We start from the raw sequence: 114,012 nt of genomic DNA, 5'->3' as shown, positions 1-114,012 counted from the left end.
ATGCTCCCTGGGCGCCTGATGCGGCAGCCCACTGCTCTTGTGTGTTCACTGCATGTTGTGTTTCATGTGTTTCAAGTACAGTGATGGGTGAAATGCAGAGAATAATTTCCCAGTTTGGGATCAATAAAGTAAATAAAATTTAAAAAATAATAATAATTAAAAAAGGGTTCCTCAAGGACGTTTACTGATTGATTACAAAGCAAGAATATCTGACCTGCCTGTTGTGTATGTACATAAGAACAAATGAACTCATCCTCACAATAAGAGAAGATGCTCAGGAAGCTCGAAGAAGACACGCTACACATGAGTCTGATCGAGAGACTGCAGAAAATGAGCTGGATCGTGCTGATATTGACATCTGGGAACAGACAACTAAGGCTATACATGAAAGAGTGAAACATATGTCACAGAACTGCAAGAACCAACCTACAGAGAGGGAACAGAATACACCAACTTTATCCTTCCTGACCAGCGAGGATGGTCGTAACACCACAATACAGTCAGCCAGGAATCTGTGATGGATGAAAGTTTGAAAAGCACACTGAAAAACTGTAAGAATAAAGCACAACATAGTTTGGATAAAACAGTTAACTTTTCAAAAGGAGAGTTTGTTTTTAATGGAAAAGTTGTGTATGATTTATCATATCCCAACGCTCTGACTGCTGGCAGAGACTCCTAAAAAATGGTTTGTCTGCTGACTTGGCAAGAATATCTGTTGGTTCTATTGTGTTCATGTTGCAGTTGTTTAAACAATTAGAAATACTGGGAGATGATTATGGTAACCACACATAAGTACGTCCATATTGTAGATTTTGAGACTTTGTTAAAAAGCTCAATAATGCTGGTCTTTGTTTGGTTTGATGTAGTTAAATCAATTATGTTAATAGCTTTAGTTGATTCTTTTCTTTTCCTTTATTTGAAATTTTTGGTATTCTGCCACCATCTAAAATGTCTTTTAATGCTGCGTGATGTGTTTTAACATGGATGCTTTGAAAACACCTCTGTACATGCTAATAAATAGCACACCCCATCATTTTCAAAAGCTGTCCTGTCCACTAGATCTGTCTGGAACAGCACATCTATTTTGTTAACTGAAAGCCTGTTTCTCTCCAATTGTGCAGGAGGCATTTGTTGACGGGTGGAAACGTCTTGCTTTAAGAACCATTTTTCTATATCAGAATCTGCTAAACAAAAGCCTGTCTTAGCTGTTGTATACCTCATATCCTCCAGCGTTTTCTGCTGCATAGTCATTTTCTATGACCTCCTCAATGGCAGATGTATTACGAATAAACAAATACTTTCAGTGTTTGAGGGTTTGTGTCTGACACATGCTTACATCTTAAGCTTTTCTTGGGAATCAACAAAAGGCCCAACAGCACATGTTCAGTGATTAATAAAGCTACTGTGCTAAACATCTCGAAAAAGCACAATGACAAATTGAAGTTATTGCAAACCAAATATTTAATTAGATGTATCATTACAGAATCAACTTTCACATGTTCCTATCTGTTCAACTGTTACATACAAAAGAACAAAAACAAGCCACATGTCCCAGGTTGAATTCATTGCTTTTACATCTGTATATTGATGTGTTTTGAATCCTCTCAGCCCAGTCATCTGCCATATGTGAAACCACATTGTTAAAACATACTGTTTTCTGACTGATCATTTATCAGACTGCTGGATGCAGGTCACATCTTTCCTCTTTCTGCTCCAAATACACAGCCGTTCCTAAGCTGGTGTGTTGTGTTCATCTCCTTTTTGTTGAGTTATTTGGTCTAATTTTCTGGTGAGAAATGGTGCAGTAGTCCACTTCATCGGTTGCAACATGCCGAATGTCATTTGAAGAAGGTGTAGCAACCAAATACAGTGTGTATGTAGGCTTGAGCACATGTTTAAATTCCACTAGAACTCTTGCTTTACCTCCAGGTCTTCTTCAAGATAATATAGAGGTAGGACATCAGCACATGAGTGAGAATGTCTTTTATATAGTTGTAGATAAACACAGTGAACATGTTCATATATAGTATACATTGCTGTGTCTGTGTTGTTCCTACAGCATCATAACTAATGCTGCTCCAGGACTACCATTACAACTGAGCAAAGAGCGACAAAGTCTGTGTAGGGATCATCTCATGGTGGACAATGGGTCAAGCTGGGACTTGTACTCCAGAGACTGGGATGCATGTCCCGTGTGGAACTTATTGTTGACTAGTTCGCTTCTTATTGTCAGCTTCTTTTTTTAATTTTCAGTTACAGTTTTGTTACATTCAAGCAACAAAAACAAGTTGGATAGGTTTAAGCATCACAGTTCACAATGCTAGCCACATGTTAGAAAGGCCAACTTCTTCCATGTGCACATTTTCCCCGAGTTGCAAAGTTATGACATCAAAGCAGCGTGATTGGTCAGTTGCAATGATGGTCCTGGAGCAACACAGTTATGATGTTGTGCAAACAGCACCAACTAGACCCTATCAGATCGTACGTCTACCTGACAGGTCTGCTAAATTCCCCTTGTGGCAGTATGTAGAACATTACTTGTTCAAACGGTATCCGCCAATCAAACAAGTAGAAGAAGATTGATGAACATGAGAGGGATCGAGCAGCTCAATGTTCACAGTGTTTCACTTTCAACCAGGTATCTGACTCTGGCCACCTGACTGTAGTCACTTAATGTAGGAACTAGTTAACTCAATCCTTATTGCTCTGATATTTTAAAACAAGTGTTTGCTTCGTGGTGATTTTAGGATTCACTGTGTGTCCCCTTGACTAAATGAGGACAGGTATGTGGACAGTGGTGAGGGTGTTGGAATAGACAAGGGTAAGACACCAGACGTTTCCCATATTTTTAAAACCCGACTATTGACAGGTATGGACCATGCACCTGTACAAACATACGGTCCATATTAGAACATGCAATATGTACAACTTCTTTTCATTTGGCTCTAATTTTTCAAACGTGTGTTCCAGCAGAGTCAAAGTTGGTCACAGGAGAGCGATCCTCTTTGCCACGATCAAAAGTCTGATCTTCTTCAGTCTTTTTTTGGACACTGTGGCCCTGCTTGTAGCTTTTATACCCTCTGAAGATGGTATCGATGCAGGAGAAAACATCTCTCCCAGTCATCTCACCACACGAAAAATCCATTGGTTAACCATGAATTCCATTCTTCATCAGGAGTGCTCTTTCATGCATCATGAATCAGTGCTGTCCAGACACTGTCTGGAAAACATGCAGGATTCATGTGGATGTGTATACCTTTCTCCGCTCTATAGGCCTCACTGGGCACCGATCCATCCCATTGCGCTGTGTACAGACCTATTGAGTCACTTGGCTCTTGACAGATTATGTTTTGAGAATGGCCCTGTCTTTGACAAAAAAAATGGATGTGTGACATCGTGGCCGGGTGAAAATCTCACCGGCTTCTCTTGTGTAACAGTAGACTGACCCTGATCGAACAAGTGCCCCAAGTATTCCACAGCCCACTCACATGGCAGATCATGCTCTTTGGTCCAGAAAATTAGTCAGTGTCGTATGAGCAGACTTTTTTCTTTTTAGGAGCCATAAGCAACTCATTGCATCATCAAGATTTATACAACATATTGGAGTTAAACTTCCGGAAGAGATACCTTCATTTACCACGATGATGGTTGCAACACAAATGGTCCCAGCGGTAAAGTCTCAGGCAGAATATGTCAACGTCAGTGTCTTACAGTCATAGTTTAATACGTGTGTGTACAGACACCTTCATTATACCACCACAACCCACTCCTGCATCCTTTTAGTTTTAGAACCCCTCATCACCCTCCTGCTAAAACACAAACTTTTTGATCAAGAACCCCCCCACACACACACACACACAAACGTCCAGAGGTGTCCTTTGCGTTACTTATGTTTGTACTTGTTTCTATTTCAAATTTTGCTGGATTTCAACATTTGTTCTGCAGATATATGACTTCATGCTTGTATGTGTGTACATACAGGCCTGTCTTTGTGATGCACTTTGGTGTGAAATCTGTCCACTTTTTCAAGTATGTGAATGAAATAAACCTGACTTTTCTGCCATGACGCCACATTTTTTTTTTAGAAGGGTGCGTCCAGTCGGAGAGTCTGCCCAGATGGGTTTGGTTTTGGATCAAACGAACCCTTCCTGTTTGAACGAGTGACCAGTGATAACGTAATTTGTCATCACAAACTGAAAAATGAAAAAAAAAAACTTTTCTCCAAGGAGATCTTACTGTATGTGGTGCAGCTTCATCAACAACTCTCAATAACTGTTGAAAAAATTGATCAGAACTACCAAAGACGTGGAATTATTCAAAATGGAAACAAATACCCATCCAGCTCCAGTGAACCCCGGTCATGAATCAATCCAAACTAAAATAGCCTCTCTCCCAAGTTAACTACAATGTGATGTAATGGGAGTTTTGTGAGTGGCAGCATCAGCCCACAGAGGAATACCAGGAATTCTGGGAGAGTGAGTCTGAGGCAGAACAAGCAAACTTGTGTTTGCTTCTATTAAAGCTGTCCTCTGGGCGATGACACAACAGCAAATCACTTATATGGTTTATCTAGAAATAGCATTTGGGAAATTTACAGTCCCATCAAGAAGATGAGTCACCGCTGCTGACTGATCCTGTGTCCGTGAATGTAATATAATGTGGTGATGAATGAATGATACAGAGCCTGAAATGCGTCATAGTTTCTTGCCATTTTTATTCCATGACTGGTGTGTGAAGCTGGAAATGTGGACTTAATGCCCCCTAACCTGAGTGTTAGCTCATACAGCTTGCTATGCAGACATGTGTAGCAGTGAGAAGAGAGGACAAACACCAATCGGTGCTTTAAAGTACCATTTATCATGCAGCACCTGTCCGCTGCACATGCATGACATGATTTAGCGAAGAAGGATGCTCCTAGATCAATATCACACACCGCATCCCTGCGGTGATCCCAATCACAGTGGCTGAATCACGCTGTGCTGTTGAGCACGCCGCTGTAGCATTCCAATCCCTCACTTGATAAGTCATATCATTCATGAACAGTGGCTCTCATAAATAGCATTCATGTATCCCTATCTTAAACACGTCCTTTCCGGCCTTATCAGCCCACGCCTCTGCTTTGAAGGGAAAGCCACGATAGGCCGTCCCTTCAACGCAGAGGCAGAGGCTCTGCGTGCTGTGATAAAACGGCCCAGGCGAAATAAAACACAAGCCCCATTATAGTAAAGAAAAAAAACCAAGTGAGATAAAAACCCTGAGCAATGTCAAGGTCATGTTCCTGCTGGGCGAGGAAACAAATTGGAGGGAAGCTTTGTGGGATCCTCCCTGCAGGATGAGCTGGCCTCTGACTATTAGTGAGTGTGTGTGTGTGTGTGTACTCACCATCTCTGGATGAGTCCGGAAATGATCACTCACAGCATCAGAGTGTGCACTCCAGTATTTAACAGCGGTTTTAAAACAAAGTGGAGTTGGTGTTCAAAAGCTCGAGGGTACTAAAACGCCGTCCACAATGGCCCCCTCATTCACAGAGGAAGCTGAGGGATTGGGGCTCACGCTGTGTCATACGGTTCAGAATGTAACTGCGTGCAGCCAAGTGGGGAAAATACTTTACATCAACCTCATGGATGCAACTCCATTTCAGGGATGTTGTGAATCTCTGACAGCTACAATATTTCTCACTTAGCGAAAAGGGCTGCAGGAGTATCAACGAGCCACTAAGGCACCATCGCTGGCACTTTCATCAAAATAAAGCAGAATATTAATTCTATTTTAATCAATTCAGCAAATCAAAAAGGAGATAAACTTTTGGAATATTCATAGCTGGCAGTGAGAACCATCTTGGAATAATGAGTTAATAAGGGGAGGTTTTGTTATTCCCTCTGTTTGGCAGACATGGCGTGAGCGCAGCATTAATGTGACGGTCACAGAAGTCACAAGTCAGAAAACTTTCTCCTTCAACAGAGTCTAAGACTGGGGGCTCCCTGGTGGGCTGGGGATTGTTGTATGTCATTTCCACCTCCCCTCATTTCCTGACATGTCTCTACAAAAGACTTGAAACGCCTGACCCCCGTCCTCACGAGAGAAATGCCAGCATAGACAAAAACCTCTAGTGGTCACGTGAATTCCGCCTGTCAAGAACAAAAATAGACGTAGCATTACTTTATGTTACTGGGTGACTGAGTCAGCATGTTTCCTTTGACCATGACACCATAATTTTCTAACCTTAACTGATGAGACAGAACCCACAGTCCTCATTCTGTGTGAAAATACATCCCAAAATGTATCTGAAGTTAATGTGATGCTTCAGTTGACGGAGTTAGACAAATCACATGGATATCTGCCAGTGTTTCAGTGTTCATGTGTTTCTCTGGACAGCGTTTCCTGTGTTTCCTGCTTTCTAAAGAGAATAAAGTCTTAAAACGCTTCCCGCTGAAATGATTCAGCTTCCCTCTCTGGTTGAAAGGGTCAAGACTGTTGCATCTCTGCACTCTGTTCCAGCTGCAGTGACGTCACAGTGCACTGAGTCACCCTGGTGAGCACACGCCTTCATCACTGCAGAGAGGAGATGACTTTCAGCAGCTGGTGAGGATGGGGTGCTCCAAAATGCACCCTCGTATTCCAATGGAACTCTGACAAAATCCACACAAATTGTTCATGTAATGGATTACACATCTAAAGAAAGTTTGAAGTGTCTGCATATTCATTTTGGGCTGAAATCAATTAAACCCAACAGCTAATCAGTAATAAACTGTAAGCGTTGCAACAAATGGTGATCATTTAAAAAACGTATATACCACATGAAATGAATTGGTTAAAATCACTCAACTCATAAAGTCAGAGGCAGCAGGTAGCCTGCGGGGTAAGGGGTGTTAGTGTTTGAGTCCCTCGGCCAGTGCAGAAGCTTCAGACGCAAGAATCACATCAAATTTTCTATATAGACCCCAGGTGTAACAATACATTCCTAAAGCCACCCTGAGAGGAATTTAGTTTATTTTACACACAAAAAAGACAAGCATTCAAATTTTTATATATTTTACTATTTGATGCCTCAGACTCATGTTTTACATTCCAATGTGGATACAGAGATATAAAAACATGATGATTATAAAATGAGTCCTTTGGCTTTCCATGTCCAGTTGGATCTATTGTCACTGTCAGTCATCACATTTCAACAATACATAAGGCTGATGTTTGCAGGTGAAGAGTCTGTCTGTGATTAGCTTTTACTACGATGGAGCCTTCGGAGCCACAGCCTGGGGTGTTTCTCTGGAGGACGCTCATTGTGACTGCTCGCGCAGCCTCGCACTCAGCTCCTGCAGCTCTGTGATGAGCTGCTCCAGAGCGGCGACACTGTCCTGCAGCTCGCCGTGGATCTGACCTGTAGCCACATCTGTGTGCATTTGCTGGAACAGAGTAATGCGGAGGAAGAAGATGAAATAATGATGTAATGCACTGAAGATCATATTGTTAACATCATTGTTACTTTCCTCAGTAACAACAGATGATTTGCATGTTATTTGATGTCAGTGAGATGAGGAAGGCTGGGCAGCCTCTGCTGCTGCTGCTAAATGATATGTACCAGTGGGTTAAATAGGGTCCTGGGAAATCTGCTATAATGCTTTGTGGAACAAAATAGAAGACCAGCTATTTACTAAGTACTGTGACCTTGACTTCTAGACGTTTTATCTAGAGAGAAAGAAAATGTACTTAATGTTAAAGCACTTGTGTGCGTCACTGTTTTGAGTGTTCTGCGTCTCTGGTGTTCAAAGAGACAGATGAAGTGATGATCCTGTCAACTGATAAGCACTGCAGAGCCACCTGACACATCACAATCCAGCCGGACACACTGGAGCTAGTTAGCTCGAGGAGTGGCAGACAGGAAGCAACAGGAAACCCCTCAGTTAAACTTCTGAGCATTTGAATCACTTCACTGAGGATCTCTGGATATTCAGGTACACACAGCAGCTAAATCCATCCGTGCATTTAGAAACCAAACAGTTATATGCCTAAATTATCTGACTAATATGAACCGTCGTATCATTTCAATCTTATTCTGCAGCACTCGCCTGGTGTGTAGTTTTCACAGTACTGTTCATTGTCTCCTTTGGCTGAAGCAGTGACCCCTTAGAAAAGCACTACTGCGCCCATGTGACCCCCTGCCAGAAAACCTTGGCTCAAACACTGGCTTGGCTTCTTAGCTTGAGTTCAAACTCTTAAAATACTTCCTGACCATGAATCATGTAGCAGGATTCCACCCTGAATGGCCTGGGTGCCTTCTGCTTGTAAATCTTCATGTCTTCCATTTGTCTTGTGGACTGATGTGATCCGGTAAAAACCGTTGTTGTGAAATAAACAAATAAACATACACTGCAGGGTGCCAACATCTCACTGTGTATTCCACTGTGCTTTCCCCGCCCCATCTTCTCGCTCTGCCAATAGGAAGAGAACCAGGAAGAGGAAGTTTAGATAAGGTGGGGGTGTGGCCAGCTAGAGTCTCTCTTTGGGACCATGCGGCCTGTTCAGGTGAGTGTGCGTGGTAAGATACAGAGTTGGCTTGTTTTTTGATCTTTTTGGTTGTTTTCCTGCTTTGTTTGCTTTTTGAAGGAAATGGTAGGGTTTGTTTTCCTGCTTTGTTTGCTTTTTGAAGGAAATGGTAGGGTTTGCTGCTTCTTGAAGGAAATGTTAGAAGAGGCTGTTAAATCTAGTCGGTGGTTTAGGCCTCCACCTTCAGCACCCTCTAAATTTTCCACCCCCTACCCGAACAAGGGTCTGTATCCAATCCCTACTTTCATCTTTTGACTCTACCTCTTTATTTTCTATCCCCTACCCGAACCAGGGTTTGTATTCCCACCCCGCTTTTTCTTGGTGCAGTTGGTGAGAGGCAGGGGTAGATGATGGTAGTGTGGCAATCGGCAGTTACATGTGGCATCTAGGCCTGTGGTAGCATTGTAGCAGCTAACAATAGCTAAAGCGGTGAGAGTATGATAGTATCTTAGCAGTTAGTATTGGTAGCTAGCAATTAACATTAACAGTATAGGTGAATCTAGCTTTATTGTCTTCTTCTGTTCCTCTTAGCAGGTAGCGGTTAGCACGTAACATTAGCTCAATGGTAGCATCGGAACTGTATTGTCTTCTTCTGTTCTTCCTAGCGGTTAGCATTAGCATTAGCAATAGTTAAATGGTAGCATCGGTACTGGCCACTACCTGGAGCATCTCTGGGTCAGTTGAACGTGGCGGTGCTGTTTGGATTGTGTAGGAGCAGTGTGAACTGGCACTAGGGGGGGTGACTCTGGGACGCCGGAGTTCACTGCCTAACCTCCTGGAGGTGTAGTGGGACTAAGTAGGCGAAACACTGTTGAAGGGAGGTTTCCACCTGATGACCCCCAGAGACGTGTTAGGAATCACTGCTCTTTGGCAGGTATAGAGGCAGATTAGAGCTCCAAGGTTCTTCACTGAGAATGAATCCTCTTTTTGAGCACAAGTATCTTGTGTTTAAATTAACCCACCCAGCGGACAGTGCGCGAGCTGTTTGTTTACTTCACGATTTGCTCACTTCAGGCTCAGTGCCTGCCCTCTTTGGTTTGGATGTGCGTCCACACTCCTACACGTTGTGTGTCAACCCTGCATGTGGACATCACCAGCTGGATGGGCTGTACGAGCCCCCTGCTGCCGCTGTCGCTGCTGTTTGCCTGCCTGTTGTGCATTGCTGAGGGGAGTTCAGGAGGTTTTACAGTAGAACTAGACCGGTCTGAATGTGATACTTCAATTCTGCAATGTGATCAAGTGCGGACGCAGCTGCCATCTATAGCTGCAGTTTATGGTCTGCTGCCACCAGCACTCCGCTAAAGGAAGAGACATCTGTCTTCAACATTTTTTTGTCGAACATGTGGTCAAAATTTCCTTAAAGACACTGAAGCAGCCCTGTTCAGACTCAATATGCAAGAAAAGAGCAATAAAACCAAGTGACGTCTAGACACCATGCGCTCCACCATTAGCCATGAGTCATGGAAAGCCGGCGGTGGACTGTTATTGGTGGACTGTACCTTCGTTTTGGTGGCCAGACTCCTGAGACTGAGGCGGGTGGAGGACAGCATCTGAAGAGCTTCTGTTGGGTTACTCTTCTTCTTACTGCAACTGATGGTCACTGAGAAACAGAGAGAGAAATTCAGAGAGGGGACCGATCCTGATGTTGAAGTTGCTTTTCTCGCCGTTTGTTGTGTTCTGCCTGGACTTGAACTGCTGAAATGTTAACACTGTATGAGCGTGTACAAAAAGACAACTCTGAATGAGCTGATGCTGTTTGTCTGCATCAGTTGTTCTGTTCTCTCCAACATGAAACCGTAAACCAGTGAATTGAAAAAAAACAGCAACACTGACACTGGATTTTTGAGTTCAATACCCAAACTGATATTTGATACATTGATAAAGATGCATAAGGTACTGATTTAACAAACATTTCAACAAGGATCCCTTAAATTTGGTTATGAAAACTTGTGACCAAGATTTGTACTGAGTGGGACATTTTACAGCCTAAAAATAAACCTGCAAGTGCTCTGCGATGGTCCAAATACATAATTACAACTACATAGTGTTTCCAATTGAACTTGGCATTTATTGAATGTATGTACTGACTTTCCCTTTGCTCATTGGTGAACACACACATTCATTTGTGATGAGCTAAAATTGGCTGATAGTTTTGATTCTGCACATGTATTGTAATTGGCGTTTTTTGGTTGTGACTGTTGGTTGGACAAAACAGGACATTTGAAGACATCATGTTGGCTTTTGGCATTTTTCACTATGTTCAGGCATTTGATAGGCCGATGTATTGAGAAAATAATCTGTTGCTGCCCTACAAGTGATACTTTTAATAGGTCAGCACATTTTGCTAGCGAAACTTTCACAATTCTCCAAATTAAAGATCGCAGAAAGCAGAAATTCATAGTGTTATAGCTAATTTCACTTCAGTAAAAGATCTCCCAGACCAGCTGGAAGAACCCCAACAATCCAACCTGGACACCTGGCATTGGGCTGAAAGACACTCACAAATTTCCAAAGTGATTGTCTACAAAGCAAAACTCAAACAGGTGCCTTCACAAGCTCTCCACCACACATAAGAGCTTTGTACAGCAGCGGCTGGTCTGAGGCCAGAGTCTCGATAGTGTTCCCGTCTTCCATCTAACAGGTCAGCTAACTCTTTTCTCCCCCACAGGGAGGGAAAACTAGTTGTTTCCTGTGCCGGTTTCGTCTGCCTCCTACCCTGCGGTGCAGCCCTCTCTGCCTGAGGTGTGACTGTAAAGGTCAACCAGTTGTGATTTATGAAGGCACTTCCCTCCTGCTCTGCTTTATCTCTCCCCTGCTTTCTTTTCATTGGAGTCTTGTGGTCTGTGTAGGTGGAGCACCCACAACCACGATGGGGTCAGTGGAGATGAGACGCAGAGACAGAGTAAATAGTCTTTTATCTAAAAAGTGTCAACGGTCGATTTTTCACGCTTCCACAGATCATCACTCAGAAACAGCATTTAGGCTGCAGGAAAAAAAACTGCATAAAGACTATCCACACCTATTATTCCTGCATTTTTTTTATAAATCCCATGACCTGACTGAAACCAACAAAGAACATATCCTATCAAAGCCTGGTACATCTTCCTCCTCTTTCCATAGCGCTCCACTGTTGTCCAAAAACTGTTAAAAACACACCAATGAGCAACACTGTTGCACATGTTCCTTCATTACCATGAACGCACACACACTGCAGTTTATTTTGACTCATTCCTAAACACACCCTTCAATACATTACACCATTGCTCAACTCAATACACTCGGGGGTTTTGCTGCTCTCCGGTGGTTTATGTTGGCTAATGTTAGCAAACTTTAGGGTTGATGTTGTTGTGTAACTGACATTGCAGAGTCACTTGTCTGACACTCCTCTCTACTGTTACTGTCACACTACATTTGAGCATTAAGATATTTCAGTAATTGACGTGGCTCGCACAAACAGCACAATTAAACCATTCACATCCAGGCTGTAGGAGGACTGTGGCCTTGCCCGTATGTGATTGGCCACTGCAGTGTGTTGTTTTACTAAATTGTAGCAAAAGCTGAGAGTAAAAAGTTTTCACAGTGTTTGATGTAAACACAGGGTTAAAGAGCCAGATCACTGTCTCAGGAGTTGGTGGACCAAACCTGGAGAATACGCCATGAAGCGCTTTCCTCTGGTAACCAGACAGAACGTTCCTTTGCTGTCCTACAAAGCCAAAAATGCTTTAACCCTGCAGAGTCCAGAGCATCACCGGTAGTGCAAATTTCTGAAAACCAGCTTTGCATTCTGGACGACGGCCAGAAGGATGGAAAGGCGCTATGGAACACTGGCAGTGTGCGATCTCATCTTGGAGGGCATTCAGAGTGATGACAGCCCCTCAGAACCAGAGACTGACCCTGTCAATTTGAATCACTACTCGAGATGAAGAAGGACTGGATAAAGAGAATCATTTCTCACAATCACAGATCGGAGATTTGCATGTTGTGTGTTGGAATGGTACTCCTTACTGTCCACACTGGTAATGAGGGGGTGTGGGGGGTGGATGTGATGGGGACAGAGTGTCCTGGAGTACATCATAGACTTTCACAGCATGACAAATAGGAATGAGGATCAATAGAGGGCAATAAAGAGGGTGTACACGTAATTTACTCCAAACAGTAGATCTAGTGTTGAGTTACTCCTGAAACTCTACAACAAATAATACCCAGGAATTATTACATTTGATTGCTGCTTATTTTGTGACAGTTATTTAATGTAATGTAAAGGATTTGAAACCAGGTTTTCAGGGGCTTTGAGCTCTGCACTACACTATTTCCCAAATCTTTCTCGTGCCTGCCGTTTTCCTTTCCCCTTTACCATAAGAATTGCAAAGATTGTGCAAATCTGTCTGAAATTGGGTTGAAAATGGCAGCTTAGTTTCAGACAGAATTTTCACACAAAAAAAAAAGAGCGGTGAAGAACAGTGTTTTGTATTTTATTGATTCCCAAATTCGAAAGTAAAGTTAGTGAATTTAGTCCTCGGTTCCTCTGGTGGAAACGCAGGGAAAGTTCCTAAAAAGGTCTCTGGGTTACTGGAAAAGTTCCTGTGGTCGAGTCCTGGTGTTGAGTTGATGCATGTAAGTATGGACGTACTATTCCTGTAAAATTAGTCAAGGCACGTCCACAGTTACCTGACAGCTGTTCTTGAACCATTTGGAGTACATGCATTGTTTTGGTGAGGCTGGCATTGAGTAAAAGAAGTTCGAACACACTGAAGTCGAAGGACTTTCTGCCCGAATATCATTTTACAAATAGAAGCCAAGCAGATGATATGTGGACATTATCAGCAGGAAAACACAATAGAGCCACAGCAGGAAGCCTAACCCTGGTCCAATCGGCTGCAGCTGACTCAATCTTTACATGAGAAGAAGCACTTCCTTTCAACGCGGACTCTCCTCGGCTATTGTTGGCCGACAAGATCCTAGATCCTGATTAGATCCTAGATCCTGATTGGTGAGGTGTCAACTGAAAGGTCAGTGTGTGCGTACATGATTACTGGAATTATAACTTAGTGGAAGATTGGCACATCTGACAGCTAAATATAAATAATAAAACAGATAAAACAGATTTATGTGGATTTTTAAAGCATTTTCGACTGAATATTTTAATGGATCTTTGCCCATGTACCTATTGTTGTCAGAGTGCTATCAATCAGTGGATTACTATGAGACTTCAATGAGTTACCTCAATGTTAGAATTGTGTGTTTGTTGGTTGGTTGTTGATAGAACTTGCTGTTGTGATTGTATCTTGACATGGTTTGCATCAAATGAGTGACAAGATGTATAGCATGAGTACTGGCCTGAACATGGGTCGTTGGATTTACATGATTATGACAGCTAAGAATCTTTAGTCCAATATTCAACAAGTCACTAAGGTAAGGACACACATTACTGCTTTCATTACACCACTTTTGTCAGTGATAGAAGGCAGTGAGCAGACCTCCTGTTGATACGACGACAGGGATCATCATCTCCTCCCTCTGTATTAGAAAGAAGTTACTGCTGTTCAGTCAAAAAGAGCAGCATTCTTTAATGGAAAAGGGAGACTCAGTCATAGGGTATCAAAGGATCATGCATACAGCTTCCCTGGAATAAAACAACACCAAGGTTTCTGTGTTTCCGTGTGGATGGTAGATGTGTGCACAGCTGGTTGGTGCTCTTACCTTCACCCATATTGAGGGCTCTGTTGATCACCTCCTTGAACAGAGCAGGTTCTTTCTCCCAGCCACCAGCCTGAACTTCACAGCGATGGGCTTTGGACAAGAACTGCAGCGTCTGAACAAACATGCACTGTTTTAGGTGGCAAACAAGTCAATGCACTCATGACTTTTCTTTTTTTTCCTTTCCTTTTTTTTTTTTAACTTGTGTAATTTAACTTTTAACCGTTTTTAATTAGTTCTAGTCATTGGTTGTTTCAGCTGAATGCATCATTGAAGTGTGTTTCCTGCCTGAAAAACACTAACAGAAGTGATTCTACAAAATCTATGTGCATTAGCTAGCTGGCTTGCTAACAGACAGAGGCAGGGCCAGCTTCCTGCTGGTGTGACCGGGTCACGTTCGCGTCCACTTGTAGCTACGTGGAACATAAGAGAGCGATGGGCAGATGTTAAAGGCACGCTGCAGGAGGGCTGACACCAACCTTTTCGTTGTCCTCTGGGTTGGAGCTGCGACCGTCACCATACAGCAAAGCGTACTGCCGCCATATCTCAGAGTCACTACTGTGGCGGGAACTGACCCGGCCCAGGAGCTCCTTCAGTTTGGACCGGACAGCTTCCGCCGGCTGACCCTGGCTGTCTGTCAGGTTTTCAACGACTGCCTTTACCAGGATCTGGAGAATCTGCCACGGGAAGAGGAAATGATTCACATGTCAATTGCAAGGTTTAGCACTGCCAAAGAAACTTCTTCTCACAAAGAAAACAAGACAAATTAAGTGAGAAGTAACCCCTGAAAACCAGAACTGTTAAATATCAACAAACAATGTGACCGAAGGCCGAATGGACAAATGAACTTGGTTATGCATCTAGCCTGGCTCCCAATGAGTAAAACAGTATCCTCGGCCACGCAGATGTTTTAGCTGCTTGAAACAGACGCAGCAAAAACACCCGAGCCAAACTCTGAGAGCATGCAGGCAGCATGCTGCTACTTATAAAAAGGTAAGCTGTAGTAGGATGAATCTAAATCTTCCTTTAGATGTGCACTTAAGAAATATCACTGCTATCTGACATTTTAGCTTCTCCTCAAGCTGAACTCAGACAATAAAAAGGATTTTAGTGAACAAGTGAGTGAGTCCAGCTGTTGAATGAGTGGCTGCGCTGCAGTGGAGAGAACAGGTAGGTGTGGTAATGCTACAGGTGACAGAGCAGAGCAGTTCTGTTCAAACAGCCAGAGACTGAAAATGACTGTCTGACTGAAAAATGTTTGTGAATGAAGCCACTGAATTCACCGCGACCGTAAATATCATCCCCCTTGCTGAGTTGCTCCTCCGTCACTTTTCTCTCTCCCACCACGCGCCGTTCTTCTTTGAAGAGCATTATTGGCCTTCTGAGTTGAGTTCAAGCTGAGATCTGCCATCTAGAAGTTTTCCACCTCCCACCAAGAAACTAATGAACCATCTGTCTGGCTCCTTTTGTGTGTGACTGCGAGGCCAGCTCTGTAACGTCATGTCAGGCATCATGCAAGATGCCACTGAATGCACGCTTTCAGATCCCTGCTGGATCCAGTTAGAGTGGGACATTCAGCGGAAAAGAAAGAAGAACAACACGAACGACGGACAAGAACTTTCTACGAGGCTCCCCTTCGAGTTTACTTTTAGATCACGACGATGGAAAGCGAAGTGCCTGCGTGTGTGTGTGTGTGTGACCGATTCCTGTGTATCCCTTTAACCCCATGAGGCACAAAGCTGAGCCATGTGACCCTCAGCTCCTTTGAAATCTATCAGCTAGTCAAAGCATGTCTGTCACCAGCCCTCCATACATTCCATAAGAGAGGAATTCATGGTGGTCCCCGCCACCATCGCTCCTTCACTCCACCGCTCACACTCAGCCTGGGCTAAAAACAACCACGGGGAGGAAAAATATGACACAGAAAAACGCAGAAATGCTGCTTTGGAAAATGTATTCAGATGCTTTACTTAAGTAAAAGCAGCAAAGCCACACAATGAAAATACTCCATTACAAGTAAAACTGCTGCATTAAGAATGTTACTCCAGTAAAAGTGTGTACTCAGCAGTATTCAGCAAAACTGACTTAAATTATCAAAAGTGAAATGAGCAATTATGCAGAAATTATCTTTACATTACAGATATTATCTGTAATGTAGAAAGTAACTAGTGACTAAAGCTGTCAGACAAATGTAGTGGAAATAAATTAAATTTGTATTGTAGTGCAGTACTTGAGTAAATGTACTTGTAAATGTACTACTACATAGTTACATTCCACCACTGTGTGACTGTGGCGTGTGGTGTCATCACTATCTATGTACCATTGAAGGTGTGAGATGGATGTTAGTAAAAATAGAGCAGTAAAAATGGAACGGTCATTTGAAGTAAAGACTTCTGATGGTGTGAGGAAGCTTTGACAGGTTTGTTTCACTGAGGAGGGCGGAGGAGAGGGAACAGTGGTGTATCTAATTAAAGCTGCACCACCCACAGAGTGAAGTGAAACATCAACATCTTGATACAAAAATACACTCTGCTTTTCCACCACTTTGCTTCTCCTTTCTTCTTTGGTATAAAGTGTCAGACGCTGGAAACCTTGGTGCAACTGCACCGCGGTCTTCATAAGAGAGCTGAAGCAGTTACCTGTCTGTCATCTGACAATCACTGTTCAATGTTGGCTTAGCTTAAAAATATCATCAAGGTCAGCATGCGTGCATTTGGAGAACTACATCCAGAGCCAAACGGAGAATAAAAAGCTCAACCTGAAAGGAAAAATGCTTCCACAGAGCTCACAGGGCGGGAGTAAATGTAAGGACGTTGTAGTCCTCATATGTCCTCTCCATCAGCAGCATCAGCATTTCAACCTCTGATACTAGAAAATCACATCCCTGTGAAACACATGGTGCTGTGAAAGCTTGGTAACCTTGGAAACATGCCAGCACTAGCTAGTCACAATTGCTCCCACTAGCTCACCAAGCCTGATGACTGCCAGCTAGCTGGCTAGCTTGGTCGCTAACTGGGCTTTGAGTTAACAGTTACTACAAAGATCTGTCTAATAACTCTGCAAACGTTTTGTGGATCTGTTGCTGCACAGCAGGGTTACATATTGTAAAAGTAACTGGTGTTTAGATGGTGTGATGATTTTCTATTGGCCAATAGTGCAAATTTGCATGTCAGAGTTCACCAAAACACATTTCCTTCCTGTCCCAGCGAGTGCATCCACTGATCATGGCAAATGAACTGATTTTCCTCGAAATTCCACTACTTCATATACTGTATTACCAGGTTGTGAATGCAGCTCTCGCAGTTCTCATGGAGACCGTCCCACCCATCCTCTCATGCCTCAAAGATACACTGTGACTCGTGGTAATTCAGATGTTACAGCACTCCTAAACTATTTATGAAATCTGGGATTTCACGTCCTTTAGTGGTAAAAAAAAAAAAAGGGGGTTTGTGTTGTTGAGAATATTCACACATCAGACCTACTGGAGCTAATTGGAAGCCGTGTGTGTTAGAATGTCAGAGATATGACTTTGTATATGCGTTTGTGCTGTGAGAGGAGATAAAAAAATTTGAGGAGGAGGAAAACAGAGCGAAGCCAAATTCCATGTACTAAGCGATCTACTCCGAGCACGGAGCCGCCGCTGACCTTTTCAACTTGTGTGCTTTTACATCTTGCAGCCATGATCAGCATAAACAAATGTGAACATGCTGTGAAAAGTTTCCGAAAACAAGGCAAACAAAAGAGGAATACACCAAAAGGAAAAGAAGCATCATGCAAACTCTTTTACAACTACAGTCCAAAAACACTGAGTGGGGGCTGTGATTTCCACCAGTCCCACTGGGCTGAAAGATGCCATCTTTAAACTTAATTGCTCAAAAGTACAAGACCGAAATGATTACAGGGCTGAAGCAGGGAATTAATAATCCTGAAAATGCTACCGCTGGCTGCTTTGCCTTGTTTATTCAAAGCCGATGGTTAATTTTCTACTTAGAATGCGTTGGCGGGTGTGCAATTACTGAGACGTGCTTAAAAGAGGCTTTTCCTTCAGTTGTTGTAAATGACTCTGCATATGTGACCACAATGAAAAAGATTAATTAGCACTACAGGAAAGAATAAACAGTTAGTTTGTCTTTTGATAAGATTTTACCAGCTGGGTGTATCGTGTGTCTAGAGAGCAAAGCACCTATTCTGCCTCTCATGAAGCTCTGAAAACTCTAAAAAGCATTTTTAGAGTTTCCAAAGACATCCTAGAGAATTAACTGTTTCTATAAAGACTTTTTTATCACTCTGTCACAGATACATGCCAAGTCTTCATGCATCCTAATGTAATATTACCATCCTTTGTTTTAAGTTGATGTCCTAAAGAACAGAAAAATGTACTACCCGCATACCATTTACAGCTTTATTTACAAAACTAGTGATAAAATATAGCTGCAAGCGGCCATTTTGGGTTCAGGCTCTTTCTTGTTCAACAGAAGGAAGCTGCTCAATCGGCAAAATGAAAGCTGCGAGCTGCAACGAGTCGCTTTCAGGCTTCACACGGGAGAACTCGGTCACTTCAGATGGTTCAATTCTGTTTAAACGAGGAGTGAGAGCAGTCACACGTCGTCATCATCACAAAGCCTGCAGCGTTGTAAAAACTGTGCGCTCAAAGATTCACCGGCTGTCTGCCCTTCATTTGAATATGTTCAGGAGGTAGCGGGGGACGTCTCCAGTGACTTTAATCAGGGTTGCTCACAGGCGTCTGGAGTTATGGGCACATATGTCACAGAGCAGGCCGACTGGGCCAAGTTTCATGGTTCTAGCTCATTCTGGCTCACGGCAAATAGAGCTGTTACGGCAAAAAATAAATAAACACAGTAAACTAATAATAAAACACAATAGGGTTCTGCTCCTTCTGGACTCGAATCCCAATCACTTTCATCCACAATGTAGCAGTCACAAACACGCTTCACACATATGCTGTTAAAAAAGCATGTAGAGGAGAATAAAACGTATTCCACATCCTGTTATTTTTACAAACTCCTAAAGGTGAAACTGTCGGCTCCTAGACAAGAATACTACAACTGTAGTACAACCTGGGCTGCAAAGAAACACAATACTGTAACATAAAGCCTTTATTTAAGTACTCTTAATTTCCTTCCTATATTGTATATATTCAGATTTTCACTTTTATGGCCTCAAAGTTTCAGTCCAGTGGAATGAACAGTGTGAACCATTTGCCAAGCGAGCTGCCTTCCCAGGGAGACTCTCAACATCTGTGTGACCTGCAAGGTGAATCCACCTTGACAGGCAGAGGCCACTGAAGGCATCAGGAGTTTTCTGTGGCCGTGCTCAGCTTCTCTACCTGCACTGTAGAAGAAGGTCTACAGAGAAGAAGCCCATAAAAAGGCTGTCCAGTTCATGTTTTTGTCCCCGATCCTAATTTGAGTCTTTTTATATTTATATCGGGATATTCTGACACTAGGGGGCACCACGGAAGTTAACATCCTTCCAATCCATGTAATCGGCTACATGGATTTGGTTCGCACGGTCATGATTAGATGCATGAAATTTTGTACTTCTCAAAACATGCCAAATCAATTAACGTCTATGTCTCCACAAGTCATTTCAAATCGTTCAAATGCTGCTCAAATGCAAAACCGACACAGACATTGTAACAGACTTGGCATTAAGATTATAAGCATGGTAGCTGGATTATGGTGGTGGTTGTGTGGTGGTCCTGGGGTCAGCACTGGGGATAACCTCTGCTGTCGAGGCTTCTATAATAACTCACCAAAACCACTATGACGCACAGATCACCAGCAAAATATTTCAGCATTTCTTACATTAAAAAAAGTAATTGCTGTCTAGAGATCTCTTTGTAATAATGACCTGCCTCATGGCCAGTGAGGCCAGACGTACCCCACCGCTGTTCCAGCATCAGTGGTCATTTAGGAAGCCTGTGGCAGGCTAACTCTTATGTAGCAAGACAGGTCGCTGGAAGAACTACTGTGACTGACTTGTGCTCGTCCATCACTGACTGTTACCAGATAGTTTACCATTTTATTTTACTTCTCCAAACTCAGAATTGCTTTTTCAAATCTTAACATTGCACTGCCTGTTCCTACCTAACCTTTGTGTCTTTTTACTTTCATAAAGACCTCCTCTGCTCCTTTAGAGTCACACCTACATGATATATTATCTCCGTGTCCTGTCAGACAGTGGGGTATAATGTCACCTAAGATGACATAAAGTGTAGTTCTTACCTGGACGTCCTTGTAGTTTTCCCTCAGGTCCATCAGACGATGGTAGGCCTTGATGGCCTCACCAAAGTGCCCGATGTCAGTGCTCACAACAATAAAGTTCTCCCAGATCTGCCAGTGTTCGTAGTTGCACCTCAGGGCTTCCTGCAGGGTACGAAAGGCTTTGTTTCTGCCAGTGAGGGTGTCAGGAAGAGACAGATGCGAACAGAGAGACAGAGAGAAAAATGTCAGCAGTGAACCAGCACACCAGAAGATCAATGTGCCAAATGCACTAACAGCAGTTACAGTGATATTCATTTCAACATTTGGTGAAGTAATGGTTGATTGAGAAGATACAAAGCTGCTGCCACACACACACACACACACACATGCTTCTGCTGAATTGGCCGTGGTGCTAACCAGGTATTAGAAGCTTTCCTGCTTTGCTTTTCAATTTCAGGCCTGAAAGCACAAGAGTCTGATGTGAACGACGGCTGAGAGACACTCGGGTTTCACTGGATACCTCTGTACTCTCACAGCCTCCTCTGCTGCACGAGAAGCCAAGTCTGTGTGAACATGAACAGCCAGAGGCATTAAGAGCTCCGGTCTGAATGCAGGACGCCACTTTGTCCTGTACATACCTGTAATTTAGAAACCTTCATGAGGTTTATTGGTTTAAAATTTAATAGATAGTGTGATAGTAGCTGTGTGATCCACAAGCGTTTCTGGCTTTCTAAAAAACATATCAAGTCAAGTACTGAAGATGTTTTCTTCTTTTTCTTGTGTTTTGCCCATTTGTAGGTTTACCTAAATTGCAGTTTAGATACATATATGTGCTAGTGGAGAAGCAAATCATATGCAGCACCCTTCATATCAAAGTGGCTGGTCATATCAAGATAACAACAGATAGAGGCTACAACAGACTCTCCAGCTAGCAAGTACGGCATTTAAAAGCAATCTTATATCTTATATATCTTCCTGTAGATTAAAAAAAAAAAAAAATACTTGTGTCAAATACAGCAAATATAGCAAAATTGGAGATTCAAAGTGCATTCCCTAGAAAAAAACAGGGAAATAACCATGTTTCACAGTGGTTATTTCTAACCTGATGTACAGCAGACATAACACTTATTATTCTAAAAAGAGAACTGACTCAGACTACTGAGACTTGAACAAGTAATTTATACTTTTACTTGAGTAGGTTTACTTTTACCTGAGCATTTTTATGGGAGTAATTGTAATTGTACTTGAGTACAGATTTGCAGTACTCTGCCCACCACTGACTGTTGTAGAAAAATACTAAAAAGCTGAATCCAAGTTTTCAGGGGCTTTCAGTATCCTTGAATGGCCTCTACAATCACCAGATCTCCTTCTTTTAGTGCTGGAACAAGAGATTCACAGCATAAATGTGCAGCTGACAAATCTGCAGCGTGAAGTGTGTGAGACATCATGTTAACAGGGACCAGAACCTGTTGTCAGAAGCCTTTGAGTCAATGCCACAAAAATGCAGGCTGCTCTCTGGGCAAAGGTCCTATCTCGAACTGAAAAAGTGTAACTAAGGTAGGTGACCACTGAGCGTAGAGCCACACGAGAGTAGTAAATGACAACATTTTTGTAGAGCTACAGTACATGTCAGTAACTTCAACAACTGCTGGAATTGCCTTTAAGTCTGCTTTAGACATTCACAGTCTACAGAGGATAAATCCTAACAATGATGGGGCCTTTTTGGCCTTTTTTGCTTCACCACTGCCATCAGCCCCCAACACAATGATAACACTAATGGAGTTATATCCTTGGAGGATATTGATCCAATGCAAAAATCCTATTAAACAAAACTGCATCCATTCTATGACCTGACACACGCTCACTACCACTGCTGCTCTGTGGACGTTTCCAACAAACACCACGCACATACTCACTTCTTTCGGAGGCGAATGTAGGCTGTAGAAAGGTTGCTCCACGCTTCTGCGTTCTGAAGGTCGGAGGGGAAAAAAGAGCAAAAACAGAGAAAGCCAGAGGGGAGGAGACTATAAGGAAGAGCTGTCGAGAATAATAGCAATAATGACAGAACATATAGAAGAATAGCAGGAAATATGCAGTTCTTAAATGTCTACACAGTTATGGAAGCATCAAAGGGGTCAGGGGCGGTGTGACGAGTGACCATTAAAGACCTCAACAGCATGGTGTGTGTGTTCTGTGTTCTAAAGTCAGGACATTTAGATCAGTGTGTATACTGTGTGTGTGTGTGTGTGTGTGTGTGTGTGTGTGTGTGTGTGTTGTAGACAAGGACTGTGAATGAACAGAAGTGTCAAATGAAAGATTGATGGGATTGTTATTTTCTTATTTTCTCCATGCACTGCTTGTACTTTTCCACCTTATCATGTAGCTTAAGAAATACTGTTCTGCATGTGTGTGTGTGTAGGTACTTACGTCTGGCTCTATTATCACACACCTCTGGAAAGCCTTGGCAGCTCCCTCATAGCCCTCCAGGGCAAAGTAGGCACAACCGAGGGAAAACCACACACCGAGCTGCCCAAACACATGCGTGCACACACAGGCACACACACACACGCACACAAAACAAAAACATAAAAGTGAATCCAAGTATCACATTTATGCACAAATGTTTCTTAAAGAAGATTCCAGAGGATCCTGAAAAATGTTTGTAAGCGAAACAAACAGAACAGACTTGCTACACAATGTTGACATTCTATATCTGTTTAGCACATGTTCACAATAACACAAGCCTAATACAAGCATCTGATTCCTTTGCAGAGTGTGGGGGCTCGCTCTTAGAGACACGGTGCTCTAATCCAGGCTGAGGGTGAAGCTCGAATGGGAGCCCCCACTTCATTACAGTGAAAAGAGCTGCTGAGGTGTTTCAGGGATGAGGTGGAAGCCTCCCTGTGGAGACGTTTCAGGCACATCCATCTGGGACGACACCCTTCGACAGACCCAGAAAACGCAAGGGGGGTTATGTACCAATTCTAGCCGGGCCTAATAACGAAGCGACCTAGGATGGATGGTTTCTAGGGATGGATCACAATAAAGATTAAGTGTGTGTAGGTTACTCCTCTGTTTCAGAAAGCCAGAGACAGATTCAGATTATCTTCTTCTTCAACATCCTGAAGCAGTCTAGATGGTAGGCTCAAGGATCATCTCACTCCTTATATAAGCTTTAATACCGTTTGATAGGCTTTCTGAAAAATGTGCATGTACCATAAAGTATGAACTCACCCCACTGAATAAAACTTAAATGCAGAAACGCCCTGACTTTACTGTACCTGGAGTGTGTTGACTTTGAGCGACTGCTCGAAGCAGTCAGTGCACTGCTGGAACTCCTTTTTGTGGAGGTGCAGCAGGGCTTTGGAGCGCATGGCTCTGGCACTGCGTTGACCCGACAGCTCCCACGCCCGGTCGTAGTACTGATGGTCCCTCAATATGTCTCCCAGCAGGCAGTACAGACTGGGCGTCTCCTTCTTCTCCAACTCCCTGCGAACGATCTCTTCAGCCTGAGCGAATGGATGGGAAAGGAGAGGGAGGTCGGGGTGGAGAAGGAGGTGGAGAAGAAAGGGGGCAGTCATCGTAAGATGGACCAGAGTAGACAACAGCAAGGAAAGACATGAGGAATGAAGGGATAGACTTGTAGGGCAGTGTTTGGGATGACGGGAGGTAACAGGATAACAAAAGCAAAACAAGTAATAAGTACAGAGAGAATGTGAAAAACAAGGACGGAGTAATGGGAAGACACTGATGTGTAAAAACACAACAGATCTGGGAACAAAGCTTGACAGATAAACACAGAGAAATTAAGGTTGGGGTTATGTTCCCAGTAAAGCGACTGTCAAATCAGCTGTTGACATTTGCACTCGTTGCACCTCACCATGTCACTACATGCTTTGGATTGCTCTTGGACCGAGGTGAGGCTCGCACTGTTGTGAGGTTGGAATAATGAACCAGACTTCTCTCTTTCCAAACCCCCGTATCTTGACTTTGATTGTGAAGTGCGGCAGTCTAACGACTGAGAGGCTGAGGGCCTCCAAGGCCTGACACAGCCTTAGTTCCACTAGATTCTTTTTCTGAATCCTCCTGTCAGAGGGCTGATGCTGAGCCAAGAGTCTACCCCGCCTGGAAACAAGACACCCTGCTGTTCTTTTCTGGACTAAACAACTCTGCACAGGTTGTACCAGACACAGCATTCTGCAATTAAAGATAATAAACATAGTTTCTATTACACCCTGCACACTGATAACTACACATTCACTGTCACGTTCTTGCAGGCATGGCTGTGATAAAAACATTACAGCAACAAAGACTAGTCTTCTGCTCCCTGTGGGCATTTTAAGCACAACAGAGCCATAACGTGACGCAGCAGCGTCCAGTGGACATCAGGACAAAGTGCAATCAGCAGGGTATCATTCTGCCCATCTGTTAGCCTGTTGCTCTTTCTATGATCGCAGTACAAACATTAACGTGACACAGAGAAAAACTGATGAGCCACGCTGACTCGACAGTGATAACACCATCCCATTTGAGAAGTAATCAGAGGAAGCATTTTGATGGATGGAAAAATCATGAATAAAAGGAAGCTTGTTCACTTCCTTCTATTTGCAGAATGGATTACTGAGAGATTCAGCATGTTAGCTATGCAGCGCCGATATATAAGTCGTTACATTGCTGGATTCACAGACCCTGGAAAGTTGGAAGAAATATTTGTCGAAACCTTTTACTTGTATTTTCTGTTTGTGGAATTTTAATGCTCGTCTTTGAAACTGATCTATCTGAAGGTTTTTTGGATCAGCTTACATTCTCTTTTTTGTGTAATTATTACTGCTGCCAAGAAGACTATGCCTCGAAAGTGCTTCTTAGGCCATGTTCAGACTGACGTGAGCCCTCTCTTTCATTTGAATGAGGCCAGCCCGGTGGTGCAGAAGGGGGGGCCCCACAAATCCCTGCCTGAGAACGTTTGGATACCACTTACATTTAGTAGAAAATAAGATGATGTGTCAAGAAGCAAGTGATTACCGTAATTTCCGGACTATAAGCCGCTTATGCATTGATGCGGCTAATTTATGCATTTTTTCTAACGGCCGCCAGGGGCGCCCGAGCAGTAAAGGTAAGAGTGAGATGGGTGGAATATATGTGTCGAGGAAGACGCAAGTTTAATGTAACTTCGGGCTTTGTGCATGAATAAAATTAGCATGAACAGACCCTCATCATGGAAAATGCAAGAAGAAATGCATATGACGCAGCTTTCAAGTTAAAAGCAATCGAGCTGGCCGATAAAGAAGGAAACAGAGCTGCTGCATGTAAACTTGGCATAAATTAATCGATGGTGAGACACTGGAAACGGCAGCGGGAAGAACTGGAGCAATGTAAAAAGGCGAAAAAAACTTTCAGAGGTAATAAAAGCAGGTGGCCCGAACTGGAAAATATTCTTGAAGACTGGGTGAAAACACACTGGGCACATGCGGCTTATAGACAGGTGCGGCTTATAGACAGGTGCGGCTTATGTATGTACAAAATGGTTTTTCCTTGAAAAATGTACTGGGTGAGGCTTATAATCAGGTGCGCTCTATAGTCCGGAAATTACGGTAGTTTATAGTGCATGAAGCATTTTTTGAAAGTTTTTGGCATTTTGTAGTGAGCCACTGTGCACTGTACTCTTACGTTAAATAAGAAGCAGGCACATGACTAACATGATTGTATATCACTGAGTGCAAATTAAAGCAGATAAAAAAAAAATTAAAATGTGTATCTCCTATTATTATCTCTTATTAAGTGCCAGATTTCAAGGACTGTGGACACTGGGGCTGCTTTTATGTTTCTGTTGATAGTTTGCCTTCTGTTTTTAGATTATTTCATTGCAGGTGTTAATATTTGATTTTATGTTAAGCACTCTGTGTTGCATTTTATGCATGAATGGTGCTTCATAAATAAAGTTTGTTATTAGGAGTATTTGTATTACCAGTATTATTATTACTATTCTCTAGCTCTGCACAATCATACAAAAAATGCACAAAAAAGCAAGAGAATGAACCAAAATAATCAAAGCCAAAAAAAAAAAAAGTTAGACTTGATTTTAGTAGTTTATATTGTGTTTTGTTATTACACTAGCAAACATAAACCTTAAGTAATGTAATCATGTGGAAGAATATTTTTCTTTTTTGGATTTTGTCTGGATTTTGTTTGGATGTCAGAAAGGTAATTATAGTTGCAATAGTCAACTTTTTACATTATCTCTTACATCATTTACGTGGTGCCTTGCCTCGCAATAATACAACACAATACAATGTCACTGTGAAGGAGGGAAGCAGTAGTCTAGTCAAGAAAAGAGAAGCAGCATTGGACGGAGACCAAACCATTCCAGACAAATGGATTGCCTTGTTATTTTGGATCCTGGTGACTACATAACATGGACTATTGGCTGGGACAACCACAGCACATGATTTAGGACAAGAGGGGAGCAGGAGACTTTTGTTATTAGCCAAAAGCACGTTGCTAATCAAATTGGATCAGAACTTGTTTGTCAAAGCAGGCTGTAGTTGAATAGCAGAGGCCTGGCAGCCTGTAGGAGTCCCACTGAGGGTTCAGTCAGTGATCAGCCACCAGTGTGTGTGTCATGTCTGCTTGTCTGCACTTGAGTGTGTTTGTATGCAGACACAGGTAGCTGGTGAGCCACAGGTTTAATGGCCTATATTCAAGCTTATGAATACTTTATTCCTTCACCTTGTGTGTGGGGTTTTTTAATGGCCATAATGCCAGTATTTTATGCTCAATGTAAGCATACTGTGAATATGAATGTTAATAAAAATAGAATCAATTTTCCACTTCTACAGTTTCAGCCTACACAACGGGGGTGTGGGTAATAAAGTGTTAGCTGTAGGGCACTGTATTCAGTTTCATGGATTACAGTTTCATGTTATCTCACCACTGCCAAAACACAAACGATGGTTTGTAACAGCCATGAGGTGGATATGCCAAAGATAAAGTACTCTGTGGGATGGTCATGTGACAGGTTTATATACATCACATAAACAAAGAGTGTTATCTTTCTGCTTGATTTGCATTTTTGCCTTTTTAAATCCAAGGAGCAAGATTAGTGCAATCACAATTTTACCTGTATGTGACATGGTGTGGCAGCATGTTGCTGAGGTAGACCATGTCCATTCAGGTACACATCATCAAAAGGAAAGTTCAGGTATATTTCAGCATAGGATATTCCCTCTAAATGTGGTCATTGTGGCTCTATGGGTCATGCTAAATTTGCACTCTCCACCTCCATCATGAGACGTGGGGAAAGTTTGTCTCTGAGTCTGACCCAAAGTAAACACATAAAGTAGCCACCTGGAACAGCAATTATGGCAAACTGTTTAGAGATCTACATCTAGGTCAAACTGCACAGTGGTTTGTTTACATGTGAGAGGCTGTGGATTACCGTCCATTTAGTGTTTGTTTGTGCTAGAGAAGAAGTAGCAAACAAGATAAAATGCAGGGTGCCTGCAAGTTTCCAAACTGCAAGAACTGCCAACCACGGGACGATAAGGAGAGCCTCCACTTGTGGGTAACTGCTCTGCAAATTGACCAAAACACTCCGAGACCTCACATTCTTTCTATGTCTGGACATTTTTTGCACAAGGCTAATTATGGAACTGAAACACAGTCTCCAGGATGACTGTGTTGATCAAAGCCAAATTCATAGAGGGTACAAAAAGAAAAAAGGGGGATGCACAGAACTAGACAGTAAACATATATATATTTTATAAAAGCAAAGATGAGACAGTCATAATGGTTAGAATAATGATAGAGGCATCATGCAGTTACTGCAATTTAGTTTGGTGTTATAATATGTATGCTTATGTGAGAAGAGAAAAAAACTAATAATAATAATAATCCCAGCAGGGCTTTAGGGCTGTCTATTCCACAGCTGAAGCATTTGGGGGAGGTTATGTGGGTGAGGATGTGGCCCTGTGTGTATTAATGTATATTTATTTGTTTTACATGGGTAATGCTGTTGATAAATGGGATCAAGTATATATGAAATGAATCTATTTGATTATGTTTTTAATGCTAGTTGTATTTCTGTTAAGATTACATAATAAAACTTTATTTATACAGCACCTTCCCACAACAGGTTTACAGGATAAAAACAAACAGGAATCAGGAAGGCGTCCACGATAAAAACAATAACAATACCCCATGCAACGAATAAGCATCAAAACATAAAACACAATGATAAAACATAAAAAATAAAACAATAAAAACAAATGGTGTGGGAGGGTAAGACAGAGGATCAAAGGAAGGCTAGACTCTGAAAAAGAGACTTAAACGAAGAGATTGATTTAGCCATCCTAACCTCCTCTGGATGGTCGCTCCAGAGTCTGGGGGCTCTGATGATGACGCTCTGTCATCGTTGCTTTTAGTCTGGGTTTAGGGACCAGCAGGAGAGCAGGGCCCATGGTGTTAAAAGGAAAGGAATATACCTTGGGGACAGACCGTTCCGTTGAAATTTTAAAATCACCTTAAAGGCAGTCAGTGCAAGGATGAAAGGACAGGCACAAACGCTCTGGAGTAAATGGGATATTTCAGCCTTCTTTTTTTAAGAAATTAACTGTCCAAAAACCTTTTCTTTTGTCATTGTGGAGAACTGTTTGTAGAGTGATAAAGATTAACTGAATCCACTTAAAGATGAGCCTGACAATAAACAACTGTTAAGACTGTAGTCCTGTTGTGTTAGTTTTAAGTGTGTTCTGTGTCGCCTATGTGTTTCTGCTGTCCTGGCTATGCAGATTAGTGTGTGGCACTGCGGAGAGCTGATTGGGGGATTTGTTTCGGTCCTGGCCAGTGGATTGGCTGTCTCCGGAGGTTACCTAGTATAAAAAGATCCAAGATGGCAGCTGGCGCTGGGCAGGCAACAGCAGGCGTTCCCCCCTCTTCTTCCAATCAGCCACACTTTGTTCGGCTATTGCAAATATCTTTTTTACATGTTTACTCCTGGACTGCCAGTTTTTGTTTAACCATTCGTTCTCTCCTGTTTTGCTTATTTAGGGAGGTAAGACTTTTGTCTCTTGGTTTCTTTGTTTTTATTAGGTCAGTTATGTCCTCCCCAGTTAGAATAGTTTTGTTTGTTGTTTTGGCCTTGGTCCACCCTGAAGCCCTCATTATCTTGAACTTTCTGTTCATTAATTTCCTTTTTGTAAATAAATATAGTGATCGATTGTAAAACTTTCTCTCTGGCTCTGTGGCTACTTGGGACTTGGGGAAGATGGGGGCTCCTGTTTCCTGTTCCGTCTGTGCTCCCCTAGGCCGGGCGTAACACAACAAAACATGGAAAACTTGAAGGGGTCTGAAAACTGTCCATATGTACTGAATGTACTCAGACAGCAGAAGGTGCCACTGGGATGTCAAAAGGTTATTTCTGTCTTTCCAGTTCAGGGTTTATACAGTTTGGATAAAATGTGAATATGAATATCTAGAGTGAAACTCTAGATACAGTGACAGATGAAAGTAAGGACAACCTCCTTGTTCGTCACTTAAATACTGTATAGTTTAACCAATTGGACTAAAATAAAATCTAGAGCTAGCACTGTTTAGCACAGGCCAGATTTAATGCAGACTCATTTTTGAATGATGCTAAAGATTCACAGTGGTCTGACGTATGCCAAAAAATATCATGTGTTCATGTTTCACTATCTTGAAGTTGGTGGACACGCATGCTCTGCTTTAAAAAAAAAAAACTAAAGGGCAGCAGTCGTAGTGCACCACGGTTGGCTGGGTTGACGTCCTTGACACTTTGAAGGGACAATGCCAAGACTGAAATCAGGGTCTTTCAGAATCCTTTACTGCAAACTGAGAAACAAGGTCAACAAAGTCAACAAGGCCAAGGTCAAATTGGGTGCATTGATGTACGATATTTTCAAGATTAGCCTCTCTGATTCTTAATTTTATTTCACGTTTGCTCACTGGGGGTGTGGAAATGTGGGGAGTGTAGATTCAGTGTATCTTCCAGTTCTTGATCTTGTTGTTTATGTGTAGAGTGTGAAATGATTTGTCCCTTCAGGAATTTTGTTGCTGTAACCCAGAGTCGTGATGGTAAGACCTCCTGGGAGTGGCTCAGTTCAACAATGGATGTCCACTCTGTGGAGAGGAGATTGCTGAAATCTTTGTCTGCCAGACGTTAAATGCTGAACTGTCACCTGAGGGGGTTGGGGCAGTTTTGTGTACAAGGTGTAAGTTGACCGGGGCGTGGTCTGAGATGATTATTGGTTGAATTTCTGAGTTATCCATTTGAGATATAACAGAATTGCTAAGAAGAGGTAAATATGTAAGTAAGTTTGTGAGAGGGTGTGGCAGGAGTATACTTTGTGTAATGGGTTCGGAGAGAACTAAGAATTACCAAGTTTTCAAATAAGGATTGTCTTATTGTCCCATTACTACAGAAAAAATGTTCATCTGTGAAAATACTGTGGATTGTTGTCATTAGGTCCATTAATCATGGCTATTGTTATTTCAGTATTTCTGATGTGTCCATTAACGACCATCTGAGTCTATTATTGTGGTTTTGTTGTGGTATGGAGTGTTTTTATGGGGGCAGCTGTGCTTCAGGAGGTAGAGCAGGCATCAACTAATGAGAAGGTCTGTGAGCCATTGTGCAGACATATGTGTATGTTATCAATGGAGGCCTGGGAACAGCTGTCCCTCAGGGTGGCCCATTCACTCTTCCGTCTGCGTTGTTTCAGGTGACAGTGTGTGAATTTGAAAGTCGATCTCAGGTCTTTTAGCTGGTGCAGGATTGTAAGTACTTCCAGGGGAAATTTCTTCAAACTTGTGCTAACTTGGACTCAATGATGAACTAATCGGATGTAAGACGTCAAAGGTCAAGGTCACTTTGACCTCACATCCATCCTATTCTCGTCAGCGCAATATCCCAAGAGCACCCTGAGGGCATATATCTAAATGTGGCACACATGTTCGCTTGGACTCAAGGATGAACATATTAGATTTTGGTCATCAAAGGTCACTGTGACCTCATCTCTGTCCCATTCTCGTGAGTCCCATCTCTCAGGAATGCCTGGAGGAATTTCATTACATCTGGCAGGTTTAATAATATGCTAATCATACGATAATCATAGCATAGTCTCATCAGATAAAATGATGAAGTGATGACATTTTATATCCAAAAGGTCAAAGGTCAGTTTCTCAGTCACATCATAACATTCTGCAAAAACACTTTCCTGGCCTTTATTCCGTGCCATAACTCCCCCCCCCCCCCCCCCCCCCCCCCCCCTCTACTGTATTCCTGTCTGAATCACTTCTGTATCTGTAAAGTCAGTACTGTTACATGTCAGGGATCACTCTAATTCACGGTCACGTGTAGATTTTCCAAGTCTGGCATCAACGTGTCCCCAGTCTCTGCAGAAAGTTTTCAATCTCAGTGGGTTGTGGATTGCAGAAACACTGCTGGCCTCCTGATGTACGTTGTCTCTCAGGAATGTCCTGCTGCCTTTCTGCCTCCATCGTCTTTCTTCTTCCAATTGATTTAACTCCTCATCTGTGTACTGAATCATTGATATTGCAAATGAGGTCTCTACCTCAATGTATTTCTGAGTTAAAATGAAGGTTAACTTTTATGGCTTTCAGCCATAAAAGTGAAAGGACTCACAATAGTCCTCATGATAATGCATGGCATAATCCACCACCAAATGATGAAGGATGCTGTTTTGCATACCACTGTTTTAAGGTGTCATTATACAAGTTACCATTGCCTTCCTGTCAGCTTTAATCCCGTCTGGCATTTCTCTCCTGACCTCTGTTACTAAAAAGGAGTTTTCAATCACAGAACTGCTGTTGGGCATCTTGTTTTTTGCAAAACTCTCTATTAACTCCAGAAATTGTTGTGCTTAAAAATTAAAGGAGATCAGCAGTTTACAGCAAGATACTCAAACCACCCATCTGGCAGCAACAATCATTCCACAGTCAAAGTCACTTAGGCCTTGCTCAGACTGCCAGCCCAAAGTTTGTTGGCATATCCAAATTGTACCCAGATTGATTTTATAAAGTCTGGATGGCAAAAGAACACATGAAATGTGATTTTTGCAAATCGTTCCAAGCCACATTTGGAGGTGGCTTCGAATGCGGTTTCAATTGAATTTCTACAGATGCATCTCAGTCTGCCATTAAAATCAGATTTCAAAGTTTTGCATCACTCACAACATCAAATCCAGAGTGATGGAAGTGCAGAAAGAGAAAGAGAACAACAGTCTTCTGCACCACAATTTGACAATGTCATTTTTTTGCAGGGCGAGACGATGAATCTGCCTCATGCTTCTGTGTTGCAAAGCTGTGTCGCTAGTGTTCGCAGATACTGGCGCTTCTGCTGTTACCGCAGTAACCCACGCAGACAGGTTGTCAGGTCTGGACACACAAATCCGATTTGATCACTTGCTAAAAACAGTGCGGACAATCTGTCTCAAAGATCTGATTTGAGAAGCAAACTTGACTGAAAAAAACCTTAGCCTACACTCTGATTGTTTAGTTTGAACTTAAACTCTTGATCATGTCTGCCTGTCTTTACAGTGAGTTTCTGCCACATGATTGGCTGATTAAATATTTGCATTCACAGCTGTGCCAGTGCACCTAAAAAGTGGCTAGAGTGCATAATTTAAATAAGATTCACTGCATCCTCAACAATTGCAAGCATCTCCAGCACTAGAAGTGCAATGCGTGATCTGACGTTGCTTATTATGGTCTAATATGCTGCATTGTAGTATTTAATTTGTGCATATTTTATGTTTTTGCATTGATGCTTTATCTTCTGTATGTGTATGTGTGTGTGTGTGTGGTGGTGGTGGTGGGGGGGGTGGGTGTCTGACACAGACATTTTGTTTTCTGTGTGCACATTAGGTTGGGGGGTGGGAGGCCATTGATGGGATAGACATTTGGGAGGGGTACATAAGACTCCTGAACACCTGTGCCATTTTTTTTTACTGTTTCTGTGATTGTGCTGTTTTTGTTTTTTGGGGCCGCTGACCAAATTCATTTTCCATCATGCTCCACAGCACTCAAAGAGTAAACAGCCCTTTGTGCAGAAATGCAAGCACCGCAAAATGCATGAATGTTTTTTTTTTTCCAAACATTCCTACAATATATCTCTAAAAGTCAGTGCACACCCAACCATCTCACCTTGTGCTTTTTGGAAATCATTCTAAAACCTTGATTCTAAAAAAAAGTTGGGACGCTGTGTAAAACAAAAAGAAAATGGTGAACCTTTATTAGTTTCGGATCATGTCTAGGCTGCAGCACATTGTTTGGGATGTTGCAGCATGTTTGACCTTATTTGCCATTGTCAGAGCTTGATGCCAGCAACGTGTGTCAAAAAAGTTGGGACAGAAACAAAAGACTGGAAAAACTGTGGAATGCTCCAAAAATCCAGCATCTGTGATGGTATGGGGGTGTGTTAGTGTCCATGGCATGGTTAGCTCGCACATCTGAGAGGGCATCATTGAGGTTGAAAGGTACAGGTTTTGGAGCAACAAATGCCGCCATCCAGACAACATCTTATTCAGAGACGTCCTGCTTATTCCAGCGAGACAATGCCAAGCCACACTCTGCATATCACAGTGTGGCTTCACAGTAAAAGAGTCGGAGATTTTGGAGCACAGCTGTGGGAATCTGAATTCAGCCGCAAAGGGCCTTCCCCAAACTGTTGCCACAATGTTGGAAGCACCCAATTGGCGAGAATGTCTTCATATCCTGTAGCATTAAGAATACTCTTCACTGGAACTAAGGGGCCTTGCCCAAACCCTGAAAAAGAGGCCCAGACCATTATCCCTCCTCCACCAAACTTTTACATTAGATACTATGCTTTCCAGTAGGTAGCGTTCTCATCTGCCAAACCCTGATTCGTCAACCACCACCACCATACATCACTCCAATGAACATGTTTCAATTGTTCCAGAATCCAGTTGCAGCATGCTTCACACAACTCTTGCCAACGCTTGCCATTGCACATGGTGATGTGATACTTGCATGCAGTTGCTCAGCCATGGAAACCCATTTCACTAAGCTCCTGGCGCACAGTTTGTGTGCTGATGTAGCTTCCAGAGGCAATTTTAAACTCTGTCATGAGTGATGCATCAGATGAAAGGTGATTCTGGGTGTGGCTGAAACACCTGGACTCAATAATTGTAGGGGTGACAGCAACTTTAGCCACCCATCACTTACAGTATATGACACAGATTAAATCCAGGTTTCCTGCAACATTTCTGAACACACACAACAAAAACAGAAAATATCTTTTTGACATTTGGTGAAATCTGCAGCAGAGGCAATGAAACACAATTCATGGAGAATATTAAGGTACTTTAAAATTCTTAGTGTTCGACTCTCGCAGTTTGTGTTGCATTGAAAACTTCCTGCTTCTGAGGCATAACTCATTCAAATCTGAAGAGAGTACACATATTTTTAGATTCAGTGGCTTGCACTTCCAGAGAACATAATTATCTTCAACCATCAGTTTCGAATTTATGGAAAAAAACAAATATAGGCTAAAAAACAGAGCTCAAGCTCTCAGGCTAACTCACTGGATCCACTGCAACACTATACTCCCTGTTTACACCCAAAGTATTATGCAAACTGTCATTCCAAAACAGAGAGCCTGATCATCCACCAAACAAATGGAAGAGAAAGAAATATTACAGGAGTGAAAATCCAATAATTTTTTTTCAATCAATGTTTTTGACATTACTGTGGTTATGTGAGGCCAATCAACATGGTTCTTAGATTTTTGGTACACTGTTACTCTCCTCTAACCAAAATTCTTCCAAAATAAAGTGTGTGTGTGTGTGTGTGTGTGTGTAACAGCTCTGAGAGGTACTTGTTTATGTCCACTATGAAGGCCAAACCACAAACAAACACTCTGGAACAGTTTTACTTTATCTGGTTCCAGCAGACCCACAGCAGCACCATGCTCTCCTTCATAAATTCTCCTTCTGAATGAGGTTTCAGCTTCACTTGCCTGCGTAACACTGTCTCTGTCAGAGTGTGGTCTTGCGAACCCTGCTTGTTGGGCATCCAAACTCTTGGAAAGTTCAACATCTACTTTTCTTGGCAGTTGCCATGATGCATGGCATCAATGACATGTAGACGCTACATGCATGTTGCATTCAGGGACCTCCCGGAAGGACATGCTTGCATCGATATGTTACGGTATTTTACTTGTATATTCACTGAAGTACAACTGCATGGCGAAAATTATTATGCACATTCACCACTTTGAGTGCATCAGTGTATCCTAACATACAAAAAAAAAAAAAAAAAGACCAACAGAATAACCAAAGTCTAAGCGTGTTTAGTAAAGCAGATGTTGAGTAAGGGTTAAACCACAAGAAACATAGGTGGAAAAAAACTAGAATGTTTGAAATTTGAAGATATTAAAACACTAATTAAGTTAATCTACCGACAGACGAGGAGTGTTTGAGGCTAAGTTGGTAAAGGTACATGTAGCACCGCCTGCTGTGGTGGTTTGACTTTGTGTGTGCGTGTGGTTGTTTGCATACCTTGCCGTGTTGGCCAAGCCTTTCATAGCAGATAACTGCATCCTCCCAGAGCTCCAGCTTTTCACAAATGAGCAGCGCTGAACTGGTGCAGCCGAGGTCTGTGAGCAGGCTGGCCAGCTGTTTCTGTAGAGGAGTAAACAACAAGACTAAGGGAATACCAACATGCCAGCAGCTTTGCAGCGTTGTCAGCATGCTGACATGCTCACAGCAAAAACATGACAATTAAAAAGTATTATTTTTACCATGTTCACCATCTTAGTTTATCGCATGATAATGCTTATGTTTGAAATTGGAAATGAAAAATTTGACCTGAGGATGGTGTTACAGAAAAGTCAGGGGAGCACCAAGTTTATTACAATTCATCCTGAGGAAAACAAATTTCTTTTCTTTATTTTTATTCCATAGTTGTTGAGGCATTTCGCACAAATGTCAACCTGCTGGTGACGCTAGAAGAAGGGGAACGGCAACATTTGCAAGATTCCTCTTGACCGTGAGCATCTATATTAAATTTCATGGCAATCCATTCAATATTTGTTGAGACAATTCAAGACTGGACCAAAGCCGTGGACCAACAAGGCCAACCATTCTTGCTGACCCTGGAACCATATCACTCATTTTTTTGTGTCTAAGAATAATGACAAGGACTTTCATTGTGATAATTACCAAAGTACTGTATGATCTTTATATCACTGTGAAATGAACGATAAACGAATGGCTGAGAATCGTCTAAAGCAGGGATGTCAAAGTTAAAATACACAGAGGGCCAAAGAAACAGATTTGCTACAAGCCGAGGGCCGGACTGGTTCAATGTTTATTAAAACATATTTTAATGATTGCACATAGCCTATTAAACTAAGATCTAACACAATGTATATTATTATTATTATTATTATTATTATTATTATTATTATTATTATTAATGATTAAATGAACAATCCAATATTCCTTTATGGCTCTGTCAGTAATTTCAAGTGCAAACATTTTTCAACAGGCACGCAGACAAAAACAAACTTCCTTCAAAGAAAAAAAGTCCTGTGCATTAAATGAATAAAGCAATATTTTCTTATGGCTCTGTCAGTAATTAAGGGCAAACATTTTCAACAGGCAAGTTGAGTTCAACTGAAAAATAAATCTAAATAAAGAAAATAAATTAAAATACAAAAATCTATAGGACACAGACAAAACAATACTTTCCTTTTTGGGGAGTGGGTAACTGAAAGTTAACATCTGTTCTGGCTGCTGGTGAATAATGAATGTTTGCCGCGCTGCAGAGAGTTCGCGGGCTACCGTTGCATTGTGGGGAATGTAGTAATGGTGCGTGCAAAACACCAGCGGGTTCTAATACTAATCAAATATCATGCGGGGGGCCGCATTTAAATCATTTGCGGGCCGCATCCGGCCCGCGGGCCTTGACTTTGACATATGTGGTCTAAAGTAAAGACCCATTGGATTAACGTGGATTAACATTAATATATTTTTGATGGAAACATCCCCACAACAAGTGGAACACTCTAATATGTGTATGCTAACCATTTCACCTCATACTGCTTGCTCAACAAGGGCCAGTACAAAGATAAGGCTAAGCCTGGGAACTGCTCTGTTATTGGCTGCACAGACCAGCACAAATCGCTCCATCTGCCCCAGGCCTCAGAGAACAGAGCAGCCAAACAGACAAAGTTTATTTTGATGGCAACCTGTGTGTAAGATTAAATTAGCAATGCTTTCTTAATGAGGGCCAGCTGGTAACAGTTCAAGCTCAAGGATGGATCGATGCCCTGTTCCGGCTGTCCATGACCCGACTTCAACTTCGTAGTTTTTGTTTTAGTTTTGTTTCGCCTATCTTGTGCCACACTTGCAAGCCTCTTAATCTTTTTCGCAATTTTCAAATGATGGATAATTTAAATTCTTTGAGCCTGCATAAGACACCTGTGTTTTGTTGGCTAGAACAAGGCAAACAACATCTTGCACCACATTTTGGTGAACTCAATGCTAGCTTCCAGCCACACTACACATGGAGCCGGATGTGTTTTCCTCTATTTGAGTTTGGTTTGACGTTTCTTTGTCGGTGGCAGAACACCAGAGTAGGCGCTTATAATGTCAGTTATTTTTTGGGAATCTCTCTCAGTAGCTTGCTTCATTGGGTCAAAGGTGTTATCAAGAAACGTGTGTAGACGAGAAATTCGTACAGATGACCAACGATAGATTCCTTCTCCTTCTGTTGAATATCTGTGTTTTATGGCGACTGGTCTCCCTAACTGTTACTGTAGCGCCATCTGCTGGATTGTTACAGCTTCACAGTGCAAACTATTTACTGTGCCCACCCTAAGTGATCCCATTCACAGCACTGTCCATTCTATAACCCAAACCCAAATCAGTTGCTGCCTGGTCACAAAGGCATGTTTTGAAACAAGTGGCAGTTACGCATTTCTGATTTTTATCACACATGCATACCAGTGCTAGTAATCCTTTTCTGTTTCATGGTTAGTCTTCATTACTGTGTTGACAGATTGCAATACAAGTTATACAATCTGCTCTACAGCTTTTCAAACTGATCATCTTCAGCTGTGACAAGCATGCTAGCATGCTGATATTAGCATTTAGCTTAAAGCACCACTCAAAGTAAAGATTCACAGAGCTGTTAGCACGGCTATAGACTTAGTGTCTAGTGTAATTGAGCAGTTTAGCATTGGAGTGCAACCTCAAGGTTCAGTTCAATTAAGTTCATCGGTCATATTGTGTTGTTGACACCTGACACAGTGGAAATAGTGGTATATGGTGTGTAAATATGATGCATGACCTGCATCCCCTCTTAAAATATCGTTCCACTACATCTGATGACTTCAAATTCAAATTCTGAATGTCAAATTCTGAAAGTGCTTGCTACCTGGACAGCCCATCTGGGCGGGGCATTGCTGCAGTAGAAGACTTTGAGGCGCTCCGCGGCAGGACAGTTCTTATCTTCAAAGTGGTCTACGATCGCCTAGAAAAGGAAAACAGGGGGTGAGATTTTGCAGCTGGTCAGCAGTCCACAACATGAACAATGTGCTGCAGAAAAATCCAGTAATTCACCATTCTGTGACTCTGGTCAGCAGCAGATTTACTCTATCGACTGAGATGCAATTACAACCGATATAATTCCTCTATCGACTGGCACTGCTAATGTCTGCTGCACTGTATGCTGTGATCAGCCTCTGAGTAGTGACGGGGTTACAGGATGGACACGAGACTCATTAGGTACTAAATGGCCAATGACAGGGAACATTCACAGACAGACAAGGAGAGTGAACACAACTCTCCAGGGAGGCTGCCTCGTTAAATTATCCCCAGCTGTTATTGAATCCTTCTATAGCATTGATAGAAATTCTTTCAAAGAAAGAAATGACAGGAGGAAGAAACAGATGTTTATTTCAAAAAACTAGACCTTCCTGACACCACAGCACAAAATGTTTCCTCTGGGGCTCCTTTCACTCTTCAGAAAAACTGGCTTTGTCACATAGTGACTGCCACAGTCAGGGAGGGCTGTGTAGCATACACTCTGAGTGTGACGAGTAAAGAAATATACACCATTTTTTATCTTCCATGTGTGTTGCAATCATTAAAAGAATCAAAGTCTAACCCATAGTACACATGTCACACCAGTTCAGCCATCCAGTCTGAACTGGCTTCATATAAAAGGTAAATCATCTCATTTATAAACCGTGGAGACTGACAAAGAGATCAGGACTGGGAATAAATGTTTCAAACTCAGCAAATCTGCACTATATTCAGTCCAGCTGGGAATGTCAGGTCTAATTCTGAAGCCTAAGGGGGCGCTTGGACCAAAAAGGGCCCTGCATTAGACAGTCCACTGTAACTTCAGGTACTGGTGAGACAATAAAATAAGACCCAGTAAATCCTGTTTGAGCAACAGATTCATGAATTTGGAGGCTTTCAGGCGAGAAAACACTGATTTTACAACACTGGAAAGTCAATAATATTTGATATTTTGCTGTGATGATGAGGTTAACAGTAGAAGCACAGTGTTCATGTGTATGCTTCTTGCATTTGATTGGCCAATGCACTGTCTTGCTGGATGACGCTGCATTGTGGTCCAGCAAAAGCTGGACTGTCTCCTAACTATCAAAGACAATCCAAAAACTAAATGGATTAAACAATTAATCTTTTCATTTTTTTTTTTTTTTTTGCCATTTGTGCTTCATTCTACATAGAGACAGCTGGAAAAGATGGGAAGGGAAGGGGAGAGAGAGGGGATGACAAGACGAAATGTCCCAAGCTGGAATCCAAAGAGGATGCTGTGGTAACCACTCAGACTTAATCCATGATAGGCACTCTACCAGGTGAGCTACTGGGGCACCCATGCGCCTGCATGTTTTGTTTTGTGACATGCTGTTAGTTTTTTTCTCAGTGGAATACTGACTTTTTGTCCTTAGGGGGGACAGGTGACAAATGTTAATGTGAGACAAGTGAGACAGTTGCCTTAAGCACAAAACAGAAAGTCAGAAATTAAAGTTTCATATTTACTTCGTGTGCCCGATGTGCGATGCAGAGGAGTTTACTAGTTGTTATTGGTCGGGCTTCCTCTTATACTTATTCTTTTTTTATAAAATCCATGAAAACAGGAGGATTGATCTGGGATTGAATGGTGGAAGGAATGTCTTTTCTGAGTGATTTTGGCAAACCTTTTTTTTTTTACAATACACAATAATGGGTAAACGTCATGAACACAGTTTTTTGTGCCCCTGATCCTGACGATGAAGAGTGTTGCTCGTAATCCTTTACTTAACTGTAACAATGGCATCAAACAGACTTACACATTTGGCACTGTGAGCCTCAAAGTGGCTGGAGGGCCGACCAACAGCCCCATCAACTCCAGTGCTAACCAAAAACTGAAATCTTACGATTTACTCAACAAATTTCAACTTGAGTAACATACTCTTTTCAGACATATTTTCTGGATGAAAGAAGGGTGGTGTGAGTTTTATTTATTCAATAAGCCAGTGGAGTCTCCAGCCTCAAATGTTTGGGTAAAAAAAGAAAAACAATCCACATCTTATCCATCCCCTTCAGCATGTCATCTTCCAGCCAGGGGTTTGAGTCTTAAAGTGTCTTCACCAGCCTTTTCATAATCCTATAATGCCGTCTGTTTGTGTCTGTCTTTCAAGGATGTTATTGATCAACATCCAAAATAGCACTTGGAGCTGGAGTGGATTAACGGTTTTGTTTGTGCTCAGGGTTGTTTTCAGAGCGAGAACAAGGTTACCCAATAACTCTCTGGCACTGTGAGCCGAGATGAGCTCTGCAACTCTTTTAAAATTATTAATTGACTCACAAATATCCACACGTGAAGATAAAATTATTCATGCAATGCAATTTACATCTAACACGTGCACCATGAATACGGCTGAAGCTTGCAGTGACAAACATTGATTCTCTGATTGATTGGAACTGCTTGCATTAGGAATAAAAGCAAGAAATGTGTGTTAATCCAATGTGATAAAAGAACATGACACTGAGTGATTAGATGGATAATGGTATAGATAGATTGATGGACAATCCTGCTGTGCCTGAGATCTGCAGGTGTGTGTCGAGACCTGTCTGTCTTCCAGTGTTTTCCACATGGACTCAAGGTTCATCCGTTCAAGTCTACAAGGGACGCTCGATTACCTCTTTAACATAAAGCTACAATTAAACTTTTCCAAACAACCTAATGTAATGCTGGTGTTGCTTTGCTTTGTCTCAGTAAAATATCAGGTGTTTCAGTAAACACGTAACTTAGGTTTATGTTTCACTGAGCAGACTGAAACACCAAGTGCAACTAGCATACAGCAATTAGCTGAGAATGAAAAGAACATGGCTGCTAATGGGTAATGTAGCTAACTGATGTTGTGTTGTCAGCTGTATGTTTTTCTGAGGCTGCTAACTACCTTCATGATGAATCAAAGTGCTTGTTACAGTTCTTTAGAAACATTCGTGCAGTGGCCTCTCAAAATGTGCCTAATCAGAACGGGCTCGGCCTGCAGATCCAGACAGCTCCTGCAGTTCTAGACCACCGTTTTAGAAGTATACGTGCACCACCAGTTTCTTTTCACTTTATTAACTATATATTAGTATTACACCACCAGCTTTAGACCGTTAATTGAGGTGTTCCCAAATATGAGCCCACATCAAAATTATTAATAACAATAATCTATATTGTTATTTCTGCTTCTCTCCCTAACCCTGACCCTGTTAAACAAAATGTTTTAATTTAGGCTAAATACACGCTGCACATGTAAAAAGCACAATGTACAATCTTTTTTATGAATTAAAGATGTCAAAATATGTTAATGTTAAAAAATGTGATTATAGTTACATTTCTATGTAACTTACCATTTTTACATATAAACCCCATAGCCATCTTAATGTACCTCGTTGTGACTGAGCCAAGTCTTGATCTTTGGGCAGTTCTATATCAATGGCAATTATACTATAGCCACTACATTTCCCTAATAATGATATGTTAAAGCAAAAAACATGTTAATGCCCAGTGTAACAGTGGCAACAGACAGTCATCGACTGTCCCAAGTTTGCTAGATAGCTGAATTTCCTCAGTGCTCCTTGGGCAGGCAAAATCCACAAAAGATTTACAGCCTTAAATATTATGATTTGAACAGATGTACAAAGAATAAACATTGCATCATGCAAAACTAAAAGCACTTTCCATTTGAAACATTACATCATGCAAAAAAGTACTTCGTGTTCAATGGTCACATGATTGGTTTTCTTTTAGCCATGATTTTAATCGTGATTTAAAACTGGAAGTTTTCAAATGTCTGCAGCAAAGGAGAAAGCTGACTCGCCAAATTCAGTGGACCTGTGCTGTAATACAGGTAGATGCTGTTTTTTGCCTGCTGTTTTCTGAGCATAGTGACACACACTCAGGAGGAATTCCTTAGGAGGCGCAAAATTGTGGGTAACTCGGTACATTAAGCAGGAGTTTGTCAGATCTACAAAACTGTCAAAGGTCAATAACTTGTACTTCGTAATTACATACGTTATGATACCTTGTAGGCCTTCTGTCCAATATTTGGAGTGTTCTTTTTTAAAAACTGTGCATGGGCTTAACAATAGGACCAAGTGTTAATACGACATGTCAGGTGTGGGAAAACCATAGTGTGCAGGTACAACTTAGCAGCATCTAAGTTCACAACTCTCCACATGCACATTGGCGAGCAATATAGCTACAATACTGGCACCATACAGTGATGTTGGGCTAAAAGACAACTGGACTTAAAGCATCGAGCTAATAGAACTCATATAAAAAGTTGTACGCAGGCGCCTGTTGGTTACGACCCACATCATATAAACATAGCAGGCCTTTGTTGTATGTCACACCCCTCTCTCATCTCTCCCTCCACTGTAGTGACACCATAGCAAAAAATTATTAAAACAAAAAGAAACAGTGACAGATACTCCAATCAGATACAGACCACTTTCAGCCAATTGCCTTGGCCTGTCATTTCTGCATTCACTGTTCAGGAAAAACAATCATGAAATTGGTGCAACAAATAACTAAAAGTCTCTCTTATGTTTTCACTGATTTGTGTATAGCTGCCCAAATCTCTCTGGCACAGGTGTCTATTAAAGAAAGAAAGCACTTTAATTTCTAAATAGGAAGGTATGTTGTGAATATTAGTGAGGCGTGGACTCAATGAATACAGATCCAACCACATATCTCCTTACCTGGGTTTGCATCATGGCTCTCTCAACACATCGGGAGCTCCCTCTTTCCAGTTTGGTCCTGAGCAAAAGTGCGGTGACTTCTACACCCCAGAATTTAGGCTGAGACAGAATACACTGCAGAAACACAGGAGAGACAAAGAGTAAGAAAATAATATCGATAATATTATATGGCTGGTTTGTTTATATGATGTCAGAGTACGGTCAAATCTGTCCTGTCACAAATTAGCAATGATCTCTTCTGGTTACATAAGATGTAATTCTGCAGCATGTAATTATGATTACATCATAAATCCTCAAATAAAAGCTATAATAACAGAGTCTCAAATAGCCAGCACAAACAAATAACGGTGAGTTCCCAATAAAGGCTGGGTAAAAAGGTGGGAGGGCTAGACTTACCTGAACCTACAGTGGCATGCAAAACTTTGGGTAGCTTTGGTCAAAATTTCTGTTACCATGAATGGCTAAGTGAGAAACATATGACCCGATTTCCAAACAGCACAAAGTCAGAGACACATTTCTTTAATTTGTTATGCAAGATTACTGTTTATTTCCATCTTCTACATTTTCAAAATAACAAAAAACGGAAAAACTCCTGGTGGAGTACAATGACAATAAACAAGACCTAACTCCCCTTTTATTGCCCTTCCCCACATTTAGCTGCCCAGATGTCTGTTGTACTCTGTAGTGAGCAGTCTTCAGTGAGAACAAAAACCTATTACAGGCTGAAAGTCTTTATCTGTGTGCTGTGGTGATAATCTGCTGTGTCACACCTGGGACAGCTTAGTGGAACAGGTTTAGATGAGCTGATTAAAGGGAACAGGGGATGGAGATATCCAGCAGATATACTGGCAGGTGGAAGATGACACCATTTTTTATCTGAACTCAGGTTTCGGCTCTACTTTATTAGAACAAGTTATACAACAATGTACCTATAGTATATTGATGATGATGGAAATGTGCAATGAAAGTAATAAATGGTTTTAGGTGAGATGAACAAACACTAATGTTGTTTGTGGATGCTTAGCAAGTCTTGCCGGAGTCATTAGTGCAACAGTAAATTGTTCTAATTATGCCATTATTCCTGCAGCAATATCAATCACTGAACAATTAAAATCAAATCATAAGGCGTATTAAGCATTTTTCATGCAACTGTTAACAAACAAGCAATAAGCGCTTCTCAAAATCAATGAGAGAAGTGAGGGAGGTTTTTGATTGTGGTTTGATAGTAACCTGGGATGAAATTCACTTATTATTATTATTATTATCATCATCATTATTATTATTATTATTATTAGGATTTTTTCTGTTGTATTTGACAGTGAGCATTGGAAAATGGAAATAATGCCATCACTTAGTAGCACTAACCATCAGCTATGTTAAATTCAGTACAATGCATAATGACATATTCGGTATGTAGTGTTGAAATCTCAAAATAATAATCAGCTTCAAATGCATTCAGAAGATATTCTGTCTATTATGTGTCTACATGAGCTGTGAAATGTCACAAGTTCCGTTTTTTTCATTGATTTCTGCTGTCACAAATGTCACTTTCTGAAGCAAAATAGTGTCCACATTGCCGTTTCATGCAGTCACTGACAATTAACAAGATGAAGAGTCTGCAGCAGGGGTGGGGAACCTCCAGCCTCTGGCCTCTATACAGTCTGCAAGACCATTTGATCCGGCCTGTGAGGCAATTCACAGCAATTACTTGTTTTCTGCGATAAAGAAAATACACAACATAAAATGTTGTTAAAATGTTTTCTCCCAAGCGGTCCCTGAACGCAGCTCGCAAAGAGCGGTTGATACGCGGCACCTGTCAACAAAATGGAAGCAGATGCCGAGTGTTGTGCTTTCCAATAGAAACGGACAAACGATTATTTCTTTTTGTTGAAGTAAAAGGCAAGCCAGTGTGTCTGTTCAGTTTGTGGCTCATGCTTGCATGATGAAGTAAGGCCATTCTCAAGAGTCATTACAGCTTGAAAAATGGTAAACTGGATGAGCTGCAAGGACAAATGCACTCGGATTAAGTTGACACTCTTCTGAGGAGTTTGGATGCCCAACAAGCAGCTTTCACAAGGCCTCACTGGTGAACATTACCAAGTGGTGATGCTGTGCTTATAGGCTTGTCAAGCGGATTTGAAGCATTTGAAATGCCACAAAAAGAAAAAAGAAAAGAATTCGGTGTGTGTTTTACATCAACTGGTTTGGAGAGAATAAACTAGGCAATGGAAAATCTAGTTTCATCAGAAGATGACGGTATAGGCTGCATTATGAAGGGCTGTAATACAAAGTAGAAAAAGTAGAGGTTGTGAACCAGAAACAAATCCAGTTGTTTTCTCACTGCCAACAAACAGCCACCAAAGAAGAAGAAACAACAAAACCAGTCACTTTGGCCATCTACAAGAAAAATGGAGAGAGGCATTCAGGATTTTTTTCTCTTCTTTTCTTTTGCTTCTCTTGGAGCAGAAATAACGGATCAGTCATTGAGTTAAATGTCTGCTACAACAGAACTTATTTGGAAAAGGTGTTTACATCTCCCGTGAAGCACATTAACTCTTTTTTGAAAAAGGCAAAAAACACCTCAAGTGAGTGTAAAAACATTTTGCCATTTCCATTAACCTTTTTTGGGGGGGCTTGAGGACACACCCTTAGTGCCTTAGTACCTGGGTTTGCATGCTATACTTCAAAATACACATAAAAATGGGTACTGTCAGATTTTACAATCAACACTGCTTCCAGTAGACCACACACACCCCAAATTACAAATTCACTTGTGCAACATTAGTGTATCCCAAAACTCGGCAATATAAATATTTCTTATGTGCAATAATGTAGATTCAATCCCTGCCCGTTTTACTTGTTATATTGTTAACCCATTTATTTTTAGCTTTTTTTGTTAACTGACTCTTATTATTACACCATTCCCTTTGCTGCTGTAACACTGCAAATTTCCCCAGTGATTAATAAAGGATTGTCTTATCTTAAGCTACCGTCAATGAAACTCAACAATTTCCGTACAGATGTTTCACTTTTAAAGCACTCCAGTGGTTAAAAGTGTGCAACTTCTCTCTATCATGGTGCCTGAATTTGTTTGCGCTAACCATTGCTATTCCATGTCTATGTGCTTCTGCTGTATGTGAGTGAAAAGCCTTCAAAGGAAACTTGGGTAATAACTGACACATCAGCAATACCTCCAGGTGGTCCTCCAGGAGGGCAACAGAAGTGCAGATCGATGAAGACAACCAGACATGTGACAACCATCTAACCAGCCTGCAGATTCCTGGATCTACATGTAGGCTGGGAAGATGCCTGCTCACAGAGCCAGCAGCTGCCTGCAGCTTTCCCATTAGATGCTGTGACAATACAACATATGCTTCCAGCTCATGGTTCAAACTAAGCTCAGAGCTGAATGGATGGATGGATGGATGATAACCGCAATCCAACTTTTGAGAAAGTAATGACCACAAAACAGGTCAAACATTGCATGTCAAACTGCTTACAAGATTTTTTTTTTCATTTAGATTGCACCATAAGCTTAAATATGGATGATTAGACAAGTATGCTGGACTTGCAGACCAGAATCCAGGACACAGAAATTAGAATAAGGTTTTTTTTTTTCTCCAATATGCAACAGATGTTCGGAGGTGAGCTGCACTGCAACGTGTACTCTTTCATGTACTATTTTTACTACAAAGTTACACACATTACAAAATCTAATGCCAATTACAATTTTGTATAAAGAGTAACACTGGGTGTATTAAATTTACAGATATAACTAAAGTTTTATTGCCATCTGTTTTTATGTTGACCAGTCTTTACATCCAAATGTGATCATTCATCTGTGTGCTCATGCACACTTACAAACACATCATCCCTCATGATCCCGCATTGTGAAAGGCTACTGTCAAAGTAATTCAGAGTAGGTAGGTAGGTAGGATGGATGGATGGATGGATGGATGGATGGATGGATGGATGGATGGATGGATGGATGGATGGATGGATGGATGGATGGATAGATGGATAGATGGATAGATAGATAGACTTTATTTATCCCAAGCTGGGAAATTGCAGTGCAGCAGCAGCATTACACACAGTGAAATAACTGAAAATAAGACTATAAAGAACAAACTATACATAATAAAAATATAAAAATAGCGAGCAGTAAAAACATTATATACATAACAAAATAATAAAATAGCCAAACAGTAAACTGTAGTAAAAAGTATTGCACAAAAGGAATATCAAATGCAAATGGGAGTGAAAATTAAGTGTACCGTGACTGTAAGAACAAACTATATATAATAAAAATATCGAAATAGCAAGCAGTAAAAAATTATATACATAATAATAAAATATCGAAATAGCAAGCAGTAAAAAATTATATACATAATAATAAAATATCGAAATAGCAAGCAGTAAAAAATTATATACATAATAATAAAATATCAAAAGCAACCAGTAGTGGTAAGAAGTATTGTATTATTATTATTATTTTCAGCTGTTATTGTACAGTGCAATGGCATGTGGCAGGAAAGATTTCCTGTATCTGTCCCTTCGACAGCGGAGCTGTAGCAGCCTGTGGGAGAAGGTGCTCCGCTGTCTGTCCACTGTGTGATGGAGAGGGTGCTGATCATTGTCCATGATGGATAGCAGTTTATTCAGCGTCCTCCTCTCCACCACAGTCTCAAAAGACTCAAGTCTGAGTCCGAGTACAGAGCCAGCCTTCTTGATGATCTTATCAAGTCTGTTGGTGTCACTGGCTCTGATGCTGCTGCCCCAACAAACAACAGCAAAGAAGATGGAGCTGGCAACCACAGACTGGTAGAAGATCTCCAACATTTTGCTGCACACGTTGAAGGATCTCAGTTTCCTCAGGAAGTAGAGTCTGCTCATCCCCTTCTTGTACAAAGTCTCTGTGTTGGATTTCCAGTCCAGTCTGTTGTCGATCACCACACCAAGGTATTTGTAGTCCTCCACCTCCTCCACCACCTCCCCTTTGATCCGTAGTGGCTGTGAAGGTGTCTTCTTCCTCCTGAAGTCGATCACCATCTCTCTGGTCTTGCTGATGTTCAGCCTCAGGTGGTTCTGTTCGGACCACTCTACAAAGTTGTCTATCAGTGTCCTGTACTCCCCCTCCTCTCCCTCTCTTATACGCCCGACAACAGCTGAGTCATCAGAGAACTTCTGCAGGTGACATGACTCAGAGTTGTACTTAAAGTCAGTGGTGTATAAGGTGAAGAGGAAAGGAGAAAGCACAGTCCCCTGCGGAGCTCCTGTATCACTGACCACCACATCAGACAGCCCGCTGCCCAGACGGACAAACTGTGGCCGGCCTGTCAAGTAGTCAGTAATCCAGGAGATCACTGCGTCGTTAACGCCCATCCCCCGCAGCTTCTCACCCAATAGTAGAGGTTGAATGGTGTTGAAGGCACTGGAGAAATCAAAGGATGTGATTCTTACAGTGCCTCCTCCACCATCAATATGCATATGGGCTCGTTGCAGCAGGTAAATGACAGCGTCATCGACTCCTAAATGGGGCTGATAGGCAAACTGCAGGGGGTCAAGGAATGTCTTCACCTGTGGACTCAGCTGGGCTAGGACCAATCTCTCCAGGACTTTCATCACATGGGATGTGAGGGCGACTGGTCTGTAGTCAGCTGGGTCAGATGGCCTCGGCTTCTTGGGGACTGGAACCAAGCAGGACGTCTTCCACAGCCTCGGGACTTTCTCCTGACTCAGGCTCAGGTTGAACAGATGTTCAAGTACAGGAGACAGCTGGCTAGCACAGGTCTTCAGGATCAAATGTAAGGAACATTACGAGATGATTTGCTGCATACTTTTAATGAAATCTTTTTTAGTCATGCTTGTTGAGCCATGCCAGCGACATCACTTTAGGGGTAGCAATGTTGGTCTGTTGGTCTGTCAGTCCATCACTTTGGTCGAGACTGAAATGTCTCAACGGCTACTGGATGGATTCCCATGAAGTTATGTGGAGGGAGTCATGGTTCCTAGAGGATGAACACTAATAACTAACCAGACTTTTCATTTCATGCCATCATCAGGTTTAAATACATCGAAGAGACCTTCAAAGCTAATGACATCCCCTTCAGCCTGACCTGCACTTGTACATGTTTTGTGTTTGGAAAAGCTAGTGTGCTAACATACTAAATTAAGATGGTGAACATGGAAAACATTATAACCTGCTTAACATTAGCATGTTAGCATTAGTATTGTTAGCATGCAAATGTTAGTACTCAGCTAAAGCACTGTTGTGCAGCCAAAGAGCCGCTTGCATGGCTGCAGATTCTTAGTATCCTTAATCTCTGGGCTTGGGAAGGGTACTAAGGAAGATATTAAAGACCTCAAATTAATGACTTAATAACAAGGCCAAGGTTTTACAGCCCAGCTAGCATCTAGGAACCATGAAAAAGATGTTTGATGTTCCTGTCACTGTTGAATTGAGCTTCCCTACCATTCTGTCCCAAACACAAATTCCACTGACGTTGGCACTGTTGACAAAAATGAATGATCGCTCAAGCACTAAATTGATAGGATACATCCTGAGGCAACCCATGAATCTGTACAAAATTTCATGGAAATCCATCTAAATTTCATGAGGCTATTTATAAGGGGTGGACGAACTGACCATCCTAGGCATTGGCCTACCTACAACCACACAGCTAGTGTGGCTGAAAACTAAATTAAACAACACACTTCCTCTATCAATATGACAAATGTTGCTAGCAACATCTTTGCTCTATGTCAAATGAAATCATAATAATAATAATCATAATCATCGGCAGGATCTCAAAGTGCTACAAAGTTCAAAAACACTAATAACTGGTTAGGACGGCATAAGAAAATGGAAGCGTCAATTCAGTCCAATTATCAGGCTACTGTAATCTCCCACCCTGTACAACAGTTAAACTGAATCTTCTGTGGAGGGGTCTGCTGTATCAGCGCCATCACAACTGCTGAAAGGAAGAGACTTAACAGCCTGGGTTAGAGGGCCAGGTCTGTCCTGGGATGCCCCCTCAATGCAGTGGAGGTGGTGGGAGAGAGGAGGATGATACAAGTTATCCATGTATGACTGCTTGCAATCCATATTAATAACATGGGCATGAAAAGCTCAGACAAAAATGGGGTTCTGCCTCTGCATCTCAACTTGCCATGTTTTGTCATTCTAATGCACACACTACCTACACCAAGCCAACCAATCAACATCAAGGGATCACTTGAAGACTGAGATCAGCTGATTAATTGATTCCAGCCTGGTGTGCTCCTCCTTGGTTGGAACGAAAACCTGCAGCCACACGGCCCTTCATGGAATCAGTTTGACATGCCTGACCTACACTATCAAATATTACTGAACCTACAGCACTTGTTATTAAGTTTTTATGTCACATCAACAGATATGAGTGATTATTTCACGAGGATGAAAGAAGTAAAACTAAATAAAGTACATGTGGTTTTGTCTTAATAGGCAGAAAGATATTCATATATATATATATATATATATATATATATATATATATATATATATATATATGTTCTAAAAGCAAAGAGAAAATTCAGCCTGCCTGGGTACAGATGTCACTGTGCAATCAGGAAGCTAACATTTGTTCATGTTTTTTAGAGAGAGAGAGAGACTTTTTTTTTTTTAATAAGCAACAGAACAGAAGGATTTGGCACAAGGCGATACCCCAGCCCCCAGGTAAGCCTTAAGAGAATCACAGTTTTTTCTTTTAATTTCCTGTCTGGTCAAATTCCTCTTGCCAAGCGTTCTCATCAGCCTGAATGGACCTAACCCTCACAGTGCTTTCAGAGAAGCCTGACTAGATTGGCCAAATGAGCTTTCCCACTGCTGCCCTATGATGTCTCTGCAGACGGGGAGCATCGCTAAACAGTTTGTGTCAAAATTAACATCGCTTGAAAAGGGGGGGGGGGGGGGTTATGCACAGTTAGCACATTATGCTTTCCAGTCAGTAGCGTATCACTAATTTTGACCATGCATCTCACTCATCAGTCAACTAATGGCTTGAGGAACACCCTCTGGAAGCTTAGATGCTTGCCGTTTCTACAAATATCCAAAAATAGTCAGAACCCGTTTTGAAATGTTGAAAACTATGCAGAAAAGCTTTAGCATTCTTGACAAAAAGTGAGGAGAACTGAAGTTTCACTTTGGCTTGAACAGCACCTCCTCAGGGCACTACTTTATCCAGGTACTCTGGAGCTGCAGGCTCTTTTGCTGGAGGAATATATCTACTTCTACGTGAAAATACATTCTGAAGCTGTAGCTTGAAGAGAACACTATTTCACAGTGAACCAAAGACTGGGAAAAGCAATAGCCAAAGATAATAGGTAAGTGGTCCATGTTAGCTAATGTTTCACTGGCAATGAAGAAGTACCTGACAAGCAGTTTTAAGCTTGTCAGCAAGTTCTAACTGCTTTCATAAAAACAGTGAGGGGGTATTTGGGGTTGTCAACATAGATTTATGGTTCTGTTTTTGTACACTTTTGCACAGCTTTCGTGCAGTTCTCCTTTAGGTGAGTCATTTCATCAGCTCTGCATAGTGCTTTGTGTTCGGGTGTAGTAAAGGTAGCGTTCAGCTTACTACTCATGTTGTTGACTGATGACTGCAGGGGGAGGAAAAGTGTTTATATGCTTCGTTAAAGAGTTTCAGAAATAATGTGATGCTTCTTGACCGACACCTTGTAAACAGTGTGAAAAAACACTGGAGTAGCTAAAAACAGCCGGGTCGGGCTCTGAGTCAGCCCACGAACCGTTTAATTCAGTCCGGGTAAGTCAGCACGTTTAGAAAATCCTACATGACCTTTGTACTGAAATTAGACACGCAGATCACCAAAAGACACACTGTTACAAGTGAATGTAGGACTGCTGGGTCAAATATAGGAAACAACCCGAGCAGCTGAAACTGCAATATTAAATTCTAAATAACAAAAACAATAAAGAATGACTTACAGATGTGAAGGCCAGGAGTTCCTCTGCAGTCAGTTTGTGGACAGGGTTATTCTTCTGGAAGTCAGTGCTGCAAGAAAACACACTGCATCAACACTACATACATATAAGACCAAGAGTCTACAGCCAAGACAGCAGCTTAGTCTTACTTAGGCACAGCGATGCTTTAAGCTAATTGCTAACATGCTCAATATGCCGTGCTAAAATGTTGATGTTTAGCCTTTACAGCATTAGTTAGTAGGGTCTTGTTACCATTTGCTAACAAACACAAGGTACAGCTCCAGCCTAAGGGAATGTCATTAATTTGGCAGGTATTTGTTCAAGGAACAACTACAATTCTGACCTGATCGTGAAGTAAATCAGGGAATAAAAGTTACTGCTATTAGTTCTTGGGTGAATGTCTGTACAAATTTCACAGCAATCCATCAAAGGTTGTTGAGTTATTCCATTAAACAAAAACGTAAACTTCATGATGGTGGCCAGAGGAAAAGTCAGGTGATGAGAAAAATCATCATGTCAAAAAAACTGAACACAATTTGGTTCAAATCAACTGAGAAGCCACACTGAGATATTGCACTGAATAAATATAAATTTTGATCTGTCAGTGGTGCTCAATGGAAAGTCAGAAGGTCACCAAAATCATTAGAATTCATACTCAATGGGCCTCAAGTACGTGTAGCAAATTTACCAGCCCACCATACAATAGCTAGAAAGATATTTCACTCATAACCACACATGTCGAACTCATGGTGGCTCTAGTGGAAGAGTTAGGGGATCACTAAAGCCAATGGGATTCGTCTTCTGGGCACCATGTATGGCTGGATAAAATGTCATGGCAATCCATCTAATAGCTGTTGAGATATTTCAGTCTGGATCAAAGTGGTGGACCAACTGACCGATATTGCCATCCCACTGGTATGGCTAAAAATGGGCACTATAATAACCGGGATGGCTCATCTCTTTGAGTCTTGAGGCTGCCAGCAGAATAATTACAGTCCTTTATGGTGTTTACTTGTTATTCTTAGAAAAAAATAGAATTCATGTAGTGATCATGATAACATGTGCCAAATTTATTTGTAATCCATCCAACATTTTTTCAGATATTGCAGTAATGACCAAGGTGCTGGAAAAACTACTGACCAAGACAGCCATCTCCATGAGGTGCATCAAGGTGAAATACAACAAGCTTCGGGTGAATCCTTCTTGAAGCATCTTGTTAAGTTTAAGTGCAGGTGCTGCCAGAAAGCCAGGTTTTGGCTCAGGGAGGTTGACTTCTTTCCAGACGAGAGGATTTGGATTTCAGGGAGATTAAGTGCAATAATTACAAGTGTGCCTTTCCATTTTTTTACTTTTTAACACACTGGTTAAAAAGACAGCCAGGTGGATATAATGCAAGTAGTCATCTAATACCATTCACACTATTCACCCCTTTGCACTCCTTCCTCCAGGCCGGCCTCGCTGGCATTAGCATAGGAAGGAGCCCGACAGTGGACAAAGGGGCCTACAGGTGCAGCTGTGGAAGGGAATTCTGGAGGTTTCACTCTTTCACTTATTACTTTCTGACATTCTTCCTCACTGAAAGTGTGTAAATCTATGTGTGCCTTTGGTGAACGTGGTAAACCCACAACTCTGGTTAGCTGAGTATCTCTTGAACTCAGGGTCAATACGGTGTGCCATACCATAGACTGCAAATCCTAAAAACCAAACAAACACGTGCTAAATAACTCCAAAGAGACACAAAGTAACCACAAGAAACTCAAAACGACTACAAAGAGACCCATAATGACCACACAGAGATGCAAGACATTAAAAACAATTGTCAAGTGACGAAAAATGACTGAGAGGACCCAGAACTACCAGAGCGATGCAACAACCCACAGAGATTCAAAGTTATCACAAAGTGAGACAAAACAACCACAATGAAATGCTAAATAGCCACAAAGAGATGCAAAACGACCATGAGGAGACAAGAAAAACACAAAGCAACACAAAATGACCACAGAGAAGTATGAGATGCAAAATGACTAGCTGTGCAGAGATGAGAGCAAGCAGGGATTGAACATCTCTCTCGTCCTCTTTTTTCATTCCCGACACAACTATTTCTCTCACTTTCTGTGTGACCTTTCAATAACTAAGTGCCTTCCAGACAGTCTGAAAATGTGCAGTAATCTCCATATGTAGAAGATTTCTTGTCTCCGCTCTCTATGACGACAGACTTTTCAGTCCACCATTGGAGGTCAGACAACACGTCATCCAAACCAGTTCTGCTCGAGCACAGCCCCTGACAGCCTGGGGCCAAAGTCACCAGATACTGAGACAAACTGTTCACTTCAACAAAAAACACATTCAACTCAAGGTCCACTTACTATCCTCACACACAGCTTTCTACTATACCTGACCGCCTTCACCAGATGAAGCAGCTACGTTTGTTCAGACTTTTTTCTGAGCACTTTAGGTCTACATATTCGAGTTAGCTTGACTTGACACTTAATTCTTGACCGTTCAAACTTAAGTTTGAGCTCCTGAACAATCTAGTAAATAGTCATTGAGTTGAGACTGTTTTGTCATACTGTTGTTTCCAAAGTCAGGCATCAACTTTCAAGACAACTCTGTTCTTTATAAATGAATATTTAATTTCATGTCAAGTATTGAATCCAATATGTGCTTTTTAAGTACCTTAGTTAAAAGGTAAATGTAAGAGCTGCCAAGAGCTCAGCATATCCACGGAGGGAGAAAAGAGAAGCAGACAAGGTCACATTCCCAGAGTTAAAAGGACCATGGAGAACTCAATTGGCTGATCCTCCTGACCAGTGACTCTTCAACTTTTTAATCCCTTGGCTAAAATTTAATAAAAGGTAATCACATCCTGGGAAGTGCTCTCATTAATACAAGACATGCTGACGATGAAGAGGAAATGAATTTACACAATACAGATTTTTCAGTCATCCTGATTGAAGAAGTATGTATCAATTTTAACCAATGCAGCTGTTCATGCCAGTTGTGCAATGACTCCAACGTTCTTGGTGCTCTGCGTGTGTTAACTGTATCTTTTCTACTAATATACACAAGGACCTGATTGTGTATTTGTGTTCGTCAAACAGCACAGGGTCTGTGTTGTAAAGCACTTTGAGTGGACGGCAGACTGGAAAAGCAATATACAAATACAGTCCATTCACCATTTAGCAGTGTGGCTGAAAAGATCTAGTAATAGTAATTCATTCAGTAATGCATGTACAGTGTCCGCTGATAACTTCACCTTTCCCTTTGCTCTGACAATAGAAATGCCATCATCAGTGTATGAGCATATGTCTCCAATTTACCTCATAGTTCCATCCAAGCCATCCACTATGTGTCAACACGGTCATGATACATATCAGAGTAAGTCAACATAGGAACGAGTATCCATTTTGCCAAGGCTTTCTTCATGGATCCTGTAATAACAATGGAGTATTTACTTTAATGTAGTATAAATCTGCTTTGTTCACTCTCTGGAACATTCAAAAGGTACAAGATAGTCTTTTCTGATAGTGTCTTGGAGCAGCATGTACATGTACATGCAGCTCTACCATTCATTTAGACAGACCTGCTGCTCATCAATCATCTGCTAGCAATCTCGCTGACTGCTCCATTGACCTTCACTTGACCCTTCCATTCCAAGCAGCAGCATGGGAATTAATCACAGAGTTGCTGTGAAGCTAAACGGTTTTATATTGTGCTGAATGTCTTACATTCACCCTTTCTCTGGATGAAACCACCACTACAAATAAGTTCACAATTTACTGTAGGTGAGCCATAAACCCAGAGGGAAACCACAAGTCACAAAGTGAGAAATGAGGTCTGCAAAGAACAGCAGGAGGAGAAAAGAAGTGCTGACACCTGGCTCCCAACTTTATTTACCAACAGCCTTTCTTAAGGTACAACTTGTGACTCACAAATGCTCAATATGCAGAATTCTGCACATGCTCACTGCTCTCACAAGCATAACTGCCCAATCCTCAACTGTGCTTACCCACAAACATCCTGGTGAAGTCAAATGTGACAGTGACCATTCGGTTTGGTTATCCACTGCAGTGTATTACTGATTCTCGGAGTCCCGCATCATGTCATCCAGAAGTGGACAGCATAGACTTAAGCACATCACTAATGGTTGTAATTAAAATCTAAGAACCAAATCACAGCAAAACTAAGCAAAACATCAAGGATATAAGGACATAAAGAGTGATACTTGGGTTTACTCAAGATGACTCGTTGTAAGATTAACGGTGAGGAAGAGTGGGGAATGCGTTGGGGAGGCTTGCCCAGGTTTTACCTACCATTGAGTATCTTCCTGGCCACTGCAGCCATGATGTGCAGTTACATCTTTGAGGAGGTGCACTAAAGCACAGCTGCATCTTTTCCAAGATGTTAGCAAAGTCAGAGTGACACTTTAGGTCAGGAATATGCCATATATTTATGCTTAGGCAGGTTGAACTGAGCGGTTCATTAGCTCTAAATTGATGTTCAGGATGGTTGGAAATGATTTCAGTCTTTAGGCTTTGAAGGCATTTTCTCCTGGTGTGACAGACTGTGATCAGACCATTCAAAGTCTTTCCTGAAGTTGGAAGGTTAGCATGATATAGTACTCTTCATGTGAAGAACGTATCTGTATATAACTGTTTCAAGCCTACATGGACTGATTTGACAGAGTGCTACAGAAACACTGCTAAGCTCAGCGGTAGAAGACTTACCAGACACCCAGGATGATGGCCTGCTCCTCGGCGCTGAGGTCAGGCACCTCATACTGATCTGGCTCCGCTAAATTGATCTTATCCAGCACAGTTTCATCATCCAGACTGTAGTCCTGCATGGAAACACACATGGAGTAAGACGTGGGCACACATGCTGCAGCCATACATCATGGCACATGAAAACAACTAAGAGCCGCCAAGTGACAGAGCAGGTGGATTAAGTATTACATATTTTTGAGAAACCACTTGCAGTCCCAACCTTTAAAAGGAAAAGCACAACAAGACTGACTCCATCACACATGCTGCTCCTTAGTGGGGAATTCCTTGAAAATGGTGATGGTTAGCGGACCATTCATATTCTATTTCATCTTCATTAGATGGACAATTTTTAAACCTGCAGCCAACTGCAGGCAGCCACCTTTACAAAGATCCACTAGATAGAGGATAACTTATATATCTGGACTATATCTGGGTCTTACTAGTTAGAAGCCACAGAATGATGCCTTACCCTAGTCCAAGTTAAAAAAAAAAAATTAGGAACAGTACAACAGACAAGTAGACAAGGACATTACATTTGTTTTTCTAACAGCAAAAAAAGCCATTTACAACATTTATCTGGATAAATGTCTATATTTACATTCAGGTAATCTATATCTAGGTCGTCTATATTAATATTTAGAGTATCCATACTTAAATTTAGACTATATATCTTCATATTGAGGCCATGTACTATATTTAGAATTTCAAATCATGTGTATTTTTCCTAATTACACTGAATTCCTTGATTTGGCCGTAAATTACCCACTGAAGCAGTTTTTGTTGGATTATTCCATTGTTTGATAGTGTCAAGTGTTAAATATGGTCAATAAAATGGCAGTTTTGTTGTATTTTTTATATCCTCTCCATTCTTGCATTTTTCTGCTGCTGCTGCTGCTGCAACAAAAAAAAAAAATCCAAAACCTGACCCTAAAACCGAGGGTATGTATGTACCTAAATGTGTATTTTGTGTATCTGAAATTGTACCTCTACTCAATACACAACTATAGCAAATCAGATTTTAAGGAAACAGAATGACAGGTACAGCTCATCTATCTTGCATGTAAATTTTTGTTGCTAGAGATATGTTCACCTACATAGCACCTTGTCTGCTGATCTAGACTCAAGCCTAAGTTGATTCATGAAAACGGACTGGCAGCCAACAACCAGCAGGCTGAGGGTAGGTGTAAAGGATGGTGTTATCAGTTTAATTGTTGTTAACTGTACTTAGGTGCTCTTTAACCTGAGACTAGCGCTAAGCACTCTGCAATATCTGACATTTACCCATGTACCCACCCACTCATCAGCAGCAGCAGTTTGGGATTCAGTGTCTTGCACAAGAACACCAAGACATGTAAAAAGGCGGCGGTTATGTTTTCTGTCCTTTGTGAATGTTTTTCTGCTAGCATGAAATCCGAAAGAATATTTGACCATGTGGCCATACATAAAGCACTTTATGTTTTGACCCCTGACCCCAGAACCATGGCATATAGCTGAAAAATGTTTTGGTTTTTTTTTCTCGATACATCTACAAACTTACCAACATATGTTGTTTGTGACTGGCCAAAGTATAAAAAAAAAAAAAAAAAAACAGCCGGGATGATAAGGCCTAGAATTTCTTTCAGACCAAAAACTTGCTCTCCTGAGTGTGTGGCTTAGTGCTAAACTCAATGGCAGTACCCAGCAGTGGAAGGTAAATGAACCTGCTGGATGAACAAACTATGTGACTGACTATGCAGGTGCCCAAGACAGAGCCTACACCATATGGACAAAATCCAGTTGGCACCTTAACATCACACCTGTATGAGCTTTTTGGACATCCCACTCTAAAACCATGAGCACTAATATGGAGTTTTGTCAGTATGACGGAATTTGTGCCCATATAGCCAAAAGACCATTTGTGAGGTCAGGCACTGATGTTGGACGAGAAGTCCTGGCTAACAATTTGCGTTCCAGTTCCTCTCAAAGGTGGAGCTGAGGTCAGGGCTTTGTGCAGGCCAGTCGAGTTCCTCCACACCAAACTTCAACAACTTTCAGGACCTTGCTTTGTGCACAGGGGCACAGTCATGCTGGAACTTCCCCAAACTGTTGCCACAATGCTAGAAGCACCAAATTAGCTAAAATGTCTTCATATCCTGTAGCATTAAGAAGGCCCATCACCGGACTGAAGAGGCCTTGCCCAAACCCTAAATAATAGCCCCAGACCATCCATCAGTCTTTACAATAGACACAGCAGTATGTATTCCAATAGATAGCGTGCAACTGGCATCTGTCAAACCCAGGTTTGTCCAACAGATGGCCAGAGAGTGAAGCGTGATTCATCACTCCAAAGAACATGTTTCTACTGCAGCACGGCTGGCTGCACCAGCAGGGCTTACGTCTGGTATAAAGCTGTTCAAGAACGTTCAGTCTGACCAAATATTTATGCTGTTGTACCATCTAGGCTTAAGAATTCTTCTTGCCAAGGACAGGGGGTAAATCTTACACCTAGTGAGGAGCAGGAATAAAGTAAAAAGCTTGGCCATTTCAACAGTAATGATTTTAAACAACACTTGTAACACTGGTAAACATAATGACAACTATGCATCTCATATATTGACATTATGATGAGAAATAGTATCATTGCTATTTGTGATTGTGTCCTTTTAACTTCATCGTTGCAGAGGAAGTGCGGCCCACTTATCCAAAAACAAGTAAAAAGTTTTACGTTATAATTTCATGAGGTTATTATAAAGTTCAGCTCTACACATGATTAGAAAACAGAAGAGGACTGAAAAGAAAAATGTACTCTTGTTTATATGTCCTTCATATTTGTTGAACAACGAGCAGACATTTAGCAAGACAGTGGGAGATTGTTGACAATGTATCCTAGCAACACATGCAACAAGGCAACAGCAATAGTTGCGTGGGCATTCACATGGACATGCATCACTAGCTGGGACTAGTCTTCACTTTGGTTGGTGCAATCAACATAAAGTTCATTCTAAATACTCGACTTATCAAAGACCAACTTAACAGTTAGGACCAGGCTTAAAACAGACCAGTTGGTGCAACCCAACCCCGGAGTAGAGTTGCGGCATGCTTACATCACTCCAGGCGAAGCTTGGCATTATGCATTGTGATGTGAGGCTTGTGTGCAGCTGCTCGGCTCTGGAAACCCACTTCATGAAGCACGGCACAGTTTGTGTGCTGATGTTGCTTTCAGGGGCAGTTTGGAACTCTGTGGTGAGTGATGTATAAAGTGACTTTTATGCCCTACACACTTTGGAGATTTCATGTCTGTGTGCTGGATTTTAGGGATTTCTGTAAGGGTGTCCACTGACTTTTGGACATGTAGTATAACTAGAGCGAGTAAATGCACAAAAGGGATGAATGAGAGATTTAGAGAGTTTGGCAGAGGAAAATTAGACAATCAGTGCTGTGTGTAGGGGATTGTTTCAAGCTGCGTGTCCTTTAAAGACCTCTCAAAAGCACATTTATTCCATTGCGCTCCTTCAAGCCAGGAGAGCAAATCAAACATTTAGACAATGGCCATCCTTCTCTCCTCTGCTGTTTGGTACTTTGGGGCAAGAGTGAGTGTGCAGGGCTCCACAATGCAACCATTTACTCGCATTTTCTGGTCTCTTTTGTAACTAGGAGCACCAGTGGGACTTGCAAGTGCAGCATGCTCCTTTTTTTGTCTCTAAATCATCACTGTATATCAAGCTCAACACCAGGAGCAGTGTTTGGGCTGGTAATGTTTTGCCATGGTGGGCCAGTTATCTGATCCATTTTTCAATACATAGGCAGTTGTTGCTGTGCGATGCATTTGTTAATCTACCCATGAGACCTGACCCACCACGGGTCAAGGAGGTGGCCCATGGTTTTTTTTAAAAGTGTAGCATAGTGAAGCTAATCTCATTCAACCCCTATTGGACACGTACATGTGAGCCAGCTGTCAGTGTGAGAGAATCCAGTGGAGTTCATACACTTAACTGATAAACCAGAGAATTGTAGAGTAACACTGGGCTCATCTTAGCAGTTTTTGAATTGTCAGTTGAAGATTTTTATAAAGCACGTATTTAGGGGGTGCTGCAGCCCCCCTCTACAAAGTCATGACTTTCTCTGAAAGCTTGAAGTGACATCCACTTATCCAAGAACAATGTGTTCAAGACTAACCATTTATTGAAATTTAAGACATTTGAAGACTTTTTAAATAGCCACAAGACAGACAATTCTTCAGTTATCATGTTCCACAAGTTTTAGAAATGGAGACATTTGCATAAGTCATTGCAACACATAAAGAATTTTATTGACAATCTCATAAAGGACAGCAGCACAAATGCCAGGCAAGTTCTGTTTTTTGTTTTTTTTTTTGTGGTTTTAGATCATGCTGAGGAGGTTATTTACATTGTTAGCTACCATGCTAGTCAAAAGATTTTGAAAAGAATATGTGAATAACTCAATTTATGTCAATAACTCCATGTTGACAAAAACATCAGATAGAACATCAGATGGTAATATTGTGGATTTTTTGTAATGGCCTTAAAACTTGTTTCATGAGCCAAATGTCAGGAAGGTGACTTGCATTAATCTATACAGTTTTGTGAACTTACTCTGTATGTGTGATGCCTGTTTTAACAATGCGTTAAAAGATGCTCTTTACTTTCATCAACAAAAAGCTGAAATAGTTTGCCAAGCTTAAAGGACACCAGACTTAACCTGATCAATAAAACAAATGGGTGACAATGAATTCACAATAGGAATAATTCATAACAATTGATGAATATTCTGTCCCCAGTTTTAAACAAGAGGAGGATGGAGGAGTGTAATGCAAGGGGATTCCACTGGGTCAACAGCAACAGGCTTCATTTATTCAGGGTCCAGAGGTGGACATCTCCCTCTGCTGATCTTACTGGGTATTACAAATTATTTGCCCCAGTTATGGCCTCTGGGGAGCAGAAACCTCCTGATCTCGAACACCTGGATCTGGGCATTGCCCTCAAATGGTCGACAACGTTTAAATACAAGTAACTAACAGGGCAAGGTTCATGAAATCAGAGTTTATAGTGGAATTAGTGACTTTTAAAGTCAGTTTTGAAACAAGAGATAACATTCTTCTGAATTCATGACCAATCAAATGCAGTACTGCTCATTTTAATCCACTCTGGTTTGAAGCTACGCCTTTGCTTGGTCTGGTAAGACCTCCTGTAGCTTATGGTGTCTAATGTTAGCTAATGTAAGCAAACTGAACTAGATATTACTGAGGAACTGACTGTGTGTTTACTGACCTTGTGACCTTTCTCTACTCACAATACTGTTACACTACGTTTTAGCATCCACCATTATCTCCTCATTGCCACTTGTGGCCACAGTAGCTGCTGTTCGGCAAGTAACGTTTTTACATCCACACATGATGGACAAATAGTGTAGCAGGTTAGGTAAAACTTCTGTCTCAGTAAACATGTCTAAACATATGAGTGAAGTTGAGGTAGAGGTCTACAGTCAGCCAACTTAACAATAGAAGGTTTAAAGTGATAAATGAGGCATCAAAAAACACCAAGCTGGAGAGAAAAAAACAGAAGCTCACCTTCGGCAGGTAGGCCAGTGGTGTGGGGGTGGGGCTGGCCTCGTTATCTGTCTGCCCAGGCTGCTGCTTTCTCTTGACCTCAAGGATGAGCTGAGCCAAGAACTTATGCTGGAAACGGGTCCGTTTGCCAAGAGCACCTTGATAGACACAAACAGTTGTGACGTTGAGCCCAGGTATCACCACGGCTTGATCAATGTATGAGCATCATCAGCATCATTTTCAATAAATCTCTCCATTATCCTTCCAAACCAGATGCAGCTGTACTTTACATACCAGTCATGTTGATATCCAGCCCTGACAGCTCCTGCGCCTTCTGGATATGTTCCTTGGCTGGCTGGTACTCATAGTAGGTCAGCATGGTGTGGACACACTCCAGGTGGAATTGGATAGCCAGGTTTCTCTGCTCCGACATCAGAGACTGGCATTTCAGCACTGTGGACAAGAGGACAGAGAAGAACTCTGATTGTTTCATCACTACCTACAACCCAGTCTCCAGAGGCACGCAGGGTCAACAAGCTTGATGTCCTGACGAACCACGTCTGAAATTTTCACTATTATCAGTATGAAACAGCCAATCACACACCTGCCTTTCTGCTTTTCAGCTCTATGGATTGTTCTCTAAAGCCCTTGGCTGTCAAGACACAAGATTTATGATTTTAAAGATACTCTTCTCAAGCTCAGTTTTCAGTTTATCACTCAAAGCCATTTCCACCAGTTATTGTGTGCGGCAGGATATGACACACAAGCGTACTCCCAAACATAGTTCTCAGTGTGTCGCAACATATTCTTATTGTACAATGGGGTCAGTTCATAATTGCTTCATTGTTTTTTCTAATTCTATCTTTGCAAAAAATAAGTCACACATATAAAACAGACACCTGTCTTTCTTTTCAGTAAGCACTAAGGATAGCCTGGTACTTAAACAGTGATTAAAGAGGACCACCATCATGGCTGCCAATTTACTGAGAGGTCTAGACTTTATTATTTTGTTGTCATATATCAACACAGCAACAAGTCAGTAGTTCAGTAGAAAATTCTCTCATTCCAACAGCTGCCTCAAGACCTCAGCAGGTCTCTGCTGGTGCCAACAGAAAATGACACTGGCAGTGACAGTGTGAAATCACCTACTGCAGGCTATAATAATCTCTTGTCTAATATGTCCATGACCGTCACATCAGGACCCCCCACCCTCCCGAAAGAAACAATATATTTTATTTATGTTATGTTGTGAATTCTTCATGTTCAGACATTTATGTTCACAGATCTTTATTTTGAAATGATGGGTCTGTTTCCGCTTTCCTCTTTTTCAGCTCATCCTCTCTGATGTTTCCGCCACCGGAATAAGTGCTGAAGTCCCTGATGGTGTAAATTCTAATATCATTGCTTTCCGGTTCAGACCTGTCCACACTCCCGTTTTTCCAGGGATTGTCCCGTACTTTACCCTTCTCTCCTGATGTCCTCCCATTTAAATATTCCCTTGCAATTATCTCATATTTATAACCTTTCTAAACAATAAATAAATAAATAAAACCAATTAAAAAAGAAGGAGAAGATGAATGAACATGGGAGGGATGGAGTACCTGCCAAAAAAGGCTAAAAGTTTGTTCAAGTATCTCACCAAATGGGAGGAGGCTTACCCAACTTAACCAAGAGCTTTTTGTAAAACACACCAATTTTAGGAGGGAAAAGCAACAAGTCTGCCAATCATAAGTGCACCCAGAAACATGCTGCACCAGTGACTGTAGTTATACTATCTCTGCCATTCACTTTCCTCATCTCCCTCTGCTACCAACTGTCTCACTGGCCAGTAGCTTCTCTCATAATCACAAGTGAAGCATAATGTGTAAGTGATGTGTCCATATCCTTCAAGTAAACACAACTACGTAATTTCAAGAATATTTATAATATGCAAAAATCCCATGAGCAAAGAGAGAGAGAGCAAGATGGACAGCTATGGCAATAATAACAATAATAGCTATAATATTAGAAAAAAGACTAATAATTAAATATCATATGATAGCATATATGTGTATATATGTGCATATACATATATGTATAAGCGTGAGTATATACAGGCATGTGAAAAAATTAGGACACCTCATGAAATCCTGTGTATTTTAAAATATATTTGGACATATGGGTATTTAATGTCAATTTTAATTAAACTGAGGGATCCAAGTAATATAACTAAACAATAAAAAAATAAGAAAAGCCTGTTTAAAACTTTCTGTAAAATTTAATTAAAAAATAATGCAATTTCTGGTGAGGAATAAATTAGGACACCCCCCTATATTATCCCTCTTAAAATGTTGCAAATCCCAAACAGGTGCATCACGTCAGGTGCACATGATTAGTACATCGTTACCCAGCATTTGAATGGAGCCTTGCCCTATTTAAACCTCAAATTTAGTTTGGTGTGGCCCTGACAGTTGGTATGTTGAGGTGAGCGCCATGGTGAGGTCTAAAGAGCTTCCTGATGCCCTCAGAAAGAAGATTGTGGCCGCTTACGAGTCTGGAAAAGGATTTAAAAAGATTTCAAAAGAATTTAACATCAGCCATTCCACCATTCGCAAAATTATTTACAAGTGGAGGACATTTAAAACAACTGCCACCATGCCAAGATCTGGCCGTCCGAGCAAGTTTACCCCCAGAGCAGAACGCAAGATGCTCAAAGAGGTCCTGAAAAATCCTAAAGTGTCATCAAGGGAATTACAGCAGGTTCTGGCAACTGTCGATGTGAAAGTGCACGACTCTACCATCAGAAAGAGACTGCACAAGTGTGACTTGCATGGGAGGTGTGCAAGGAAGAAACCTTTGCTCTCTAAAAAAAACATCAAGGCCAGACTGAAGTTTGCCAGAGAGAACATAGACAAAGACCACGACTTCTGGAATAAGGTTCTTTGGACAGATGAGTCTAAAATTGAATTATTTGGACACCAGAACAGAAGACATGTTTGGCGTAAACCAAATACAGCCTTCCAAGAAAAGAACCTCATACCAACTGTAAAGCATGGAGGGGGCAGTGTCATGGTTTGGGGATGCTTTGCTGCAGCAGGACCTGGCCAACTCACCATCATAGAATCCACCATGAATTCTACTGTGTATCAGAGGGTGCTTGAAGAAAACGTGAAACCATCTGTCAAAAAATTAAAGCTGAAGCGTAACTGGATACTGCAACAAGACAATGACCCAAAGCATACCAGCAAATCCACCAAGGACTGGCTAAAAAGGAAGAAGTGGAGAGTCCTGGAATGGCCAAGTCAAAGCCCTGATCTTAATCCCATCGAAATGCTGTGGGGTGACTTGAAACGGGCTGTACATGCAAGACACCCCTCAAACATCTCACAGCTGAAAGAATTCTGCATTGAGGAGTGGGCCAAACTTTCTCCTGATCGATGTCAGAGACTGGTAAAAGGCTACAAAAAGCGTCTCGTTGAAGTCATATCAGCCAAAGGGGGCAACACTAGCTACTAGGGGGTAGGGTGTCCTAACTTTTTCCTCCATTGAAATACATACTTTATTTTTTTTCTTTTTTTGGATTTGTCAAACAATGTTCATTTTTGTTGTTAAATTGCAATCAAATCACTTTCTTTTTGAAAAATACATAAAAACATGACTGGATATTGGTATGTGTACCATTTCTAAATAAAGAGCTGATTATTTAATGGGGTGTCCTAATTTTCTCACATGCCTGTATATATATACACACACACACACACACACATACACATATATATGCATACATACATATATACATGTATATACACAACAACAAGCATTCGTACTCATCTTCACACCTACAGGTAACCTATGATCACCCAGAGGAAGCCACACACACAGGCCCCAGAGCCTCCTTACTGTGAGGCAGCAGTGCTAACCACTGCAACCACTGCAGAGTTCTGGGAGCCACACGGACATATCTGAAATTCAGGAGTAGTAACATGGACAGACATCCAAGTTGTCCCCTAAGCACCATCCATGTGCAGCTGCAATCTTCACAGCTCCAACCGAGGAACTGATGCCTTGAGGTGACACGTTAAAAAGACAAACAGAGCATGGAGGTGATGGTGAGGGAGAATGAAAGCTCGGGCTCTCATCTGCCTCTCTGAACTGCACGGCTCCTTGTCTTTCTTTCAATCTGAAGTGATTATTAATACGGCCTTGATGAAGAGCCTGTCACAGAGCCGTAGAGATTTCCCTCAGCTGAGACCGGCAGGAGAAAGAAGCAGGGAGGACGTGTATAATTCATGACAAGAAATCACATACTTTCATTCCTATTCAACATTAATGAAGCGACAGCGAGGATGATGGGGTGCCCAGAGCGAGCGAGGGGGGAGAGAGATTTGCATGCAACACATCGGTGTCACCTTTAGCACCGGCACTTTCACACTGCAGGAAAATGACTCTCTTGTGGTTGTGTGAGCTGTCGAGTGGAAGGAGTGGAAGGGTAGGAAAAGCCACAAAAATATACAGATTTTAGAATTATTTAACCTCTTAAACTACAAGTTTGTCTTCTGGGTAATTGTAATATTTTACGTACTAATCTTTACTTCACTTCTCTGTGGCAGTGTGTCACACTTTCAGCCATGGCTCCAACGATGGCAATGCTGGTCGGTCGGCTCGCCATTTTGGTCCAGAAAGAAATATCTCAACAACGATTAGATGGATTACCATCAGGTTCTGTACACAGATTCATGTTCTCCAGAGGATGAATCCTAATGTCTTTCATGATCCCGTCTTTTCCACTTGTGCCACCATGAGTTTCACGTTTGTCGTTCGGAGTGAACAGTCTCAACTACTATTTGATGGATTACCATACAATCTGGTTCATGTGCTCATTGGATTGTCATTAAATTAATTGTAATAACTTCACAGGGCCACTTTCGGATCAAAATCGGCCCAATACTTTATGACCAAATACCTGCAAAAAAAAGACTGTCCCATCAGGCTCAGCCGGACCCTGTGTTTGGTGCTAACGCCCTAAACTCACATGGTGAACGTTACATGTGCTGAACATCAAGATTCATCAAGACAGCATTTAGCTTCAAGCACTCCTATGTAAAACTGTCAGTACAACTGTTAGTATGGCAGTAAACTCTTGTTTTTGTTTTTAGAGCACAACTAAAAGCTTGAAAAAGCAAATATGTGAGGGTGGTTTGTTAAAACGACAGAGCCTTTTTCCTTTAGCAAGCTTTTTTTTTTTTTTTTTTTAAAGATGTACATCTTCATTAGGGACCAGCTGACTTCAGACTGAGAGCTACAGACCGGGCAGTGTTGTATTTGGTCGTAACATAAGAGAATAATCTCAGTCTTTCCTTTCAATGCAAAATGAACAACTAGAAATATGTACATTAGAATCTGAAGCTTTGTACCATCCATCTATCTTTGGAGATGTTTAAAGGTGTGTATTGAGTATTGAGCGGTGCAAGTCTTAATAGAGAGTCTCAACAGAAAAACTCTTTCTTTCAAAACCTTTACACAGCATGCAGACACATACAAAAGGATATGTGAGTTTGTCTGGGTGATTAAACTATCCTTTGAATGCTGCAGAGAATTAGATTCAACCATTGTGACGACTGAAATAAAGAAACGTTATGTTGGTGCGTGTTGTTCTGACTATCCACAGCTAATTAAAACTGTCAAACAGTTAATGAGCAGAACGGGTAAGAAGAGATCAGGAAATTCATTCTGCAACACTTTCCCTACTGGCCACCATCTCACACCCAAACAAAACTAAACCAGAGCAAACATCGTGGCAGCACCTTCCCAGAGCGGTGCAGCACGGGGGGAAACAGATCTGCATGCTTTTCACAGCATCCTCCTCACCTCTCACCTCACGTCACTTGTAAAACGATGGTGTGGCCAACCGCCCCTCTGGAATATGGATTAGGCTGTTTTGTAGCCTGCACATACTTCTGACCCTTCACACTCTGTCAACCGTCACACAACAGACTGCACTCCAGCAAACACACCCTCTGCCTTCAGACAATAAAATCCAGCAAACAATGTTCCAAAGACGAGGAAAAAGCAAACACTAATTAAACAAACATCTGAAATGTCTTCTGATAACAGCCTCGCTGGTTGGTACCAGTGGGGGAAAAGGAAACTAGCTTTGGTTCATGAAGAGGAAAGTAAATTCACATTATCTCTAAACCAATTAATCACACACCATTATTCCAATGAAAATAAACAATAGCCTCAGAACTCATTTCCTCAGCGCATTGTGGCCACAGTTCAGCATCACAGCGAGAGTGAGCCCAGATTAAGTAAAGTGGTGCTGTATGAAAATAATGTCAGCATGCTGCATACAAGAGTAAACACATGAGATCAATGAGTAGCTAAATCTATTTGTCCAACCAAAATGTCCCAACCCACAACTGAAAGGAGGTCGAATCTGGATTTCATTTTATTCCCTCAACGGTATCTGCAGCAACAAGCCCCTACAACGCCTGCAAAGCTCCCGTTCACACAAATGAACTCCAACCCCAGGGCGTGGCAGTACTGCATTGCACAACAGTACAGTGGCAATAGGAGAAAATAAGTGTCTAACCGGAGGTAGGTACGTTTTTGCTTACAGCAGTAACAAGCTGTAAGATCCTGAGGCAGTGGGACCTGGCACACAACATGAAAAACAAACCCAGACCGAAAACACATAAATGTATGTGCACAGGGACGTCAGCACTGCTGCTCACAGACCTTTGTCCATGCTGCTGTGGGCCAAGTTGAGGAGCTGCAGAGAACAGGCCTCCAGGATTTGCTGGTGCAGGCTGACGTAGCGCAGGATCCACCAGGGCAGCAGCTGAAACATACATGGACACAAAATGAAAACAAATAAGAATATCTGAGAATAAATGACAAACCTTTTTCAGGTCAGAAATGAAATGAGAACAAATAAGCTGATGGGAAGAGTAAACAAAACTCAAACCACTGTTCTAACCAAACCACTCTAACTCTGCTGTAAAACATTTTCATCGGTCAGTCTGATGCCTCTACATATGTCAGCTAATGTTTCGGATATCTCATTTTCATTTCCTGAAGACTATGTTACAAATGTTTGGAAATTAGCTGTCAGACGATCAAACAGCTTTGAATCAACAAGCCAAAAGTTTTGCCAGACCATATACACCATTTTGCTTGAAGGTAAAACTGAAAGTCAGCACACCTGAAATATCAGCATTTCTAACCGAACAGAAAAACTGTGCGTGAGCACAACTAAAGTAATTATGGAAGGTAATAATTGAATTTTGTTTAAAATAAATAAACCTAGCTAACCTGGAGGATTATTTCCAATCTATGTGACTGTGACGTGTCTCATCTGACTTATTTTCAATGACGTCACTGTGTTCCCAGATCTCAGCAATTAACTTGGTGAACACAATGTTCGTATGACTGAATGACCAAAGCTACAAATATAAGAGCCATGTCTGAAACTCCTGAATTGTCATTTAAAGGTCCAGTGTGTAGGATTTAGTGGCATCTAGTGGTGAGGTTGCAGATTGCAACCAACAGAATACCCCTCGCCCTCCCCCTTCTCTTCCAAGCGTGTATGAGAGCCTATGAGGGCTGTGAAACTAACAAAAAAACTCAAACTAAAACAAAAACCAGGAAGGGCGCTCTCTGAGCCAGTGTTTGGTTTGTCCATTCTTGGCTACTGTAGAAACACAGCAGACTCCAGACTCATTATGGTCCATTTCAGCTATATTCTGCCAACAGATGCCCCTAAATCACAGACACAGAGGAGAGCTCCTTTAAAATTGCAAATCAGTTGAATATCAGTAGGAAGGGCAGGTGTGAACGATGGGAATGGGGCAGGAGTTCTGATTTTCATTGTAGTTACTAAGAGTATCCAAAGTCCAGGACTGTTGGTGTCAGATTTAGTCAGCTGTAGCTAATTAAGGTTCAATCTGGGAGTAGGCCAAACAGCACAACAGAAACTTTATGGCTGTTGTCTGGTGAATGTGCTCAGTGTCTGTTCTGTTTACATTCAGCCAAAGATGGTTTAACTGACGAAGATCGGTCAGCCTCTGAGGGGTAGTTCGCGAGTGGCTCAGAAGCCGTCAAGTGTAAATCACAGCCAGCAGAGAGAGTTTCACAATCTCACAGGTAAACTTTCAAGCACATGATTATCGTTGTTTAAGCTTATTACACAAAAGTGTTGAATCTGGACCTCGAGGATTCAGAGCTGTGAAGCCGTCTGCGCTGTTAGTCTGTGAATTTAACGTTCGGTTAACTTAAACAGCTAAATGTAGAGCTGTCAGATGTCAAAACACTGTTAGAAGGGACTCCAGTTTTATTGTGCCACGAAAACACCATATACCCATAAGGCATCAGCAGGTAGTTAACCAGCAAACTACGTGCATTTACCAATAAACGGCACTTTTAAATGTCATGATCACATGTTCTGAATTTTACTGAAGAACAATTCTGCATTCATCTATCAGATTCTTTTCATGTACAAACACGAAACATTTAGGATTATTTCTGGTCCAAGAATATGTAGTTTAGATTAATGAGGACCACAAATACAGGCCTGGAGTTTAAATTAAACTAAAGTAACTGCAATTTAGATCACACTTGCAATATTGTCCTGAAACACTGCAACCAGAGGTTTTCCTCCAACTGCTCAAAATTTTGTAGTAAATGTACAACAATTTTGTGATCAGATGGATTTAGTGGGATTTATATTAAATAGGTGTAAAATGGGAATTTGTTATTATTCATTCCACTGTAAATTTGAAACATACATCATACCTTTAGCTCAGACAGAACATGCTTCAGTTAATAAACACATAAAATGCTGCTCTTGAGGCCCCTTTAGCACAAATAAAACACCAGCATCCTGAGTGGTTCATGCTGGATCTTAGCGCTGACCACGCAATAAAAACTCCAACTCCTTTGCTTTTCTGCATCTGACCACGACACAAAGTGGCAGGCAGAGGAAAAACGGACGCTCGCAGCCATGTAAGTGCTGTATTCCCTCTTGCACCAAAGCCCCCTCACCCCATGTACCCTCATGTTCCCGTTCGGAGGTGGGAGAGTGGAAGTGAACCATGCAAAAAGCTTATTTGTGTGTCACGGAGGATAACTCCTGCCTCATTTCCGATGCAAGATGACCCCCTCCTCTGTTGCACGGTTACATGGAGGTTTAATTGTCTGTCGCGCTGAATCAATATCCCCCCCGCACACACACGCTCTCGCTAAGCATGTTCACACATATATTCATCATGTCAGCATACACGTGTACACCTGTCTCCTGACCGGCAGGGCTTCTCCTCCTCCTTCCATATTTACTGTTGTGCAATGGGCTGTGAGCAGCTGCCAGAGGGGAGTGGAAGGTGTATGAACAGAGTTGGGTGGGGGGGTGAAAAACATAATTTGAAGGGAGCAGTGGAGGGTTACGCACTTAAAGCTAGACAGTCCCAGCTCCCTGCTTGGTGGACAGTGCTGCTGGTAATTAATTCCCTTCTTCCTCATTAGCATGTAAAGTGCGAATGACAACTAAATTACCTGTTGCAGAAACGCACTGTTGCACTTGTGTCCACATCCCAACTGGTGATGTCAGAGCGGACATTTGAAAGCTGATGCGAAGCACGTCCTGTGACCTCAGCACAATGATTTTAATTCCTGCGTGACTTCAGGTTAATTTGCTCTTTAAGAGGCTACGACTGGTGGGGAGCTGAGGCCAGTGAATGACTGCCGTTCAATCTCTTTTGGCTTATTTAGCTTTCGGTTGTTTACATGCAGCGAAGATTAGAAGCAGAAAAACACAGCAAATGGAGAAGAAGAGCCAAGAAACAGAGGCTGCTCCTCTTTAACAGGCAACATGCCTTCCTGCAGCCAGTCTGCTGAAAAGTCATTAAGAGACAATGAGCCTCTATGCCTGCATTAGCTGTTAGCCTGTAAGCTGGCAGCAGAGGACTAGACTGAGTTATCAAAGGAAATCTCAATCAGTGTGTAACACCAGGCTGAAAGTGTTTGAAGCCTCAAGTTCGGCATTATAGCTGTAGCCATCTTGGCTTTTTGGAGCCAAAAGTGACTGAGAGGGACAAGAGGGTGGATTAGATCTGACGGACAGCCCAAACCAGAATTTAAAAAATGCACATTATGCTGCATTGAAGAGTTTCCTCATAAATTTACATACAACCAAATTTCTTTTTGCAGCCAGTGGAGTCGCCCCCTGCTGGCTATAATCCAGGTTTATAGCACTTCCTCATCGGCTGCACTTTTCAAACCCAGGTTCCATCCATTATTTATAATCTGCAGTTACTTTAGAGCTTGGTCTGTGGTTTCACCTCTGATCACAGCTGAGTCCTGGAGAACACCTGTACATCCCCGCAGCACAGTGACAAGCTAAGCCACCAACTGCCCATATTCAAAGTCCATTTTTCAGTTAAGATTTTTAAATATATAGTTAGTTAATCAAAATACTTCCGGCTAGAAAATGCATTGGCTCTGATGTCTCCGGGGTGTTTTAAAGATAAGTTCTAATTTCCATTTGGATATAAACTTTGGCTTCAGAGCTGAAATTTAATATTTCTTACTGCCAAATTGGTTTGACTGAAGGTAAAATTAAAATGATAAGATTACTGATTTTATTGGCCGTCTGACTCACAATATCATTGCCATGTGAATTTCTGGCTTTTTATATGTACAGATCTTTACTAAAAATGATAGACATATAAATGAAATGGAAAAGAGAGAAAAGAGGTGCATGATATTTGATTTGACTGTAAACACACACAGTTTGAGATTACTTTTCACACGGCCACCTGCCTTGTTTTATTAGCGTATAAACACCAGAGCCCAGCTGAGCTGCTAATGCTAAAATGTTACAAGTTATAAGAAAATCTCAGAAAAAAAAACTAAGAATTCACCAGTAAGAGGAAGCTGTGACAGAGAGAGTCTTACCTGGAGGCTGCTCATCTTGGAGGAGCACTTGGTGAGAATCACCCTGGCCAGCAGGAGCAGGAAGGGGTTGGCCACCAGGCTGTACACAGACTCCCCATCCAGGAGCAGGCTGGAGTGGATCTCCTCAACCAGGGTCTGCTGCTGCCAGTCAAACACACGCACATTTGTGTTGATATCAGTGACTCATTTCATTCGCCATCTCTCCCGAAACGAATAAGTTCTGTAGCTACAGCTTTCTGAGATGCTGACCACCAGCTGCAGGGGATGGGGGAGCTGTGAGCTCTAGAGTGAGCAATACTGGATATACTGATGTCAATATTTGAGAGTTCTGAAAATATTCAATACAATACTGTATATTGTCCAACTATTTTCATCAAAATTACTTAATATAATGGCAATAATAACAGTAACAATATAATAATAATAATAATAATAATATAAACTTAGATCCAGTATAATAAAATAACCATATACAAAGATACGATATATATATATATATAAACATGAAGAAATAATATTAAAATGTTGAACTCCTATTATATTAATGGTAAAATAATAATCCTAATATTAATTAAAGCTTCAAACCCTGTTGAACAAGCTCTCGCACATGAGAAACTTCCTGTTTCATGGTGAAACAGTGAAATTTGCCACGTCGCCAAATCTTCATGTCGCATTATTAGGTCTTAAGGCTTGTCCGACTACAAGACACTACTTCCTCTTGCCAGTAGGTGGCAAAATACTATAACTGAATACTGTCACACAGATGTCCGCAGGTGAGGACTCCAATCAGACTCTTATCAAACATGCGATTTTGGGGCAGATTGGAAAAAGTACGTTCGTGTTACAACAATTTCCTTGCAAAAGGCAAAGAATGGCGCAAAATGGTCACCACTCTCCTGCAACATCATTCCATAAAAAGTATGCAAACACAAGAAAAGACAAATACAGAAATACAACAGAATGAATAGACATGCAAAGAAGTGTTGATATACTATTTGAATGTCAACATTATACATGAAGCTTCAATCTATTCAGTACAGTTCTATAATCTAGCTCTAGTTTTGCCTTTGGATGAAGAGCAGAAGCCTCTGCCAGGGAAGGGTCGTTCTCCAGTCTTTACCATCTCATCAAATAACTCTACAAAATGTTCCAAATTTTGTCATGAGCTTCCCGTTGGCGTAGTCGCTGTAAGGCACACACTATTCAACCGCAACGTCAGTTTAGTTTATGTATTGGGGAGTGCTGCTGGTTAACTCACACCTTTGCACACTCAAACTAACATGTCTATTCAATACTGTGACTCATACACGGCAGTTTTCCATCCATTCATCCATTATTAGCTGTCAGCTATCCAGATCTGAGCCATTAAGCAGAGTAGCCATGATTTCCAGTAGCCCAGAGCAGGGTCTGTTCTCACGAAGGATCACATGGTGTTCCCAGGCCTGATGGGATAGTCAGTCCCTCCAAGTTCTCCTCTCAGGTGATCATGGATTCAGACCAGGAGACATCCCGTCTGTAATTGTGAGGCCAGACACGTAGCGAGTAAAACTCATTTGAGCCGTTTGTATTCATAGTCTCATCTTTTCTGTCGCGAACAAAATCCAACACCCATAAATGAGGATTGAAAGACGGATCAAAAACTTTGCCTCCAGGTTCAGCTTCGCCTTTACCACAACACTCCAGCACAAAAGGATTTTCCACAGCACACATATTTTGTCATGTCATAGTAAGAAAGGCACAGGTGGTACAAATAATACCAACATGGTTCTGTTCTATTCAAGCGTCCCCTTAAGTCATGTGTGTGGCGGTGAGCCAGCATGCACACATCCTACCGTGAGATATCAAAAGCTGCTGTGGCTGTAGATGCCACGCTGATGATGACTTTAATAACCTATTGACCTTCATTCATGGACAAGACACTGACTTAGCAGCACAGAAGAGGATTCTTTGGCTTCTGTTTAGAAATATTGTTCGTGTCACTGATTGGAATGTTAATATTACCACATTTCTATATTAAAACGATCGTTATAATTCATTTATATTTATTTATTTTAGACAATTCTTAACAAATAGTAACTGCAAACAGTACAGAGTCACCGATGGAGGAGCCTAAAACAATACAAACACAGACCAGAGTCCAAAAACTCTGAAGTATGATTGCATTGTCTCAAAGCTGCTGATGTTTTCAAAGCAGGAGAGCTGTCAGCACTGTTGTGTTGTTCACTGCAAGCAACACTTCTCACACTGCACAAAGTAAAGTGCTCCACTGTTAATCCACTGTTAAAAATAGCAATTAGTGAACTTCAAAATGCTCATCATGCTGATGAGAGTGGACAGACATTTAAGATGCTCAAGCTACAGTAGCTGCTCACTGTCTGTGCTTGGTGCTGGGCAGGTAAAGTCCAGAGGGTTTATCAGAGCTTTATGTTTTTCAATTATTTACATGTCTGATTTGCATTTCATTGTTTCAAACAGTATATCATCATTAGCCAGTTTCCTCATGGTGGCCATTAAACGTCTGTGTTATCAGCATGGTCAGCTTTCACTGGATTTAGAAAAACACCCATGTGAGCTAGATCCTCAGGTACAATGAACTTTTCCTCTTGTCCCTAGATGAATTAAAACCACACGACAACAGCTGAGCCACGTCTGTCCTCCCTTGCACCTGTGCTGTCATGCATGTATGGACGATGTGCTTTATAACGCAAGCTCCTTGGTGCTACAGCACAGTTAAATTATTGATGCCAAAGGGATTACACTTTGATAAAAGAAATGGCCCTCTCGTCTGGTGTAATGGTAGTGTGAAATGCACTGTTCTGCTCTCAGCGCAGCAGTGCCTAGAGGAAGCAATCTCCTCAGCTCGGCAGTGTAATTAGGACCCCAGAGATGCTTCATTACTGGGCACTTCTCCTGCGCCGTGCCAGCCTCCAGCGCTCTCTGGTTCTGCTCTGGCTCAGCTCACTTTGTATATCAATGTAAAATGAAGCTTTATCACACTCAGCCAAGACCATGATTCAATATTTGGCCATGGTTTAAATTTAATAAAATAAACAATCGATACTATCAATACACACAGGAAACTCATTTCCATCCTCATTTCAAAACATCAAGTGAAATAAGTTTATCGGGTGGTTGAGAGGATGCGGCTATTTCATGTAGTTTGTTACTTCAGAGAAAAAGTGTAAGCAAGCACAATTTAGGTAGCAAAAAAAAAAAAATCGCAACTATGGAAACTACACTTGATTAATACGATCACATCGTAGTCGATGGAGCAATCACAGATAACTTAGTGTTATATCCCACAACCAGTGCATGCAGTGTTTAAAGGCTCCAGCTCTTTCTTTACACGTGGTGATGCTAAATTGTGGATTAGGATCTGACTGTCTGCTTGCAGACTACATCCACACTGCTATATTTTCGTTTGAAAACACGTAACTTTTGCTCCATCTATGCCTAGCATCCACACCACACCAGCATTTTAGAAGCCCCAAAGCAGACACCTTTGGAAATGCTGCTGAATTTTAGTTTGAAAACTCCAGGACTGCTTTGCTAAATTCTGCGTTTTTATCATGCCACTCCTGCTTACATGTGCAGGAGGCGAACACCAAGAAGTATTAATGTAGCCTGAGTGACTAGTTGACTAACTACTGTAGCTGAAGGCAAAAGTCAGACTGAAGATCAACACTCTGATAGCTTCACTTAACAAAGCAACACTTCAATCCAACAGGCTTGTCAAAACAATCATGAAGCAGAGCAAGCGACATAAAGCGACACAAATGCATTCATCACTCAGATGGTTGTGATCTGCATGACTGAGAGTCAGTCTACTATCAGACTGAGCCAATCAGAGGAGAGCTGTATAACACTGTCTGCCTCTATGGACAATGGAGAAAATAGTAGTTTCTTTGATAATGTTGCTGTATATGTTCTTTTTCATATTTTTTATTATTGTCTTTCTCTATTTTGAACTGTTTTTGGGATGTACACACTCTACTCTGCAACAGAGGCCAGGAGATGACCAACAACCACCATGACTTGTTGCAGTGAGATGTCATTATTTTCTCACCGCTGCGGACAGAGACAAGATGCGTACCCAACCTGACTGATTATACCCAGGTGGTCTCAAAGCACTGGGCAGCTTTCCAGCAGGTCAGATCGCTGCCATGAGGCTGTGACGGAGAGCGATATGGCCTGTGGTATCCAGCTGAATTGAGGATCGCTACTCTGAACAGGCAGTGGATCAGCTTTTTCGATCCATCCAAGGCCAAAGATTTCACCTCCAAGAACCTGCTATCCAAAAACACTTGAACTCGGACATACACAGTTTTATGTAGATGTCTGACTTTCATGATGCCTCTGGAGGAGTCGTACTGGCTGAGCTATGATGAGGACTTTAACATTTCATTTGGATATGGGTATTTTCTGTATTCAAATGGATTTCATTTGAATTTTTGCTCCTCTGAGGCATATAGTTTTGCCCAGGCCAGGTCGCCTGTGGTTTTCAAACCAATGAAACTATTAGGTTATTTCGTTTTATGCATACTGCCTTTCTGTTATTTCAAGACAACGAGCGTAATGAAACTTTCTTGGCAGATCATGTTTTAAGATGACCAGTGGGAACTGAAGCTGGTTGAACTTGGCTTGAACTTTTGTTTTTCTTAAATTATTATTCTTTGTAGTAGACAGTAAATCCAGTAAATATCTGAACATTTTTTGTCCAGAAACTGTCATCTTTATCCTGCTGCATTTATATCAAAGATCTCAAACAGGGGTCACTTCTGACAACCGTGTCTCAGGCCAGGAAAGCTGTCCTTCTTAAAAAGGACACGGGCCACTGTAAATGTGAACCCTATTCTACAATGAGTTTACTGGAATGTGACTCTAAAATCCTTAGCAAAGCCCTATCTATTCTGCTGGAATCTGCTGTGCCTACAACAATTGACACGGACCAGTCAGGCTTTACCACAGGTCATTTGGCAACCTGCAGCGGCTAAACATCCTTTATACATCTGAGATGACTGAAGCTTCAGGAGCTCTAGATTTCCACAAATCCTTCAATCATATTGAGTTCAAACATCATTTTCCATCACTGGAAACATCTGAATTTGGCCCTTGTTTATCTCCTGGATAAAAGGTTCAGTACTCAGCTCCGCAGGCATCCGTCTATACCAACAGGATAATGTCCAAATACTTCACTCAGAGTTGCATAAACCATGTATGCAGATAACACACTACTTTTTATTTCAGAGCCACAGACTTTCACTCCCAGCATTCTAAAAGTTATCTCAAACTTTGCTGATATCTTATCTGGACTTAAACTATGACCTAATTTTCTGTATTATTCCTGGGCTGCAAATATCCACAAAATAACTGGTGTCCACATTTAGGATGGTTGTTGGTCCTGTGTGGTCCCAAATGGCAGAGCTCTAACCAACCAATGTCTCCAGTGGTCTTTGTGTGTACAAAAAAGCCTGACAGTAAAAATAAAAGGCCACGCATGCAGTTTAGACTTCTAGTTTGACCAGAGACTGAGTAGGCTGGGAGAGCTTTGTTGAAATCCTGCCTAAATGTGAATAGTACTGATTTATTATCAGAGTTAACCTGTGCTAACCTGTGTGAAAGGCTAGTAAATATGAGGAAACACAGTAAAAGGCCAAGCCAACTAACAGACAAGCGGCCTACTGAAAGTAGCCCAGGCGATGGAATGCAAGCTCACCAATATGAACAGCATGCTACTAGTAACCCACCAACAAACATGGCGGACATGGAGGAACTTCTTAAGTCCATGGAAGACCGCATTAGAGCCAAACTATCTGTCCAACTTTTTGCTGACTGAGCAACTATCAACGAGCACGACTGGACAATTCAACACATGGAAATGTCACTCAACGACATGGAAAAAAATCACAATAAACTGTAGTATCGAACTGCAATACATATCGAATCGCCTATCGTGATAGCATGAATCAGAGAGAAGCATACAATCCCAGCTCTATTACACATGTGCACAAGACTGTTAGAACACCATGAATGCATCATACCTGAGAGGAGAGCAGGGCCGGGGGCAGCAGGTCAGAGATATGGATGGAGACCGGAGGACCAGTCCAGTTACTCTGGGCAAACATGTGGAGGCAAGAAACAGCCAGGGCCATCACAGCCAGCTCCCTGCAGCAAGAGAGACAAGACACACACTGGACTCAGTGGGCAGAGACACTGGAGGGAAGAGCTGATAAATGAAGATACTTTAAGGTTTTCAGAATTCAGAAAAACATTCAATGGTATTGACAGATGCTCACAGAAGTTTCTAGAAAGGCACAGTGACAGCAGCCTTTTCCAGCTGCCGCCTCACTCTGCGAGCAATTAGAGGGTTTTAAAAACAGGCACGGACCAGCGACATGCTTTGCTGCCTTTCTATTAGGCTGAGAAAGTGATGGAAGGTGATAGAAGAGAAGAAACGGATCCAATCACAATGAGGGGAGAGGAGGAGCAATGTGTGCTGCATTCAACATTTACTCCCGGACAGTTCTCCCCTGAGAGCAAGAAGGGAGATGTTAAGCTGTCCTTATTAAAAATTAATAATTCATGACAAAAGAAAAAGAGGCGGTGAAAGGAGAATGAACAAACACTCCTGAGAACAGCCGTGTGTTTTGCTCAACTACTCCCACCCCGAAACGCACCTCGTCGGGTCAATGCTGAGATTTTAATTAGCGGGCTCACTTCAGCAGCTCACAATCACACGCTTATTTACCATTTGATTGCTATTGTTATGAACAAGATATTACTAAAATCACAATTAGTCACCCTGTTGTTTTGTGACCACCAGTGTAGGGCCTCACCTGGACTCAGTGTCCCACAATCCTCCATTTATCAAAACTCTACCTGATCTCTGCCCTGGACAGTAATCACAGGTGACTGTAGTCAATGACCCATGACATCATCTTATCAATAAAGGTCATAGTCACACTCCACACGATCCCTCTCCGCTCTCTTCACCAGTGTTTCCACCCATAATTCTTAGAAAGCTTTGTTCCAGGAAGTAATTGCTATAATACAACCAAGCAGAAAAGAATCGGCACTACAATGACCTAATTCACAGACCTGATCCACACCAGGAGCTCCCATGCTTTAATATAAACAGATGTGATCACCACATTTTATTTTTAGGCTGATGCATTTTAAAGAGCATCACAATGAGAAGAAGATAAGAATTAATCTTCAGATCAACACAATTTACCAACTTTGCTATTCCTCCCAAAAGGGCTTGATGTGGCTCCAAGTGTGAAAGATTAAGGTCTGAATGACTTTCAACATTTGAAGTTACAGTAAGTTCTTTGAATCTACGAGCCGCTACAGCCAGTTACAACACATTTGGGAAGTCATCTATGGGAAGTCATCTAGTTGATATGGCATCTGGTGTCCCTCCCTGCGATATTACCTGTTGGTCTGGTCATCATTGGTGTCACCCATCAGGTACAGCAGGACCCGTCTCTCCAGGTAAGCCTCAATGTCCTCGCCGTCCTCGCAGCTGCCATCTCCACTGAGCAGATCAAGCACTTGGGGGCTCAGCAAAACAGCCTCAAAGTCCCCCTCCATCAAGGACTCCAGCAGAGAGCTCGCCTCTGGAGAAACACAGGTAAAAGCTCACAAACCTATCTTGCATCATCATTGCTCCTATTTCAACATACTTCATCAAGTTTTTATTCACCAAAGAGGATCAATATAAGAAACTGCAGAAGTGACGTGCTGGAAACTCCCCCCCCCCCCGGGCATTTCACACACTGCATTGCCATGATATGCCAGAAAGAAAGAAGTAAAACATGGACCAGGATTCTTGGCATCTTGAGATGTTCCTACAGCTCAATTGGAGTCCACCTGTGGTAAATTCAGTTGATTGGACATGATTTGGAAAGGCACACACCTGTCCATATAAATGGTCCAACACCTGACAGCGCATGTCAGTGCACACATGAAGCATGAAGTCAGAGGAATTGTCTGTAGACCTCAGAGACAGGATTGTGTCAAGGCTCAAATCTGGGGAAGGGTACAGAAAAAATTCTGCTGCTTTGAAGGTCTCAATGAGCACAGTGACCTCCATCATCCCTAAATGGAAAAAGTACTGAACCAACAGGACTCTTCTGAGAGCTGGCCAGCCGTCTAAACTGCCCCCTGCCCCGCTACATTGATTTATACTGTACGATCAATATTAATTTAATCTAAATGATATTTATGTGTGATGATCTAAATTTGTTTTTATTTAATTTTTTTTGAGTTTTTGGAGCTGGTAACAGACTTTTTATACTCTTACACAATTTTGTGGCCTGTGTCAGTCGTGCTGTGTTCGGTGCAGCCGTCAAATCACATTCTTGTTGTGAATAAAACTGGATTCATTTGCAGTTATGAAGCGAGTCAGGTGGATCTCACATCAAATTACCTGTTAGAAAACACAGCTCTGTATTCATTTGAGTGGGGAAAACGCTGTGTGTCAAAGCAATGATCAAGTTCAAGTGCCCAATGGTGGTGTTTAACTGAGAGCGTTGAGAAAACTGCTGTGTAAATGCATTTAGTCTAATTTCCCCCGCAGCCTCCCTACACAAACTAGCAGGCGAGGTTGAGGAAAATGAAGGCTCCGCCCCAGAGCTTTGGCCAACTTGACAATCCATCTCCCCTCATTTGTCTGACACGGTTTTGCAGTGCTTTTTAATCTCCATACTCTCCAACTCCATATTCTCATTAAGTCAATGAGCATACTGAACCATTCCCCACAGATAAAGTGTATAGTGCCTGAGTGTTTGGCGAGCTAACGCTCCCGCACCGCCATGCACTCTGTTGAAGAGGGCCAGCTGAGGAGGATGATGGTGAGACAGTGAATGGTGATTTATGAAAGGACAGAGGAAGGCCGCTGGGCCACTGCTTCCCCACCAGAAATAATTGTGTTGCTCACGTGCTCGGTTGAACGTCTCCCCGCCTTTCATTAGCTTTTTATTTGAGGAGGGAGCCTGGCTGGGCTCATTAGCATTGATTGCTTTGCATTCCCCGGTGAAGAGAACAGAGACAGAGGAGGGAAGGAGCTGATATTCTGAGCTGTATAATGAAGCCTGGCTCTGTTAAGAAACGTTTCAAACTGCCTTCGTAACACACAACATGAGGCAAGTACTGACAAACGTGTGTCACGCCACAGAAACAATGCCAGCTTCAACCGTCCTCCATGATGTCTGTGCTCGTCTAAAAATCACCTCTTCAAATCAAAGAGGACAACTTGAGTCAATCTCCAGCCAACTCTGCCTCCAATGCTCAAACTACTCTGCAATATCTTCTGCTCTTAATGAAATTCAAACAATTCAGGATTCAGCATTTCTAATTATTGCAAACACCATCTCTGACCCTCAGATCTGCTCTGGAATCATTCCTACAGAGTGGCCATGGGTTTTTAATCAGGAAAGGAAGGAAACGCTTTGCACCACTTCCCCTCCATCAAAATGTCTCTGAAAGGGTTGAGAGATCGCAGATCACAAAGGCTCCTCAGCCGTGAAGAAGAGGGTGGTGTTGGACTTCAGCCAAACTACTACTATTACTATTACTACTATCAGCTGGTGTTTTTTGGAAATGAGCAGTCAAAAGCTAAATAAAGCCTTAGTTACACTGCAATGAAGGATGAGAAATTACAATTTGAAAGTATTAAATCTGTGGTAACTGATTTTAACTCATGCACGGTGATGTATCAAAGCCCCTAAGACACGTGAAGTGAGGTGTGTGTGTGTGTGTGCGCGCATGTTGGTGTTGGTTATATGTGGGATGATGCTGATGTGAATGTGAATGATGTTTCAGTATAATTGCAAGTTTACTTAAAAGCAGCAGTAAGAGCTTCAGTCTAACACTGACGAGCTGACGGGTTAAAAGCCAAAAGCCTTGAAATCATCAACAGCGGCTCAGGACGCTGCTAACACCTGAGCAGCTAACTTACTAACTGATGTGTCCTGGCAGGTGGTGACATAAAAATACTATGTTTAATTGCCCTTCAAATTACCATCAATGAGCACATAAAGTATATCCGAGGCTGATGGGAAGATTTTTTTTTTTTTTTAATTAGGACAGTATCAGGTGCAATGAAGAACACAAGTAGGAGAGAGAGGGGTGTGACATGCATCACATGTCCATGGCTGGAATGGAAGTGTGTACTTTGTCAGGACATTTTCGGGGGACCGAAGTTGACACAGTTCATCCTCTTGGGACCATGAACATGTGCGCCAAACTTCACGGCAATCACTTCAATAGGTGAGACATTTCATTAAAAACCAAAAATGTCGACCTCATGGAGGCGCTGGAGGAGAAGTCATTAAGTCGTGATCCTTGAAGTGTACCCTTGGCTTTAATAAGGAATTGCGGTGTGACTGGTGTTGTAAAGGAGGTGTGGAGATTTTCATCTCACTGCTGATCTAATGAAACCCAGGGGCTGCCATAATAGAACGGTGAGAATGGAGGGAGAAGACGAGGAGAAGGGAGGGCTCTGGCTTTATGAGGGGGAAAATGAAGGCCTGAGGTATGGCCACATGTTTAATGACATTTCAGCTACTCTTCAGGTCTGCCGATGAAATGGCAGCAATTATGGAAAACAAGGCAGAGGCCCTCAAATTAGTCCATAATTCATAAAGGTTCAGGCAATGAGCTGCAGTTAATAAGACAACGGTGAATAGAATTTGCAAAAGCGTACAGGGCTGAGCAGCAATATACAACCAGGGTGAATGATGAAGAATATCTCAGACAAGTGGGACATTTCTATACTGTGCACAAGCTAGTTTTCCACTGAAAAGTGCACATAGTCAGAGTCTGCAGGCTTCTCCTTCCACTGAATGGGTGGGGGGGCTCACACAGCACTGATGAGTTGCATCACACTTCAATCAGTTTCATTACTCTGGGTTTAATCCAGGATCTTATTGTCTCATGATCATCAGTGTGGCATTTTAGAGGCTTTTCCTCTGATAAAAATACTATTCTGGAAGGGAAAAAAAGGAAAAAACAAACACATTCGTACATCTGCACTGTACCATCAGGCAGACATGGACCATAACAACTCATGACGCACTTTCTGAGACAAAGTGTACTGAAATTTAAGTAACTTGCCACAACTTCAATACACACAACTGATCTGCATTTAACGTATTACTGTAAATTCTCCAATAACAGCAGGCACTAATTCCATCTGTATAACCGTGGCATCATGTTACACTCACTACTCTGCTGCTCTCTGCTTCTCAACAGAATTACTGTTCATTCACAGATCATTTCCAATCTGTTCCACCTGGACGGCTTCTATTAATCAGTTAAACTGCCACCAATGAGACTAGACACTTGTTGACATGTAGATTATACTAAATTTACAACAGGTAAACATGGAGGAGCCATTGAGTTTGCATTAACCCAGGAACAGGCTACATAAAAGGCTTGAATTTAATATAAACAAGTTTCAGATAAGACTCTGTTCTCTTATTGTTGCAATAACATAAATTTATTGGCATATTTAGTCACATGAAAAGACTGATTTTGATTCCTGTGTATCTCGTTGGTCTGGAAAGAATTCCTACCTGGTACTGACATGGGATCTGTAATGTGGATACGTTACAGGGTTTTCCCTACCATGATAACACTTCACCCCAGCAGTAAGTTTTTTCACTGTGCCATAGAGAGCTAAAAGGACAAAGACCCATGCTAGTCCTCTGACACTTTTTGCTTTCAGTCATGGTCATGGCAGGTAGTTGTTAGTACCTTAATAGAAGACTGTGTGTTTGACTGAGCGCAGGGCTCAGCTCCGACACACACTATGGCTGTCAAAACTAGCCAGAGCTGATGTTCAATCATTCCTTCTAGCATGTTGTTTCAACATTATTGTCTACACACCTACACATTACAAAATTAAAATATCAAATAACGTCCTATGCCATGTTGTGGAATTATTCACACACATCGGCTAACCTACATTTCATTTTTAATCAATGAAAGCGAGCGAGAGAGCGGGCAGACATCAGAGACTATGTATAGTACACACACACACACACACACACACACACACACACACACACACACACACACACACGAGAGGTGTGAAGGTATTATTTTACTCGAGTTGGCAACAAAAAGTAGAAACACAACAGCTTGGTCCGCGAACGATGTTGTTTTATTAAACCAAGACAAGCTTGTTAGACCAATAGGGAATTGTTCTGTGCGAGCTAAATGAGCTGTCTGCATGAAGCCTAATAACTGCTAATCTTAGTTTGCCATGAATCTTAAACTTTGGCCGATTCTTGCAAATTTAGCGGCTGGCTGAGATGGCAGCGCCCCCTGCCTCTATCACTGGTCACTACAGCCAGTGAATCACACCAGCAGCACAGGGAGGAGGACAGGAGGACAGGAGGACAGGAGGAAGGACTGATGCTGACTGATGCCTGTGTTCTCAATTCTTCCTTAACTTCACTTGGTATGGCTGGTGTGGATATTTAGAGAGCAGGGCGGCCGATGGTTGTTATATAAAGCAGATATCATGTTGCTGCTTTTCTTTGCTCTGATAAATACAATTGAATAAAAACAAATGAGACACAGGATTGCTGAACTTAAATGAATACTCATTGAAGACAAACGTTACTGTCTGCATTGTCTCTGCTTCAGAAACAATCTGCACTCTGCAGTGCGCTGATTTAAATAGACAAACGTATCAACTAAATAAATGCCCACAGGTGATAAAGAACTAAACGCTGGAAAAAAAACTTGTGAATCAAAAATAAAAAGGCCGCAAGTGTCAGTGCACTTATCAACAGCATGTATGAGCAGATAGAAGCATCTCCAGGTTTCTGAGAGAACAGGACTTCGTAAACTTACATCATTTTGAACACCTTTGCAGAACTGAGCATATCTTGGTGTGTTTGCTCATGTTTGTTGACAGAAATGGCTACAATCTAAGAGATCAAACACATTAAAAAATAATAACTTTGTTCCTTTTAGACTCTCAGTGACTAATTGCTGAAATATTCCAAAACCTCCACAATGCTACGTTATGCTCCAGCGTCTCTCTGACAGAGACAAAGGAGACAGCGTCATCTCCTGTAATTCATCATGTGACCGACACAAGGCGCAGCATCAGCCGGCTTACTGCCATCTTGGGAGACGTTGCTACAGTGCGTGCAGTGCATCATTACATAGAGCCAAATAATCCATGATTAAATTAGTTGCCAACTATTATTCTGAGCGAATTCAATTGATTTCATTTAATTCGATTAGGTGTTGTAGCCCTAATTCCCAGCTAACGTTATTTGCATTTTCCTCACTAAAAGACTGGACTCAATCCAATTCTACAGACAGTAAACATGGTGTATACACTGTCTCTTAGGTAAGGTTACATCAAGCATTGGTACGTTAGTGAAACTGGTATGAGGGGACACTGACGAGGCTGCCTGCAGACGTATCTGCAGACGTTCCTTTTTTCCATCAGTCTCATGAGCACAGGTCTGACTGATGCTGATTATCCCAAAATACCAGATAATCAGCTCCACTAATGGGTCGACCACTATCAGGACTACGATTTCTTTTTCAGACATCTGAGATTTGCTTCCAGTGAGATATTATTATATATTCACAGTTCAGGTCCCTTCACTATAAGCTTTGTTTAACCGATGTTATTCTGTGATTATTATTTTTAAGGCACACTATGCAACCACTCACAAAATGTGAAGGACTACTTGAGGACACTGTGCTTATTTGTGAGCATATTTGCATACTTGTACCAATAAGCATATTTGTTTAACTTTTTTCTTATATATAAAAACTGTAATGGTAATAGTCTGGAAATTATGTGAAAATGCACAGTTTTTAGTCAAATGACATCAAATTTTGAAGGGGGACAACCCCCAAACCTCACACAGAGAAGGTGGTGATGAGGGAAGGTGGTGGTGCTAACAAATGCGGCATGTCTCAAATCAAGGTGAGCTACCTGGGGTATTTTTGAGGGGCCGCTGTGGCAAGGATGACATGACTGACGGAGACAGATCGAAAGCATCCACGGGCTACTCTCCAGCAGCCTTGCTAACGTTACTTCTACTGGAAAAAGGAAATCAGTTTAGAGGAGAGAAGCTAGCTCCTCAACTCTGGTCAGTCATGCGAGCCACCTCCTGAATTGGTGTGGCCGATCCAATCACACTCAGACTGCAATGCATTGTGTGTATGTGTGTGTGTGTACACCTTAGAAAGAGTACATCTAGTTACACAATACATGTACACCTTCCAGCAACTCCAGAGCCATCTTTGGATAAAATGTGGTCAGTGCCCCAATGAATCCAATAAGATGGAAACAAATAGCAGCCATGCACCATACACATCCACCAACACAGCTCTCATATGAAGCCTGTCAGCGAGGCAGAGAGATGGAGTGAGGCTGTGAGGATCCTGGCATGTGGGTCACCTCAGCTGAGCTCAGTGGACCATTTCCAGCTGAGGGACAACAGCACTGTCACTCACCCTGAGCTGGGCAGGAAGCCCCTGACTCATCCAAAGAAATCTCTGCTTTATTTCAAACGCAGCCAGTGTGCCTGTAACTGTAAAATGAAATGAGGGAAAGCCCAGAGACTAACATAGTTAATCAGCTCGGACTGGACACCAACGAGAAAGAACTCCCTCTCTCATCTCCTTCCATCTATCCTGCAACTGTAGCCTCGCAGCACATTTTAATGCCTGAAAACTCAGGTGTTGTGTTTGAATACTTTTTCCATCAGTGTGTTGTTCAAACACACTGCCATATATCAGAGAGTTGACATCTTCCAGCACACAAAAATACCAGTTGAATTCTACTCATTTAGGAGTGGCGATTGAGTGAAGTGTGCAGTGAAGTGTGGACCAGCGGCGTGCTGAGTTCTGGCTCCGTGTAGCACCAGCAGCTGCGGACAGATGTGAGCGCGAGGCGGCTCGGCACGATGCAGCTGTGTGAGAGGAGGACGTCATGCCAGACTCCGGTTAAAAAGTCTATCTGATCTGGTCGTCTTGCTTGACGGCACACAGCTGTGCACGACGACGTAACAACAGAGCTGGATTTTCCATGCAGCTAGCTCTGTCTAAACCTCACTTAGCTAATCCCAATCAGAATTTCACTCTAAATTCCACCTCGGTGTTATGCTGAGAGAAGACTGAGAACTAAAGCTAACGTTAGCTAATGTCAATTACAAAAGTTGATTTTTTATTTTAATCACTTTAAACCCATGTATGGCGTGTATGCCGAATAGCAAAGCCTCTTAAAATATTTACATCTGCTAGTAAGCATTACTTCATGAGGTATGTGCTGTCTCCCACGAGTAAGGCCAGTTAATATTGACCAAAAATTGTATGGGGTCTTGTATGACGTCCACGCGCAACAGAGACGGGTAAGCATCGTCGCTAACAGCTCGCTTTAACTGTAACGGAACCGCAGCCACAGCTTTCATTAGCATGGCATTAAAACAGTGTCAGTGCGAATGAAGGCTAACCCGGTGCCCATACCGTGAGGTTCCTCAGCAGGAAAAAGCCTCTACACCGCTGCGTTTAAATGTCCCTGTGCTAAAGCGACCACAACCTGCCCCGGTAACCTCTCGAAAGCACCCATCAGGTAACACCGCCTGCTCGTCATGGTGGTGACAGCTATTTGGTGAAATAATGAAAAGCCGACATGTGTCTCACCTGCAGTACTGCAAATATTCTGCTTCCATTCCGGTGCCTCGCTGGCTGTTAAAAAGCCCCGGAGGACGGGGATCTCTACGTTCAGCGGCATGAACGACACTGACGCCTCTGGTTCCCGTTCAAATGAAGCCGGAGCTGCTGCCTCCGGCCAGGACTCTCCTAAATCAAAGCCGGCGATTAATCGCTTTATTAATGAGCCAAGTCGGCGTTTCTCAATCACAGATGAAACGTTTACTTTCACCCATGTGGTGCTAGTGGCATCAGTGAGCAGCCATGACAGATGCGCACTGCATTGTGGGAAAACTAATGAAGACTCGCACAGGGATGCTGGGCACTTTCCACGTGCAGGGCTGGCCCGTCGGCCGGGATGCGATGTTGCATTCAGCAATAAAAACATGTGAACTGCAGTTAATGTTGCCTCTGTTTAATAGCACAACATTATATTAAGCCCTTAATTTCCTTTATTTATGACAAAGCACAGAGCCATGTGGTTATAAAGGTGCAACCATCAGTGCAGCCAGCTACAATTGTATTAGAAAAAGGGAATTTATAAGGAAGGACTTTTTATTGATAATAAAACAAATAATTTAATCTGTGTAACAAACGTGTGCAGATGCAGCTCAGTACTTCACAAAGGAGATCTATAAGAAACATATAAATAAAATGTTGGATAACAGTAGAAAAAAATAAACATTCAAACAGTGAAAGTAATAAATATGGATTTAGATTTTTTTTTTTTACTTAATCATAATCTAGCTCGAGGCTAGAGAAAGGAGGAGGGACCACATGATACCCACAATATAATAAAAACAGGTTTATTGAACATAACTAAAAGCGAAATTTAACTAAAGAAAAAAGCAATCACCACTAAATCGATTAGATGGCAGGTGAGAGACAAAGAGTGGCTGACTACAACCATCTTATATACACTGTGTGCACAATTATTAGGCAAGTGAGTATTTTTACCATATCATTATTTTTATGCAGATTTTCCAACTACAAGGTGTATAAACTTAAATGCACATTGGGTTTAAGCATATCAGGCAATGTGTATTTTTGTAAAGAGGGAGGGTGTGGCCTAAGGAGATCGACACCCTATATCAAGGTGTGCATAAAGGCAAAATGGGCCAAAGCCTGAGTCCAAGAGTCTCTGAAAGACAAAATTTCTTTCAGAGGGATGCAGCACACACACAAACTGCAGAAATATAAAAGATATTGGGGCGTGATCTCAAAAACAAACGTTTTGTTGCAAATCGTCAACAGGGTCACAAGAAATGCGTTGAGAAAAAAAAGATGCAAATTAACTGCCAAAGATTTGAGAAGAATCAAATGTGAAGCCACCAGGAACCCATGGTCCTCCAGTTGTGTCATGTTCCAGATCTGCAACCTCCCCAGAGTACCCAGAAGTACAGGTGTTCAGTGCTCAGAGACATGGCGGCGGTGAGGAAGGCTGAAACCCGACTGTCGTATCCATGGTGAACATGTACTTGAAAGGTATTATGGGATACACCGGAAGGAGGCTTCAGTTTAATAAACGTGTGAACAGGAGATGGACGCGTGTGACCGAGTGTCATTATTATACTCATAGATTCAATTGTGAATGCTGAATGCTGAGCAAAAGCAGGTACACAACATTGGCGACGAGGAGTAAGACGGCGTTGACATAGTTAAATGTAAGTTTAGTTAGCTAATATGGAGAAATCAGGAATTCCGAACTTCGCATGCTACACAGAGCCAGCCACGATAGGTTCCAGATGGAAAAGATGGCTAACGTCTTTTGAGCTATATGCTGACGGAAAAGGGCTCATATTAGCCGAAGATTCTCCTGCTGCTACAAAGCAAAGGCGACGTGCACTTCTTCTACATCTAGCCGGACCAGACGTTCAGGATGTCTTCTCAACTTTGGCTGACACCGGCGAGCCAGCGGACTACCAGAAGACGGTCGATGCTTTGAACGCCTACTTCGTGCCTCAAGTTAATGCTGCGCTAGCAAGGCATGAGTTTCAAAAACTGCACCAAAAGCAAGGTGAGACTGTTCAACAGTTTGCTACACGCCTGAGGCAAGCAGTAAAAGACTGTGGCTATGGTGGCGATTCTGACAATCAGATTAGAGATGCAATACTAAGTAAAGGCACTTCTGAATATGTAAGGAGAAAACTTTTAGAAGAGGGTCGTGGACTGACGCTAGCATGTGCATTGGAAGTAGCCGCGCGCTGTGAGAGCATCGAGGAGCAAATGACTGCGATGTCAGGCGCTGCTAAAGCTACAGAGTCAGTCAATCAAATTTTCCAGAAAGGAAAAAGGGGGAAGCAAGTAAGTGGAAATGCAAAAGGAAAGCAAAACAGAGACAATAAAAACGATGGGAAATGCTATAGATGTGGTAATACTGATCACATTGGACGAGATCCAAAATGCCCTGCACGAGGACAGACATGTAACAAGTGTCATGGGAAAGACCACTATGCAAAGATGTGCCGCACAAAAAGCGCGAAAACGAAACAGACTGTAAATAATGTTGAGGATACAAATGAGGAGGACTTTGCGTTTGCTATTAATGATGGCGACATGCCCGAAAGACTCACAGTCTGTTTAGGGGGAGTGAATGTGAGAATGCTAATAGACTCTGGTGCAACAAGCAATGTAATGGGAGAAAATGCGTGGGAAAAGTTGAAGTCAGAGCACATAAAGTGTCGCTCCTATGTCCCTAAGACAGAGAGGAAACTCTACTCATATTCTTCCAGCCAGCCATTAGCAGTCAAGGGTGCATTCACATGTGACATTTCCATAGGCAACAAAACTGAACATGCTGAATTCATTGTAATCAGGGGAAATGGCGAACCACTGCTGGGGAAGGAAACAGCAACACGCCTGGGAGTGTTGAGAATAGGCACCAACATTTCTGCTGTAACTGACCTTAGGCATGTACTCCAGCAGCAGTATCCCGAAGTGTTTAAGGGAGTGGGAAAACTGAAAACAAGACAGGTTAAGCTGCACGTTAACCCAGAGGTGAGACCTGTAGCCCAGCCACTTAGGCGCATACCATTTAACATTTAACCTCAGGGGGGCAGTAGAGTCCAGAATTAAGGAATTGGTGGACTTGGACATTATTGAACCTGTGAATGGCCCCACCCCATGGGTGAATCCAGTTGTGATCGTCCCAAAGCCTGGAAATGATGTTCGTCTGTGCCTTGACATGAGGCGGGCTAATGAGGCCATAGTGAGGGAACGCTTTCCAATCCCCACGGTGGACGAGCTACTCCAAGGCATGAATGGCTCGATCATATTCAGCAAGTTAGATCTAAAATGGGGTTACCATCAACTTGAGCTGACTCCCGAGTCACGTGAGATCACCACATTTGCAGTGCACAACGGGGTGTACCGATACAAAAGACTGTTATTTGGTGTATCATCCGCCAGTGAGCAATATCAGCATGAGATTGCCAGCGCTTTAGCTGGGATTGAAGGCGTGGAGAACATCTCAGATGATGTAATCATACATGCCGCTGACCAAGAGACACATGACAGGCGACTACATGCAGTCATGACGAGACTCAAAGAGACCGGGCTGACCCTGAACCCAGAGAAATGCCAGTTCAATATGGACAGACTGATTTTCATGGGGATTCTGCTATCCGAGAAAGGAATAGGGCCAACAGAGGAGAGAGTGCGTGCTGTGACCGAAGCAAGAGAGCCGGAGAACGCCACAGAGGTGCGTAGTTTCTTAGGACTTGTAGGTTACAGTAGCCGATTTATCCCTCAGTTTGCAACTCTGTCGGAACCACTGAGACGTCTAACACGGAAAGACACACCATTCAGGTTTGGACCAGAACAGAAACAAGCATTCAGTGCCCTTAAAGCAGAGTTAGCTAGAGCTACAACCCTAGCCTACTTTGACAAAGACGCACCAACACAGGTGATCGTGGACGCAAGCCCTGTTGGATTAGGTGCAGTGCTAGTTCAAAGTCAGAGGGGAATTAAAGTTCCAGTATGCTATGTGAGCCGCAGTCTAACCGATTGTGAACGGAAATACTCTCAGACAGAGAGAGAGGCACTAGGTCTAGTTTGGGCCTGTGAAAGACTGCATCCATACATCTATGGAAGGAAGTTCGATCTTGTCACAGACCATAAGCCATTGGAGGTGATATATGGTCCACGTTCCAAGCCATGCGCACGGATAGAGCGCTGGGTCTTGAGGCTACAGCCGTATGAATTCAAAGTGGTCCACATAGCAGGAAAGAATAACATTGCTGATCCACTGTCAAGACTGTTGACCGGTACAGTGAAACGAGTTCAACATGAGCATGGAGCTGAGGAATATGTCAGATTTGTGGCAGTGAATGCAACGCCGAAAGCACTCACCACTAAAGAAGTGGAAGGGGCATCAGCCATTGATCCAGAATTAGGTGAGGTACGCAAAGCCATTGCCACCGGACATTTTGAGAAATGCAAACAGTATGCAATTGTGGCAAACGAGCTATGTACGATAGGTTGTCTTGTTCTGAGGGGCACGCGCATAGTGTTGCCACAAGCCCTGCGAGCGAGAGCGCTTGCACTAGCCCATGAAGGACATTTGGGTATCGTTGGAACCAAGCAAAATCTCAGAACAAAAGTGTGGTGGCCTGGTATGGACAGAGCAGCCGAGAGACATTGCAAGGCCTGCCATGGCTGTCAAATCGTGGCTAAGCCTGACCCACCAGAGCCGCTAAGACCAACACAGTTACCTGATGGACCCTGGCGGGATGTCGCAGTCGACATTCTTGGACCTCTCCTGTCAAACCACTCCATCCTAGTGGTAGTGGATTACTTCAGTCGATACTACGAATACGACATCCTGACTACTACCACAACAGACAAGGTAATAGACAGCATGGAGACAATTTTTAGCAGACATGGACTGCCAGTCACATGCAAGTCAGATAATGGACCCCAGTTCAAGTCAGAGCTTTTCAGACAGTATTGCGAGGAAAATGGAATCACACATGTGAAAACCACACCAAAATACGCTCAGGCTAACGGAGAAGTTGAGCGGCAAAATCTGTCACTGTTAAAGAGAATTAGAATTGCTCAATCAGATGGACTAGACTGGAAAAGAGAATTGAGGAAATATGTGACTGTGTATCGTGGCATTGCCCACACCACAACAGGCAAAAGCCCAGCAGAATTGCTTTTCAATCGCAAAATAAGAGGGAAACTGCCAGAGCTCATTGAGACTCACATGGACCAGGAGGTATGTGATCGAGACGCAGAACAAAAAGCAAAGAGCAAAATGTATGCAGACACGCGCAGAGGAGCACGGCAGTCAGAGGTCAGTGTCGGTGACACTGTACTCTTGAGACAAGACAAAACTGACAAGTTTACAACAACATTCAATGCAACACCACACAAAATCATCAGCAAGACAGGAAACAAGGTTGTAGTGGAATCACCAACTGGAGCACAGTATGCGAGAAACACCACCTTTGTCAAAAAGTACGAAGGAAATGGACTGAGACAAGACATGCTTTACGAAAGGGAGGAAACCAATGGAGCTGGGAACACTGATCACAGTGAAGCAACGCTTGAAGACGAACACGAGACGGTTGCGCAGACTCCGCCAGCAGGAACTGATTTTCAGACGCAGACACAGTCAGACATACCAGCTAGGCCACAAAGGGTCAAGCGAACACCCAGTAGATTGTCTGATTATGTTTGTGAGTGAGTTATGTGAAATGAGTTAAGTCTTGTGTTCATGAGATGGAAAAAAAAAAAAAAAAAGGGTGCATGTCACACTGTTCATGATTTTTATTGTGTGATGGTGTAGTGAAATTTCCAGTTGAAAAAAAAATATTGCAGGTTATATTTTCTGGAAAGGAATGCATTTGTTTTACACAGGAGTTTACAAAGACACAAGTAAAAGAAGACAAGTGTATGTTTGATAAGTATGTTAATAAGGAATCTGCAGTTACTGATGTGTGGAAATGCTGTTTTTGAAAGCAAGTTAATCCTAAATTCTAATTTTGGTTATTGTTGTAACCTAGAGTTTAATTCCAAGTAAAGGGGGGATGTCGTATCCATGGTGAACATGTACTTGAAAGGTATTATGGGATACACCGGAAGGAGGCTTCAGTTTAATAAACGTGTGAACAGGAGATGGACGCGTGTGACCGAGTGTCATTATTATACTCATAGATTCAATTGTGAATGCTGAATGCTGAGCAAAAGCAGGTACACAACACCGACCACCACTGAAAAAGACACATAAGGTGAAACGTTGACTGGGCCAAGAAATATCTGAAGACAGATAATTCAAACTATAAAGTGATGAGATGATGGACCAGATGGATGAACCCGTGGGGCTGTGGCTGGATCAGTAACGGGCACAGAGCTCCACTTCAACTCAGACGCCAGCAAGGTGGAGGTGGGGTACTGGTATGGGCTGGTATTATTATTAAAGATGAGCTATTTGGACCTTTTCGGAAGATGGACTCGAAATCAACTCCCAAACCTACTGCCAGTTTTAATAAGACACTTTGTTCAAGCAGTGGTGCAGGAAAAAGTCTGCACCTTTCAAGAAGACCATGATTTTTATGCAGGACAAAGCTCCATCACATGCACTCCACTGAGTGGCTAGCCAGTGAAGGCCTTAAAGATGAAAGAATAATGGCATGCCCCCCTTCCTCCCCTGACCTAAACCCTATAGAGAACTTGTGAAACCTTCTTAAATGAGAAATTTACGTTGAAGGAAAACAGTTCACCTCTCTGAACGGTGTCTAGGAGGCTGATCATCAACAGATCAAGAAACTGAGACTCCATGAATGGAGGCTGTTTGTGACTGTTACTGAAAAGAAGGGTGGCTATATTGGTCACTGATTTTTTTTTTTTTTTAATATCAGGAATGTTTATTCGTAAATTTTGAGTTGTTTGTTTATTGTTCTCACTTTGTGTGTCAAGTGAGATGGGAAAATTTTCGTTTCTTATTTAGTTACATAATAATTGTGCACACTAATAGTTGCCCTATAATTGTGCACACATAGATATTCTCCTAACAAAGCCAAAACCTCACTTTAACTTTCTTAAATATTCAGGTTTGAGGTTTATTAACATTTTGGATTAGCTAGATTAGAGCACTGTAGCTGTTCAACAATAAAATGAATCCTCAAAAATACAACTTGCATAACAATAGTGCACACAGTGTAGAGTAGCCAGTCGGTGTAGGTGAGCTGCGTATCCCTGACAACCAGACTCTACCCAGCAGGCCTCTGCAGGAAGAGAGCACGTCCAGAGGGTCCTGACAATATCTATGGACGATAAGATTGCAAATTAAAAGATGGATTTAAAAATAATCTTACAGTTAAGCAGACCTATGTTCCCCTAAATTAGTGTTTTCAACCACTCAGAGTAAAATCTACATAAATTCAATAAAACTTCAAAACAGAAATGACCTAAAACAGAAACATCTTAGCTCAATGTTTGTTTTTTTGTCGCTCACCTTCTTTTGACCCAGTTTACTCTTCACCTTCTGAACTTGGCATTGATGAATAGTGTTTTGACACATGGTTAATTGCTTTCCAGAGTTGGTAAAACACTTATTTCACAGACTGATTTGCTCTCCCAGACAGCCGAGCCGCCAAAGCCTCAACTCAGTTTGTCTGCTGTTTCAGTCCCTTCAGGGAAACTATGATTTCTCTTTCAGAATGCAGCATCACAGAGGTCAGCGATGGTGTGTAGAATACCACAGAGGATCCGTCCATAAAAACGGCTGTAGTGCTGCATCACAACACAGATGAGCACGTCTGAACAAAGATTGCACTGCTTATTATACACCCCCGTCAGCTGGGGCTCAGGAGGTGGAGCAGTCGCTCACCGAGACTTAGCAGACTGGTTAAGAAGACCAGCTCTGTCCTGGGTTCCCCCCTCAACCCAGTGGAGGTGTGCGAGAAAGGGAGGATGATGGCTCAGACATGAACCCTGCTGGAGAACATGTTCCATCCCATGGAGGACACTGACAGCACTGGGCAGCTCCTTCAATGACAGGCTGCTTCACCCACAGTGTGTGAAGGGAGATACTGCAGGTCCCTCCTTCATTTACAATCAACACTGCTGCCAGTGACCACACACACTGATAAAATCATTCATGTTCAACATCAGTCCATACTAAACTGTGAAATATCAACATTTCCTGTGTGCAATAATGTAGATTCAACTTCTGTTTGTTATACTTATTTGTATCGTAATTGCTAATTAATTATATCTTGCTTTTTTCTTTCTTTCTTACTATAACACTATCTCCTTTACTGCTGTAACACTGCATATTTCCCTGCTGTGGGATAAGATAAGATACATGTTATTAATCTGCAGCTGGGGAAATTAGGGTGTTACAGGCAGCAAGCAATAGAAATAGCAATAAAAACTATACAATTCTGGCGCCGCCGAAATTTTGACAGTGGCACGAGGGGACTGCTGGTGTTATCTATACCACTGTTTCTCAAGCCTGGTCCTGGAGTACCACTGCCCTGCATGTTTTAGATGTATCCCTGCTCCAGCACACCTGATTTAAATAAATGGCTCGTTATCAGGCCTCAGCAGAGCCCAGTAACGAGCTGAGCATTTGAAACTAGTTAAAACATAATTGAAGGTCAGGTCACTTCAAGGGACAATATACATACTTTTAATTAATGGGAGTTAATGGGAGAGACTCCCCTGCCGTGTCTCGAGCCACAAATGCATTTTTTGCAACAGGGAAGTGTCTGTAGCCAATCAGTATTGGCATATTTCAATAAAATTATTGATAAACAAACTGTGGTATATGTATCAATATCTACTAGTGTCATGATACCAACATGTGTTTCAATACTTAATATTTTTCCAAAAAAAAAGAAAAAAAATGTCATTATTGGTTGAGACAGATAACCTAAAAAATATTTTCATTAGATACAGCCTGTCTTAAGTAGGACCAAAGCCTTTAAATGGTATGTTACTATCTTTATAACATATTAAATGGCTAAATGTGTATGTTACTTCATAAAGATTGTGTGTGTGCATTTACAGCTCTGGAAAAAAGGGGCCACTTCAACTTTATTGCAAATCAGCATGTCTACATGTATGGCAAAAAGTTTAAAAATCTAATCTATCTATCTATAGTTATCACTAGCACTAGTTATCGGTAGTAGCTAGCGGTAGTTATCGCTATAGCTAGCTAGTGCTAATTATCACTAGCACTAGTTATCGCTAGCTAGCTATCGCTAGTTAGCTAGCTGTAGTTATTGCTAGCGCTAATTATCACTAGTGCTAGTTATCGCTAGTTAGCTAGCACTAGCTAGCTAGCGGTAGTTATCGCTATAGCTAACTAGCGCTATAACTAGCGCTAGCAGTAGTTATCGCTATAGCTAGCTAGCACTAGTTATCACTAACTAGCTAGATTGCTAGCCAGATCGCTACCTAGCTAGATCGCTAGTTAGCTAGCATTAGCTATTGCTATCTAGCTAGCGATCTAATCTTATCTGATAAATGTATCTATGGTGGCAATGCTGTTTGTCCATGGGGACTTGTGTAGATGTGGAGATGGAGATGCATCTGGTGTGTGTGCGTGTGTGTGCTTAAACTATCCATATATAAAGTATATATACACTGTCCCAGGCAGCAGAGCAGGGCAGCTGGTGCAAAATCCCTCTTTATTTAAATTTGGTGGGGGCTAACCCTTTAAAATTGAAATCAGAGGCGAGAAGAGACGTTTGTCGACAAAAGGATCCTAAAATTATGTGTATCCTATTCACCGTTTGAAGTTTATGGCAATTTTTTAAAATATTTCAGGCGCACTCTAGCTGATGACATCACCCACTCTAGGGGCAGAAATTCTGAGCATTTTTTGAGAAACTTTATGTTCTTCAGATGGTCAGGGATCGAAAACCATAAGAGATATTAAAAAGTGAGCCAAGGTTCATTTTGAGCAACAAAATTATCTACGTTTTAAAGTTTGAATGAAGTCTCTAGGAGAAAGTATGGCAAGGCAGCGGAAACTTGAAAAAGGCTGAAATCTGAGGAAATTTCCCATTCATTTATGGGAATTTTTTTGCAGTTTTTTTGCAAATAACTTTGCGAATTATTAACAAATCCCTGTCATAAGAACATAGCACACCATTCCCGATCGAGCCGCACGTTTTGATATATAGTTTGCGGGGTTTTCTCAAAGCTGTGGGACTTGTTACGCGCCGAAATTCTGGCGGAATATGAAAAATAAGAAGAAATGTGCTAAAATGCCCTCTTGGGAGCCGAAACACGTGCTAAAGTGCCCCCTGGGAGCCAAAACACGCTCTAAAGTGCCCTCTTGGACTCCAAAACGCGTGCTAAAGTGCCCCCTGGGAGCCAAAACGCGCACTAAAGTGCCCTCTTGGACTCCAAAACGTGTGCTAAAGTGCCCTCTTGGCAGGTAAATTCTAGCTATTTTTCTACAGTCTTAAGATTTTGATCAGGTCTGTATCTGTCACTTCCTGTTATTCCTTATGGCAGATCATCTAAGTATAGTGACCCACATGTCAATGGGATCTGCAGCCCAAGAATATGCTGCTTGATTTTCCAAATCCTTTCCAAAAATAATTGTATCTTTGGGCGGCTGGTGGTGGTATGCTTCATCATCCCCACAGTTTGTCCAACATGTCCGGTCTATCGGTCTCAGATATGTTTTCGTATTAGGAGTAATGAAAAAACAATTTCTCCCAACTGAATTCACACCAATACATAGAAAGGAGGAGAAAAAACATTTTCACACATGTTCTCCCACTGCTGACTGAGTTTTGGAAATATATCACCAACGCTACTTCAGAAAGAATGTTCCAGGCGATCATACAGTGTGGATCCAAGGAGATCTGAACCAACTGAAAACTGGAAATCCAACCTCCCTCCCTCACAAAGGCACTGGATTAATGAATTAACCTCATACTGAACAGCGAAGATGCTCTACAAGGCCTGGGAATCCTTTATTGATATCTTACAGGACCCTGACTCAAATGTGATGGCTGATACTCAACTGCAGCTTTACTTTCATTTGGAGTTTATTTTATTTATTTTGATTTTATTGTCTATCCAAACATACTTACAGTACAAAGTACAAAGAACCAAACCGAATGCAGGGGTGTGGTGGGGTGAGGGTTTAATGTCTTTTTGTGCTGTCACTGTTTTAAAGGAGAGTGTATTGTTGGACTTTTTTGAGCCAAACAGAGGAAAAACAGGCATTCTCGGTTTTCTGTTGAAGGTCACACTGATTTCCAGAGAAGTATAAGGTAAAATCTCACTATTCTTCAGCTGTGTACAGTATGAAGGAAGGACAGCAAATCTTACCAGGGACTGAGGGAGAGGAGTTTGTTACTGTCATCTGAGTAATGCCTGTTGTGAACAATGGTGTGACCTTCTGGAGAGGCTCTTATTATTATTATTATCACTAGCAATGATTGGCCTCTTCCTGATGGAAGATGAGATATTTCAGGATTTGTAGGATGTCAGTGCTTCTGTGTGGAGTCATATTATGTGCACACATTTATGCTTGGAGAGCTAATGAAGAGGCTTTTATCGACCTTGTTTCATTGCAGTTAAATGGTGGGATTGGGCATCAGTGCTGTATGTGCTGGTGTGATCCTTAAGTGAAGGTATAATGAATATTCTCCCCTCAGTGTTGAGCTTCAGATACAGTTGTTACTGCGGCAACAGGAGCTGGTGTAATTGTTTTTAGAATTGTGAAGTACAATATCTTGGGAATAAGTGGGACATGAGGATATATATAGATTCTGTTCTGACTGATATTTAGCTCTGGCAGCCTAATTATGTCAGATGAGTGGAGGAAGATGTGTTCTTCCTGATGTGGGTGTGTTATGAACATCACAGTGTTCTCTTTGTGTACCACCACCTCTACAGACAACAGACAGATTGAGAGTGCATCAGCATTCTCACTGTTGAGGAACTGAAACAGAACATATGTAGCTAATGTACATGATATGATGAATTTAAAAAATTATGCTATGTAGGTTAAGTATTGGCAGCTATGGGTATAGACAAGTGTTTCATGCAGTCCTGCTGAAATATAGAAAATGAAGTCTTGGTGCGTTCAGGACCTTTGAGGCTGTGTTTGATATGTTATTTTCCTGACATTGAAATTATAATCTAACGTGGTTAAAGCAGGAACATTAGTAAACCAACCTGAATATGATTAAAAATGAATATGAGTGATTCTTTCAGTTCCTGTTGCCCACAGTTGTTTATACGTTTGTTGTGGAGGTGGTTAGGCGTGCAAAGGCTTCTTCGGCCCCAGGGCCTAATGGAGTCCCCTACCGTGTCTATAAGAGTGCACCTGGCATCTTAAGGACACTATGGAGATACCTTAGAATAGTTTGGGAGAAACAAAGTATTCCAAGAGCATGGCGCAGGGCAGGAGGTGTCTTCATCCCTAAGGAGAAGGAGTCATCGGACCTTAGCCAGTTTCGGATGATTTCTCTCCTAAATGTTGAGGGAAAGATTTTCTTTAGTATCGTAGCACAGAGGCTGGCTAATTACTTAGAAAGGAATGGTATGATAGATACGACAGTGCAAAAAGCAGGGATACCAGGATTTGCGGGATGCTTAGAGCATACTAGCATGATTTGGCATCAGATTCAGACAGCTAAGAGGGAGAAAAGAGACTTGAATGTTGTATTTTTAGATCTGGCTAATGCGTTTGGGTCAGTGCCACATAACCTTATTTGGAGTTCCTTTGACTACTTTAAAGTGCCGGAGATAGTTGTTAACTTGGTGAAAGCATATTTCCAAGACATCAGACTGTGTGCAAGTATCGCAGAGCTCACAACAGGCTGGCAAAGATTGGAGGTTGGTATTATGGCAGGATGTACAGTTTCTCCGCTAGCTTTCACAATGGCTATGGAGGTAATTATTAGGGCTTCCAAGTGGGTCGTAGGTGGGGAGAGACGGCAGAATGGAATGCGTCTTCCACCAATTAGGGCTTATATGGATGATATGACACTGCTAACTTCAACAGTGCCATGTACAAGGAGGTTGTTAGATAAAGTCAATCAGAATCTCAAGTGGGCTAGTATGAACATTAAGCCTAGTAAGTCAAGGAGTATTTCAATATACAGAGGGAAAGTAAGTGATAGGAAGTTTGCTATAGATGGTGAGGAAATCCCAACAATTAGGGAGAAATCAGTTAAGAGTCTAGGACGGTGGTACAATGTAGACCTGAATGATGTTGAACAGGTTGTGCAATTTAGAAAGGATGTTGCAGAAGGGCTGGAGAGAATAGATAAATCAGGGCTCCCAGGAAAACTGAGGTTGTGGTGCTTGCAGTTTGGCTTGTATCCTAGGTTAATGTGGCCAATGTCTGTATATGAAGTCCCATTATCTGTAGCAGAGAGAATGGAAAGGCTAGTTAGCTCTTATATTAGAAAATGGTTGGGTGCTCCCAGGTGCTTAAGCAATGTAGCTTTGTATGGGAAAGGAATGCTTCAGCTGCCAGTATCCAGTCTAACAGAGGAGTTTAAATGCACTAAGGTTAGGACAGAACTGTTATTATCTGGGAGTAAGGACATGTTAGTTAGCAATGTGGTTCCGAATCCTTCTGGGGGGAGGAAATGGAACCCAAGGGCAGCAGTGCAGGAGGCAGAGGCAGCTCTTAGGCATGCAGAAATAGTAGGAAATGTTCAATTTGGCCGGGGAGGCTTGGGGCTTGGCCCAGGCAAACCAGTGTGGAATAAAGCAGGTCTAAAGGAGAAAAGAAAGCTTGTAGTGGAACAGGTGCGTAGGCAGGAGGAGTTGTTAAGGGGGGCAAAAGCAGTTGGTCAAGCCAAACAGGGACAATGGTTGAATTGGGAAGGTGTTGAGAAGAGGAAACTTAGTTGGAGGGACCTGTGGAATATGGAGGAAGGCCGTATTAAATTTCTGATAGGGGCGACATACGATGTGTTGCCAACCCCGCAGAACCTAAGTCTCTGGGTACAGGGCGATCAATCGTGCCCACTCTGCTCAGGTACAGCAAGTTTAAAGCACATTTTGTCAGGTTGTAGAATTAGCTTATCACAAGGCCGGTATACATGGCGGCATAATCAGGTGCTGAGAAGCTTAGCCGCAGGCATTGAAGAGAGAAGGAAGCAGGTGAATTCTGGAAGTTCTAGAAAGGAGAGGTTAGATGTGCAGTTTGTTCGAGAGGGGGAGAAAAATAGAGCTGCTAAGTCAGGGAGAAGGCAGGTAGGTGGCTGCCTGGTAGGGGCTGATGATTGGCAAATGCAGGTCGACTTGGGAGGAAAGCTAGTTGTGCCCCAGGAAATAGTTTATAGTAATCTGAGGCCGGACATTGTCTTATGGTCCATGAGTAAAAAGACTGTGTTTTTTATTGAGTTAACAGTCCCTTGGGAAAATTCAGTGGAGGCAGCTTATGAAAGGAAGAAGACTAAGTATGCAGATTTAAAGACAGAATCTGAGCAGAGGGGATGGAAGACCAGGGTCTGTCCAGTTGAAGTGGGGTGTAGAGGTTTTGTTGCAGGGTCAGCTGTTTCACTGTTGAGGGAGCTGGGAGTGCATGGGCAAAATTTAAGGAAGACAGTGAGGGAGATGTCAGATGAGGCTGCTAGGTCTAGTCAGTGGATATGGATCAGGAGAAATAATAGTAGTTGGGGGGTGAAATAGGGACAGTGAGGGGGGGGGGGGGGGGGGGGGGGGGGGCAGAGGACATGCATGCCTAACCCGGCGGGAGAAGAGGTTAAAGTCTGAACAAGACACCTCTCCTCTGCTCTGCTTTCCCCGCCCCATCTTCTCGCTCTGCCAATAGGAAGAGAACCAGGAAGAGGAAGTTTAGATAAGGTGGGGGTGTGGCCAGCTAGAGTCTCTCTTTGGGACCATGCGGCCTGTTCAGGTGAGTTTGCGTGGTAAGATACAGAGTTGGCTTGTTTTTTGATCTTTTTGGTTGTTTTCCTGTTTTGTTTGCTTCTTGAAGGAAATGTTAGGGTTTTTTTTCCTGCTCTGTTTGCTTTTTGAAGGAAATGGTAGGGTTTGTTGCTTCTTGAAGGAAATGTTAGAAGAGGCTGTTAAATCTAGTCTGTGGTTTAGGCCTCCACCTTCAGCACCCTCTAAATTTTCCACCCCCTACCCGAACAAGGGTCTGTATCCAATCCCTACTTTCATCTTTTGACTCTACCTCTTTATTTTCTACCCCCTACCCGAACCAGGGTTTGTATTCCCACCCCGCTTTTTTGGTGCAGTTGGTGAGAGGCAGGTGCAGATGATGGTAGTGTGGCAATCGGCAGTTACATGTGGCATCTAGGCCTGTGGTAGCATTGTAGCAGCTAACAATAGCTAAAGCGGTGAGAGTATGATAGTATCTTAGCAGTTAGTATTGGTAGCTAGCAATTAACATTAACAGTATAGGTGAATCTAGCTTTATTGTCTTCTTCTGTTCCTCTTAGCAGGTAGCGGTTAGCACGTAACATTAGGTAAATGGTAGCATCGGAACTGTATTGTCTTCTTCTGTTCTTCTTAGTGGTTAGCATTAGCAATAGTTAAATGGTAGTATCGGTACTGGCCACTACCTGGAGCATCTCTGGGTCAGTTGAATGTGGCGGTGCTGTTTGGATTGTGTAGGAGCAGTGTGAACTGGCACTAGGGGGGGTGACTCTGGGACGCCGGAGTTCACTGCCTAACCTCCTGGAGGTGTAGTGGAACTAAGTAGGCGAAACACTGTTGAAGGGAGGTTTCCACCTGATGACCCCCAGAGACGTGTTAGGAATCACTGCTCTTTGGCATGTATAGAGGCAGATTAGAGCTCCAAGGTTCTTCACTGAGAATGAATCCTCTTTTTGAGCACAAGTATCTTGTGTTTAAATTAACCCATACTGTGTGTAAAGCTTCTCCTTCTGTTCATTAAATCCCTGCAGTCATCCGAAGGCAGCAGGACACATATGTTGATAAATCTGCAGCCTATGATTTAAAGAGCATCAGAGCATGGTACCATTAATGTTTACCTTTTAAATCACCTCAAAATGACATCAGGCTGACACACAATAATGACACACATCAGCCTGACCAGTTGTTACTTGGTGTTTTGTTGTGAGATGTGGGAGATGCTGGATTGCCGGGGGTCATTAATGCAGCTTGCCATAGCCTTCTTTCCACCCTTTCTAGGAAAAGGCCTTTGAATGCAATCAGTCATATGAATGGCAAACTGTTTATTCTTTTATTTTCATTGCCATTGTTCTAATCTAATCTGATATAGTAATATAAGTATATCTATGTACTGCCTGTAGCAGTAGATTTGTTGTGTCATCCCTCTTGCCATCCTTATTGCATCTAATATGAAGAGGCTACTTCTGTTAATGTAGATTCTACATTAAAAGTAGCCTAAAGCTTTGTGCTGGTCATTGTGCTTAAACCATTGTCTATGATAATTGTAAACGCACCCAACATTATCCAGGATGGAGTTCATCCTATCACATACTCTCGAATGTTTAACTTATATTATATTTCTGGAAAGCCCAGCAGCCCTCCAGTCTTGGTGATGCTTGGTTATTCCTTTTGGCAGGCCTGATCTCTAGGTCGTTTAAGATCCTTCTCTTTGATCTGTTCAAAGGGGGGGGTGACTGCGACAGGGTGCAACACCACCGCTCCTCTGTTGAGGAGCAGAAACACCAGGCAACAAATACCAGGAGAGGAAATTGGGTATTAAAGTATTTCTTTATTACAATCGTATAAAAAAATAGCTAAAAGATACTCCGGGGGGATTGGTCTTAAAAAGAGAGTCCACAGTCTGTCCACGGGTTTCCAAAGTGAATCCTCCTCCAGTATGTCTAGCACAGTGGGGGGCCAATAACTTTAAAAAGAGAGTCACAGCAGATATCCATCAGGAAAGCCAACGACCGATCAGTGTCTGTTGTTTCGCTAACTTATGAACAGAACAATAATTTCTTGGGTGGGGAAACTAACTAAAATAAAAACAGCAAAGTAAGAATTCAACACAAGAGGAAAAAAAATAAAACAAATCACTCCATTAAAAAATTAAACACTGCAAATTGAACAACATAAGCCCAGTCCAAGAATTACTGCGAGTGTCCATATCACAACTGATACCCAAGTTGTTGTTTCCTTTTTTTGATTAGATGAAAGCTACAATAAAACAATTTAGCCACAGCAGGTTAACTGTCCAGTTGGTAGATGTCATAGTGTAAATAGAGGGGTACTTAACTGGAGGAAGGGTGTATCTTGTAAACAGGGATGTTTGCATCAGGACGTCCTACTACCACATAGGTTTGATTTTCCCACCGTTCGTTTAGTTTCCCCTTGCCTTGTCTTCTGTGGTCCAGCACGAGGACCCATTCACCTTGGTGGCCTGTTTCAGAGTGGTAGGCCTCCCACAAGGCCTTTGTCTGGTCTGCAGGCACAAACACCTGTTGGAGAGTCTCATGCGTTAATGAGTCTTTTACATTGTGGCATACCACACCATCTCTCAGGTACAGCCGCCTCCAATGGTTCAAAAGTTTCTTTACCGTTTAAGGGAGTTTGACACGTTCAGGGACTCTAGGTAACCAACCTCTGTGAAGGTACTCTCTCACAAGTCGGCGTGTGTTGTCCTTTCCTTGTAGCTCCCTTCAGCGACTCGGGTCCCACCCCCAGCCTGTGAGTACAGTCTCTGCCGGGGTCCCAGGAGCCACCACTACACCGACCAGCAATCCTTCTTCAGGTATTGGTTCTGCCGGGTCCTATTCTGGGTGTAAAATAGGCATCCTGGACAGTACATCTGCAATAGTGTGGTCCCTCCCTGGCCAATATTTTATGGTGTAATCAAAATTGGCCAATTGGGCAGCCCACCTTTGTTCAACAGCTGCCAGTTTTGCAGTCTGCAAGTACTAGTTACCACAGTCACTTTTGCACCCCACAGATAGTCTTTAAATTTCTCCACAGTGACCCATTTCATTGCAAGCAATTCAAGCTTAAATGAACAATAATTAGTATCATTACATTCTGCAGGACAAAGGCTGCGGCTGGCATAGGCCATGACTTTTTCTTGGCCATCCTGTTCTTGTACCAGGACAAAACCTAGATTGCTAGCATCGGTATAAAGGGTAAAAGACCGTGTGAAGTCAGCATAGGCCAATATGGGTGCTTTAAGCAGTTCTTGTTTTAGCAATTGAAAGGCCGTCTCCATCCATTTGCTTCCGCTTATCCGGGGCCGGGTGGCAGTGGCAGCAGTCTAAGCAGGGAAGCCCAGACTTCCCTCTCCCCAGACACTTCCTCAAGCTCTTAGACCCCGAGGCGTTCCCAGGCCAGCCGAGTGACATAGTCCCACCCCAACACATGCTGGAGGTCCTGGTTCGAAGAAGCCAACAGGACAACATCATCCGCAAAAAGCAGAGATGAGATCCTGTGGTCCCCAAACCAGACTCCCTCCGGCCCTTGGCTGAGCCTAGAAATTCTGTCCATAAAAATAATGAAAGGCCATCTCACACTCATTAGTCCAGTTCATGGGCGGCGACCCACCCCTTTGCCTGCGGCTTCTACCCACCAAAAGTTCATGAAGGGGCTCAACAATCTTAGAAAAATTCTTAATAAAGCATTGGTAATACACCACAAACTCCAAAAAGGAGTGCACCTGCTTTGCTGTGGTTGGTGGGCTCCATTTTTGGACTGCTGCCACTTTCTCAGGGTCAGGTGAAACACCTTGTCCACTCACCACATGACCCAGGAACTTCACCTCCCTCTGAAGGAACTGGCACTTTTCTGGTCTGAGCTTCAAGCCATAGCACGCCAGGGACTGGAACACTGTCTCTAGATTGTGCAGATGTGTTGTAAAATCAGGAGAAAAGATTACCACATCATCAAGTTAAACCAAGGCAGATTCATTTAACTGATTACCTAGATACCTTTGCATCAGCCTCTGAAATGTTGCTGGTGCATTACATAGCCCGAACGGCATCCGTTCGAACTGGAAGAGACCAAGTGGGGTTGTAAACACCGTCTTCTCCTTGTCTCTGTCCTCTAGCTTCACCTGCCAGTACCCATTGGCAAGATCTAACGTAGTGTACCATTTGGCTCTTGTCCGGCTGGTGAGGGAGTCTTCGATGCGTGTGTAACGTTCACCACAGATTAGTATGTTAATAATAATGTAATGTTAACCAGTATCAGTGAGATCTAGGAACGGCTACAGAGCCTGAAAGTGGGTATCAGCAGAATAATCAAACACAACACAGCTGAGTGATTTGATTTTTGAATATATTGTACAAACAATAAAACAAGACATATAAGCATAAATTCACAGACCCTCCCTACCTAAGCCGGCTTCCTAATGTGCACATTCGCACAATAAATGGGCCCCAAGAAAATAAAATAAATAAAATTAAATAATAGTGTCCCCTTTGGAGACTTCCTCAAAAAACAAAAACACAGTTAAGAGCAATGTTCAACGTCCAGTGTGCACTGCTCCTCTATGAGAAAGAGCGAAGATCTCTTGTGCATGTGTGTGTGTTTTCTTTGTGATGTCTATGTTCGAACTACCCGGGTAGATTTCTTCTGATGTGTTCTTATCTGTTCATGAATGGAGAAAGGATTCAATGACGCTGTCTCCTGCAGAGGAATCATGCGGCTGGCCACACCGCGTTGTCGGTTCCCCTACAGTCTGCTTCTTCTCTCTCTGCTGGCTCGCCACTGGATAAGTTCAGGTCCCAAAAAACCCGGTCTGGGCAAAAAAAACAATCGAAGCTAAGGTCTCACTCCACTTCGACTTTTACACCATGTTTCACCCGGGAGTTCTCAGAGGCTTGTTACGCGCTCCCTAGGCAACATCCTCACCCGAAGAGGGTGAACAGAGGCTCTCCCTGTAGCGCGTGCACCACCCAGTGGCGGGCGGGAAATTGCACTCTTCCACAAAACAAGCTTATCAACCTCATATGGGTTACGCTCTCCTCTCCAAATTCATGCACGTCTCTGTGCATGGCAATATTCAGATGGTTATTACTTGAGGGGACAGAACATGGGGATGAGTAGGCGCTTCACGTTCACTCACGATGTCATTCCAAACAGTGTTCAGCCCTTGAAAGAATGACTTCACCACTGTGACTAAGGGGTTTCCCAGTTCGGCATATTCAAGCCGCCTAGGTGGCTGACGACTCCTCTCGGATCTCCTGATGGGGTCATCAATGTCCGCATGTTCCTCCATCTCCTTAATCTCCTCTTCTCCATCATTTTCAGGGACATTTGTCTCGTCACATTCTGGCATGTTGGAGAGGACTGGGAGTTGTTCAGGATAGTCCTCATCTAAGTCTTTCACAAGGTCGTTATTATCAGGTAAGTTTGTCTCTCTTTCCACAGGTTCATTTCCAGGTAGGTTTTCCATTTCCACGCGTTCATTTCCAGGTAGGTTTTTCAATTCCACAGGTTCATTTCCAGGTGGGTTTTCCATTTCCACAGGTTCATTTCCAGGTGGGTTTTTCATTTCCACAGGTTCATTCTCAGGTAAGTTTAGGTTCAGTGTCACTTGGTCGACTGGAGTAACATCAGGTAATCTATTCACACTAGCTGGAACATCTTCAGTCACCTTGTTGAGGTTTGTTGTCAGATTCTCTTTTGGATGGCTTGGACCATGGTGTCTTGGAACATCTTGCGAGACAATACATCTGGTCACCTCTGGAACTGGTTCTTTTAGGGACCAGGTAACAGGAATGGCATGGTCAACTTCTCTTTGGTCACTACGAGTGTTCTGGCGGGTCTTGCGGCGCTCGGGTGGTTTGGGTCGTGCACATTCTTCTGTTGTTACAGAGAGGAACCCGCATGGGAGCAAGAGGTCTCGATGCAGCGTGCGCCAGGGGCCTTCTCCGGTCTCTGGTTTGACTGTGTAGACAGGGAGGTCTCCAGCTTTCCTCACAACCACATGGACAATGGACTCCCATTTATCAGCGAGCTTGTGCTTTCCACGAATACGCACGTTCCTGACAAGTACTCTGTCTCCAATGTCCAGAGCAGAAGGAATAACACGCTTGTCGAACCTTGTCTTGTTCTTTTCAGCTACCTTGACAGCACTCCTTGTAGCTATTTTGTAGCTCTCTTCAAGGTGGGATCTGAGGGGCTTTACGTACTGGGAGTGGGACTTCTGTTGCTGTTCTTTGACAGGTAAGCTGAATGCCAGGTCGACTGGCAGACGTGGCTGGCGTCCGAACATTAGCTCATAAGGTGTGAAACCAGTCACTTCACTTTTGGTACAATTGTACGCGTGAACCAAAGGCTTCACAAAGTCCTTCCAGTGTGACTTATCCTGGTTTTCCAGAGTGCCGAGCATGTCTAACAGAGTGCGGTTAAAACGTTCAACCGGGTTGCCCCTTGGGTGGTACGGGGTTGTTCGAGTTTTCTGTATGCCTGCAACTTCACACAGTTCTTTGATTAGCTGCGACTCAAAATCAGGACCTTGGTCACTGTGCAGTTTCTCTGGAAAACCATAATGGACGATGAAATTGTCCCATAAGCACTTTGCAACTGTTCGAGCCTTTTGGTTTGGTGTTGGGATAGCCACTACGTATTTTGTGAAGTGGTCTGTTATCACGAGAATGTCCTTTGTGTTACTCCTGTCCGGTTCAATGAACAAGAAGTCCATGCAGACCAGTTCAAGCGGTCGTGCTGTCATGATGTTCACTAAAGGTGCGGCTCTCTCAGGCAAGGTTTTCCTTCGCACACACCTGTTACATGTCTTGACTTTCCTCTCGATGTCAGAGGCCATCCTCGGCCAGTAAAATCTGGCCCTGACCAAGTCCAGCGTGCGGTCTCTTCCCATATGGCCCATGTTGTCATGCAGGCTCGTTAAGACTGTCTCACGAAGTTCTTCAGGTAAGACTAGCTGGTACTGCGTGTTTCCTTCTTCTTGGCGTGTTCTATAGAGGATGCCATTTCGCAGTTGAAGCCTATTCAACTCTCTCGACAACAGAGGTAAGTCTGGGAGCTCAGTTCTCACAGCGGACGGTGGTTTCTCACCACGCTCAATCTGGAAGATGACATGTTTGATGCATGGGTCGGCTCTCTGTTTGTCTCTGAGATCGGCTTCTGATAGGTGTGGGACGATGGGAAGTCCTCCGAGCTCATCTTCCTGCTCGAAGCTGTCAGGTACAGCATCTCCAGAGATGGCAAGGCTCTCGACGAGGGAGATACTTCCATCACTGCCCATCCCATCAGTGGCACAATAGACAAGTTGTCTCTCACAGATTGCATGAACGACCCCCTGATCCACAGCCTCGATATTATCTGGATCCGATAGATGATGTTGTGTGAACTGGCGGATCCTGTCCCACTCTTTTTGAGATGAGAGGTCATCACGCAGGCTGCCATGGGGACGTCGCGAGAGTGCATCAGCATCTCCATTCTGCTTCCTGGGGCGGTACTGAAGCTTAAAAGAGAAGGTAGAGAGGGCCGCTAACCACCTGTAGCTGGTTGCATCGAGTTTAGCCGAGGTAAGTATGTAGGTAAGAGGGTTGCTGTCGGTGACTACTGTGAACTGGTTGCCATAGAGGTAGTCACTGAACTCTGTTACAGACCATTTCAGCGCTAAAAACTTGAGCTTGTGAGCTGGATAGCAGGACTCACTACGCGACAATCCTCTGCTTGCATAGGCAATGACACGGAGCTGCCCCTCCTGCTCCTGATATAAGGCTGCTCCGAGGCCGGTGGAACTTGCATCCGTATGAAGGATGTAAGGCAGTGCAGGATTTGCGAAGGCCAGGACTGGGGACGTTGTCAACTTGTTTATGATCATCTCAAATGCCTGTTGGCAGGCGGGAGTCCAACTGTTTAGGAATGGCTCTTTGGGGTGGTAGTACTGGCCACTCCTTCCATTGGACTTGGGGTGCTTCCCAGGAGGTGGGTATCCAGATGTCAAGTCATTTAGGGGTTTCATTATGCTTGAGTAGCCTTTAAAGAACTTCCTATAATATCCACAGAATCCAAGGAAGGCTTTCAATTCTTTTAGATGCTGAGGGACTGGCCAGGTCTTTAATGCTGCAATCTTTTCTGGGTCAGTCTCCACTCCCCGCTCCGAGACCACATGCCCCAAGTACCGGACTGAGGACTGAAAGAATCTACATTTTTCCGGGGACAGCTTTAGCCCATACTCCCTTAGGCGGTTGAGAACCTTGGTGAGTCTGGCTTCATGTTCTTCTAAAGTTTTCGAGAAGACTATCAAATCATCCAGAAAAACAACAACTTCTTTCAAGTTCATCTCCCCCATACACTTTTCCATCAGTCTCTGGAAAGTACTTGGGGCGTTTGTCACTCCCTGTGGCATCCGATTAAACTCCCAGAAAAAAGTGGGCATACGAAGGCAGTCTTGGGCTTGTCAGCTTCGTCAACTTCGATCTGATAGTAGCCAGACTTCAGATCAAGAACACTGAACCACTTGGAACCAGAGAGTGCTGTGAATGTGTCATCCATCCTCGGAAGTGCATAGGCGTCTTTCACCATCTGCAGGTTCAATTTCCTGTAGTCAATACAGAGGCGTACCTGGCCATTCTTCTTCCTGACTACAACGATTGGGGAGGAGAATGGAGACTCACTTTCACGAATCACCCCAGTGTCGAGAATCTCTTGAAGATGTTTACGAACAGCTTCTACGTCGTGTGGGTGTATCGGTCGAGCTCTGAGTTTGAATGGTGTCTCATCGGACAGTTTGATGTGGTGCCTGACTTTGTCTGTCCTTCCAAAGTCGGTGTCGTTCCGAGCAAAAACCTCAGGCATGCTGTTCAGTTTTTGAATGATTCGGTCTTTCCATTCTGGGGGGACTCACCAAAGTCAAAGGCTAGGTTGGCTGCCTTGGAGTGTTCTGATTCAGATGGCTTGGTCAGGCCCTGTCCATAGGATGGAACGGTCTGTACTGCACTGAGCGCAGCAATCACACTTTTGGCTGGGATGATAATGTCGTGTTCCGACTCATTTGAAACCACAACTGGTAGTCTGCCTGGCTGTCTGCTTGGTAGGTCAATGAGAAGGGGCTTTACTAGCAGTCCTCCAGGCATAGAGGACAATGAGGGATACTCCATGAGGGCAGACCTCTCAGTATGGAACTCTTTTACTGATACCACCCCTTCCAGAACAACTGTTGCTCCAGCTGGAATGACTTTTCTGTCTCTGCCTTGCATCTTCACCAGACCCATGTTACTGTCATGGCTTTGTTCCTGCCGCAACTGAAGCACCTTCAGTACCATCCGGTAGCCGTTTGGGACAGGATGATAGCTTGCTGGGTTTGCCGCTGTGTACATGTCATACACTACATCGAGTGTGTTTGTACCAATCAGTACCTGGTACCCTGAAGTTCCACTGTCTGGAACAACCAAGGCCAATGTTGGGACCTCATATTCCACTCCAAGAAACTGTTTCGGGAAGGTGACTG

The 114,012-nt window shown here is 42.4% G+C and overlaps 1 protein-coding gene across 2 annotated transcripts; it reads right to left on the bottom strand.

Annotated features, from left to right (window-relative positions):
• Window positions 1–7,023: 7,023 nt before the first annotated feature.
• On the bottom strand, window positions 7,024–89,924 carry ttc27 (tetratricopeptide repeat domain 27). 2 transcript variants are annotated; one of them, XM_041947582.1, is made up of 20 exons: window positions 89,652–89,924; window positions 81,400–81,583; window positions 80,006–80,129; window positions 73,965–74,105; window positions 69,753–69,855; window positions 63,330–63,488; window positions 63,057–63,193; window positions 57,452–57,564; window positions 52,728–52,794; window positions 43,745–43,858; window positions 38,907–39,002; window positions 36,023–36,145; window positions 23,750–23,977; window positions 22,896–22,994; window positions 22,385–22,437; window positions 20,490–20,655; window positions 14,721–14,918; window positions 14,245–14,356; window positions 10,044–10,144; window positions 7,024–7,403 (listed from the first exon to the last, which is right to left on the bottom strand). In XM_041947582.1, exons 1-20 carry the CDS (start codon window positions 89,740–89,742, stop codon window positions 7,278–7,280), a joined length of 2,535 nt encoding a protein of 844 aa, XP_041803516.1. In that variant the 5' UTR covers window positions 89,743–89,924; the 3' UTR covers window positions 7,024–7,277. The 2 variants fall into 2 exon arrangements, with proteins under 2 accessions (XP_041803516.1, XP_041803517.1); XM_041947583.1 differs by having other exon boundaries at window positions 73,965–74,102.
• Between the last annotated feature and the right edge of the window lie 24,088 nt (window positions 89,925–114,012).

Source organism: Chelmon rostratus, chromosome 11, assembly GCF_017976325.1.
Source record: "Chelmon rostratus isolate fCheRos1 chromosome 11, fCheRos1.pri, whole genome shotgun sequence".
Taxonomy (NCBI): domain Eukaryota; kingdom Metazoa; phylum Chordata; class Actinopteri; order Chaetodontiformes; family Chaetodontidae; genus Chelmon; species Chelmon rostratus.
This window is presented reverse-complemented; position numbering and strand designations above follow the sequence as displayed.

Bases quoted from the DNA above. Each gene is read 5' to 3' on its own strand.
- ttc27 (XM_041947582.1), bottom strand. From the start codon at position 89,742: ATGCCGCTGAACGTAGAGATCCCCGTCCTCCGGGGCTTTTTAACAGCC. The intron at 80,130-81,399 runs GTAATATCGCAG...CTCTTGCTGCAG, and splicing joins AATGATGACCAGACCAACAG to GGAGCTGGCTGTGATGGCCC. The intron at 10,145-14,244 runs GTAAGAGCACCA...TCTGTTTCTCAG, and splicing joins AGCCCTCAATATGGGTGAAG to TGACCATCAGTTGCAGTAAG.